The sequence below is a fragment of the Toxotes jaculatrix genome, chromosome 19 (assembly GCF_017976425.1).
Source record: "Toxotes jaculatrix isolate fToxJac2 chromosome 19, fToxJac2.pri, whole genome shotgun sequence".
NCBI classification, from domain to species: Eukaryota; Metazoa; Chordata; class Actinopteri; family Toxotidae; genus Toxotes; species Toxotes jaculatrix.
In genome coordinates this window covers 352697-490776 of record NC_054412.1, presented here as the reverse complement: position 1 = coordinate 490776, position 138080 = coordinate 352697, and the positions used below count along the sequence as shown (strand labels likewise).

General features: G+C 49.4%; 11 protein-coding genes and 1 long non-coding RNA gene across 35 annotated transcripts in view; 6 read left to right on the top strand and 6 right to left on the bottom strand.

The window, feature by feature from the left end:
- Window positions 1-20312: 20312 nt before the first annotated feature.
- Window positions 20313-22509, top strand: LOC121199189 (transcription factor SOX-11-like). The gene has a single exon (XM_041063664.1). It carries the CDS (start codon window positions 20431-20433, stop codon window positions 21628-21630), a length of 1200 nt encoding a protein of 399 aa, XP_040919598.1. The 5' UTR covers window positions 20313-20430; the 3' UTR covers window positions 21631-22509.
- Window positions 22510-29925: 7416 nt separating this feature from the next.
- id2b (inhibitor of DNA binding 2b) lies at window positions 29926-33929 on the top strand. The gene is made up of 2 exons (XM_041064668.1): window positions 29926-30508; window positions 33700-33929. The coding sequence occupies exons 1-2, from the start codon at window positions 30089-30091 to the stop codon at window positions 33745-33747; spliced, it is 468 nt and encodes a 155-aa protein (XP_040920602.1). The 5' UTR covers window positions 29926-30088; the 3' UTR covers window positions 33748-33929.
- Window positions 33930-34097: 168 nt separating this feature from the next.
- Window positions 34098-49293, bottom strand: kidins220b (kinase D-interacting substrate 220b). Of its 3 annotated transcripts, none has more exons than XM_041063994.1 (30): window positions 49126-49293; window positions 46194-46352; window positions 45937-46035; window positions 45644-45742; window positions 45323-45421; window positions 45018-45119; window positions 44778-44876; window positions 44459-44656; window positions 43954-44052; window positions 43752-43850; window positions 43536-43634; window positions 43247-43424; window positions 42693-42857; window positions 42436-42615; window positions 42185-42350; window positions 41921-42072; window positions 41525-41814; window positions 41235-41375; window positions 40875-41112; window positions 40522-40610; window positions 40225-40369; window positions 39827-39989; window positions 39477-39655; window positions 39043-39278; window positions 38568-38690; window positions 38198-38227; window positions 37248-37385; window positions 37011-37109; window positions 36404-36634; window positions 34098-36297 (listed from the first exon to the last, which is right to left on the bottom strand). In XM_041063994.1, the coding sequence occupies exons 2-30, from the start codon at window positions 46323-46325 to the stop codon at window positions 35101-35103; spliced, it is 5265 nt and encodes a 1754-aa protein (XP_040919928.1). In that variant the 5' UTR covers window positions 46326-46352; window positions 49126-49293; the 3' UTR covers window positions 34098-35100. The 3 variants fall into 3 exon arrangements, with proteins under 3 accessions (XP_040919928.1, XP_040919929.1, XP_040919930.1); XM_041063995.1 differs by having other exon boundaries at window positions 46194-46349; XM_041063996.1 differs by lacking the exon at window positions 38198-38227.
- A 620-nt stretch (window positions 49294-49913) lies between these two features.
- mboat2b (membrane bound O-acyltransferase domain containing 2b) lies at window positions 49914-58585 on the bottom strand. Its single transcript, XM_041063997.1, has 13 exons — window positions 58406-58585; window positions 55578-55723; window positions 55242-55319; window positions 54718-54813; window positions 54579-54634; window positions 54389-54443; window positions 53971-54154; window positions 53610-53802; window positions 53260-53363; window positions 53112-53176; window positions 52534-52666; window positions 52272-52423; window positions 49914-51926 (listed from the first exon to the last, which is right to left on the bottom strand). The coding sequence occupies exons 1-13, from the start codon at window positions 58493-58495 to the stop codon at window positions 51755-51757; spliced, it is 1524 nt and encodes a 507-aa protein (XP_040919931.1). The 5' UTR covers window positions 58496-58585; the 3' UTR covers window positions 49914-51754.
- Window positions 58586-59887: 1302 nt separating this feature from the next.
- LOC121199555 lies at window positions 59888-75336 on the top strand. Of its 10 annotated transcripts, none has more exons than XM_041064360.1 (19): window positions 59888-60033; window positions 60518-60571; window positions 60683-60737; window positions 61263-61351; window positions 61671-61808; window positions 61911-61937; window positions 62692-62766; window positions 63408-63461; window positions 63821-64005; window positions 64642-64698; window positions 67225-67299; window positions 67755-67832; window positions 68046-68158; window positions 68319-68390; window positions 68817-68850; window positions 69685-69823; window positions 70312-70417; window positions 71232-71308; window positions 73183-75336. In XM_041064360.1, the coding sequence occupies exons 1-19, from the start codon at window positions 59950-59952 to the stop codon at window positions 74389-74391; spliced, it is 2721 nt and encodes a 906-aa protein (XP_040920294.1). In that variant the 5' UTR covers window positions 59888-59949; the 3' UTR covers window positions 74392-75336. The 10 variants fall into 10 exon arrangements, with proteins under 10 accessions (XP_040920294.1, XP_040920293.1, XP_040920292.1 ...); XM_041064359.1 differs by having other exon boundaries at window positions 68046-68170; window positions 73186-75336; XM_041064358.1 differs by having other exon boundaries at window positions 68046-68170.
- Window positions 75337-76831: 1495 nt separating this feature from the next.
- On the bottom strand, window positions 76832-78944 carry LOC121199565 (kelch repeat and BTB domain-containing protein 11-like). Its single transcript, XM_041064375.1, has one exon. It carries the CDS (start codon window positions 78766-78768, stop codon window positions 77557-77559), a length of 1212 nt encoding a protein of 403 aa, XP_040920309.1. The 5' UTR covers window positions 78769-78944; the 3' UTR covers window positions 76832-77556.
- A 4946-nt stretch (window positions 78945-83890) lies between these two features.
- kif26aa (kinesin family member 26Aa) lies at window positions 83891-99729 on the bottom strand. Its single transcript, XM_041064374.1, has 13 exons — window positions 99713-99729; window positions 98526-98718; window positions 97130-97333; window positions 96530-96623; window positions 96177-96445; window positions 95155-95338; window positions 93176-93332; window positions 92296-92458; window positions 88625-91814; window positions 86838-87028; window positions 86158-86181; window positions 85634-85784; window positions 83891-84145 (listed from the first exon to the last, which is right to left on the bottom strand). The coding sequence occupies exons 1-13, from the start codon at window positions 99727-99729 to the stop codon at window positions 83961-83963; spliced, it is 5022 nt and encodes a 1673-aa protein (XP_040920308.1). The 3' UTR covers window positions 83891-83960.
- Window positions 99730-113591: 13862 nt separating this feature from the next.
- LOC121200122 (C-reactive protein-like) lies at window positions 113592-115446 on the bottom strand. 2 transcript variants are annotated; one of them, XM_041065222.1, is made up of 3 exons: window positions 115165-115446; window positions 114812-114928; window positions 113592-114497 (listed from the first exon to the last, which is right to left on the bottom strand). In XM_041065222.1, the coding sequence occupies exons 2-3, from the start codon at window positions 114882-114884 to the stop codon at window positions 113863-113865; spliced, it is 708 nt and encodes a 235-aa protein (XP_040921156.1). In that variant the 5' UTR covers window positions 114885-114928; window positions 115165-115446; the 3' UTR covers window positions 113592-113862. The 2 variants fall into 2 exon arrangements, with proteins under 2 accessions (XP_040921156.1, XP_040921155.1); XM_041065221.1 differs by having other exon boundaries at window positions 114812-114967; window positions 115165-115443.
- Window positions 115447-118142: 2696 nt separating this feature from the next.
- On the top strand, window positions 118143-124689 carry LOC121199798 (C-1-tetrahydrofolate synthase, cytoplasmic-like). 8 transcript variants are annotated; one of them, XM_041064746.1, is made up of 14 exons: window positions 118143-118334; window positions 118655-118928; window positions 119425-119459; window positions 120442-120544; window positions 120655-120739; window positions 121516-121575; window positions 121858-121911; window positions 122006-122142; window positions 122258-122358; window positions 122483-122619; window positions 122794-122905; window positions 122986-123113; window positions 123639-123712; window positions 123942-124689. In XM_041064746.1, the coding sequence occupies exons 3-13, from the start codon at window positions 119438-119440 to the stop codon at window positions 123690-123692; spliced, it is 993 nt and encodes a 330-aa protein (XP_040920680.1). In that variant the 5' UTR covers window positions 118143-118334; window positions 118655-118928; window positions 119425-119437; the 3' UTR covers window positions 123693-123712; window positions 123942-124689. The 8 variants fall into 8 exon arrangements, 7 of the variants coding, with proteins under 7 accessions (XP_040920680.1, XP_040920683.1, XP_040920681.1 ...); XM_041064749.1 differs by lacking the exon at window positions 119425-119459 and having other exon boundaries at window positions 118147-118334; XM_041064747.1 differs by lacking the exons at window positions 118143-118334; window positions 118655-118928 and having other exon boundaries at window positions 119062-119459.
- Window positions 124690-128591: 3902 nt separating this feature from the next.
- LOC121199802 lies at window positions 128592-131522 on the top strand. Of its 2 annotated transcripts, none has more exons than XR_005896466.1 (4): window positions 128592-128788; window positions 129595-129891; window positions 130273-130415; window positions 131400-131522. It is a non-coding gene; the product is annotated as an uncharacterized LOC121199802 (long non-coding RNA). The 2 variants fall into 2 exon arrangements; XR_005896465.1 differs by lacking the exon at window positions 131400-131522 and adding an exon at window positions 130596-130726.
- Window positions 131523-131629: 107 nt separating this feature from the next.
- On the bottom strand, window positions 131630-134017 carry zbtb25 (zinc finger and BTB domain containing 25). Its single transcript, XM_041064744.1, has 2 exons — window positions 133258-134017; window positions 131630-133134 (listed from the first exon to the last, which is right to left on the bottom strand). Exons 1-2 carry the CDS (start codon window positions 133428-133430, stop codon window positions 131922-131924), a joined length of 1386 nt encoding a protein of 461 aa, XP_040920678.1. The 5' UTR covers window positions 133431-134017; the 3' UTR covers window positions 131630-131921.
- A 170-nt stretch (window positions 134018-134187) lies between these two features.
- The window catches only part of zbtb1 (zinc finger and BTB domain containing 1), a 9295-nt gene continuing 5402 nt past the window's right edge, over window positions 134188-138080 (top strand). The window contains exons 1-3 of one of the 4 annotated variants that reach the window (XM_041064734.1): window positions 134188-135168; window positions 135481-135696; window positions 136692-136873. In XM_041064734.1, coding sequence (XP_040920668.1) covers window positions 135628-135696; window positions 136692-136873 — 251 coding nt within the window. In that variant the 5' untranslated portion in view covers window positions 134188-135168; window positions 135481-135627. Of the gene's footprint in view, window positions 135697-136691; window positions 136874-136918; window positions 137518-138077 lie in introns of those variants that run through there. The other 3 variants (XM_041064733.1, XM_041064736.1, XM_041064735.1) reach the window with 3 other exon arrangements.

Sequence of the window (138080 nt, the reverse complement as noted above, 5' to 3'; positions counted from 1 at the left end):
TACTTTTTTTAAAGCTCGTAAAGATTTATTTTCACTTTAAAAAGAGAATAAAGTCAGTGTCTGTGTCGATGGGAGCTGCATGAGCTGTGGTGTGTGGAACTCCAGACCACACAGCGACTGTCAGTCACACTTTTATTCTGAACTTTGAACTAAACTGCTGTCAGGTTTCCAGCCTCTGTCCATCCGTCTTCCTGCTCTCGAACTTGTTTCGCATTTTCAGACTCTCCCGGTGGCTTCGACTCGACATACCACCCCTCACCCATCGCTCATTGACCTTTGACCCCACACCGCTCAGGACCGTACAGTGAAAACAAAGGGAAATCTGATCTGGGTTCAGCAGGAGCAGAGCAGTGAAGATGTCAAACTGCTGGTTCCTGCTTCACTGCCGCAGATTTGAAAACGTACATGTGACTAAACTGATGTCAGCTGTAAGTCAGTGGTGATGAGCCATGAAGGTCCACGGGTCCCGTGTTCACAGGTCTGTGATGTGACGGTGCTGTCCTGGAGTCCCGCCTCAGGCCTTTCTCAGTTCCAGCCAGTTCATCACATCACACTTCTGCTCCATCCAGACGACAGAAGCCATTTTGTCGACTCTAAAATAGAATAAAGAATACATAATTCATGTGGGAGCCCTGGAGGAGCTCATTAAACGGCCTAAACATGTCTCTGCTCACTGAGACGAGTCGTCCTCGCTTTGATGTGATGGAGTTCAGCTCTCAGCCCACAGCAGAGATTCGGTTCCACGGTTTCCAGCCACGCTGCTACCAGTTCGTACGGAGGACCAAACAGGACCAATCACAATACTTCATATATTCAAAGGTGAAAAAATACTGATGAACTAAAATAAATTTGACTTGATTATTTATAGACAAATTTTTATAATCCCATAATCAGGATTAACAAGCAGAAGTTTTAAACATATTAGTGTAACTCTGGATGTTGAGCTCAGTTACAGAACACGTACGTTCCTTTAGCTTTTGTTTTGTTCTGATGAATCCGTTGATGAATCCGCTGCATTTGTAGAATCCAGTTTCTTTTAATGAAGCTGTGGAACGAAAGTGAAAACACAGAACTGGGATTTTTCTCTTCTTTCTGTAGAGACGTAGGGAGCTGTGATTAATGATCTCACTGTGGTGAGAAAATGATGCATGAGTTCGGGCCACTGGGGAAAAACATGGAGACAATAAAGTCAAAATGACTTTTTTTTATTCGAGCTTTCAGTTTCGTCTCGTCCTCAGTCTTTGCCCATTGTTTTATTTTTTATGTCAGGTTTTACCTTCCCTGCCTCACAGGTACGTTCATAATGACTCAGATTTCAAGCATCGTTAACGACGTGGAAACGGCTGACAAAAGAAACGCCGGCTGAGGAGTCGCGAGTCTCCCTGTCACGTTGATGTGGGATCCTCCGTCAGCTCGGGGGAAACAGGAAGTTCTGTCAGCGGCAAGGAGACATCAAACGACGACCTGCCGGTGAACTTGGGTGAACTCCGCCGCCCCAGCAGGGGATCCGTTCCCCTTCTAATTAAAAATTCATTGACGAGCCAGGCTCCCGTGGCTGCAGAGCGTTTGAAGTGCTGCTGCAGAGAACGCTGAGAGACTGAGGAGCTGGTGATGGAGGAGGGAAGGCTCAGTCTGTGGAGAGCAGGAGTTTGGCAAAGGTCTCGATAATCAATAAATAAAATGGTTATGAAAGTGTTTGTTTGATTAGAAACAAATACTCGTTACATCGACTGAGCAGTGAAGTCGATGAAATACATTTCCCCTGCAGCACAGTGCCTGTGGTGAAGCTGGGAAGGTCGACTGCAGACCCTGTTCTGCTCCACAGACTCTGTTAGTCTGCTTCAGTCTCCGTTTGTCTCTGCTCAGGACAAACTGCTGAGTGTCCTCAGCTGCTGTTTTCACTGATGTACCTTCACCCAGCGTGAAACCCTGCAGGACTCTGACAGCACGACCTTCTACTCCGTCGTTAGAGGTGGCGGTGTCGGCGGGCCATTCGTCTTCAGGGGGACGTGCCTCACCTGGGGGCGCCTTCATAGCAGGTACAGACGCTTCCCCCATCCATCACTGCAGCAGGATGGGACCGGCGCTGCTCACCCAGGGCTCCCAGAACCCACAGCTTTATCCCAGCTGACCTTTCCACTGGGCCTCAGCAGCGTACAGACACCTGACAGCCGCCAGGTAAGCGATGGGTCAGACTGCGGCGGCCTGGTCTCAGCAGTGTGTCGTGGACGACACACAGTGTGTCTCACACCCACACACACACACACACACACCGTCCATCGGTCTGTTATACTCATTGTTTTCACTTTATCCAGAGAAAATGTTTGATCAGTTCATCCACAGAAAATTAATAATTATTTTTGTAGAAGCTTTTTCCAGCCAGTGAAGATTTTTAGTCATAGTCTGTAAATTTATGTCAAGTTATGTTTTTGTCTGGTGTCTATATTGTCTTGTGGGTTCTTGTTTTATTTTGAAATCATTGCCCTAGTGTATCTTGTCTTGTCCTACTTCCTGTCTTTGTCTTGTTTCCCGCCGTTGTAATTGTTTCTCCGCCCTAATTGTTTCCACCTGTTTCCCCTTACCTGTTGTGTATATATAGTCTGCGTTTCCTTGTCCTGTGCCAGTTGTCTTGTCAGTGAACCAGCCTTTTGTCCATGTGTATTTTTGTTGTTACTTTATCTTCGTCTTAACTACTGTTCTCGTTGTTAGATTTTCTTTGTTACTTTGCTTAGCACGTTTGCCTTTTGTCTTCAAATAAGTGATTTTTCGTTTCCTGTTTTTACATTGAACCATTGCCTCTTTTCAGCGATTTTCAGTTGTTACTTTGCGAATAAAAACTTTCTTTGTACTTTGTCGTTGAGTCGTGCATTTGGGTTCAAGTCCCAGCCCAGTCATAACACGGTCAGACGAGTCGATGATGGAAACAGTCGTAGGTTGCTGATCTGAAAGGTTGTGATGTGTCCGGTGATACAGCGGCTCCTTTCAGTTTGTTGGTTGCTCTTAAACCACGGTTATATTTCTGCTGTTTGGGAAAAGTTGGCGACAGCAGCTGGTCGGTCCTGGTGCTTAAACCCTGGAGGACCGAAGCACCAAATGTTCAGCCCTTTGCTTTCATCACCGTGGATCTGGAGGACATTTGCCTCTGAACGTTGTCTGGTTATCTGCCAAAATGGCGTCTGGAGTCAATGAACTAACTAACCGAGCAGCTGCAGTCAAACCGAGCAGCATTTATTTGGCTGATGGCGCTAATTTCCCAGAATTCCCCCTCCCTCCGCTCCCAGTGCCCCCCCTCCCCCACTCTATCTGTTCATTTGGCTGAAATCAGGCTAATGACCCACCACCAGCTCCAGGCTGCTGCACGGAGCCTCAGCTGCTGACCGCAGACCGACCACAGGAGCCTCAGAGATCAATGAGCCGATCAATAAATCAGCAGCAGCCGTCCGTCAGCTCGGTTTTGGTTCATGTGGCTCCACATTTTAACCAGAGTTTGATGGAGCGGCTGAGCCTCCTGCGCTGGCAACATTATCGATCAAGATCATCAATAATCACAATCTGTCCCGAACTGAAACCAGCAGATCTGCTTTCCATTCTTCTGATCAGACGGAGCCATGATGATACGACCTCTGGAAAACTGGATCAGAGGTTCTTCATCACCAAGAAGAACATGAGGCTGTGGAAGGTGGTGGAAACACGCGCTGGGGCGGTCCTGTGAAGGGGGGCGGGGCCTTTCACTTGTCCGCTGGTTCGGTTTCAGGCTGAGCTGAATGTTGTTGGTCATGTTCACACTGTGGCTGATGAACAGCTGCTCATCAGGCAGCGCTGATCTGAGACCAGGCCTCGGTCTGAATCCATCCGTTCTCCACATCATCGTCACCTTTCCTGTTTTTCTCCTGTACAAACGTGATCTTTGTTGTATTGATGTAGTTACTGAATGAAATCAGTAGCGTGTGTGATGTCATCAGTGAGGTCATCAGTGCTGTGTTTCTGTGTCCAGCCGCCGAGTTTAGCGGCGCAGCTTTTCCTCCGGACTCCTCTGAGGAGGCAATGCATCAAAACGACAGGCAATCAGCAGCTGAGCCGCTCTTCATCCAACATGATTAACTGTAATTAATCTGGTTAGCGTGTGAAGTGTGAAGTGTGCCGAGCCGCCTCGTTTATCTTCGTTATGTAACCACAGGAAAGTGAGGACGGTGGGAGACAATGTCCTCACGAGCATGGAGACAAGCAGGTGAAAGACATAAAGACCAAGAAGTTTTCAATTCTGCCATGAGACGGTAAAACTCAGAGGCCTGATGGGAGATATTTTCTGTCGGCCGTATGTCTGTACGCCGCTGTCGCTTTACAACACCTCGAAGATAAACTCACATCTGTAACACACACACACACGCACACACACTCAAACACACACACACACACACACACACACACACAGGCAGAGGAAATCTCTTGTATAAAACGTCGTGTTCCTTTTACAGCATCAGTGTTCGGACTGAGCGACACAAACAGCTGCTGTGATGACAGATATATGATCACTGTCGTAAAAACATTAACTGAGGTTTTATATGAGGCTGTTAATTTAAAAAGGTCAGTGGAAAAATAATTTCTCTCAGAGAGAAGCAGGCAGCGTGAAGATGTTTTACTGACGTGCTGAAATAATTCTGCAGCTTGAGGGGGGACGTTTCCTCTCGGAGACAGTTTTAGCTTCTGAGTTTAACCTTTATGACGGAGACAAAACTAACCTGCAGAACATCGGATGAACCTGATGTAGCACAGGACTCCACACCACCCACTGAAACACAAAACATCCCCAGTGTGTTCCTTTAAATCATCGACGACACCTGACCGTCAGTCAGCTCCATGAGACGCCCCAAACAGGAAGTGACACATCAGGGCTGAGATCAATACCCGTCTGTCCTCTCAGTCTGGTCTCAGGTTGTTGTGTCTCAGCTCCGTCAGGTCTGCAGCTCAGCAGCAGATCAATCAGATCCCCTCAGGTCTGCGCCGCAGGACGGGTCAGTGCAGAGAGGGAAATTATACCCGGTCACGTCGCCGCCATCATGGCTGTGCAGCGCCGTGTGAACTGAGGCTGATGACACTGAAAAACATTCTGTGATAACCTGAAAAGCAGAGCTGCAAACTGTGGGTATGATCTAACCACAATCTGAGTCTGGACAGTTGCAGCTGAATGGCTGTGCGACGTTCACACTGAATAAATCATTATGAATCAATAGTTCCAGTCCTGCAGACAGCAGGAAGGAATAAACAGGAACACAACTCCAGCTTGTTAATGAAGGAAACAACAGCAGCGCCGTCCGATCGATGGGACAGTTTACACCCGAACAAACGCACAAACCTGCCAGAGATTCAGACACTGCTGGAAGATAAAGGAGGGAAACAGAAGGTCAGTGCTCAGACTCTCTGTCGGTACAGTACAAAGATGTTACGCTCCGCCGTGCTCACAGGCAAGGCCGAGCTACGACTCGCACGCCACTGAAATAGATGCGTCCTTCCTCCCTCAGAGCATGATGGTGTCATTCAGCTGATGGCAGTTTGATGACGGAGCAGATGGAGCAGACTGTAAAAACCAGCAGGTCGTGCTCTGTGTGGCTGAAGACAACCATCAGCCAGTGTGAGGACAGATGCTGTTGATGCACATCCAGTTCATCCATTATCACAGAAACTGCCTGATTCAACCTGCTGTTTGGAAGACGTCCAAGACTCCGCGGCTCTTTTATGGTCTTCATCAGCTGAGGACGAAAAGCTCCTCTGAAATGTGTCGGACCGCCGTGTGATCTCAGCGCCGCGTCGTTCTGTTCCAAACAGAAGGCAGAGTCGTTTCTGGAACATGAAGGTGAAGGTTTGTGTTTTTACTGGTCTGCAAACAGGTGTACAGGTGTGCTGAAGTCAGTCACCTGTGTCCATCAGAAAATCTTATGTTTCATCAGGACTATTTTAATTACAGTTCTTATTATTCTTACTCACAGCTGTAACTGGAGATGGATCTGCAGCCGAGGGAACACCTGAAGGGTCTGATCCCTCAGACAGCGGTGTGTGTGTGTGTGTGTGTGGTTCCAGTCAGCAGACTGTCTGCACTGAGCTCCCTCTCTCTTCGTACGGAGCGACCGTCCGTCTCAGCTTTCCGTCCTTCCTGACACCAGCGTTCCTCCTCTGAGGCGATGACCTGCTCTAACCGGGACAGAGTCGGCGTGGAAGTCACTGCACTTTCCTTTTAAATAAATCAGTCTGAGTGTCGTTCACGCCTCATCCGGAGCTCCTCCCATCCTCGCTCTGCTCCATTTCACCGGACGTCCAATCATCCGCATCCACTTCTCCTCCTCAGAGTCTGAGGCTCAGGTCTGAGACATAAATGATGCAGAGCTGACTGAGACTCAGACCTGGTTTGACACTGGTCAGTCAGAGTGTTGGTTCATCAGCGTGTCAGTGTCAGCGCAACTTCTCTCTAACCCTCACATCACCGACACTAACATGGAAATCTGTCCCATGTTTCCCGTCTTTCACACACGCTATCGACACAGTACGAACTTGTTCTTCAGTTAGTTTAGTTTCATAGTTCTTCAGTTTCAGTCTCTGCAAACAGCAGTGAGGACCTGTCACACGCAGTTTATTCTAATAAGAGTCTTACCTGTGGCCGGTGCAGCTGCCCAGTGACTCCATATGGGATGTCAGCAGACTGATGTCCAACATGTATCACTGAGCCTGTCCATCATGAGCCCACAGTCCTGCTCTGCTTCCTGCAGCAGCCTGAAGCAGAACGTGACTGGTGATCAGTCCAGCAGGAAGTTAAAGGGTCGACATGCTTTTATTCTCCCTACATTAATCAGACAGAGCGAACACAGGCTCCACAGGCTCTGCTGCTGTAGATCCATGTGATGCATCGCCCCGCTGGAAACTCATATAACCAGATTATCATCAGCTGATAACACAGCTGTCCTCATCCGTCCTCGGCCGCCTCCCTGCACACTTCATAAATAATCATTACAACCATAATAAAAGCAATATTTGTTTTCTGAGTGGGGGAGGGGTCGTTGTCAGGATGGTTTATACCTGCAGAGACGGATCAGCCCAGTTACACAGAGGGAGGAAGAAAAATGAAAACAGGCCCAACTCCACTTTTTTTATTCTGGTTTTACTTTTCTACAGAGTCAGAAATGCTTATTTTACATATTGTGTGTAACTGCATCAGCTTCTGTGTGTATCTGACAAGGAGGGGGACTCAGAGAGGGACGACTCCAGCACACAGAAAGGCAGTCCAGAATCAGGCAGAGGCAAAAGGCAAAAACCACAAGGAGCATAAACCAGGTGAGAACACACAGGGAGCAACACGAGGACCGAACAGACAGAGACGACCTGACAGAGGACAAAGGAGAGGACAAGACTTAAATACACTGGGAGGCAGGGAAACAATTAGACACAGGTGCAACACATTAGGGGCAGGACAGGTAATCACAGAGGCGGGAAACAAATCAGGACAGGAAGTGAATCTACAAAGGAGACAAGGGGGTTAGTGATTTCAAAGTAAAACAGGAAACTAACTAAACTGGTATCAAGGAACAAACAGACAAACTGGACCTGACTCAGGAGCTGGATGAGACAGTGTCACATGGTTTTATGCAAAGTCTTAGTCTTAGGAGTAACCAGTAACCAGGAGTGTCAGAATAAAGCACAGCTCCGTGTTAAATTTGACACCTGAGTAAATTTACCACTGCACATTCACAAGGGGAAAGTTTAACACTGACTTTCTTTTTGTTGATTGTTGACTGACTGGTGTTTATCCGTCTGTCTGCGGCTGTCTTTTTGCTCAGTCACCTGTTGTTATGATCAAGGTAAGTTTTCTGAGTTCTTTTTGGATTCTGTGAAACTCCTTCTGGACTATGGTTCTGTATTTCCTGTTTTATTTTGAAGTCGTGTTCCAGCCTTGTTGATTGTCTGCCCCGCCCTGATTGGTGTCACCTGTTGTCAGTTAGCTCCAGTGTATTTAAGTCTCATTGACCAGGCGTCTTTTTGTCAGATTGTCTGTTGTCAGACTTGAGTTTGTCCCCGTGTCCCTGCTGTCGTCCTCCCTGTGTTTGCTCCTGGTTTTGTCTCCTCAGCCGTCTGCTGCAGCCTGCATGTGAAATCATATTCAGGCTTCGTGTCCTGATGCTTGTGTGTTTCTCAGAGTGAGAGCTGCTGCTGGTGAAGCCTCCGCTCTTCTTTCTCATGTTAATCTTCTGCATTGAAGCTCAGCAGTGGTGTGTTGTTGGTCGTCAGGCAGCAGCTGCCTCCTGCTTTATCACAGCCCCTCTCTGACCAGTCTCTTCTCTTTATCAGCAGCCGTTGGCCCCATAATCAGGTTAAAGAGCCCGGGACCTCCGGGGGCCCCTGAGTCTGATCCTGCTGCTGCAAACTGGAGGAAACAAGGTGCATTGTTGTTTCACTTTCCTGGTGTTTCCTCTTTCTTTCTCTACTTTTCTTTCCTTCGTAATCAGAGACATTAAAATTTGAAATGGCGTTGATTATGAACAGTTTTATTATTCTTATTATTATTTTAAGTGGAAGTTAGTTAGTTTAGTTTGAAATCTGAAGGGCCAAAATTTTGTATCAGGGGTTCCCCAGGGATCAAACCTTGGGCCACTGCTTTTTAATTTACACACTGATCCACTGCATCATTGCATCGGTCATTTTCTGTAATAAATACAACATTATCATACGGTACATGCCAGCTGATGATTGGCAGTGAGAGGCATGTCTGGATAGCCCTGTGAAGCTTTGTGACTTTACCAAGCTTTGAGGAACATTTTCTCACTGCCAACCCAAAGATTTGAGTTTTCATGACCTTTGTTAACCTTTGTGGATTCGCAGCTCTGAAGAAACAAAGCTCTTAAACTTTATTTTTCACTTTTTGTTGTGTTTTTTAAACGGAGCTCAGACAGTGTCTCTGATGAACGACGAGCCTGATTATTCCTGAACGCGCGGCTGCACCTCTCCGTTATAAAGGACTGAGAGGGGCTGTGAGTTAACAGACACCAGACCAGCAGACAGCAGTATGTCACACATGTTATTATTTTACATTTAGTTCATTCATTTTTATTGGTGCACGGAGAATGTTTAATAATGCTGCCATCTTGGGGTGGAGGGTAACTAAAGAGAAGATAATGAACACAATGCTTCTACTGAATAGGCTCTTAATGAACTCAGTGAGAATCATTAACACGTTCATTCAGGGTCCATGTGTGTGTTTCAGAGATAAACTGAATATTCACCTCAGTCACACTGAATTTATGGTATTTATGGATCAGGACTGAGGTTCAGATGGAGACTGAAGAGACAAAGGACAGAGTGAGACGCTGAGACGACTCTGGATTTTTAGTTACAGTTATAATTAAACACAGATTTGATCTTCATCATGAGTTTGGTTCATCATCGTCATTTTTATATAAAATACAAAAGTCTTGTTGTTCAGTGCTTTGTTAAATCATAGATACTTTAATTCATAGAGTGTGACTCTAACGCTGTCATGGTGGAGGGTGATGATGATGATGATGGTCATGCTGCTGGTGCCATGGTAACAGCAACCTGTCAGTATTGCTAATAGCTATTATTGGAAACAGTGACCTTTGACCCTGAGTAGTGGTCCTTCACACAGCAGATGGAGCCCCCCACCACACACACACACACATTCTTGTCTCACATCAGTTGTGGGGACACTCCTTGTCATAGTTCAGTCCCTGATCTGAACCTAAACCCTGTTTTCTCAGTTTATTCTTCGGCTCCCGGCGTCGGGGTCCCTGCAGCTGCTTCATCACATTCAGCTGAATCATCTTTTATTTCTGTTCGATATCAAACAGGAAGTTCCGTCGAGGCTCAGCTTCCTGTCTGACTCGTGCTGAGACTCCGGTAGATCCATATTCAGGTAGATCCATATTCAGGTTTAATCCTCTCTGTGGTTCGAAGCAGCTCATTGATCGCACTGTTCAGCTGCTGATGACTCACCCAGCTCCCACAGAGGGGCTTCCTCTGCCCGTCCTCCTCCTCTCTGCTGATCACTCGTCCTCCTGAAAGCTTTAAGGTGAAATGTGAAAGAAAAAAGTTTTGCAGGAGCAGATGTTAGTCCGTCTGTTTCCAGCAGAAACACGTCGTATCGTACATCATCATCTGTTTGTTTCCACACAGAGCTGTAACACAGACACGTGGTCCTTGATATGAAGCGGTGTCCACCTGATGACTCTTAGTCCAGTTGTCCTTCTCTTTTAGCTCTGTCTTTGGTCTCCACCAGCTCCTGAGGTCAGCTCCCCGGCTCACTGAGGCGTCTCTGTCTGTCTGGGCTGGACTCACAGAGACTGTCTGACTGAGACGCTGATGCATCAGTGTGGTTCTGCTGTTGCTCTGTTTCGCTGAGATGAGCTCAGTGATGCTGGGATTTACTGATTTACTGGTTTTAGCATAGTGTAACTTTTACTGGCTGAACTGGTCCCACAGCTGAGCTCAGTCAGTGTTTCATCAGTGCCTGGTTCATATCATCATACTACGATTATCACACTAAAATCCCACAATGCTTTGGGAAGTGCTTCCCTTGCGTTCCATGGGAAATGAATGGGGCAGAACTTTCAGACGGAAACAGAGAGATGAGCCGTGACACGTCAGCGTTTTTATTTCCACACAAACCTGAATTTTACAAGAACAAGTCAAAGCTCTGAGAAATCTCAGCAGGATGCAGAGTTTAGAGCTGGTGACAGAGAGGAAACCTTCAGGGACCCCCCCCCCAACACACACACACACACATACTCACACACACACACACACACACACACACATACACACACACACACTCACACACACACACACACTCACTCACTCACACATACTCACACACACACACACACACACACACACACACACACACACTCACTCACTCACACATACTCACACACACACACACACACACACACACACACACACTCACTCACTCACTCACACATACTCACACACACACGCACACACACACACTCACTCACACATACACACACTCGCACACACACACACACACACCCTCTCTCTCTCTCTGGACCTTCGCCATCTGCCACAGCTGTCGCTCGCCCCAACCGCCACTCTAATTGACAATGAACCCAAAGGCGCGGTGATAATTACAGCCGGCCGCTTGGCAACTTCTCCAGGTTTCAATTCCTCCTTTTCAGGATTCATCAGGCCCCATCTGCCGGGGCCCGAGTCTGGCATCTGCCTCCTCCCCCGTCGCCCTCCCCCCTCCCCCTCGGCCTGCTGGGGGTTTTGTGTTGGTGCTTATTAGCAAAGCCGGCCTGTAACCCTCAGAGGTGAAGTCGCCTCGAGCAGAAAGACTCACTCTGTTTGTTCAGCCACAGAAAGTCGCTGACAGAGAAAAGACTCCTTGTGGTTTCCTCGTTTTCTTTCTCCTCCTTCTTTTCTTCTTCTGCTCTTTCATTCCCTCCTTCATCTTTTCATCTTCTCTCTCTTTTAACAGCAGAATCAGAACAGCTTTATTAGCACAGAGCATCACCAACAAAGAACTCTGGGATATTTGTAAGGACCCATTAAAGCTGCGAGAAACATCTGTCAGCTCAGCTCAGCCCTGAAGAGTCGTTTTAATTTCTGCTACTTGAGTTTTGTTTTCCCCACAAATCTGACACGAGAATCTCAGAAAACATTTTCCGCTTCTAGAAATCAGATTTTTATTGGAAGCAGGTGAAATATTTTTTGTTGGGAGAAAAGCAGCCGTTTTTATCCTCCGGCCTCAGGGGGCAGTAACGAGACCATCGGCATGAGGCCGATGCACAGAAGTGACATTTATTCAGAATCAGCTGAGTTCTCTCATTTACACCTTCACAGGACAAAAGACTGGAGTGAAGAGACGATCCCAGCATCAGGTGGTGGTGGTGGGGTGAGCTGGTGAGATGATGAGGAAACACACTGATCTTCAGTCACTGATTTACTTTATTTATAATAATATTTATAATAATAATTTATTATCATTTATTTTACACATTTACAGAAACAACACGTGAAAACAGTGAAGAAAAACTTTCAGCAGCTTTTGAAAAAGTTTTCAGGATTTTCCATCGGACAGCAACTCTTCATCAGTCAGACCTCCTCCTCTTCCTCCTCCTCCTCCTCCTCGTGTTTCAGCCTGAACTAAAGAAGAAGAAGGAAAGCGTGTCGTGTGTCGCAGCCCTTCAGGGGGTTGGCTTTGGAGGAAGGAGGGTGTTTTGTTTCCTAAAGCCTCTTTTCTTTTCTGGGTTTTGTGTGTTTGAAGCTGCCTGCTGTTTGTGAACGCAGCTCCAGGCTCCAGAGTCGCTCAGCTGCTGCTGGTTTTATCGCCTTCAGCACAAAAACCTCATCAATCTGAACCAGGACTCTGTTAAACCTGACTTCAGCTTTGCTTTGGTTTGGTTTGGTTTACAGAATTCAGGCTTATTGTCGGCTCAGTTTGTGTCTCGTCTTCTTTCTGATTTCTCTGTCTGGAGATTTCCATCTTTCTTTAAAGCAAATCAGCATCTGAATCTGGACCTGGTGATTTTAGAATGATGATGCTGATTTAATCACCCTGTAGGTTTGTGTTTAGACCAGTTTGAATTATTATCTGTGTGTCTGAGGAATCAAAGTACAGTTCCCATGAGCACCAGCGGCTGTTGCCACGGAAAAGAGGCCGATCTGAGGCGTGAATCTGCGACAGCAGTGGATTCGAACAAAAGCTGCAGAGTCTGAATCCTTCACAGCTCTGGTGGTTCCTCTTCATTTCTAATGTTTTTTTCTTTTTTCATTCTACAGATATTTGGGATCAGAGGATGTCGGATCAGACGACTGAATGAATTTAAATCATTTACATGAATGAAGTGACTGTTAAACTCTAACTACAGCTCATCAAAGTGCAGCTTTAACCTCGGCTGGATCTCCACAGGCCCACGGATCTCTGAGCTAAACTCCTCTAATCCTGATCCTGAGCAGGAGGGGGAGGGGGAGGGTGGTTCCACTATAATGGAGAGAGTCCCACAGAGAGTGATGGGAACGCGGGGGGGAGGGGTCAGACAGCTTGGTCTCTGTTTGCATCTTTAGAAAAGCCAGCTGCTCTGCTCTCAGAGGACAGAGGACAGAGGACAGACCAGCTTCAGTCCGGACTCTCATGGACATTTAAATCAATACAAATCAGAGGATTGTTTATGTAGCAGTAAAACTGCTGAAAATGTGTCCTGATGGTGGCGCTAGAGTCATTAACACCACTGAGAGGTCTCTCCAGGGTTAATCCTTAGTCCATCTAGGTTCAGTCCCTAGTCCGTCTCAGATTAATCCCTGGTCTATTCCAGGTGCAGAGGGTTAATCCCTGGTTTATCTGAGATAATCTCAGGACCAATCCGACATTGAGAGATAATCTTAAAGCTGGACTGGTCCTGCCTCAGACCCTGAACCCTGGGCTAACTCCTGGTGTTTCTCTGGTCAGCCCCTGCTCTGTCCTGCTTTAATCCCTGTCTCCCAAAGAAATCCCTGGTGTGTCATTGGACAATTTTGGACAATCACTTGTCTGTCCCAGGTCAGTTTTAGGTCTGTCCTTATTTTTGGTCTGTATTTCGTTAGTTCCTGGTCAGTTTCAGCTTCATCCCTGGTCTGTTTGTGCTTTAGTTTAGTTTTACTTTGTTCCACTTTAATCTTTGGATTATCTTCTTTAGTCTGGTCCTGAGCTAATCCCTGGTATCTCCTGGTTTTCCTGGGTTAATTCAGGTGTAATCCCTTTTTTGTTTCACATTAATTCCTGTTTTGTTCTTTCCTGGGTTAAGGCCTTGCTGGTCCTGTGTCTGTCCCAGGTAAACACTCAGGGGACTCTCAGTTCATAAAGGTTAACCTGTGACACAGTGAAAGCGACGGACGGCCTCTGATCTCTGTGGAATATTTTCAGTTACCGTCGCTTCATCGTGCAGAAGACGAATTTCTGCTCGACCTGTCAGTTTCTGGGGCAAAGTCCAATTTTCTTGATTTCATTTCCAGCATTTAAACACACACACACAATTTCTCAGTCTCTAAAATAACATGTCACCTCCTAATCTTCATCTCCAAGCTGAAGGATATTCATTTCGTTTCTCGCAGTCTCTCTCTGTGTGCGGTGATTGTGGGTGGTGGCAGTGGGCGGTGCTTGGCGGTGCCGTTGGTGGTTAATTACAGCAGAATAAGGCCTCTCCTCCGGCGGTGTCACACGGCTGCAGAAATCAATTCAGACAGCCAAATCCATCAGCAGCTCATCTGGAAACCTGGACGCTGTCACAGCTTTGACAGTTTCTGTTTGGAGCCTGTCAGAGACGATCGTCCCGCCCTCCATCAGACACGACCACCAACGTCCGCCGTCTTATTTAAACGGACACCTCTCTGGTTATTTGTAGACGCTTGGTTTTGGTGGAATCTTCTTGAATATGAAGGTGTTTTACTGCTGCAGACCAGGTGCATCTGCAGCTCTTTAAAAGCTTTCAGTTTGGTTCCCTCAGTAAAAAGCTGCACAAAGTCTTATATATTTTTTACAGAGCTGTTGAATGTCTTTTCTTAATTTATTCAGGTCAACAATTTAAACATAAATATATATATAATAATACTGAGACATACTCATTTATGGCCCCCACCCATTCATGATAACATGTATCTGAGCCTGAATTCCACTGATCATCCATAATGCATGATAGGGTCCGTTGCCATGGCAACAGAAATCCAAGGTTACCCCCCCTCCCAAAGCATAATTGGTCGTCACAGAAACTGGGCTGATCTAAATTCTCCTCATGGTGGAGGGGAGACATCCATCAGATCACCCACCTCCACCAATGCTAATCAGCCCAGTGCTCCCAGTATCATACTGGGAGGAGTACAGATGGAGGGTGAAGACAGGATGGGAGGAAAGAACGTGGTGAAAGAAGGAAAACGAATTCTACAAACTTCAAAATAAAAGTGTTGTAATGAGTAAATAAAGTGAATTTCATGTGAATCTGCTCTTTAACTTTCATCTTTTCATCTTTTCATCTTTCCTCCCGCTGCACTCGTCCGGCTGCTGTGACACTGAAGCTCAGTGACCTTTGACTGCACAGGAAACGAGTCCTGACTCACTTCAGACGTTTACTGACACTGGTGTCGACCACAGAGTCCCCCCCACCTCACCTCCACCTCTGCCCCCACCTCACCTGCTGCCTCCCAGTCTGTTTAACCAGAGGAGGAGGGGTGGGGGGGGTGGCTCAGCAGCGGTCAGACACTGGTCTGGGATCAGTCTGCTGGTTCTCTGCTCTGTCCTGGTTTTGGTTTGATTTGATTTGATTTGAATCTGTTCTCATTTTCTGTGTTTGTGAGTCAGTGAGTTTCATATTTCACCTGCAGACAGCTGCTCGATCAGCTGATCAGGAGTATTGATCAGGTCTGATCAGAGCTGAACGGGACTCGCTGACCCTCCGACAGATTGATCCGTCAGCTGAACTTCGATCAACATGTCGTGGTCTTCAGGACCACAGGTGTTTCTGTTATTTCGTCCACCCCATGTCTGTGTGTATTGATATGTTTGAGCTTCGTGTCCTGACCTGCCACCTTCCTCTCTGACCTCAGGCGGCTGCAGGGGTCAAAGGTCAGAGCCTTATTAGTCCCTCAGTAAACAAACCTTAGGTCACCTGACCACGACACAGCTCCAGGTGTTTCAGGTCAGGTGGTGACACCTGGAGCTCGCTGCTCCTTTTACCAGAAACCGTGTTGATTTTTCTTCTGGAAACATTTAACGTTCGTACGTTCTGAAACGAGCTGGAGTCGGATTAAAGTCCAGAAACGTGTCCAACAACGTGTCCAAAGGTTTGACACCTGAAAGTAACGTGAGAAAAACCCTGAATCAGTTCAGTGTTTGCTGTTGTAGGTACGAGCACGTCCTCCGTCACCTTCCTGCACAGGTGAACAGGTGAAACCCTCACACCTTCTGTTAGCGTCAGGTACCAAACACACCGCCACGCCTTCGCTTCTGGAATATTTCACAAAATTCTCTGAACTTTCAGGAAGACCAGGTGTCAACCAGCGTCTCAGGTGATCTGTCCGCCGGTGGACAGTATGTCAGTTCACACCTGTGTGATCAGATCTCACTTCCTGCTCTAAGTGCAAATAAACACCTACATCACCTGTGTTTGCAAAGATCAGATGTTCTGTTGTTTTTAACCAGCAGGAGGCAGCAAAGCTCTGCCTGGGTTCAGTCTCAGACAGTAAAAGAAGAAGAAGAAGAAGAAGAAGACGTGAAACCAGCACAGACTGGATCTGTTCCTCTGCGTGTTCCAGTCAAAGCAAATCTCTGTGGGACACGTTCACACTTCGTGGACGAAGCCAGTTTACCTGTACGACGTGTTTGTTTACAGTGAGCACGTACATCAGAGGGGGTCAGGTGAGCAGGTGGTCCTTCAGTGTGGACCGGGACACAGATCAGGTCTGACAGATCGGAGGCCTGTACTGTGAAGCAGGTTCTCACCTGGTTCAGTTCACTCTGGGTTTATCTGCTACAGGTGCGTTCGTCTGACAGAAGCTGAGTGTTAGTTACAGGCAACATCACCTGAACCGTGAATAATTCAGTTCCAGTTCATCCACAGGTGAGATTCAACCAGGTGAGAAGGAAACAACATGATCACATGACCAGAGCAGTAGAATAATCCACAGCTGATAAAGTCAGACTGAGGATTTACTGTCAATAAGAAGAAGAATTATTCTGAAGTTTCTCACTGAATCAGGAACACATGACTGAACAGGTGAAGCAGGTAAAACCAGGTAAAGTCAGAGAGGAGAGGAGAGAAGGAGCTGATGTGTGTGTGGATCACTCTGTTCAACCTGGAGTTAAACCTGAACTTATCTGGCTAACCACAGATCCTGCTCCGTGGCACAGGACTCAGGTCTCAAGTGTGTCCTCAGTGCGTCTCAGGTGGATTCAAACACCTCAGAGCCGTCCACCTGTGAGCGAATCACCTGAGACAGGTTAATTACAGGTGTGAACAGGGCCATGAAAATAACACTGCGTCCTCTCAGAACACACACAGACACACAGACACAGACACAGACACACACACAGACACACAGACACACAGACACACACACACACACACACACACACACACACACACACACACACACTCTGTTTCAGCCAATCAGGTGTAAGTCTTTTTGTATGCGAGCTGCTGGTGATAACATCTGAGCTGCTTCCCTGCTGCTCTGCACACGAATGAACACACACACACACACACACAGGGATTATCACACCTTGTTATAAACTCTGAGCTCAACACGCTGAAAAAAGTTGCGGCAGTAACTTTTCAGTAGATTTTTTACAGTGTGTGAACTTTGAAGCTCCTCAGCAGTTTGTTCCCAGCTTCTGCTCCTGTGTTTGTTTTCCAGGTGAACAGGTGAAGCTCTGACTCTGAGTGTCAGACTCTTCCTCTGCTGTTGGACGTTGCTCTGACACGTGGAGTCTTTGTCGCCTGCAGCTTCTCTCCTGATGTCTCGTGTTTCCTGGCAGATGTTCGGCTTCAGGTGAAACGGATCCAGTGAATCTTCATCAGGTTCAGTGCTTCTGACATGTTCCCTCACCTTTCAGCCTCAGGTCAGAAGCTGCATCTTCACTTACAGTTTGAGACTGATGGATTTTATCAGCATGAGATTCTGGTCGTGCTGCTCTTCTCACTCTGGACTGAGGGACTCAAACCACAGCTCTGACCTCTGACCTTCACTGAACGAAGCTCCGCTGATATCTGATCTCAGGTCAGGAGGAGCTGCTCAGTATCATGAACGTTAAAGCATCTCACAGGTCAGATGAACATGTGAGGAAATCTCTGCTGCAGGTTTGGAGTCTGGATAGTTGGAGTCTGGATAGTTGGAGTCTGGATAGTTGGAGTCTGGATTGTTGGAGTCTGGATTGCTGGAGTCTGGATAGTTGGAGTCTGGATAGTTGGAGTCTGGATTGTTGGAGTCTGGATAGTTGGAGTCTGGATTGTTGGAGTCTGGATAGTTGGAGTCTGGATAGTTGGAGTCTGGATTGTTGGAGTCTGGATAGTTGGAGTCTGGATTGTTGGAGTCTGGATAGTTGGAGTCTGGATTGTTGGAGTCTGGATAGTTGGAGTCTGGATTGTTGGAGTCTGGATTGTTGGAGTCTGGATAGTTGGAGTCTGGATTGTTGGAGTCTGGATTGTTGGAGTCTGGATTGTTGGAGTCTGGATTGTTGGAGTCTGGATTGGGTTCATCTTTGCAGGTTCATTGCAGCAGATTATGTTCTCATGGTGTGAAGGTTTCTCCAGTTAACTTCCACCTTCAGTCCAGATTACACTCATGTTTCCACATCTTCATCCTGCTTCAGATTAAATTCTGATCTGATCCTGAATCTGTGTCTCAGAGGATCGATGGAGGTCGAGCTCCTTATCTCACAGTGTAGGTGGAGGCGGTGGTCAGAGAGGAATCTGTGGGTCTGGAAGCAGCTGGAGGATAGTGTTACCTGTGACCCACACACACACACACACACACACACATATACACACACACGCACATACACATACACACACACACACACATGCAGCTCATGCAGCTCAGTTTTATTAACTACAGTGTCACAGCAGCAGGAACTGGACTCTAATGACTTCTGTTATCTCCTCAAACACCAGCTCAGTCTCTGAACTTCACTCCTGCTCCTCCTCCTCCTTCTCCTCCTCCTGCTCCTCTTCCTCCTCCTCCTCCTCCTCCTCCTCCTCTTCCTCCTCCTCCTCCTCTGATGGTTAAAAGCTGCGGGTTGTTTTGCAGTGGAACGTCATTAAAATGCAGCCGTTTGTTTAAGAAGGTTTTAGGTGAATAGAAGCTCTTTGCGGATTCAGATACATCCACCTCCCCTCCACCCCCGACCATCTCCATACACATGTTAAACAAGGACAGGGAGTTTGGTGAGGAGCTCCGTGGGTTTTTCACGCTGCATGTGATGAACAGAATAACGAGCTGCAGAACCTCCACGTCTGAGAGGAGCTGAACACGAAATAAAGCAGGCCGAAGAACATACATACTTTTATTGTGAAGCTAACTGTAACTTTTATTTTGAAAAGTGCCACATAAATAAATCTTTGCTTACTTTTCCACTTAATCAGAATCCAGCTCTGTGTGTTGCTGTGGTATAAATGTAGGTGGAACTGATCAGTAATAATATTTCCTGCAGCGGGAGCTCGACCTCTGACCTCTGACAGCTCACAGAACAACAGCTACATTCCTGAGTAACAGCTCAGCTCATCTATGTGAATGGATGGTAACACACACACACACACACACACACACACACACACACACACACACACACACACACACACACACACACACACACACACACACACAGTCTAATCAATAGCCAGCAGTGATTGTCTCTCTACAGCTTCTGTTTTCACATGTAAAAATCTGCAACACAACAATTCAGCCTGAGGAGTGAAGAGCCATCACATTCAAACTGAGTCTGTGGAGCCATTGTATAGTTTCATGCAGTGCAGTGCAGTGCAGTGCAGTGCAGTGCAGTGTAAACTGGAGGAGTGACATCTAAGAACTGAGCCTGGAAACAGATGAAACAGCAGAAAACACCAAAATTCATTTTAGTGCTGGAACTTCCTGAAATTGCCTTGAAGACTCCTTGAACCTCCTAAAGAACACCTGGAATCTCATCAATGACTCCTGCCCTCCTCCAGGAACATCTCAACCCTCCTCAAGGATTCCTGAAACATCCAAGAGAACACTCCAAGGCTCCTCAAGGACTTCTGCAGCCGTCTCCCCAAAGACCACCCAAAGATCCTTAGAAGTCCTTGATAACTCCTGGAAACCCTTAAAAAGATCCTGGGATTTGCTCACAAACCCTTGGCAGGTTGTGTGTGTGTGTGTGTGTGTGTGTGTGTGTGTGTGTGTGTGTGTGTGTGTGTGTGTGTGTGTGTGCTGTGAGGAGACAGTGTGTGTGTGTGTGTGTGTGTGTGTGTGTGTGTGTGTGTGTGTGTGTGTGTCACACACACCGACAGGAAAACACAGAGTGAAAAACGCACCAACAACAAACAGCCGATAAATATCGATCACTTTCACTGTAATGTTTTATCAATTGATTTGAAGTAACGGCCAGACGCCAGTGGGCAGGCACACGGGAGGCTAGAGGAGCTGTGATTGGCTGAGAATGTCGCGGAGGCGGGAAGGTTGTGGTCTCGAGGTTGTGATTGGTCGAGAGCGGATCCATCGCGCGCATGATCAGCCGGTTAATAAGACGCCGGTTTGGAAGTTTAACCGTAGTGAGAGATGCTGTCGGTCTGAGGAGCCGCGGAGAGACAAGCGGAAACCCGAGAAACGACTCAGATAAAGTGGTGAGCGCGTCTCCGGTGGGCTGCGCACGTCTGCCGCGGTTGGTTTGAAACGTTAATTCGGATTATGGTTCAGCACACGGAGCATGGCGGGGCGCGGGCTAACCCCGGGTCCCGCGAGGCGACCGACCCGGAGGATAGCGAGCTGCTGGCGGCGTCGGCGTGCAGCCCCGTGCCGCTGAAGCCGGACTGGTGTAAAACAGCGTCGGGGCACATTAAACGGCCCATGAACGCCTTCATGGTGTGGTCCAAGATCGAGAGGAGGAAGATCATGGAGCAGTCACCGGACATGCACAACGCGGAGATCTCCAAACGACTCGGGAAGCGGTGGAAAATGTTAAAAGACACCGAAAAGATCCCGTTCATCCGGGAGGCGGAGCGGCTCCGGCTCAAGCACATGGCCGACTACCCAGACTACAAGTACCGGCCAAAGAAGAAGCCCAAGACGGACGGGTGTGCGTTTCCTGCGGGGAAGCCACCCGCTCAGTCCCCGGAGAAAACCGGAGTCAGACCCGTTAGTAAAAATCCCGCCGCCACGAAGAAATTCTCCAAGTTGAAACCCAGCAAGCCGGCGGTCGGTCCCGGCAGAGCGAGCAGCCACCTCCCGCACCACCAGCACCCGGATCCCCGGTACCGGTACGTGCTGACCACCAGCTTTAAAACCAGCAAGCTCGTTAAACGGGAGTTCACCGACGATGAGGAGGAGGATGAAGACGACGACGACGATGATGACGACTCCGAGGAGGAGCGGGAGCTCAAAGCAGACGAGGAGGACGAGCCGTCCCGGTACAGCCTCGCCAAGGTTCCCGCCAGCTTGAGTCTGAGCTCCCCCGCCACCGAACCGGAGGGAAGCAGCATGTACGAGTCGTCCGGCCGGCTCTTCTACAGCTTCAAAAACATCACCCGACAGGGCACCAGCACCTCCGCCTACCCGGCCTCCCTCTCCCCCGCATCCTCTTCCCGGTCCGGTTCCACCTCCTCCTGCTGCGGGGAGGACCTGGACGATCTCCCCGCGGAGGGGAACGACTTCACCTTGAGCCTCCTGGCCGGCTTCCACGCCTCCTCTGAGCCGTGGAACTCGTCTTCCAGCTCGACCCCGGGGAACCTGAGTCTGTCCCTGGTAGATAAAGACTTGGACTCATGCGGCAGCGAGGGCAGCCTCGGGTCCCACTTCGAGTTCCCGGATTACTGCACCCCGGAGCTCAGCGAGATGATCGCCGGGGACTGGCTGGAGGCCAACTTCTCGGACCTGGTGTTCACTTACTGATCCCGCGGAGGGGGAATCCATACCACACCGGGCCAGAGACTGCCGTTTTTCATCCGCCTCATCTTCCCCGGAGCCGGTTCTGGGGACCGGGGTGATGTGGCGGCTGCTGCCCGGGCTCAGGTTGCGCAGAGCGCATGGCTTTGGGGGGTACCCCCGGACACACAAAGACAGAGACGGAATCACCTCAGCAGGGTTTTATGGATTTTGATTTCAGAGTGACTGGTTAACACTAAGACCGGGAGCGTGTTAGCTGCGGCTCCCGGCAGCAGCAGGACTGTACACGGACACTCTCCTCCTTTAGTTTCCATGTTGGGTTTTCCGGGTGGGAAATGTCATTAAATGTTGAGTTTGCAGCCCAAACCGCCCCCAGCTGCGGCGGGAAGCATGTTTTGATATTTACAGGACCAAACATACCTCATCTTTGTAAAGAACCCAGATTTAAAACTATTTTCAGCCATATTTTTGTACAGTCAAAGGGAATGTCACAGGGTTTCCAGGCACTTCTTCTTCTTCTACCACTTTTCATTCAGACTGTTGAACATTATCGTTTGTTACTGAGCATGTGAGGGTTCGAATCCCAGCAGCCTGCCTTGCTTTAATGCCTTGCAGTTGTTTGTTGTTGCGGACAGGGAGCCAGGCGGCGGAGTGTATATGTTGTGTAAAATAGTTCAAGTTGAGGACTTTGTGTACATGTGTGTGAGTGATCGCAGGAGAGAAACTGGATTTTCGGTTCGTTTTTTTAAATCAGGCACATTTTTGTTTTTGCTCATTATTTTTGTGCAATATAAAAGAAAAGAGGAAAAAATAAAGGAGCATCCCGAGTTTTTTTGTAGCAGAAGGAGAAACTGCATTAACTTGTCCTTCATGATGAAGTCTGTATGTCCACAACTGAATAAATCAGCTGGAACTGAGTCAGGTCCCCTGTCTCTCATTGATCTGTGATGCACAGCTGTTGAGTGGAGATTTTGGAATAAGGTCCATTTAGTAGCTGCTCTGAAGCTTTTAGTCACATTACACGATCTTCATTAACAGATTGTCCAGGTGTCTGTCCCTCCTCTCTGAGCACGTTTTCATTGGAGTGTCTCCCTCTTAACAGATGACTTGTTGATGGGTCAGCAGAGCAGTTTGTAGTAAACTGGACACGTGATCAGATGCAGGAGGAGTCACATGTTGCTTCAGGTCTGAAATAAATAAAAAAAATAAAGTTTCAGAGTCAGAAGCTCAAACCTTCATCTCACTGTGTGAGTCCGGGACATGGACTCAGTGACCAGGAGTCAGAGGCTGAGACCAGCAGGTCCACATGTCTCATGATGAGTCAGATCAGTGAGACTCTGCTGGTGTCAGAGCACTGACTGGAGCTCAGGTCCACCTCAGAGCTCCTGACTCCGCCTTCCTCCTCAGGTCGCCGTGAGGCTGCAGATGTTCAAACTTTCCAAAAACGCTCAGAGGAAAGGACGACGATGGTCAAAAGCTCAGGAACAGACTGGTAAGTAGACGTTGAGTGGAAGTGTTTTTCTCAGCCTGATGTTTCCAAGGTCAAGAATAAACCTTTCAGCTCTGCTTCGTCTGACTGAGACTCCACCCTTCGTTTGTTTGTGTTACCCAGAATGCAGAGCTGAGGCGTGATTGGTCTGAGTCTCAGGGGGGGTCAGGAGGTCACGGGGTCACTGGGTCGGCGAATGGGAGCTCAGACTGCGAGCTTGGTCTGTTTTCTCAACTGCTGCTGATTATCAGGAGTCTGAATCCAGATCTGAGAGGAGAATAAACCCAAAGCAGCAACCGGCCCGAGGAGGAGGAGGAGGAAGAGGAGGAGGAGGAGGAAGAGGAGGAGGAGGAGGAGGAAGAGGAGGAGGAGGAGGAGGAGGAGGAGGAAGAGGAAGAGGAGGAGGAGGAGGAGGAGGAGGAGGACGAAGGGTCAGAGCCATCAGGGTCGGTTCTGGTTTCAGGGCAGAACATTTTAGATTCTGATCAGATGTTTGATAAATGATTTCTCTTCATCCCCTCAGCTCAGCTCCTTGTCGTCTTTTTGTCTCAGGTGATTTAAAGCAGCAGTGTCCATCAGAGCGAGGTCACTTCTGTCTCTGTGTCCATGCAGTGGACGTGGACTTGGTGACGGGCTGTGAACCATGACCTCCACCTTTCCCAAACCCTCACAGCTCGGTGAGTCCTGGTCCCACAGAGACACACGTGTGTGTGTGTGTGTGTGTGTGTTTCTCCTCCACCTGTACAGGTGTGTATACCTGCACAGAGCATCAGGTGAGTCAGTGTGTATCATCATATCGTTGAAGACGATTGTTCACTAACCAGTAACCACGACACCGAGCCTGGGTCCACAGAGTCCCCCATTAGCCTCCACTCCCAGCAGGCTTTGCATCCACACGCCACACACAGTTGCGTGGATGAATCATGCATTCTGGGTGACAACTCCAGATAATGAGCGGGGCCCTAGGGGCCACAGAGCCCGCCCCTCGCTGCTCACAGTCCTGCGTCCAGCTGTTGACGCAGCGACGACTCAGACACTGAAAACCAGCAAACGGACTCATCGTCTGTCTCAGTGCGAGGAACAGACGACAAAGACACCACAGCCTCCACACGTCGCACAAAACCAGCACAGAGACAGAAGACTGGGGCCCCTCACCCCCACCCACCGCCCCCTAACCCCACCCACCACCACCAGCCACCACCATCACCACACAGCACTTCCTGGGTGTCAGGCTGAGATCAGTCGTGGGCGTCGACGTCATGCAACACTGCTGCTCCTAATGAAACCTTCATGGCTGAATGGACGAAGAGGATTTAACCTCAGCGCACACACACACACACACACACACACACACACACACACACATACACACACAGTCAGGCCTCACTGCTTCAGTGTCCTGCTCTGCTGTGTTGATGAAACACTCTGGTCTCTGATTGGTTCCTCTGGTTTAACAGCATCTGTGGCGCAGGAAGTAAAAAGTGCAGCTTTGGACTGCAGCTGTGCTGCCCTTTAGCAAGGCACCGGTGGTGAACAGGAGGAATTCAGGAACAAACTTGGACACGTGATCCAGAGCAGAGGAACGAGCGCGTGCCGCTCTCACAGTAATCACACACATCAGACTCATATCACAGGAAATACTCCGCTGATCTGCAGCGTTCTCTCTGATCAGATGTTTGGCAGCAGATCAAAGACGGCGTCGACTCTCAGCTGGATCCTCTCCAGTCTGATAAATCTGCGGATTCTGCTCAGGATAATTGAGACGAACGCCGGGCTTTCTGGGTAATGGGGGAGACGAGGTTGCACCGAGGTCACAGAGGTAAAAACGATGCAGAGTGATTTTAATTTTAGAACTTTTCAGCAGAAAATGGAGAGTGAGTGAGTTTTGTTGCAGAAGCAAAGGTAAAGAATCTGAGTCACGGATCAGAGGAACAGAAGCTGCAGAACTTCATTCAGAATCCTGCTGTTTTTAAGTTTCCCTCAGTGTCACAGTGAGCAGTGTGTGAACATCAGGAGCTGATCACAGCTGATTCAGTGTCAACACATCAGTCTGCACATGTCACTGAATCCATGGCAACATTATGCTGTTCAAACACGTGAGGACATTTCCAGAGAGACGTCACTGTGCTGGGGCTGATCTTTACCTGCGTCTGCAGCTGATTTTACTGCCTCAGCTGTAAAATGGGAAACAGCTTTTCAAAATATGGAAATGAACATCGAGAATCAAATTATCACCACAAAGCTCGACAGCAGGGAGCCGGCGGAGGAGGAGAGCCCCGGCAATAAAGTGACAACAACAGAGAGCATTGTGGGAGCAGGTTAAGGTCTCTGGTTCCTCTGGGACAGCCCCACCCCCCAGACAAAATGGACACAGCTGTGACCCCCTGACATTAACATCATCAGTCGGCTGCTAAATCTCCGTGGTGCAGGGACAGGCCCAGAGACCAGGTCCACATCCAGGGTCCCGTCTGTAAGAAACCAGACCAGGATCTTTCCCTGGCCTGAACCAGGGGCTGTGAGAGTCTGAACAGAACCAGAACCAGTTTCATGAAGGTGCAGGTGGATGATGACCTGAGAACAAACAGGTGGTCTGAAACCTGAATCTGAAGATACTGATTGGTGCTGAACTGTGAGGAAGCAGCTGTGTCCTCACGAACGCTCCTCAAAAGGAAACTCTGAAGTCTCGCTTGGTTTGAGTCCAGACTGAGCGAACCTGGCAGCCCAGAGCGCGGAGACGTGGTCTCCACACCGGCTCTGTGTTCCTGCTCTTTAATGGCAGAGTGAACAGCTGTGCTGCTTTTTAATCCTTCCTCTCATTTCTGCCTCTTATCCTCCATCTCGTCTGCTTCCTCTCACTGTTATTTGCATATTTTCACTGTACCTTAAACTCTCTTATCTGCAGGATGTAAAAACGCCGCGGGGTCACAGACGTTACCGTGTTATTTTTAGAGGTCACGTTTATCTGAAGCATCTCATCAAAACGGCAGGAGGGACTTTATTTTTAGTCCTGAGACTAAGAGCCAAAGGCTGGAGCCGATCAGTGCGTGATGCATTCACTTACTGCACCTGGACCGTGATGCCTTCACATGCTTCCAAAAATGCTGCGAAGAATTTGAATGGTGATGCATCCGCTTACACGCGCTGTAACATCTCACTGTCAAACACTGATAAATAATTTAGCTTTGATTTTGTTTTCGAATCATTTCCTACATTTCCCAGAATGCCCGTGTCTGCACTTTGATGTGGTGAAAGGCTCCAGCGGACTGTTGACATCAGATAACGCTCATCACTTCCTCCTCTGCTCTGCACATTTAACCTTTCCATTCTTCATTTACGCAGAGGGAAGTTTTGCACGTCGATCTTCTTCAGTTCACGTTTTCTTAATGATGAATCAAAGAAGCGTCTGATCAGAGTGTTTGTGGAGAGACAGCAGCAGAGGTGGAGACGTCCTGACCTCCAGTTAGTTCCCAGGTCTGCTTCACTCTGAGACGGGTTGTTTAAAACCTGACTGGTGCAGGTCTGTTCAGTCTCTGTGCTCACACACACCAGACTCTTCTTCTCCATTTGCTGCCTGTTTTTCTGCAGGATCATGTTTCTGCAGCCTGGAGACATTTCTTCCTTCCCTCTGTGGTGAATATCCCAGCTGACTGTGAACGCAGCACCGTGGGGTGAAACCAGATCCATCAGTGGAGCCTCAGCGCTGCTTTGAAGTGACACCGCTGGGTGCAAATGTCACTGCTGGCCAGAGGTGAGGGTGGGGGCGCCGCCTTAATAATTCAACAGGAAAGACTGTGACCACCACCACCCACACTTCCTCTGAGGGGGCGAGGGGGGATCACCTACGTATTACTCAGCAGAAAAAGGTGGAGGAAGAGGAGGGGGGGAGATCAGATCCAATGCTCAGTCTGTTTGTCAGGAAATCTGCAGCTTTCACTGGACACGTTTTAAAAACAGCTGGTTTGTGATGAACACTGAGTCCAGGTTTCCCCGTCACTGAGACCCAGACTCTGCTGCAGCTCACACAGGTTCATGTTCCGACCTACAGGCTGAAGGATCCTGCTGCTGCTGCTGTGTGTGAGTCCCTGTCTGCTGAGAGCAACATGATAAAAGTTTGTATCAGTGGGTTTTGTAGAGTCTGTTATTGTTCAGTTCAGTTCAGAGGTTCTTTATTCCTACATATCTGTCCACATTCAGTCCAACTGTCCCAGTAACAGCAGCTGAATCAGCTGTGATCAGCTCCTGTCTGCAGTGAAGCTGTGGATGAACAGATTCCTCTGACTCGATCACTGTGACACTGAAGGGAACTTAAAATCAGCAGGATTCTCAGTGAAGTTCTGCAGCCATGTCAACATCTTTATCCCTGTGATTTCTAAGCAGGTTCACACGTGTCTCTGTAATGGACACCAGACAGAACTGTCCTGTGTCCTCTGACAGTTCAGCTGTGTTTTCTGTTATTACTCAGCTGACTGATTCAAAAACATGTTGCCATGGTTACTGAATTCATCCAAAACTGAATTTAAAGGTGAGTTTATTCAATCTTCAGATTCTCCACAGTTGAATGTTTTAGCTTCAGCTCACCTTCAGTGGAGCATGTGACTGAGTGCGGAGCTCAGTGATTGGATGCTTGTTAGTGAAATGCATGGTGGGAGTCGTAGCTGACTTTCTTCTTCATGACTTTAGTTTCTGATTCTGAACAAACAATAAAAATCAAGTGTTTATAAAAGCAGAACGACAGCACACACACACACACACACACACACACACACACACACACACACACACACTCTGCAGGCTCTGCTGGGATGGCACATGGATGTTACCTGGTCTTTAGCGCCACCTGATGGAGCCTGATCTCCACTGCAGCCTGAGTGCTTCACTCTGTTGTTTCGGCCTCTAGATGGACTCACTACAGCAGGACCGATGGAAGGGAGAAGGAAGAGGGACAAAAATATATACGATTAAAGCTGAATGAAGTGGACAGCCCAGAAAATACAAGTGATGGACTGCTCCTTTAAGAGACAGACACCAGCTGGCTGCGTCTGGTGTGCGTGCGTGTGTGTGTGTGTGTGTGTGTGTGTCGGTACATGAGCTGTTGGCTTCAGGAGGTTTGCTGCTTCTAGTCCCCTTCACTTACCCACTGGGACACAGAGACCAGACAGCTGACGACGCTGTTTAAACGTTTTTCAAAATTAGGACATTTTTCAGTTATAATCTCAGAAGTTTGAGAAGTTTCTATGTATGAACCTGTGTTCGGTTCCTCTGCAGGTAAAGTTCGCTCGCTGTGTGATGATGAAGAGGAGGGTGATGAGGAGGAGGCTGCTGCCGCTGCAGCTCCACACCAGATGCTGGACGTGACTGTTCCTGGCTGGTGTGGTGAAGCCCAGCAGGGGGGGACTTCTGTGTCACTGCCTTTCATCCCCTGTCCTCCCTCCTCCGCCCTCCCCCTCCTCTGCTACCTGATGGACAGCAGAGTCCATTACCCTGGGCCCCGGAGGACCCTGAGGACCCCTGCAGTACCACAGCCGCCCACAGCTGCAGCATCTGTACCTGAACACACACCAGGACCCTAAAGAGACAAGTTCAGATGAAATGAGAATAAAGTCAGTCTGAAGTCAGGCTCACGCCAAACGATACTGGCTCCTGATTGGCTGGTGTGTGTCTGCAGGTGTCCCGTCTGTCCTCAGTGGTTTGGTGTGTGCTGCTGCTGCTGGTTGATAGTTTACCGACTTTCAGTGTCTTAGTTAATCATTGCTTTGCATTTTGATTTAAATCCTTCAATCGTCTCCAGCTGGTTTTTGTTTCTGCAGCAGTGTAACACTCAAACATCTGACTGCAGCTGGTTTTAGCTCCTCCCTCGTCTGGTCGAGCACACTGGGGGACGCAGGTGTCCTGAGCCTCTGTCCTGAGTTCTGCTGAAGCCTGTGAAGAACTGATCCCTCATTTGACTCTAGTTAAATTAGTGCGAGCAGCAGCTGAGACGTTTGCACAGCTGCACTAAAGCGGCGATGAGCCGCCCTCACGCTTTGCATCTTATCGTCCTGTGTGATCAGAGTGTGTCTGCAGCTCGCAGCGTCGCTCTGATCCACCAACACGCAGCTGCAACATGCAAAACACGGCCTGCGGTTTTACTGTTAGGACTCAGACATTTTCATAACAAACAGCTCTTTTGTTGTTTGTTCCTGGAAACTGTTCACACACTGTAACTGTCCTGAAGCTCACAGACAGCAGACGGTCCACCTCCACCTCCACCTCCATCACACCCACTGTGGAGCAGCTGCTGCTGCCTCCTGCTCAGATGACCTCTGACCTGCAGCAGACACGTGGAGCGAGACACAAATCAGGAACAGACGTGAATTCAAACTTTATTGTTAAACATCACACGTTAGCATTTAGCTCACAGCTCTGCTGCGCCTGGTAACCATAGCAACAGCTGTGATGCTGCAGGTTACATTCGCAGTTCATCCTGGAACATCTTCTCCGCTCTACCTGTACTACCTGCAGTTTGACGTTTTCTTGACTTTAACTTTTTTTCCAAACTTTATTTAAATCTCAGCTGCTGACACTGAGGCCTAATAAACGACCCCAGGCTGCTCAGGTGTCTTTGTCCACCCCTCAGACTGAGAGACTGTCTCTGAGCGGCAGACAGGTGACAGGTGAGCTGTCCGACTCATTGACTGGTTGTTCAGGATCCAATCAGCTCGCTCGAAAACATGATTGACCCCCATTCGAGCCAATGAGCGCTCAGCTCAGACTGCCGCCTCCGTATAAGAGGCTCAGTCCGAGTCCCCTAGGATCAGTCTCTGTCCGGAGGACACAGTTGTTGTGGCGGTTCGATGGTTTCCACCTGCTCCGTTTGTCCGTCAGCGTCCCTCCCTGCAGGCACCCGTATTTGCAGGTTTTATCCGGCAGCTCAGCTCAGCTCAGCTCAGGTGGAGACTGGTTTTCTCATGTGAAGTCCACCGTCCAACACGAGACATGAGAGCCGGGAGCCCGGTGCTGTCAGCGGGCAGGAGGAGAAGGACCAGCGGCGCCCCGAGTCCGAGGAGCCGGAGCCTTCGCAGCCATCTGTCGGTCTTCTGCCGGAACAAGAGCCCGACGGCGGCGGAGGATCCGCGGGTCCCGGTTCTCCTGCTGCAGGACATGCACCTGTGCTACCGGCTGCTGCGGCAGCTGGTGCCCGGTCTGCCCCCCGGACGAGCGGCCAGCCGGGTGGAGATCCTGCAGCATGTCATCGACTACATCCTGGACCTGCAGGCCGAGCTGGACGCGTCCCGCCCGGCCAGAGACCGAGGAGAACCACAGCGGGGAGAAGTCCACCACTGTGACCGGCAGCAGCAGCACCAACAGCGGCCACACAGCAGCCAGAGCTCCGGTGACAAGGTCCACACCTGCCAGGTAGGAGACAGCGTGTGATGACGTTTATCTGGTTATTGAACAGGTATTGACCGGTGTGTAGTGCTGTAGTTGTTGTGTCCCACTAAACATTAGACGTCTGATGGACGTGCAGATCGTGTCTATATTGCGTCCGTCGGTCCATGACCAGTTCTGGACATTTACACCACGTGCAAACTAGGTCCGATATTTGGACGTCTCACCACGACCCCACGTGGACGTCTAAGACAGGTGGAGGAAATTGACGTTATTAATGAATGTAATTTTTTTAATGACAAATATCAACATTGTTGTTATCAACATGATTAAGGAATACGATTATAGATTATTTGTGATTAAACATTATTTGTTAATGATTTATTTATTTATTATTTGTTTATGTTTTTATTCATATGTTTATTGGAAATGCAACTTGTTGGAAATTAGGCTTCAGAAAATAATTTCATGGTATAGGAGCCTTGATATTATAACTCTTATGATTTCAACCAGTGAACGCCACTCTGATTGGCTGAGGCAGCATGTCGTCATAAGCCAACCAGTAAACGGCACCCTGATTGGCCGAGGCAACACGCCGAGCTTTTGGCGCGATTCTTCGAATTTCATCAACCGTCTGTCTCTCAGTCTCTGGTTTGATCTCTGTGGAAGCAAGTGGCCGCTCGGCTCCGTTCAGCGTACATCAAGAATCACCGTTTACCACTAAGTTGAAAGTAAGTTGCTCATGTTTGTTCATTTTATGTTCATGTATGTATTTATAGTGTTAGCTGTTCTAGCTTTGTTGTTTTAAACTACCTAAAACTGCTGTGGCTACAGTTGGCATTGCATGTATCAGCTAACGTTAGCTAAACATTGGCCATAGTTTAAATGGAATTGGAATTACTTTAAAACGACTGTGCCTAAAAATATTCACGTTAGCTGAAGGATTAACGTGAACAAGCATTGTTAAGTCGCTAAGTCACTGCTCACTAACAGAGCTAGGCTGGTAGCTAGCCTAAGCTAAATTCGCTAAGCTAGCGAAAAGAACAAGCTGTGAACTTTATATCTAGCGGCTCCCTCACGGCGGGGATTGCTTTTTACATGCTAGCGAGCCACGAAGATACAGGCAGGTGGTGATGTAGATGTATTAATCCAGTATTGGCAGTGGATGCACAGGCAACATATTTTTGCTTACAAATATGGGGACTTGGTGTACGTGTGCTGTCTTTAAAGGTTAAAAGTATTTAAAGTTCATAAGTTAAAAGTGTTAAAAAGTATAAAAATGTGTATTTTCCTTTGGTTCGTGGAAATCGTACCAGAGTGAGTGTTCTGTACTTTTCTTAGTTTTTGGAAACGGCGACAGAGTGAGCGCTCTTTCTGTTAATGTTCCAATTCCGCTCCGCTCCGTTTCTTCAGTCAGTGAGTTCGGTCAGTAACACAGAGATTAGCTCGTAAAGTTGAATGTGGTTGCACACGTTTCAGCCAGGGAACGTACAGTCTGTAAGTATTGTGTGTGTGTAGTTTTCAAAGTGGTATGTTTGTTGTGTTGTGTTGTGTTGTGTTGTTAGCATTGTTTAGTTAGCATTGTTTAGTGGAGTTTGTTTGCTAGCCGCATTACATTTTGCGTTATGTCCTGTTGTTTAATGTATTTGTGTATTTATGTAGTCACCGTATTTTTGCGTAAGGGTACACGTGGTGAGAGCAGTACAGCATGACTGCAGATTTCCTTTACATATTTCTAATAAGTTTTCTTTTTCTGCTCGTGCAGTTGGATTAATGAAATTTGATGAGACAGAGGATGAAGCAAAGGACCGCAAAGAAGTGGAAGTGGAGGATACACAGCAGTCACTCAGGACTGATTATCCATTATGGAGAATGTTGTCCCAGCCTTTGTGCATTGTCTTCTGTATTCAGAATAATTCTGGTTGGATTTTACCTCAGAACACATTGTTTAGCTCTTTAATTTTTATTGTTTTACATTTCTATTGTTCTATATGTATGTTTATTTGTTGTGATACAGACCCAAACAAGGTGGGCTGTGTAATTTATTTTATTATTTTTATATTTATTTATTTGCATTTTTCTATTACTGGTAGTTATTGGCTATCACTTTCATTTAGTTTTGGCAGACAATCAAAAGTAAAGCATGTTTGCTTCAACTGATGAACACTGAAGCAATGTCCACATGCAAGCCATGAAATTCATGTTCCTGAAATTCAACAGAAGTCAAAAGCTTTATTAGTGACATGTTTGTGCCAGTGACTGACAAAAATAAAAATGGAAATAAATAAGTCGGGGTTGAATTGTGATTTATTGTAAACCTCTGTGTATAACTGTAGTCCCATGTGTTTCCAAAAGGTGGAGGACCCGTTTCCTGTACCAGTTCATTTTCCTGTAGCTTCGTTGGCTCGGCAGCAGGTTTAAACTGGAAATGCATCTCACCTTTGTGCGTTTCCAGTTGTCACCTGCTGCTGAGACAATCAAATGAAGCTGTAGGAAAATGAACTGGAACAGTGTGCCACCTTCTGAAGTGGGACTACAGCCGTGCACAGAGTCTAGAAGCAGAATAAAAACGATGTATAACATGAGTTTAAATTTGACGTAGAAAAGACGTCCACAACGACCACATTTGGACAACAATTAGTCCTTATTCAGAGGTGCTGTGGACGTCAATACTGGACGTTGGGTAGACGTCGGGAAAAAGACGTCTTCTGGCGTCACAGTCTGCACCTTCAGGGGACCAAAATTGGACGTGTCTTTGCGCAGTGGGGTAGTGGTGGTGGTTTGGATGAAGTCTGGATTGAATCGATTGAACTCGGATGCTGAGGTGTTAACCAAAGGTGTTCTGCACCTGTAACTTCCTGTGAGATGTTGTAATTAACTTCCTGCTTAAATATCAAAATAAGACAAAAAGTCGTTTTTCTGACTCGTTCATCAAACTGCGTTCAGCTCGTATTTTCAGATTTGAAGTCCGACCTGAAGTCTGCCACCACGGAGGAGGAAGTTTTGTCTCTTCAAAGTAAAGGTCAGAAGAAACATTGCTGATTCAGTGTGATATTATTTAGAATCAGCTGTTGTTTCTTGTTGTTCCGTTGTTTTTGTTTATTTTTGGTCAGTGACAGCTTCCTCCGTGTGGTGGCAGAATGCAGACTCTTAATGTGAAAACAGGGAACAGCTTTTATTTTCTTTTAGCTGATTGTTGATGCTTCTGTTTTCTGCAGAAAGGAACCACACCTGAGATCAGCCGATCATTTAAACCTGCAGACTGACAGGAAGTCACCTCAGGAGTCTGCGGTCACTGGACTCTTATTCTGAAAACTTAGAGGACCTTTATTATGACAGATGGAACGAAAGCGGGAGCAGTTTCCTGGACGTTTTATTGTTGTAAATCCTGAAACTGAAATGTGATGAATCTTTTCTGCAGCGAATAAACGACAGCGTGTCAGCATCAGATCCAACTTCACCTGTTTATCACTGATTCAAACCAATGTTTTATTCTGAAGATGAAAATGTTTGTTCTCAGACTGTGAATCTGTTTATACTCAGACCTCTGATGATTCATTTCTATTTGAAAACCAAATGAAGAAAAAAAAAAACAGTCACGAAGAAGAATCAACGTTCAACATCCAGAGTTAGTTTATTTCAGTTTGAGTGCAGGACAGATTCATCCACCTTCACAGCACGAGTCACATGACTCCAGGTGTGGAAGGTGAGAGCACTGAGACCACGAACACGGTACAACACCGAAAACTCTACGATGGCTTCGACATCGACATGCAGATTCATGCAGCTTCATGCAGCTTCGGCTCGGGCGACACGACGACACGCTGAGATCTGATCCTGAGGCCGGCGGAACCGTCTGTCTGTAACTCACCTCCGGTCTCACACAGGTTTGACATGTTTGCTTTGAAATCTGATCTGATGGTTTTAAACTGACTGCACGGAACTCTGAGGGAACCGAGGCTGAAACCAGTCAGTGATTCACCTGCAGCTCGGACCGGATCGGGCCCAGATCTCAGTCTCAGCGAGTCCACGAACAAAACCACGGCTGCTTTGTTCATCAGGATGAAAATAAAACACAAATCTAGAAACAACTTTCTGCCTCTACACATAAAAACCATCAACACTGTAAACTTAGGTTAACGATGAGTTAACACTGATTCCTGACACATTAAGTTTCTCACACACTGAAGTTCTCTGAAGATTCAGTGGTGCAGAGAAGTTTTCAGTGTGTGTGAAGCTCCAGCAGCAGCAGCAGCACATCACAGCCTCCAGGTTAACGACTGACACACGTCACAATAACAACATGCAGCAGCTTCTAGTTAAACTCGAATCTACGTCACTACTGAGCTTCATGTTTATCTACGGACTACAGCTGTGAGCATGCGTTTCACACCACTGAACCACACGACTAAAACCAGAGTCCACCAGCAGCCCCCCGCCTCATGTTACCCACAGTCGCACTGGTTTTTGTGTTTCAGGCCAAAATATTTCAGATTTACTGACAAATTTTCAAACAACTTGTCCAATGTTTCCAGATCTCATTAGAAGCTTCTGATTGGTTCAGGGGGTAGGGAGGCGGCTCCTGGCGGACCCTCAGTGCTCTCTTCATCCTGATGAGGTCACAGGATGCTCTCGCGCTCCTCGCCGAAGGTGACGGTGTCGGAGGACACGGTGCAGATCTCTGGCGGGTCTCCGGGTTTCAGGCCCCTCTTCAGGTGAACCACTCGGACGTTCTCGTTGTTCGGCCCTGGCCTGGTAGTGGCGTTCCCGGAGGTGCCGGTGGTCCTGGAGCTTGGGGAGATGATGACATCACCGGTGGAGGACGAGGAGGTGGGGTTGGATGAGGAGGTGGAGCCCTCTGCAGGCTGGCGGGGGCGGTTGCCCTGCTGGGCGTTGGTGTTGTTATTGAGCGTCACGTTGCTTGGGGTGCGGTTCAGGTTGTAGGTCTTGGATGAGGGCCAGCTCTCCTCGGGGCTGCTGGCCAGCAGGCTGCACTGGTCCTCCGAACAGATGGACATGCGGGCGACGGTCGGGTCCTGGAGGCCGCTGAGGCTGCTGGGGAGGCCTCGCTTCCTGGCCAGGCTCTCCTCGTCCAGCTCGATCAGGTTGGCCCTCTCCAGCTGCGACAGGTCCGCCTCCTCGTCCTGCAGCGAGTGGTTGGGCGAACTCTCGTTGGAGCGGACGCCAGAGTCGGACGAGTCCTTCTTGTCCAGCATGGCGTCCGACAGGTAGTCCTTCCCCTTCAGTGCCAGTGAGCCTCCGGGAAGTTTGGGGTCGCCCACCTTCTTGCCGTCTTTCAGCAGGGGGGCGTTATCTGACTCCTCAGACTCTTCGTCATCACTGGTCAGCTTCTGGTAGCGCAGTCCTCCGCCGGCCTTTAGCTTCAGGTCGGCGGCACCCTGGAACAGCCCGCCTCTTTCGGCTGAGGTTTTACGGGTCAGTAGGGACTTGGAGGATCCATGGTCGCCCTTCTCATCCTCCTCCGTGATGGGGTCCAGGGCGTCGCCATTGGAGGTGAAGTCGGTGTTGTCTGCCGCCGGCTTGCTGCCACTCCTCTTGGTGAAGGGCTTGCGTCCATCCTGCTCAGCGCCGTCCTTGTTCTTGTCCTCGGACGATGATGTCATGAACTGTCCCGGCTGCGGTTGGACGGGCTTCTCCCCACCACCGCCACCCATCTCCAACTGGGCCATCTGGGCGATGTATTCCTGGTAGGCGTTGCGATACTCGGCCTGCTGCTTGTCTGTCAGCTTGGAGATGTCGTTGGACGACTCCTGGGAGTTCAGGCTGGTCATGCTGGCGGTTCGATGAGCTCCACCCTGAGGACAGAAGAGTTTTCTGTGATCTCTGAGTCTGCGGCATCTTTACCCGTCAGAAACCTGACTCCACCGTTCGCCCTTTCTGTGAGCGTATTAGTGTATTTACCATCCACTGCATGTTCCCGTGTCGCGCTGCTTCATCCAGTCCCACAGTGCTCAGCTCCTCGAAGCTCAGGTTGAAGCTGTACATCGGCGAAGCATCTGTGTTGGCGGCACCGGCGTGAGGCGGAGCCACGGCTCGTCTCCCTGCTTCAATGGGGCCACCGACAACGCTGCCTTGCTCACTGGCTGCTTCCTCGTGCAGCACCTGACTCTCAATGTGACGCATGTCCAGAATCTGCAGCAGGACGGAGGAGACAGGAAACAAAAGTCAGGACTGAGAGGAAGAATTTCACATTTCAGACATTAGTCACCGTTTTTCTAACCGCGCAGTAACTATAATCTGTAACCAGAGTCAGAAACCAGCAGAGCACAGCCCCTCCAGATGTCCCCTGTCCCCCCAGCGTCAGAGAAACACCGGTTTTTAACGTGAAACTGCTTCGTTCAGTGTTTTCACTGGAGTTTTACTGAGACCACTGATAAAACAGCAGAGCTTTGTTCATCATCACTCTGAGGCTGTGGCGTCAGCTGCAGAGCCTCAGAGTGCAGATGACGTTTTCGCAGGATGTTTAGCGTGTTAGCATCGTGTCTGTGTTCTCAGGGTGTGGACTCACCGTGGCTCTGAACAGCTGCCAGTCTCCAAAGTTCATGTTCATCTCCTTCTTCAGCTCATCGATGTTACACTGAGACAGAACTCTGCCGTTAACGTTGGCCTGAGAACGAGACGGAGAAAATCTGAATGAACACATGAAAACAGACGTGTTCTGCTCCACGCAGCCAGAACATGATCACATGATCAAAGACCCGGTGTAACAGTGGATTTGGTCGCTGTGTCGGGTTGTGGCACTGACCTTCCTGATGGTGGCGGTGTACTGTCCCATCATGCTCTGGTCGATGCCTTCGATCTGCCGCACGCGCTCACAAACGGCCTCCGTCGTCATGGAGCTGAGAAGGATGGCCGGAGCGCCCGACACGATGGAGGCCGAACCCTGAACACGAACACACACAGGTTTGATTCCCAGGATTCCCAGTAAGACATCTTTAAAACTCAGTGTTAAATGTTTTAAATGTAGTTTCCAGTTTGTGGAATCAGTCTGAAGAGACGTGACACGGAACCATCAGGACCGATCCAGTGACTGTGGAGACGTGAGTGACGAGTTTCTGCTCCACACTGTCTACAAATACACAACAACAACACAACACCTGATCCTGCATTTCCCAACGTTACAGACACAAGAACCCTGAAGCTCACAAAACATACAGACACATAAATTCATCCTTCATCAGTAACGTTCACCTCCACCTCATCGTGTTTATGCTGATGTTCTACTCTACGTCACAGTTCTTTATGAGTGTCTTCAGATTCTTCACGGGTTCTTTGATCACATGTTTCCTGATCTTAATCTGGAAACTTCAAACTTCAGGCTCCATTTTTTGCACCAGTGTGTAAAAACATGAAATAACATCTGGGCCTGAGCATCACGGAAACTTTCATTTCAAACTAACAGCTGCTAAATGGACATTTTTTACAGTGCAGAGGACGAGGGGTGTGGGGACACCTCTGTGGAGGGGGGGGGGGCAGCTCTGGGGACAAGCAGTAAGTTTTTAGGACAGGGTCAAAGGTCAAACCAAAGGTTTCAAAACCAAGTCAGCTGCTTTACTGAAGCTATAGGCTAGTCCATGCAAGGTGCATGCTGGGAGCTGTAGAAGGCAGATAGCAGCAAGGGGAGGGCAGGGAGGGAGGGAAGGAAGGAAGGAAGGAAGGAGGGTCATGTTAAGGAGAGGTCAAAGAGTTCAATACCTGCTTCCTTTTCAAAGATGAAACTTTATACTGCAGACAGACAGAGAGATGGACAGAGAGACAGAGAGACAGACAGGTGAGGAATGAAACAGGTGGAGAGAAAACATCAGGAAAACAGATGATAACAGGAAAGACTGAGTGACAGTGATCAGCAGTGAAAGGTGAAGATCGTCCTGAGGTACAGAGCGCCCCCCCCCCCCCCCCCCCACAGGAAAACGCTGCTGGGAAATAAATAATGTATTGATTTGACGTATTGATTTGATGTATTGATTCCTTCTTTGTGTTTCTCAGGTTTGGTTCTTCCTTTGCTTCAGAACTGTCTGTGACCTGACGTCACATGATTTCAGTCTCAGCTCTTCATTGTACTTACAGGCGCAGCGCCGGCGTCCCTGCTGCAGGAGGGTTTAGGTAGCAGGCGTGGATGAAGGTGTGATGGGTAGGAGGCGGCCACGAGTGGGCGTGGCAGCTGGTATAGGTGATGGGAGAAATATGGCTGAAGGAGGGGGAGGGGCAGAAAATCAAAATAAAGTTCATGGAGATGATCTGAACATCAAACAACGAGACGGAGGCAACTTAAAATCTCTGCTGTCGCTCTGAGTCAGCTGACCTGAGCCTCGTCTGACATCACAGCCGCAGCTGAATCACACTGAAGCATAACACAAATCATAAAAGGTGAACTGAAGCAGGTGTGCAGGAAACAGTCTGCAGCTGTGACGGTGTGATGACCTCACAGCGTTACCTGTTGCTCAGCCAGTCAGGTGAAAGATTCACCTGAGCCGCCAGCTGTCACCTGTCAATGTGAATGACATCATCAGGTGATGTCCGTGGGCGGAGCCTGTACTCACCCTGTTGTAGAACGGGTGCTGCGGTCCGGCCATGCCGCTGTAGTAACTGCTGTGAGGCTGCGGAGAGACGACGCCCCCCGGTGGCTGGTTGAAGGGTCCAGTGAAGGAGGCGGAGGGCGAGCACGCCGAGGACACCTGACTGTAGACCGAGGAGGGGCGGGGCTGAGCCTCCTGGAGGGGGAGGGGTGGGTATGTGACCCCGCCGACATTCATCTGCTCCCGGGCTGCACGGACATCTGGGTCAAACAGAGAGAGAACATCTGGATGAGACAGACAGCACTGAAGACAGGTGTGCGGTACTGATGAGACACCTGCAGGAGACAGTGCTGAAACCCCGCAGGCAGCAGGTGTGGCCGTCATCCATCGCACCTGCTGTGAGCTCAGGGTCCAGGTGTGTGGTGCAGTGTTATCAGTGGCAGTACTTTGTGTGTTACCTGCTATGATCTCTCGTAGTTTTGGGTCCAGGTTGACGGTGCAGGGCAGGAAGGTCCGGATGTCTCTGGCCGTCAGGACGGGCGTTCGTGACGACAGGAAGACCTCAAAGCTCCGAACGTCTCCGTCAATCTCCAGCAGAGGCTCCACGTCTTTGGTGGTGGGGATGTTCTTCGACACTCTGCCGGAGAAAACGCTGACGTCAGCTGCTGCTCGGTTCATCATAAAAACCAGATGAGACGAGCTGAGTCACCTCACAGGTGGGACGAAGGGACGAAGGTTAAATTCATGGTTTAAAACAGAATCAAACGTTTAGCTCCAGTTCCCCAGCAGCCTGACTGTGACCTCTGACCTCTCATAGATGGTCTTGAGCGTGGCCTGGTCGGGGACTCCGTCGGTCTCTTCCAGGTACAGGATGAGCCAGGACGTCCTGTAGGGCCACTGCTCCGTCAGGTTGATCCACGATGCCAGACGGTCCCAGTTAAAGCTGATCTGATTGGCTCGCAGCAGACGACCTGCACACGCACAGACGGCAAGAGGCGGGTTTGTTTACAGCTGAGAGGACACTGAAGGCAGAGACACAGAGGACAGAGAGAGCGCTGGTGTGGACCAGGAATCTGTGGGACATGGAGTCATGAGACATCATCAGTTCATCCAGGATGAACGTGTGGTATGAACGTGTGCGTGACTGATTCCAGACCCTGGTCCAGTGTCGTGGACATGCAGTCAGACGTGGGTTTGACCAGAGACCTGTGACGGAGACGATGTTGAGCAGCCTCCTCATGGTCTGAGGGCTGATGTCGCTGAACCAATCCTCCGTCACCATCAGCTTCGTCAGGTCGAACGACATCTGGCGAGTCACCGAGCGCTGCACCTGACGCCGCCGGTACGTGTCCTGAACACAGAGCACGCAGGTCACGTGACCACACGTCAGCTGATCAGTCATCAGTAAACAGGCTGATCACTGACATTCACTCTGCACTTAATACGACAAAAACACACACACACACACTCACACACACCACACACACACACACACAGTCTCACCCTGCGTGTGAGCGTTGTCTTGCTTCCAAACTTGGTTAATTCTCCCAGACTGTGCTGAGACAGTTTCCTGTCCAACTCCTCATGCCAACCTACAGACAGAGAGACAGACAGAGAGGAAACTGAGGTGAGGTCATAAAGACGTCAGAGGACAGGTTAAGACAGGGACAGAGAGGTTAAACTCCGTCAGAGGAAGGTTCATCGTGTGGTCCTGAGTCCACTGCACCGTCACCTACAGTCTGATCATCCGTTCACTACCAGGAAGTGATGAATTCTGTCTTTATCCACTGTCGTGCTTTTACTGTTCAGAGGAAACAACGTGGAGCACTGTTACTGTGAGTTATCGCCATGGTTACCGTCAGCGTTGGTGGCGTCTCCGTTCGCCGGAGCAGCAGCGCACATCTTCCTGGCGCTGGAGAGTCCTCTGCTGTTGAGGAAGACGGGCAGGTGGACGATGTTCCTCATGTAGTCGTGTCCGTTGATGTTGGAGTCTCTGAGGACGCTGTTCAGGTTCTGGTTGATGGCTTTGATGATGATGTGCGGGTCGCTGGCGAAGATGGAGATGAAGGGACCTTTGGAGAATAACACCCGGACCTGCAGGATGAGAACAGTCAAACAAATACACTTCCTCCTCTTACTGCTGTCACACAGTGTCACACCACCAGGCGGCACAAACTGTATGAAGACTGAAGGTTTGGTGAGCGCGGCGTCCTCACCGTGTCGAGCATCTGCAGAACTTTATCCTGTTCGCAGGAGTCCAGTCCGTCGATGACGACCGCCAGCCTCGTCTGATGCTGCGTGAAGCCGTCGATGGTCTTCGCCATCCTCGCCATCAGCTCCACCTCATTTTTCAGGACCTGCAGGACGACACCCAAGGTCACATGTCGCTGTTAGTTGATTCGGATGACGTTTTCCGTCCCTGCTTCACAATAAGAGCCTCACACAGTGTGTCTGATGTTATCGCTTTGTCCACAGCTGCAGACGGAACGCGTGAACAGCCCCTCACCTTCATGAAGCCCTCGCTCTTCAGTTTGTGCATCCTGTTGGCGGCGCTGTGCAGCCTCTTCCTCTGAGAGTTCAGCACAGAGTCGGTCACCTGCCACCACGTCCTGCAGTTCAGCAGCAGAGCCAGACCCACCACGCTGGCGATGGCGATCAGCACAGCGTTCACCGTGCGGTTCTCCCCGTCCACCTTAAAGACGGCCAGCAGCGCCATGCCAGTCACCAGACAGGCCAGCACCAGGACGAAGATGATGAAGGACGGCACGCAGCACGTCTTCTTCCACTTCCTCTTACCTGAGACAGATAATGGACAGAACTAAAGGTGAGTTACTGATTTGTAGAAGAGAGAGTGAGTGTGTGTGTGTCTCTGTGTGTCTCTGTGTGTCTCTGTGTGTTTTACCTTGTGTCTCCTCGGTCTTAAACACTCTGAACAGACGTGTAGCGAGGAAACCGAACTCTCTCTCGCAGGCGTCGGACAGCGTGGCGATCATCTCTGCCATGGACGTTTCCCCTCCGACGCTGGACAGACGGTTGTAGTCTGTGAACAGAAACCTGCAGACAGATCCTGAGGGTCAGTCGGCCCAGTGGACTGTTTTTAATCTTCTGCTCCTACAGATGAACAGGTAGTGGGTGGGGCTGCTGAGGAGGCTGCGGCGTCACTCACCTGACAGGCAGAGCTCTGGTGCTCTGCTCCGGCAGCTCCGGCGGGTTAACGAACATCAGCTTCAGCAGTAGCTCCAGGTACCCGATGTGACGGGCCAGCCGAGTGCTGAGCAGCCACGCCCAGTTCCAGCTCTCTCCCTCCCGACGCCCACCGAAATACACCACCACTACGAGACAACGCACTTCATTTACACCCCACAGGAACAGAGACCGGCTCCGTCTGAACGTGGACGGCTACGTGTCGTATCTTACCGAAGAAGAGGTAGAGCAGAGCCAGCAGGCTGAGGGACACGGCCATGGCCAGTTTGGGGTCGACGGTGAAGCCGAGGACGGCGGCGACGGAGCCGCAGAGCAGCAGAGACAGAAAGACCACGAGCCAGGAGAACTGAAACAACGGCTCAATCTGCTGCCCGGCGAACGTCTTCATCTCGTCTGAGGACGAACGGGAAGCTTAATATAGAATGTATTTCTGTGCCGAGCGTCCTGTGTCTGCATGTCTGTCCACTCACCCTCCAGCTTCTTCAGCAGGAAGGACTTGCCGCTGCCCCACTGAGCGTACAGACCCACGCAGATCGGAGGCTGCATGGTGGGTTCACTCAGGATGTCGGCCAGTGCAGAGCTGTACAGGTCATAACCCAGCATGTCTCCGTCAGACTCTGTGGGGGACAGGTGACCTGTGGGGGACAGACAGGTGCAGACGGGGGTGGCTGCTGTTGTCACTGGTTTTCATGTGTTAGCCCATCACCTGGAATCAGATGCTGATAAAGAAAATATTAACAGGAAACAGAGTAAACTTAGGTTCTTCTCTATCACCATGGTTACCTGTGGTGTATCGCCATGGTAACCTGTGATGGAGATGCATCATCAGCCTACCTACTGACAGACTACCATCCTGATCACTGCTCAGAGAGTGTCAGAGGTCAGGAGCGTCTGTGACGTCTCCTCATCACTCTGAGAGTAAAGGAATGACTGTGTGAACCGTCAGAGTGAGACTGAGACACACGGTCGGAGTCTCAGAGCTTTCACTCGTCTCACAAACGTCTCCGAGCTTCAGTGAACCTACGCGCTCCAAAGATCTGTGTGAGGATGCTCTTCTGGTGGCTGCAGTCGATGTTGTACGGCGTCTCTCCCGCCTTGTTGGGGCGGTACAGCAGGCGGCCATCTTTGGGGTTTCTGAGGAGAAGCTCGGCCAGGCGGCGACTACGGCCACGGATGGCGATGTGGAGCGGAGTGTCTCCTTTCTGGAAAAACAGGACGAGAAGTGAGTGGGAACGTCACACTGATCCCTGCCGACACGAGGAAGTAGGAGGTGAGGAAGTAGGAGGTGATCTATCTCTCTGTATCATCCTCACCTTGTCAACGGCCGACACTTTGGCTCCTTTATCGAGCAGCAGCTCCACGATTTCAATGTTCCTCATCTTGGTGGCTTTGATCAGAGGAGTCTCTCCGTCCTGAGACAGGAAGCAGCAGACACAATTTCACAATAAAACGTCCGTGTCTGAGTTCCGTTATCAGACCTATCATTACCAGCAGGTGTGGTCTGTCCGGTGTGTCCAGGTGAGTCTCACCTTGGTGCAGGTCTCAGTGTCAGGGTTACACTGCAGGATGTCTCTCACCATGGTGGCGTTTCCCTTCTCCACAGCCCAGTACAGAGCTGTTTTATTCTCCTGGAAACACAGAGAGGGACACGGACTCATCGCTGTGAGTCACACTCATGTTACAGGAACACAGTGCACCGTCCCACAGTGATGTCACCGCTCCTGCTCTCACCTGTCCTCTGATGTCGATGTCGGCGTATTTATGCAGCAGAGCTCTGACGATCTCCACATGACCCCCCCTCACTGCTCCAATCAGCACGGTGTCTCCACTCTGTAACACACGCACACACGCACGCACGCATGCACGCACGCACGCACACGCACGCACGCACACACACACACACAGACGCACGCGCACACGCACGCACGCACACGCACGCACCCAACACACGCACGCACCCAACACGCACACACACACATGCACGCACACGCACGCACACACACACGTACGCACACAGGACATCATCAAACACTGACGCTGTGTGCACACCTGTACAGCATTAAATGCATAAACACCTACACAACGTTAGTAAACTAACTTCTGCTGTACGTGTGCCAGCAGACGGATCAGAGAGGACACTGAGGACAGAGACACAGTCAGCTAACACCGTCTCCAAACGAACCGTCTGTTTGGTCGTGTTGGGATATTTTCCTGTGAGGCTGCGTCAGTGTCTCACCCGGTCTGGGATGTTGACATACGTCCCGGCGTCCAGCAGGTCCTGGACGATCTCGGTGTAGCCCTCCTTGGCGGCGATCATCAGGGCTGTGTTTCCGTCCTTGTCTGTCATGTTGACATTCGGGTTCCTCTTCAGCAGCTCCTTGACCACCTCGGTGTACCCGCCCTTCACCGCCACGATCAGAGCCGTCATCGAGTTCTGACGAGACACAGGACAACTCTGTCTGTCTGATCTGACAGGACGCGTAGGACAAACATTCATACTGTCGTGCTAAACGTAACAGAAAGAGCTGTATGTGTGTAGAAGGGTGAGAACATACCGCCCCCTCCTGGTCAACGTCCGCTCCGTTCTCCAGCAGGTGCATCACGCATTCAAAGTGTCCTTTTCTGGACGCCCAGATCAGAGGGGTGGTGCCATACTGTCTCACACACACACACACACACAGTTTTAAATTTGAACGTGTTCAGCTGAGCAGCCAGCGCACACCGTGCTGCTTCCTGTGCACCTGTGTGAAAACATCAGAACTTTACCTGCCGTGTGCCGTGCAGCACCTGCTCACCTTGTCAGAACAGTTGACTTTGGCTCCGTTCTGCAGCAGCAGTTTGACGATGTCTGCGTGTCCTCGACCTGCGGCCCAGATGATTGGATACACACTGTACTGCTGTGAGGGGGAGGAGGGGGGGAGGAAGGGGGAGGAGGGGGGAGGAGGGGGGGAGGAGGGGGGTGTCAGTGTATATAACACACTCTGAACCTTAGAGCTCAGAAAACATCATCATTCATTTTATTCCACTTTGTGTTACACTGCGTGTTTGTTGTCATGTGACTGACCGCACTCAGGTGCAGCCTGGAGCACATGTGTGTTACCTGTCCTGTAGTGTTGGGGTTGGCTCCGTGCTCCAGCAGCAATTCGGTGACCTCCACGCGACCTTTGTAAGCTGTCCACATCAGAGCCGTCCATCCTCCCTGAGACACAGAGACACAGAGACAGTTTAACCCTGCAGCCCCTGTGATCCCGTCATGATGGGACTGAGCTGTAGTTCACCTGGTTAACATGTCCTTGGTTCAATGACTTTGTTTAACCCTGATATCACAGAAGTGAACTGCTGTCATTCAAACAGTGTGATAATAACATGTGATAATAACATGTGATATATAACCAGCACCAGGTGTTCGTGTTGTTCTCACCATGTCTCTGTGTTCGATGTAGGCGCTGTTCTCCAGCAGCTCCTTCACCACCTCCACATGGCCTTCTTTAGCTGCAGAGATCAGAGCGGACCAGCAGTCCTGACAACACACACACACACAGATGATGTTACCATGGCAACAAGAGCACTCTGTTTCCTGGCAACCACAGCATCCGAGGTTCAGAGGGGAGAGTGAAGGAGGCGAGGGAAGGAAATCACCCAAGTTCATGAAACATCAGAGGAAATGCAGATGCTGACTGATGCAGCGGGCCAGTGTGCGTTTGTTTTACTCACCACGTCGTCCAGGTTGACGTTGGCTCCTCTCCTGATAAGCTCCTGGACGATATCCAGACTGCCCTGCTCGGCCGCCAGCATCAGAGGAGTCTGACCGTTCTGTACACAAACACAACAAACAAGGTAAGAAAAAAAAACAACAAAGATGAAAACCATGAATCCAAGTAACAGTTCACTCACGCAGCTAAAATGACAAAATAAGCAAAATGTTTTTTTCGTTTTGTAAAAAACACGCTGTGATACTCAGACACACGTACATCGCTCCGTCCGTCCACCTCCTTGAAGCGGTCCAGGTGAGCTTTGAGAGCAGCCAGGTTCTCCTCCTCCACATAGCTGAACAGGTTCTGGATGGCCAGGGTGGTCATCTTGATGGATGTGGTGGTGTCCATGTTGTCGGTCTGTCACTACGCCCCCTACTGACAGGAGACAGCATCACAGCCCATCAGTGCCTGCAGCGTCTCGACGTAGGTTTGACAGGGACATTTATTCTTTGTGCTTGTGACTGACGTTCATTATGAGTTAATCTGCTGGTGACTGACCATCACATTCACTCCTGACACACACACACACACACACGTGTCACAATCCACACTCAGGCTCATGCAAACACAGGGTGTCGCTCAGCACAGATCCAGAGTCTGGCTGCAGTCTGACCCTCAGCGTGCCACACAGCAGACGTGCAGACCCGACCTGACCTCAGATCAGCACGCAGACGTTTCCCTCAGCTCTGTCGGACGACTGATATTACTTCAATAGCCTGAGAGAAAACGGCGGAGCTGGCGTAGACGCCACCGGCCAATCAGAGCTCAGCTTCACCTTCGTTATCAGTTTCCCTCTGAAGATCAGTGAAGTCTTTCCTGCAGCTTTGTGGAGAAACTCAGCTGAATTCTTTATTAAACTACACGACCCACAATTCCACCAATCAGGAGAGCCGCGGTCACCATGGAAACAGCCTCTTTGTACAGTCACATTATTCACTGAAGCTTCTGATGCTTTATCTCTCAGCATCACCTCCACCTGTCTGAGCGGCTCGTCCGGTTTATCAGGAAACTACTGGACCTTCAAAATAAAACGTGACATTTCCTCAGTCAGCAGCAATTTATTTCATTAATCAAATACATGTCAGTAATATGTCACTATGTCAGGGGAAGAGTGACCATTAACACCAGCTCTTTTCTAACAGGATGCAAAGCGTTTCGCTCTGCAGCTGCAGGAAACCATAGAAACGTTTTCGTGTTGGTGAGGTTAAACGATGTTTGTCTGTTCTTCCACTCACAGTTTAACATTCCTTCCTCTGAAATCAGCAGCTGCTTTAAACTCAGCACTGGCTTTATTTCATTTTTCCAGTCTTTTCAAATTAAAGTAATTTGGCTGCTGCTGAGAACACAGCTGTCTCTAATGTCCCTTCAGTTGGTCCCAAATGAGGTCACGTCTCCCAGGATCCCTTCAGAGACCAGACGCCCCACGTGTCCTGTCCCTGTCTGTAACAGGGAGGAGCTGCATCACAGTGATATTATCATGATAACAACAGTCCGTCCTTCTGAGACGAGCAGAAACAGGCAGACTGGTCCTTTAAAGGTGAAACAGCAGGTGGAGCTGAGTCGCTGCCGTTAAAGCACAGCAGAGGAAGATGAGCTGCGTCAGAGTCCAAGCTCAGACGATGGAAACGCCTCTGTGTGTGTGTGTGTGTGTGTGTGTGTGTGCAGTAAATCTGAAACCTGAGATCTGAGATCAGCAGAGGACTCTGTTATCTTTATTACTGGTTATTGATTAGTGATCAGTGAACCCTGGGGTGGTTCTGTTAGCAGCTCAGATCACACAGACTCTGCTGAAAGGCCTCAGGACTGAGACCAGTGCTGCAGCAATCACTTCATCACTTCATCGGTTCATTGCTTCATCAGCTCCTGTGTTAGACTGTCCACTGTGTGTCTGGACTGTTGGTCCAACGCTGCTCAGTGACAGTTTTTCTTGACATTCAGTAACAGACATGACGTGATGTGACCTGTCACAGGTAACAGGTGGACTGCACTGCAGCAGTTACTGCCACAGGTTAAACTCACAGCCTGTCGGTTCGTTCAGTATCAGTCCATTGATCCATCAGTTGATTGACAGATCAGCAGCTGCTCTGATAATCAAATAATACTTATTTTCTAATCAATAATACCAAACGTCTGCTGTTTACAGCTTCTTTCATGCTTATTTTACCATATATGGCAGTAAATCATTATTAAATATTAGTATTATTTGATTGATTTTGTTATGTTCGATCTAAGAGCGTCGCTCTGTGACGGACGTTTTCCTCCGTTATCAGACATAATCGATGAATCGATATGATCAGCAGTTACAGCCCAGTGTCACAGAGTCAGCTGTAACTGTGCTGAAACCAAAGCTTTATTTATAAAGACAGTTCACTTCATTACAGCAGATACACGTTCAAACCCGGACACGCTCAGGTTTCACCGCCAGTCTCCAGGCAGAAAGAGGCCACGCCCCGTTATCACCGTTACTGACCGTATCACCGTTACCTACCGTTACTGTCTGTATCACCGTTACTGTCTGTATCACCGTTACCTACCGTTACTGTCCGTTACTGACCGTATCACCGTTACTGTCCGTTACTGACCGTTACTGTCTGTATCACCTACTGTCCGTTACTGTCCGTTACTGTCTGTATCACCGTTATCACCGTTACTGACCGTATCACCGTTACCTACCGTTACTGTCTGTATCACCGTTACTGTCTGTATCACCGTTACCTACCGTTACTGTCCGTTACTGACCGTATCACCGTTACTGTCCGTTACTGACCGTTACTGTCTGTATCACCGTTACTGTCCGTTACTGACCGTATCACCGTTACTGTCCGCACTAACAGCTCAGCGGTCTCGCGCTTCCTCCGCCTGCAGCGGAACAATCACCGCAGTAACCGGAATAACCTTCACTGTCAGTCGCGGTCCGCGGACCCACCGACGGTCGTTCAGCCCACAGACACGAACCAGCACGGACACCGAATCAAACCGACCGACGCCGGACTCACGGTGTTATACCGCGGACCGTCACAGACCGAACACACAGCCGTTACTCGTATTTTTTCTCATCGATTCGGCGACGCGACAAGTGTCCATCAGACCCTGATGAGGACAGGGAAGGATGCTGACGGACCCACCGGGAACAAAAGAACCGCTTTACCTCGAGAAGAGAATCGGATTCGGATCGGGCGGTCCGGGCTCGGCTCCAGCCGGGTTCCGGTGGCGGTAGTTGAGCGGGTTTGACTGCGTTTCCTCGGCCTGTGTTCGGATGACAGCCGCGGCTCAGTCTCCATCCCCAGCGACAGCAGCCATTTTGATCAGAACAACAACCTACAGGCACCGACAGCGTCAAGCCCGCCACAACGAGACAGCCACTTCCGTTCACTGCTGTCAAAATAAAAGCACAGGCAGTGCCCGCTTCCTTAAAGTTCACAGAAAACAACAGAAGAATAGAACCACCTTTAAAAAGTTGTTTCTGAGTTCACCTTCAGTCCTCATACACCTGCAGCCATGGTGTACCCAGCTCAGTTAGCCAGGTCATAAAGCTAGCACCATTTTAGCTGCTCATCTGAGGGACAGATGTAATAACAGTGTGAGAGGAGGGACTCTGCTCAGCCTGCACTATCACTTTATTAGTGTGAGTGAGAGTATGCAGGAGGTCAGGTCTTATCTTCCAGAACTGTCCCAGCCCCAGTCTGTGAGTTATTATTCCCACCTAAAACTCTTATCCATCCATTTATTAGCAGTGTCCAGCTCACTGTGGAAGCAAAATAGCCCACAGACCCCTCTGCATAGCGCCTTCCCTGGGTGATCATTTCCAGGCCTGATGGGACATACACTCCCTCCAGATGACCATAAACACCACACAGCCATTCCATTATAGCTATAAAAGATCAGTGAGCACAGATTAACACACCTGCAGTATCAAGTGTCAAAATAATCCAAGGTTTAATCACATCATTTACAAATAACAAACAAACATATACTGCCCATATCCAAGCTACAGACAGGTGTGTGGTTCGGTGTGAGAACATTAACTGTGCAGCCTCTGTATTTATCAGCAGTGTCACATCCTCAACCAGCTGTCATGAAATGATTTAAGAAATAACTCAAACTTAACATAACTGAAAATACAAACGTGGAAACAGGAAAACAGAAATGTGCTTTCCTGATTTCAACAACAAGCATGAACAGACAGTAAAATCCAAAGTGTCTTTCTGTCCTCTCGTAACCTTCTGACCCTGATGAAGAGCAACAGGAGGTCATCAAGAAAATATGGTTAGAAGGAATCTGGTTCTAACATGTGTCACGTTAGCTGGTTCTAACATGGCACGTTAGCTGGTTCTAACGTGTCATGTTAGCTGGTTCTAACATGGCACGTTAGCTGGTTCTAACATGGCACGTTAGCTGGTTCTAACATGTGTCACGTTAGCTGGTTCTAACATGGCACGGTACAAAACAAAAACATCGAGCTCAACTGAAACTCTAATTTGAATCATTACTTGTACCAAACATTTTAACTTGTAAACTGAACGATTAGCTGAACCAAACGATTGAACAGTGGAAATGTTCACATTATGGACGTTTGAATTTTACAGTTTAAGCTCATTTCTTAAAATTTTACGAAGCTTTGTTTCTTCTTCGTCTTCTCTTGTGTGTCTTACACCAAACCACATCTGTTTAAATTACATAAATTACATGGTGCCACTTTCTGATAAGGCAGCATTTATACATGGTTTATATGCTGTAATTAGTGGCTTTATTAATGGTTAATAAATCATTCACTAACGTTTCACAGATCAGATATAAGCCATGAATCTTTTTATCTCTTTAATTCGTTGGGGAGACGTCTTCAATGGACTGTTTGATCAATTATCTTCTGCAGGACATCTGGACCAAAAGCCACTATAAATTGCTTATTAACATTTACAACTGCAGATTCATTATGGTATAACCATTTATTAACTTATACAAAAAGTGACTGGCTGTTGGCCTGTGTGCCATAAAATGAACCATTTAGAGCTGGTGCCTTATCAGAAAGTGGTGCTGATTACACAAATAACTACTTGACAAAAACTGACATCTACAAATGTAAACACGACGCCCTCCTCGCCGCTCACACATCAAGAAAGAGTAAATAGGATTTTTCTTTTTCTTGTAAAAAACAAAACAAACAACTAAGGCGACTGAGTGGAATAATCATTGGCACTTTCTCCAGAACTCATTTCTATGAACACTGTGACATTGTGATTTAATAGATTATAACACGATGACAGTCAGTCTGTGAAATCAGAGGAATGTGGAGGAGAAAAGATCGTTTTCTTCTGCTTCTTTACTCATTCGTTCACTTGTTTAATGCACTAACTCACTGACCTGCTCATTCATTCATCCCCTCACTCACCACTTTCTCATTCTCATTTCATGTAACTCATTCATTCCTGCAGATGAACAATCAGCAGGTTTCTGACCAGAATGATAGTTTAACACTTCACAGGTGGCCGTGACAGTTCAGTATATATGTGTACTTTATATATATTTTATCCTCCATCATCGCAGTATTGGTATGAACCTCTGAACTTCTGTTCCTGGCAGTCATTTGTAGGGAAAAAGCTTCATCAAGTACAACACAGGCCTTCAAAGTTCAAGACCTGTTTTCGAGTCCATCATCCCATGAATCCAATAAAACCCCAGACGGGAAGAAGGTCCGTTCGATGTGATTAATCTCCTCGTCTTTCTATACAAGTGAATGGAAATATAATGTCGTACAGGACTGTGCTTTGTCCTCTGTCTCATGTAGTTTTTTCCTTCTGGCTGCAGTTGCTTTCTGTAGCCTCCGGGTGGTGCTGGACCGGCTCCTTGGGGAAGTTTTTCTGCTGGTCTTTGAGTCGGAGATGTCTCGGTTTGACAGGCAAAGCAATGGCGAGCAGGACACAGCCGATATGAAGACTGAAGTACCAGGACCTGCAGAGGAGGGAGGGGAAAACAGGTGAAGAGGCTGATTGGAGGAGAGGTTTCAGGTGGGTTCTGACCAGTGTCACATTCAGTGCTGAGATATGGTGTATGATAGTTAGTGATGAAGGCCGTAAAAATGATTAAAACTGCTTTTTATCAGGGTGTTGTTTTCTCAGTGTTGGGCTCCAACCATGCTTGTCATGTATATTTAAAGTCAGTTATATTGGAGTTTTAACAAATAGAATGTCCAGTAATAATTACCTCTAAGCTGTTGATGTGAAATGTGATGTTAAACCTGTCTGAGACAAAGGTAAATGTTGCTGACACATAGCTGAACCTGCCTGACATACTGACCTGTAAAACTTTATCGATGGTCCGACGGACAACAGTACGAAAGGCACCACTGTGTAGCAGATGGCGATCTGAGTGGCTGCCCATGTGATGACGTCATAGACAAGTTTATGGGAAGGTGACTGAAGGAAATATGGCCGAACGTTGTGTCTGACCTGAGGGGACAAATCATGTATTCAGGTGGCTGCACACAGTAAAAGCCCGGTGGCATTTAGCATAATGTGAGCTAATTCGTTAGCACAGACACGTTAGCTGGGGCGCTCACCGCTCTAGCGGCCAGTGTGACGACGATGCCGGTGAGAAAGGTCAGGTAGTAGCCTGGATAAGCTCCGTGCCACATGGCTGAGAGGATGAAGGTGGCTGCTGTCGGGTGGTACGGACATCGCTCGTAACACACCCTGTCAACCAGAGGTCAGAGGTCACAAGATGAACGACAAGTGTTAGAGCAGCATCTCCACCACCTGCTGCTGTGTGACTATCAGCTGACTTCACGGCTGCTGTCTTATACGCAGACTGAGCTGTTCTGGAGTGGGTTTCCAACCTTTACCGGTGTGTAACAGCTGACACACAATGGAAGTGTAGGCAATATGTGTGATGCCTTTTTAACTTTTAGTGTGAGACTGTTGGGAATTTGAGAGCAGAAAATTTGTTGTGTGAGTGTGAGTGTGTGTGTGTGAATAAGTTAGGATGGAAACCACTGTGAAGTGTGTGCAGAGGAAGCAGTGTTAAAGGTCCACCTGCAGGTGGCAGCATTGAGTATTGACCCTCTGAGGCACCGTGTGGCTCTGCTGCAGATCATTAATGTTACGAGACACAATCAGAGCAGAACAAACGTGGTCGGACCTTTTGAGCCAATGAGCTGTCTGAATGTTCCAGTTGTCCAGGAAAACTTTGAAGCTGGTGGCAAACTGGAAGAAAAACAGTAAACCAGAGTTTGATCAGAGTGCAGCACTGATTCCGGGACAGATCTGAGAACAGCGACGGTCCTGACCTCGATGTTGAGGATCCTCAGGTTGGAGATGAGGTCCCAGCGAGGAACGCCGTCACTGTCGTAGCCGTTGAAGCCGAAGCCGGCGGCGTTGTTGATGGCATCAGCTGAGGTTAGAGAGTATAAAGACAGGTGTTAGACAGGTGAGACGGGTCTGTTCAGTCTGTTGCACCTGTGACCACACCCAACAGTGATGTCACAGAGCACTGGAGTACACCTGTGCATCACTGATTTTGTCACTTTCACCTTTTCATCTGTTCACGTGTAAATTTCACCTGCATAAAAACACCTGTGCACGGAAACATGCTGTAAGAATCAGGCTCAGAAACATGGATCAGGTTTCAGGCTCTCACCCAGGGTCCAGACGAAGTAGTACTTCGGTCTGGTGGTCAGCATGGACAGGTACAGGTAGACCACCTGAGCGTAGAACGGCGTGTTGGCGATGAAGTCGTTGTCTATGTTTCGCTCCACTGGGAAAACTTTACACACCGACAGGAAGACCAGGAGGCAGAAGAAGGAAGTGGCCACTTTACGGACGACCTCCGTCTGAGGACACACACACACACACACACACACACACACACACACACACACACACACACACACACACACACACACACGGTCTGTTCAGTTTAACACATCCTCCTCACCAGGTGGAGAACACACATCAGCACAGAACATCCCAGCTGACAGAGCGGCAGTCATGTGACCTACGTTTGGTGAGGGCTCGCTCTGCCTCAGCTTGCTGCTGGACTTCCTGTCAGCTTCCTTGTCTCTATAGCGACAGGGTCGTCCCTCGATGAAGGCGATGTAGTCGTTGTAGGAGCAGGTGGGTCCGGCCAGGATCCCCATGAAGTTGCAGTTGTAGCTGAAGTACTCCAGCAGACTGGGCATCCTCCTGATACACACACACACAAACACACTGGTTCACTGCTGAACCAGTAAGGACGGACAGTGTGGTCCCAGTACAGCCGAGCTGTAGCTCTGCTGTTCGAGGCTCGTTCAGCTGCGTCCCACATAAATACTATAAATGTTCTCAGTGTAATAATAAGTTTTAATTATTATTTTATTAATGATTAACTGAAGCACAGACTGATGCTGCTGAACCTCGAGCTGTGAGTCTGAAACAAACCTTATCGCCAGAATCTTCTGCCCTGCAGTCAGATGTTCCTCTTTCCGTGCCATCCCTGTACGAACGACACAGACAAATACAAACAACAATACAAATAAAAACAGAATAGAAACTGATGCTCTGAGCAGCAAATATCCGTTTTCCACTAAGCCTGCTCATCCTGAGAAGCTTCCTGCAGTCACACACTCACCGTCATGGATTTCAAACGCCAGGCTGGTGATTTTTTGTGTTATCACCATCATGGGTCTGAGAGAGAACAACAGCAGTGAGCGTTAAACCGAGTGAGGAGAAATGCAGGTACAGACACAGCTCAGGCAGAGTGATCTTACCCGGTGAAGTCTGCAGAGTACATGCCGTAATCGAAGACGTAGACTCGAGTGATCTGACACAGGCTCAGGTAGCTGAGCGCCACCAGCAGGCAGTACCTGGAAATGAACCACAGGAAACGCTCGTTTGGCCTGAGGGTGGCGCGAGAGGATCACTGAAATCCGACAGGTTCAGGAGGAAGATCAGGATATTTTATATCAATGTGACCAGCAGAACAAAAAAGTTTGAATTTTAATTTCACATTTGCCAAAGAATCAAAATTCTCTCCCTAAAGAAAACGAAATTAAATTATCACATTTATTATTATTATATAACAAAATGGTTAATGTCTGAAGTGAGTGTCTGTCCACCTCTGTCCACCTCTGAGCTGCTGCTGCTTGCTCTGTCGGTTTAATGTCTCCACATCAGATCCGTCCAAACACCGAGCAGAGCCTCAGACGAGCTCAGTCCTTTCATACACTACCACACACACACACACGCACACACACGCACACAGCAGCGGCGACGTGACGACTCTGAAACCTACTTGTGCATGTGTTCGACTCCGGTCAGGATCATGATGCCGTAGGTGAGTCCGCTCTGAACCAGAAAGTGAAGAGCGTACCTGGAACACAGAACAGCTCCGAGGGTTCACCTCCAACACTCAAACTCTTCACTGTAATACACAACAAACGAAGCTGTGCAGGATCAGCCTGGGCTTTTCTTTTCGGTGCGTCTCTTCCTGACTTCCCTCCTGTCTGAGGCTCTCAGCTCATTGGTTCCTACTGAACGTGTAAATCTTCACACTTCATAAATGTATGGTGTAATTTTCTCTGATGATGAGAGCGTATCAGTCAGGACAGACCAGCAGCGTCCAACTTACCAGCCAAAGCAGAACAGAGCGAAGTAGAGTCCCAGTAGAGTCGCCACCACATGTCTGATGAAGGGACTGGTTTTACTGGGATGGAGGAAAAGACGAAACCAGAAGGCCGACAGCAAAGCACAGAGCTGACATACCACAAAGTTTACCTGCAGACAGCCACAGAGGGACAGAGGACACACCTGCAGGTTAATTCATGTGGGACCATGAGACCCGACAGTCTCAGGACAGGACTCAGTAACCGTAGCTTTGTTGTTAATCAGAAATAAATCTCCGGAGGTGACAGAGAGGAAGAACGCCATCGTGAAGCCATCGGGTCCTGCGTGGCTTTGAACATGTTCAGCAGCTGCAGTCAGCATGCTTTAACTGAACTCACGTCTCTTTTTACATGTCTCGGGCTGACCTCTGACCTCTCTGTCGAAGGCTGTGTGAGACTGATCATAAGCTCCATGTAAACCGGACTGTTCACTTTCACGTGTGTCCACACATTAACCCGTTAATCCTCCAGCTGTGGAGAAACATCTGGCCCTGGCGTGCAGCAGCGTTACAGCGCGTCAGACTCAATCACACGGTTCAATCTGCAGGCAGCGCTGCGGAGTGCTGAGCTCTCTCTCAGGATGTGGTTTCTGATGGATCACATTCATCCTGGGCTCAGTTTACACAACAGCTTCAGCTCTGTGACTCTCTGCTTGGCTCAGACTCTGTCTCAGTATCTGTTCTGTACTCAGAACCAGAACAGAGACTCTGGTCCTTAAACTGTCTCTCATGCCCTTCAGACTCAGCCCTGGACAACAAAACTTCTCCCTAAGATGATGACCATGTGCACCGACTGAAAGCTCATCTCAGGAGTCAGACCATTAGCTACTGAATGAACAGATGGTCCTCAAGCCTGCCAACGCACCGGAGCAAACGTCCAAACCCACGTTACTTTAAAAGTGTCCCCTGAAGCAGCTCAGGACAGTGAGGTGATAACAGCTCAGACGATCAATCAGCTCATTGTTTCAGCTCAAAGGGATTAATCACTGTACACATCAGTTTATCACCGGATCTGATGTTCCTCAGAGACCACGGTGCCCTGAGTTCGTCCTGTCAGGCAGAACTCCACCAAGTTAGTTTGAGGAGTTAGAGCTGGTTCAGTTTAGGCAGTAAGAACTGTAGTACTCTGAGACAGGGCGCAGTACTCAGAGACGGGGCGCAGTACTCTGAGACAGGGCGCAGTACTCTGAGACAGGGCGCAGTACTCAGAGACGGGGCGCAGTACTCTGAGACAGGGCGCAGTACTCTGAGACAGGGCGCAGTACTCAGAGACAGGGCGCAGTACTCAGAGACAGGGTGCAGTACTCAGAGACGGGGCGCAGTACTCTGAGACAGGGTGCAGTACTCAGAGACAGGGTGCAGTACTCAGAGACGGGGCGCAGTACTCAGAAACGGGGCGCAGTACTCTGAGACGGGGCGCAGTACTCTGAGACGGGGCGCAGTACTCTGAGACAGGGTACCTGGGACTGCCGGCCTCAGGCGGAGCACCTGCAGCAGCGGTTGCAGCAGCGGTTGCAGCAGTGTAACATCTGATCGGGCTGTAAAGTGAAACAGGCGACGCTTGTTGATGTGTTGCTCATTAATAATGAACGCTGTGTAAACTGAGCGATTACGCCTCAGAGTTCTACCACAGACGCTCGGTTCCACTGAGGAGGGAAATGACCGGTGCTGGTGGTTCCTGCATCTGGGCCTTCGACAGAACCATCAACGCTGGACAAGACACCAAACGTCTGGTCCTGAAGACGGACCAGGACAGGAGAGTCACTGTGGATAATCGAGAGACTGGATTACCCACAGGGCAAAGCAGGGCCCCGGGGCCACAGCCCCTCAGGGGGCCCTCAGGCTCCAGGTTCACTGTGTGGATTTGGATTGTGGTAATTTAATTAAGTGCATCACTAAAGCAGAGACAATCGATTAAAGTAACTACTCACGTCATCAATAGACCCACACTATATGAACTGCCCCCCCCCAGCCTGAAGACCGTGTGTCAGTGTTGTTTAAGGCCTGGACTGAAACAGCATCTGGCTGCAGGACACAGATCATGAGACATGAGACCAGTCAGAGCTCAGTGTTTCCCAGTAAAACCAGTACACACAGCTGGTACCAGGCCTGAATTTATTTCCAGAATCAGCAGCAGATCAGCAAACCATGTGGGTCACGTGATCCAGAGCAATCCCCATCCTTCATCTGGATCATCAGGATCCGGTTCAGTGACCAGAGGCCTGGCTCTCAGCCAATCAGAGCGCGGGAACGTCTACCTGTTACACTGCTGTTCGTATATCACGTTCAGGAGTGAACCCGATGCTGTACAGTAACATACAGTCCGGTGTCCTCTCCGTGTCCCTCGGACAGATCCTGGTCAAACGGCTGAGGAGATTCTGATGCTGGTCAGAGTGAACAGGGGGAGGTGCGCTGACTCTGAGCAGAGCTGCTGTCTCACTCCTCACATCTGCAGGAAAACCAGACGCTGCTGCCGCTGCTGCTCCAAACCGACACCCGGAGACAAAAACATCAAGCGGAGCTCCAATCCGTTACCGTTACCGTCCGCGTTCACATCCCAGCTGACCACATCCCATCTCCGCACCGAAACGAGGCCTCCATCCATGTTGGACGTGCCCGTCGCGGATACCGTCTGTCTCACCCGCCCTGTTTATTTATCAGAGCCGTTTTTTCTCTCGCCCTCGGGCCGGGCATGGCTCTTTTAACGCCGTGATTCTGAGACACAGCAGCCGGTCTCCGGGCTCGGAGTCTCGGCCCCCGGGCTGATGCGGAGGAGATGTCCCGGTGGGTCTTACCTGGTCCAGCGGCAGGTTGGTGATCTCGCTGACCGGCTGCAGCAGGCTGGAGCCGGTGCAGGCCGTGGATTGGCTGCCCTCAGCGGCCATGGCTCCGTGTCTGCGGCCGGGTGTGCTGCTTCTGTGTCCGGCTGCAGCAGCTTAGAGGCGGCGGCGAAGGCTCCGTGACTCCCCCGTCTGTCCGTGCGTCTGTGTGTCCCGATGATGCTCCTCCCTCCTCCTCTTCTTCCTGTTCCTCCTCCCCCTCCTCACCCCGTCTGTCTCCTCCCTCCTCCATCGGATGCCCCCCTCTTCCCACATTCATCTTTTTTGGTCCTTCCTCCCCCCTTTATTCCTTTCCTCTTTCTCCTCTTCTTTTGTCCACCCCTCAGTCCTTCACCCCCTCCTCTCTCCATCCTCTTCATATTCCCATCTCCTGTCTCTCTTCTGCCCCCACCCCCTCCTGTTCTTCCCAAAATATGTTTGTTCTGCTCCTGGGTGGATTGTGGCTCTGTGGGCCCCTGGGCACAGACATGAGGCCCCCACCCCTCCGACACAGGAGTAACAGCCCCAGACAGCCTAACGTTCTGTGTCTCTCTGGTGGTTTTGTGTTGCTGGAGCCTGACGCGTGTGGCCCTGCCTCAGACACTGGGACCATGTTGAAGTGGCCACAGCTGCTGACACTGAACGTCCACAGCGTCGTGTCTTTGTCTCTGTGGAGGCAGGAACTGATCATGGTGACTCCACCTGACGGGTCTGTTATCTGAACGTGATTCTGTGTGAATGCAGCAGAGACAGATGACGCTGTCCATCGTAACGGGACATTTCTGTAATGCAGACGGAGGCTTTGGATTTGTGCCTCTGTATGTTATGATTTGTCATGTGACCATTCTCTGCGTACGCACTGGGCACCGTTTGGATGCAACACATTCAGATCAGCCAGTCAAACGAATGCACTGTGTGAGCTGTGATGTGATGTAAAGGAAGCATCACATGTTGACGTGTGATACGTGTGTTAGAGAGTAGTTAGCTGTGCTGAGTTTGGAAACAGGTTCCACAGGAAAAGAACCTCCATCTGCTTAATAACCGGAGCCTTGATTCTCCTGCTGAGCTGTGACTTTGCATTCAGGCCTGTTCAGCTGCTGGGGCCCGAGTCCTCACTGGTCCAGCATCATGTCTGCTGCTGGATTGTCTCGACGTCTTGCAGAGGACTCAGAGGACGCTCTGGACCTCTGAGTCCTCTCAGACTGAGGAGACCACAAACTGAGGTTAGTCCTGACACGTGTGTTAGTTTCAGGAGCGAAGACAGTTCACTTCAGATCCGGATCCGGTCCGTTTGCTTTTCATTCACAACCAATTCTTTCAACATGAACTAAATCCTCATCCGCACTCCACACCGGTTGGTGGCGCTAAAACCAATTCAGTGTTTACCGACAAAACCCAAGAAGAAGAAGAAGAAGAAGAGGAGGAGGAGGAGGAAGTAGAAGAAGAAGAGTGCGTAGCTTCCGTGTGTGTTGTTTTGAAGCCCTGGAAGCGGCAGCTGTTAGCTTCAGAGAAACAGAAACATGTCAGCTACCGAGGACGACACCGAGCTCAGGGACCTGCTCATCCAAAGCCTGGAGAGCAACGGAGTCCTCAACAAGCTCAAGGTCCGAAAAACTGCTTTTACTGCCGCAGCGGGTCCGTTTAACCGGGCCACCGGCCAGCTATGCTAAGCTAACGGTCGCGTAGCAGCTAGCAGGTCGCTGAGACGCGGCTAACTGTTGCTGTGAGTCCGTTTCAGGCGGTTTAACATTTAACGTTAGCTCCCGGGCTAACGGCCGTTTCTTTAACAGGTCATTCAGTCTGACCTGGAAACAGTTTCTGTGAGTGGAGAAGGTTTTATCCCCTCTGATGATGATGATGATGATGATGATGATGAACGTTAACGAGCTGCAGAGAACTTCATCTTCATCATCCATCAGTCTGTGCGGTATTCTCTCAGTCTGTTATCACAGGAGGACAGACAGGACACACAGGACACACACCACCTTCCTGCAGCTCCTCAGCAGTCATATGTCTTTGGGTGTCTTTCCTTTTCTGTCCAGCAGACAGGAACAGCTGTCTGATAAAGTCTGCTGTTTGTCCCTGCAGGCAGAGATGAGGGCGGCCGTGTTCCTGGCCATGGAGGAGCAGGACAGACTGGAGGTGATGGTTAACGTTTACAGTTTAGAATATTCATTTCGCTTCTGGCAGCTGCCATGTTGGTTCTTTACTACATAGAGTGCTAATTTCCATGTTGTTGTTCTTTTTCCTCAGAACAAAACTCCTCTGATCAATGACAATCTGAAGAAATGTCTCAACACCAAAGACGGTCAGTGGTGTGTTCCTCCCTCGTCGTGTTTCTGAGTTTAATTTTCAGGATTTTTTAGCCTCAGAGACCAAACGTTTGGTGAAGTCGGATCTTTTTGTCTCCGTCTTGTTGAGTTTTCTCTTCCTTTGTGCAGCTGGTTTCATTGTGAGCTCAGTTGTTTGTGTGTTCAGTGGCACAGACGTGCTCTGTGATGATGGTCTGTAGGACTCGCTGAAGGAGGAGCTGTTGTAGCTGCTGTTTGTCACCACAGGGTGGAGCTGTGGCAGCATCAGGCAGCTCAGAGCCTCTGAGTCTGACGAACCGAGGACCTGCGCTCAGTTCCTCATATTTGTTAAATCAGTGAAAGTTCAGAAGGTTTTTGACTTGTTGTGGTTCTGTGTAGAACCACTCTGCTACCTGCAGAACGCAGGTGCAAGAGTAAAACACAGTAAACAAAGCGAAGCCTGCTGGGTCTTCACTGCATGTAGAACCCAAACAGCGTCTCCTCCGTGCTGTCTGCTCCTGAACCGGTTTGCTCTCCTGCAGGTCGCCTGGTTGCCAGCCTGATCGTGGACTTCCTGCAGGTCTTTAACCTGGACTTCACCCTCGCGGTGTTTCAGCCGGAGATCAACTCGGTGAGTTTCATGTGGCTCAGAGACACGAAGACGCTGCTTCAGACGTGATCTGACCACAGTCTGACTCGGCGTGTTATCTCTGTGGTGTGTGGGTGTGTAATCCTCATCCTGTGTCATGGTTCCTGTTCAGAACTGACACGTGAACGTCTGTGGTCTGATCAGTGGAGCAGATTTTAATATGGACTAAAATGTTTGAAACACACACACACAGCAGTGAGTCCACCAGAGACAGTTACAGCCAGGTGAAGCCTCCTCCAGGTGTTTCTTCTCCTGATGTCTGTCTCTTTTTTTTTTTTTTGGCCGGGGTTTGTGTTCGCAGCTGAACGGTCTGGACAGTCGGGACCTGGTCTGCAGAGAGCTGGGTCTGTCCGAGTCTGAGGTGAACAGGAACTGTCCTCTGCTGCTGGAGCTCGTCAGGAGAGGACAACTCCGAGACAAACCGTCCGTCTGCATGGAGGTGAGCCATCAGCTGAAAGACAGACACGATATCCTGCTCTGTGTTCATGAAACCTGTCAGGTGTGATCATTCCTCTGACCTCTGTCCTCTGTCTGTGAACAGGGAGACAGAAGTGGAAATGTCCCCAAGGTGAGCTTTGTGTCTCTGTGTCTCTGCGTGTGTGTGTGTGTGTGTGTGTGACTCTGTGTCTCTCTCTCTGTCTGTCTGTGTGTGTGTGTGTGTCTCTGTGTGTGTGTCTCTCTGTCTGTCTGTGTGTGTGTGTGTCTCTCTCTGTGTCTGTGTGTGTGTGCTGACAGTCCGGCTCCGTCTCATGATCTGGGTCACTGAGCTGTAGACTCAGTAGAGGCGGAGCTTTGATTTCCTGTTGATCTCAGTGTGTCCTGGTTTCTGCTGCTGAAGCTCAGACTGTTCCACAGTGTGTTCACTCAGTGTACACACAGTACCACAACATCTGCAGTACCACAACATCTGCAGTACCACCACATCTGCAGTACCACAACATCTGCAGTACCACCACATCTGCAGTACCACCACATCTGCAGTACCACCACATCTGCAGTACCACCACATCTGCAGTACCACCACATCTGCAGTACCACCACATCTGCAGTACCACCACATCTGCAGTACCACCACATCTGCAGTACCACCACATCTGCAGTACCACCACATCTGCAGTACCACCACATCTGCAGTACCACCACATCTGCAGTACCACCACATCTGCAGTACCACCACATCTGCAGTACCACAACATCTGCAGTACCACCACATCTGCAGTACCACCACATCTGCAGTACCACCACATCTGCAGTACCACCACATCTGCAGTACCACCACATCTGCAGTACCACCACATCTGCTGCTGCTTGTCTTTGTTCAGGTTCAGGACTCTGATGTCAGCCAACCTCAAAGCCTCTTCCCTGAGGAGAAGATGGGCTGTCGATCTGTCAGTAAGGTACGTCTGAGCCTGACTCTCCGGTGTGTGCTGGAGTTCCTGCTGAGCCTGACTGTAATGAATGGCAGCCTGAGTGTAGCAGGCCTAGTGGTCTGTCTTAGAATGTGTGTGGGCGTCCTCTGTGTGTGGGCGTCCTCTCTGTGGGCGTCCTCTCTGTGTGGGCGTCCTCTCTGTGTGGGCGTCCTCTCTGTGTGGGCGTCCTCTCTGTGGGCGTCCTCTCTGTGTGGGCGTCCTCTCTGTGTGGGCGTCCTCTCTGTAAAAGTCCTTTATCATTATGTATTATTCAGGCTTGTGATTCTACAGGAGCCTCCTGGTTTCATGTCATCAGCTGAGACGTCTCAGTGTTACAGGTGCAGCCTGATTTAGTGAATCACTGGTTTGAAACTAACTAGTAGTTACTAAGAGCTTAGGAAGGACCAAGCAGCTTTAGTGAAGGATCTATGAAGAGCTGCTCCGACACAGTGTGAGACTCTGATAGAGCTGGATCCCAGCAGGCACCGCTGTCTTACCTGAACAGGTACTGCTGTTCAGCACCATCACTGTAAAGTTAGTTTGAGCTGATGTTAAGCCTCAGGTGTCAGGTGTGTAGACTCTGATAGCTGCCCTGTCCCTGTCCCTGTCCCTGTCCTTGTCGTGTACAGATCCCCAGATATAAAGGCCAGAGACACAGTGGACAGAGTCAGACAGCAGCCAAGGTAACAAGAAGGAGGACAGAGCACAGAGACATCAGCGGCTAAGCTAAGCTAAGCTCGGCTCAGCTGTGGGAATCACCCTGTGTTTCTGACTGGGCTTCATGCTAACGCTCACTGCGCTCACTGTTACTAACTCTGACGTTCACGCGCTGCTTTGATTTGCGTGTTTCATTGTGTAACAGTTAATAACCTGAATCCAACACCACGTCAGAGCTCACTGTCTGATCAGAGTCAGGTCTGATCACATGAACAGGGCTGCTGCTAATTTCAGTTTCACTTCATCCACCAGGTATTTTCATGATTAATCGGTTGTAGCTCAGTAACTCAGTTCACTGTCCTCTGTGTCCTCTGTCATGGTTCAGGACTCGGAGCGTGTGACGGCTCTGGGTAAAGGAGACTTGCAGCAGCAAGTGTCTGACAACAGGATGTCGTCCTTTGGTCTGAAGAGGGACCGTCTGGACCTGGACCTGGAAGTGGAGGACGACCTCGACGACGGAGATTCATTCTTCGACGACCCGCTGCCCAAACCTCAGAAGACCTACGGCTGGTGAGGACACCTGAACTGAAGCTGTGACATCTGTTCTCTGCACTGACACAGATGTCTTCACCTACAGATTCATCAAAAGGTGGAAACGCAGCCGTAGGTTTAAAGGAATAGTTCCACATTTTGGGAGGAGAAGAGGGTTTAGAGCAGATGGATCTCAGCACTGAACAGTGATCGTGTCTGAGCGCTAACCAGAGACGGCTGACTCTGATCGATCCGGATCAATCAGAGTCAGCCGTCTCTGATTGATCCGGATCAGGAAACTCCTCCCAGGGTTTGGGCAAAAATTAGTTCAGTTTCAGTTTAACAGATTCTGTTAGGTGAAAAATTCACACTCATATTCCCCAAAGTGAAAGAAGCATGGCAGCACTTTACTTCATCATCAACTTTGAGACGTGACGTCTTCAAACGTCCAGAACTCAAAAATATTCATTTTCACAGAAAACAAAAAAAAAACTGCAAATCTGAACATTTGAGAAACAGAAACCAGAGGAACAGAAGAATTCTGTGACGTTTTTCTGTCGATGAGCTAACTGAGTCGTTGTTTCAGCTCCTGTTTATCGTGTTCAGTCCTGGACATTGTGTCTGTGCGTCTTCTCTGAGACGGTCTGTTGTGTTCTCTTTTTGCCGCCTCTGAAGTCGTAGTTCTCCCTGTGGAGAAAAGGATTCATCAGAGAGGACGGACAGTCAGAACGAGTAAGTACCTGCAGAGCTCGGACTCATGAACAGGACAAGTCTGATCGTTTCAGTAGGACACACGTCAGAGTGAGACTGATGGAGTGAGACTGTGACGGTGTGAGACTGATGGAGTGAGACTGTGACGGAGTGAGACTGATGGAGTGAGACTGATGGAGCGAGACTGTGACGGAGTGAGACTGATGGAGTGAGACTGTGACGGAGTGAGACTGATGGAGTGAGACTGTGATGGAGTGAGACTGTGATGGAGTGAGACTGATGGAGTGAGACTGATGGAGCGAGACTGTGACGGAGTGAGACTGATGGAGTGAGACTGTGACGGAGTGAGACTGATGGAGCGAGACTGTGACGGAGTGAGACTGATGGAGCGAGACTGTGACGGAGTGAGACTGATGGAGTGAGACTGATGGAGCGAGACTGTGACAGAGTGAGACTGATGGAGTGAGACTGTGACGGAGTGAGACTGTGACGGAGTGAGACTGATGGAGTGAGACTGTGACAGAGTGAGACTGATGGAGTGAGACTGTGACGGAGTGAGACTGATGGAGTGAGACTGATGGAGCGAGACTGTGACAGAGTGAGACTGATGGAGTGAGACTGTGACGGAGTGAGACTGATGGAGTGAGACTGTGACAGAGTGAGACTGATGGAGTGAGACTGTGACAGAGTGAGACTGTGATGGAGTGAGACTGATGGAGTGAGACTGTGACAGAGTGAGACTGATGGAGTGAGACTGTGACGGAGTGAGACTGATGGAGTGAGACTGTGACGGAGTGAGACTGATGGAGTGAGACTGATGGAGCGAGACTGTGACAGAGTGAGACTGATGGAGTGAGACTGATGGAGCGAGACTGTGACAGAGTGAGACTGATGGAGTGAGACTGTGACGGAGTGAGACTGTGACGGAGTGAGACTGATGGAGTGAGACTGTGACAGAGTGAGACTGATGGAGTGAGACTGTGACAGAGTGAGACTGATGGAGTGAGACTGTGACGGAGTGAGACTGATGGAGTGAGACTGTGACGGAGTGAGACTGATGGAGTGAGACTGATGGAGCGAGACTGTGACAGAGTGAGACTGATGGAGTGAGACTGATGGAGCGAGACTGTGACAGAGTGAGACTGATGGAGTGAGACTGATGGAGCGAGACTGTGACAGAGTGAGACTGATGGAGTGAGACTGTGACGGAGTGAGACTGTGACGGAGTGAGACTGTGACGGAGTGAGACTGATGGAGTGAGACTGATGGAGCGAGACTGTGACAGAGTGAGACTGATGGAGTGAGACTGTGACGGAGTGAGACTGTGACGGAGTGAGACTGATGGAGTGAGACTGATGGAGCGAGACTGTGACGGAGTGAGACTGTGACGGAGTGAGACTGATGGAGTGAGACTGTGACAGAGTGAGACTGATGGAGTGAGACTGTGACGGAGTGAGACTGTGACGGAGTGAGACTGATGGAGTGAGACTGTGACGGAGTGAGACTGATGGAGTGAGACTGTGACAGAGTGAGACTGATGGAGTGAGACTGTGACGGAGTGAGACTGATGGAGTGAGACTGTGACGGAGTGAGACTGATGGAGTGAGACTGTGACGGAGTGAGACTGATGGAGTGAGACTGTGACGGAGTGAGACTGATGGAGTGAGACTGTGACGGAGTGAGACTGATGGAGTGAGACTGATGGAGTGAGACTGTGATGGAGTGAGACTGATGGAGTGAGACTGTGACGGAGTGAGACATCAGTCATACACCTCTGACTCAAACCATCAATCATCTGAATTTGATAAAGCAGAGAAATAAATTCAGTCCTTTCCAGTTTGTGCTCAGAGTGTTGGGAACGAGAGACGTGTCGTGGGGACAAACTCTCTGTCTCCGTCTCTGACTCTGCGTCTGAGACGGTCCAAACCCAGAGCTCCGTGCTTTCTGTGCCTTTGTCTTTCATTTCTCTTCTTTTTCTTCTTCTTCCTTTGATCGTTTCTGCTTTGCTGTCCTGTCCCTGTGTCCACAGTCAGTAAAGACACTCTGTCCTGTTTTACCTGAACGATGCTGCAGGTGAAGTTTGTTCCAGCTGTTATTTCACAATAACGATCAATAATCAGTGATCAGTGTCTCTGATGTTGTGCTGCTCAGCTCCTGTTAACGTGGACTCTTTTTGTCCAACACCAGCTGGACAGGTCTGAACTTTGGGTTCTTGATCTGAAGTTGCTGTTGTCTTCTCAGCTTTTCTGGTTTCACAGTAAAGGCCCTCTAATTAAGGTGCTTTTATTGTGGAGTTAAAAGGAAGTGATGCGTATCGTTGGCAGTTAAATGCATCAGCGTTAGCGCAGTGTCCTGTATCTCACCTGTCCAGGTATCTCTCCCTCACCTGCATGCCTCCACTGGCTCGTCTGTTTCCTGATTTCTCCACTTTGTCTTCGATGTATCTCTACTGTCTGTCTGTGTTTTGCCTTGTGTCCCGTCCTGTCTTCTTTCTTCACCTGTCCTGCCTGTCTCTCTACCTGTGCGTCTCCCCTCCTTGCCCTGCAGTGTTGTCCCCCTGAGGGAGGAGTGTCTCTCTGGGCCGGCCGTCTCCCCCATGAGGCGGGGCAAGAGCCTGAACGAGTGAGTCTGCACGGTTCGCCACGTCCTCCGTCCAATCAGACGACTCAGATCAGTGAATGACAGTGAGCAGGTTAAAGTCACAGTCCTGTTTCAGTGCCCATTAACCTGCGCTGTGATGTCATCAGGTGATGTGTGATGTCATCAGGAGCTGCTCCGCTGACTCTGACCGTGTTTGACGCTGTGGATCAGACACAAGCGTCCCCGTCAGTCCCAGTGGGACGACTGAGGCGGGAAAAGCCGCGGTCCTTGAGCAGCGGAGCAGCTCCGGGCTTTTGGATTCACCAACACCAGAAAATGAGTTGGACAAAAACTAAAAGACGAAACTGTCCTGAGACATTTTCTGCATGAGCAGAGTTAGAGCTGCAGGTTTATACAGTGACAGTCCTCAGAAGAATAGAAGTTCCTGTGAGTGTGACTCTGTCTGTCTCCTGTCTCTCTCTCTGTCCCGGCCTCAGTCTGTCTGTCCTGGCTGCTGACTCAGAGGTCGAGCGAGACGACCCTCTGTCTGAACGCGGTCAGAGCTCTGAGCTCAGGTGAGCGACGAGTGACGGTCTGATCAGTTGATTATTGGTTATTGGAGGACATAAATTCCTCATGAGTGAAAGTGAAAAGTGTCTCCGGTGTCCTTCACTGCAGGAAGACTCTGAAAGTCCTGAAAACAGGACGCGCCTGAAAGTCTTTAATCACAGTAAGACATTTTAACAAAGACCCAGACCCATGAGTCCTGTGCACTGTCTGTGTCCCAGGAAGATGGAGACGTCCGGGGCCAGAGAGAGTCCTGCAGGGTCCGTGTCTGAGGCTCCGAGACCAGGAGGAGGAGGAGGAAGCAGCGCGTCCGAGCAGAGCCACAGCAGGAACGGTCAGTTTGACGGTCAGTTTAACATCTGGGGCATTTTTAAGCTTTGGCCTGAGGGTGGCGCTAGAGCAAAGGTCACGAAGTGATTAGAATCCAAAGGGTTCGTCCTCTGGAGATCAGGAACGAGCTCAGACTGTGAGACAGCTCGATTCTCTTCTTACAGGATCCAACTCCAGAGAGAAGGAGCTCAGAGACCCGAAGGCCCCGAACGATCGGACTGGATCTCTGCGTTTAGGTACGAGTCCGTCCACCGCGGCTCGGCCCGGCTCAGGGTCTGCATCAGCACACTGAGGTCAGAGGTCGTCCCATTGCTTCCTGCCACGTTACCAGGTTACCAAGCGAGTTTGAAGTTGTCAGCAGCTTCCTCTGTTTTCATCATGCACAGTTCAGAGCAGCGTCCTTCTCATTCAGACCTCGTCTGTTTAGAAACTCAACACAGGAAGTGACACTTTTATTCATGTTTGAGTTTTGACTGAAGTTGTGATGAGTTGGTGCATCAGCTGCTGAGTCAGAGCTGGAAACACACACACACACAGTAACACACACACAGTAACACACAGTAACGCACAGTGAGTGTGTGTGCTCGCTCTCAGTGTTCTCAGAGAAAATGTTTGTTTGTTTTCTTCAGACAAACTGAACCTGTTTAACTTTGTTTCCACAGACGATGACGTTGAATACGACGACGACTTTAACAGGTGTTTAACACACAGTAACACACACACAGTAACACACACACAGTAACACACACACAGTAACACACAGTAACACACACACAGTAACACACAGTAACACACAGTCACACACACACACAGTAACACACACACAGTCACACACACACAGTCACACACACACAGTAACACACACAGTAACACACACACAGTAACACACACACAGTAACACACAGTAACACACACACAGTAACACACACACACAGTAACACACAGTAACACACACACAGTAACACACAGTAACACACAGTAACACACACACAGTCACACACACACAGTAACACACACACAGTAACACACAGTAACACACACACACAGTAACACACACACAGTAACACACACACTAACACACAGTAACACACACACAGTAACACACACACAGTAACACACAGTAACACACACACACAGTAACACACAGTAACACACACAGTAACACACACACAGTAACACACAGTAACACACACACAGTAACACACACACAGTAACACACAGTAACACACACAGTAACACACACACAGTAACACACAGTAACACACACAGTAACACACACACAGTAACACACAGTAACACACACACAGTAACACACACACACAGTAACACACAGTAACACACAGTAACACACACAGTAACACACACAGTAACACACAGACACTTTTCTGCTCAGTCCTCACGTCTCCTCGGGGCAGTTGGACAGTTTGCTCAGGCAGAGACAGGGTGATGGTCTCAGCTGTCCCGTCCTCCGTCTGCTTCTTCGTCACTCGGCAGTAAACTAACTTTGACCTTTGCATCTTTTTATTTCAGTCATCGCTCAGATTTCTCCAAGAGCGAGCTGAGTATCGGCGAGGAGATCGAGGAAGTTTCCATCGAGGGACCGGACAACAGCGACAAGGTGATCAGACGGTTGGCGTCCATCACGTGTCCGTCACGCGTCCTGTTTCAGGTTCGGATCTTTGAATTAAACCACGTGTTGTTCTTTGTTCTTTCTTCTGCAGTTCGATGAAACCACCCAGGACCTGAGTGTCTCTCAGCTCAGTCAGAGTCATGGAGCTGATTACATGGAGGAGGTGGCCTGACTTTCCCATCATGCACCTCTCTGTATCACTGATATTTAAGTCTGTACAGTTTCTCTGAGCAAATAAACGGATTTGTATCGAGCTGGTTTCTGCAGAAATATTCAGCAGCTCGGTAAATGACAGGCTGCAGCAGGTTAGTCTGAAAGGAGACGGGAAAATGCAGGAATGAAAAATGATTGTTAAGGTGTAGGAGTCAAGGTGAACGGATGAACTGATGAACGGATGAACACTGCACCTCAAATCTACAACCCAGCATCCAGTCTGAGTTCTGCTCAGCCAGAGAGAGAGACTGAAAGAGGAAGGTTTCAGAAAAGCACACACACACACACACACACATTTCCCCTTTCATCAGCAGTGTTTTCAGTGTGATCGATGCCGAGCAGCTGCCTCCACCACCTCCACCTCACCATCACCTGTACGAGACACAGACGAACCAGCAGCTCAGTCCAGACCTCAGACCTGTGAGTCCTGCTTTTTATTCACAATCTTCTTTTCAGTTTCACTGTGATTTAATTTATTTTTTTATTTTTATTTTTTTTGCTTTGGTTGAAGGCTCAGTCTCAGTAAAACCTCAGCTCTTTGGTCTTCCTCTTTATTTCCCAGTGAATCTTTCCGTCTCAGACCTGTGGCTCCTGAGCTTCTTGTTTCTGTTAATCTGGACATTTTATTCTAAACGACGTGTGAAATGTCCGGGTGTGATTCTCCTGACACGTGTGAACTTTAACCGTGCAGCAGTCAGACAGAAATGCTCCGTGCACTTTGGTTTGTGTGTGGCAGAGTTTGAACCAGCAGCACCGTCGTCCCACAGCGAGTCACTTTTCTGTCATTTTCACTTGAAAATCGACAGGATGTGAAGGTTAAAAGGCTGATGATCATTTCTGATGTCAGCTGTTTCAAAGTTAAATCAAGATAAAGACTGACTTCAGCGTCTGAGCTTTAAATCTTCTTCTCTTTTTCTGCCTCTGAGCCGCAGATGTGTGTCAGAGAAAGAAAGAAGAAGAAGAAACCAGTTTCATAAAATAACTTCAGTCTTTGAGTCGCCCAAGTTTTTACTGCTCATAAATGTTTGCGCTTCTTTTACTCATAACAGGATATTTTTTACAGCGTGGTGTCTCTGTTACCCCCCCCCCCCCCCCAACAGACCCCAGGTTTCCTGTCTCTGTGCTGTTTGAATAAACTTTATTTATGCTGCAGTTTATACGTCAGATCATCTGCAGTAATAAACCCAGGTTTGTGTGTGTCTGTGTGTGTGTGTGTGTGTGTGTGTGTGTCCAGTCCAGTCCAGTCCTGGGATCAGCTGGTGGTTAAGGAAGTCCTGTGATTTAGAGGAAGTCCTTAAATACACCTCACAGGTAAACAAACACCTGCACAGGTGACACAGCAGGTTTCTGTGAGTGTTGAACTGAGAAGGTTTGAGTGTGAGAGCAGGTGGAGGAGTAAACCTGCTGCGCTTTGTTGTTTGAGCCTGTTTGTTTTACTCAGGTGACATTTGAAATAAAGGAAGTCGGAGAGGACAAACCGTGCAGCTGTTGTCCAGTCCGATGTCTGCGTCGTGTCCATCAAGCAGAAGTAGGGAGCAGGAACATGAGGTGTTTGAGGAACTGTCGGTGTTTTACACCATCTCTTCATTTCTCCTTTAAGATCAGGTTTAATCTGCAGCCTCAGTCTGACGCCGGAGCCCCAGCTGGACCGTCTTCATGTGAGAACGGGTCTAGACCTGCCTGGGTCCGGGGTCTGGGGCCCGGGGCCCTGGGTCCTGTATTTAGTCTGGGAAAACTGACTCTGACACTGTGTCGAGCTCATTTCATGAACCGACTGATTTAGTTTTTCTGATAAATTTGCAGCTTTTCCACCAAACAGCAGGTGAAAAAACCTTTTAAGAAGCATTTTCCTTCATTAACACTCCCACACCTTCACAAACTGAGAGTGACTGAAGTGTTGGAGGGAAACTGATGTAAAGTCATTAAAAAGGGAGAAAGGTGTGGAGGTGAGAGAGCGGGGGCTCTGAGTTCCCATGATGCTCTGAGTGACTGTAAGTCAGACCTCAGAGAGGAGCAGAAACCGCACGGAACACATGAACTGGGTCACTCAGTGTTTGGGGCTGAACTGACCTCTTTTCTGCAAACTTCCTCTCACTGTTCAGACACCTGACAACAAGCACTCACACGTTCACAGTCATACGTTCACCATCTCCATCGACCGCAACTGGAGCATTTTCATGTGAAACCTCGACACTTTTTACCAGCAGAAGAAAACGTGGTGACGTTTGTGCCAGTTTCACTTCATTCAAAGCTTCAGCCCGAACCTGGAGAGTCAGAGAGAGAAGCAGCCGCCTGCTGTGAGCTGAGCGCCGGCGGCGGGTCCGTCCGTCAGCGGCTGTGAGGGTGCGCACCCCCCCCCACACACACACACACAGCCACACGTAAAAACTGTGAACAATGATCAGGTCTGACCCAGACTGTGGATCACAGACTGGACTTTGTCTTTAAATGCTGCTGCGTCTCGCCTGCAGCTGACTGGAAACCAGTCCAACAGGTTGTTATCTTGTGATCATGAACTCTGTCTCATTCACTGACTTCCTCAAAGGTTTGTGGTCGATTCTGAGTTTTTATTCCAAATATTCAAATCTGGTCAGTGTCAGGGCTCCTGCTGTTTCTCTGATGGACTCAGACTCAGGTTGGACCTCCTGTCCCGGTCTGAGCGGGACTTTAAAATCCAAACCCTGAGGCTGTGGATTCACGCCGGTGTTTGGCTTCTTCTTCTTCTTCTTGTCTTTCTCACAGACACTTTGATGTCTGTGCAGTAAATTTCGTGGAGAGACTGAAAACAGCTGATCAACGTGTCGAATCTTATCGTTTTAAAAGTGAAAGTTAGAAAGTGACCATGAGGTTTTACGTGCTGGACTTCTTCCACCTGCTCCAGCTGCTTCCCTGAGCTGTGGTTGGTGTTATTTTGTTGTGAGGGTGGTGGATCTCGGTGTGTTCTCCTTCTAAATGTGGATTCATTTGCATTTTCTGTCGCTGGTTTCCTGAACGTTCCTTTAAACTTTGTTGTAAATATGAACAGAGTTTATTTCACTTAAAGCTGATAAAACTTTCATTTCCTCTTCTCATATGTTGTGAAACACCTTTCTGATCAAATGTAACATGGCTGACGCGTCTCTGAGTGAATGACTCCCTCAGGTCTCACGCCACAGTCTGACGTTCCCTCTGTTCTTTATTTACAGCAGCAGAAGAAGAAGATGGAGTTCTCATTGGACGAAGGTTTGGGCGGCCTGTCAGATTATGAATATGGTGACGCTGAGTTTGACTACGACCCAGTTGGACCTTGTTCTTACCAGAACAACCGCAGCGTGGAGCTGGTGGTCGGGCCATACATCCACTCCATCATCTGCATCCTGGGCTTTGTGGGGAACATTCTGGTGATCATCACCTACGCCTTCTACAAGAGGACCAAGTCCATGACCGATGTCTACCTGCTCAACGTGGCCGTCGCGGACCTGCTGTTCGTAGCGTCGCTGCCTCTCATCGTCTACAACGAGTTGTCGTCGTGGGCGATGGGACAGGCGGCGTGCAAGCTGCTGCGCGGCTCCTACAGCGTGAACCTGTATAGCGGCATGCTGCTGCTCGCCTGCATCAGCACCGACCGCTACATCGCCATCGTCCAGGCCCGCCGCAGCTTCAGACTGCGCTCGCTTCCCTACAGCCGCCTCATCTGCGCCATCGTCTGGGTCTGCGCCTTTCTGCTGTCCATCCCTACCTTCCTCTACTACAACTGGTACCAGCCGTCCCACACCATGGATATCTTCTTGTACGACGGACAGGACGAGAATCTGACCCACATCTGGAACTCCTCCATGTATGAGGGACAGAAGAATCTGACCGTGCATCCACAGTACGTCTGCGAGTTCAGGTTCATGAACAACAACACGGCCTGGAGGACCAAGGTGGCCGTCCCCGGCACCCAGCTGGCCGTGGGCTTCTTCCTGCCGCTGCTCATCATGATCTTCTGCTACACCGCCGTCATCATCACGCTGCTGAGGGCCAGAAACTTCCAGCGGCACAAGGCGGTGCGGGTGGTGCTGGCTGTGGTGGTGGTGTTCATCACCTGCCACCTGCCCTACAACATTGTGCTGTTTTACGACACCGTCAACATGTTCGAGCAGCAGACGTGTGAAGCGTCCGACGCCCTGCAGGTGGCCAAGACGGTGACACAGACCATCGCCTACCTGCACTGCTGCCTGAACCCGGTGCTGTACGCCTTCGTCGGGGTGAAGTTCAGGAACCACTTCAGAAGGATCATCCAGGACCTGTGGTGTCTGGGGAAGAGGTACATCGCCCCGCGCCGCTTCTCCAGAGCCACCTCCGAGATCTACGTGTCCGCTCGCCGCTCGGTGGACGGATCCAGCGACAACGGCTCGTCTTTCACCATGTGAGGACGTCCGGTGCGTTTATCCGTGGAGCCCGTTGGTGTGAACCGGGAACTTCCTGTTTAATCCGGATGTTGCTGTAGCTGAGCTCGAGATCTGAAGGTCGAAGGTCACTGAGAATCCAAACCTGACTCAAGTCTGTAAAACATTTTGTTATATTGTGTTGCTTTTAGCTGTGGTTCTCAGTCAGGGCTCAGAAACCAGGGATCATCAGGTCCAAACAACGTGCTGCAGTTTAGCTGTCAGATAATCCTGTTTCCTGTCTCTGTGCTCGTTTCATGTCTCTCTGTGGTCTTTGTGTCTCTCCGTGGTCTTTGTGTCTCTCTGGACGGGACTAATCAGTTTCAGGTCTGAAAGTGAAGAACAGGTTTGAGGAAACAAACTTTCTGAACAGGAGAAAACTTTTTTCACTGGATGTGATTTAGACTCAGTTTAATCAATGAAAGAGGAATAAAAACAGATTCAGTGTTTTTCTGTGCATCGTGGACAGAGGAAACATTTAGACCTTTCAAAGTGAAATAAAATACAGATGCCAATGAAATGCTTTTATTTTGGCGGTTTTGAGGCTTTGCAGCTGGACTCAGCTGGACTCAGCTGGACTCAGCTGGACTCAGCTGGACTCAGCTGGACTCTGCTGGACTCAGCTGGACTCAGCTGGACTCAGCTGGACTCAGCTGGACTCTGCTGGACTCAGCTGGACTCAGCTGGACTCAGCTGGACTCTGCAGCCTGAACTTTTCTTCCTGCAGATCTGAGCAGTTTGGGATTTAAAGAGCAGCTCGAACTCTGTAACATCGACTGATTCTTCAAATGTCTTCGCTTTGACACAAACGTCTTACTGTGTCCTGTCGTCTCTGCTGTTTATTTTCTTTGAACTAATCATGTGACTAATGTTCAGGTTTTTTCTGATCTTGCCGTTTTCTCTTTGAATAAATGTTTTAATACCAAGTGGTTTAAATGTCAAAGGGCTCAGGTCTGTGAACTTCACCCTCCAGCTCCACCCTGTGGTTCTGGGCCTCAGCTGCAGGTGACACCACCCACAGGGATGACAGATTTAATGAGAGGTCTCACTCTTCTCTCCTCTGTCAGCTTCTCTTCTTTTAGTTGATTGTATTCTGTTGTTCTTTTCAGTCGCTCACATGAGAAACGAGCAGAATAAAACTTTTTCCTTCGTCACTCGGCCTCTGGCTCCGTGTCCGTGCTTCAGCAGCGCTTCAGCTGCTGTTGGTGTTTGGAGGACAGGAGGACAGGAGGACAGGGGGACAGGAGGAGCAGCGGCATGTGAAGCCACAGAGGAAGAGACATCAGTGAAGGTGGGACATGTTGCTGTTTCTGACGTTAGGATGGACTCTGTCTGTTCACAGTTATTCACAGATTGTTAACGTTTATTTCACAGGTTCAATTTGTGATGATGATGATGATGATGATGATGATGATCATCATCATCATCATGTCTGAAACACAGACCGCTGCAGCTGAAAGCTTCAGCTCACTGTGTCTCTCCTGCTTCACTGACCTGTTCAAATAATCAGAGACTGTCTCTGCTGCTGTCAGCACACACACACACACACGCGCGCACACGCGCACACACACACGCACACACACGCACGCGCACACACACACACACACGCGCGCACACACACACACACACACACGCACGCGCACACACACACACACATACATGCACACACGCAGACGCACAGTCAGCAAAATTCATATCAGACTTTTTTCTGTTACTGTAAAAATAATTAGTGTGATGAGAAGAGACACATTCTCTCTCAGTGTTAACTCATCCACATCTTTCTCCATGACCGAGGTCACGTCAGTGTGTCCTGCAGAGACATGTTGTTCACATGATGAGGAATAAACAACGATAAACACAATCACACACCTTTCAGCTCACACAGGAAGCAGTTTGCTGTCAGAGTGTGTGGTTCAGGGTTTGGAAACTTCATCCTGCAGCTCGACTCTCTGCTGTCGTACACAGAAGCTGAAGGCAGCTTAAACACAGGGAGGACGAGATTATGGGGACGTGTCCTGCTGCTGCAGGAAGACGACAGACTGAACAGATGGACCCAGCAGGACACACACACACACAGGTGTGTGTGTGTGTGTCCTGTGGAGACTCCATGCGTCTGATCAGCTTCGTTTCTGCTCTTCAGCTCCGAACTCTGTGGGACTGGAGGAGACCTGGACTCTTGGACGGAGACGCAGGTGTGGACAGACATGATGTTGGACTGTTTGCTCATCATGAACAGAACAGATTATTGCAGCTGCTGTGCCTGAAGCGATGGAGCTCGACTGCCTGTTTCTGCTGCTTTATGAGGACGTCGTCCCCCCAAAGACAAAGACAAACCCAGGTCAGCCTCCAGGGGACGCTGTGAGGAGTCAGATGTATTTGGTTCATGTCTCCTTCTTTTCTTTTGTTCTTTATGTTGAGCTGAAAATGAGCGGAGACTCCAGGCAGACCCGGAGCTGCCACAGGAAGAGGAAACGTTCACCGCTCTGCCTCGTCAAAGTAAAGGTTTTGTGAAATGTATCATTCATTCATAATGAAGAGCTGAAAACAGTGAATACAGAATCTGCCAGCTGTGACTTTTCCTCTGTTTTATTTTAAACTGACACCAGCAACATATCAAACAAACCCTCAGACGTTTCAGACTCAGTCCATCTGTCCAGACTCACCTGGACCAGGGACCAGACACGCCTGGACCAGGGGCCAGACTCACCTGGACCAGGGACCAGACACGCCTGGACCAGGGACCAGACACGCCTGGACCAGGGACCAGACACACCTGGACCAGGCACAGAGCCCATGATGTCACTCTGCAGAGGCCTCTCCTGCAGGTAACTCTGAGTGCGTTTGTTTTAGCTGTTTGATGAGGAGCAGGCGGGTGGGGCTAACGTTTACACAGCTTTAAAAGGCTAAACTCAACTGTGTGTGTGTGCGTGAGACAGTCCTGTCTGGTCTTCAGACATCAGACCACTCAGGGACCCAGCTCCTGAACATCAGCTCTGCTCCAGATGTTGAGCCACAGCAGGAAATAACCATCTACACATTCTCAGTTAGCGAGCTCAGCAGCACGTGGAAACAAAAAAAAAGGCACAGCTGGGGGGGGGCGGGTCCTCAGGTCCCAGGCCTGGACTAAAGAGGGACTTATCACGGGACACATCATTTGTCCCGGTTCAGAGAGAGGACAAAGGGCACCAGGGCTCCTCTGGCCTCTGCGGGGGAGGGCAGGACCTCCGGCAGGAAGCCCTCCTGCTCCTCGCGCACCTCAAACTGCAGAGTCTGGCTCCGGTTGACGCAGTAGATCCGGTCCCCGAGCACCGCGCAGCGGAACGGCAGCGGGTTTTCCAGCGGGAAGAACGCGCCGCCGTGCCACACCTTCACCACCGTGTTGTACTTGTACACGCTCAGTCCCGCGCGCTCCCGATCCACGTCGAAGCGGTACACGAGGCTGCGGTGCGCCACCATGTCCGTGGACCTCCGCCGGCTCTCGTTGAACGGACACTCCTCCCACTCGTCCCTGCGGGAGTCGTACCGCAGCAGGCGGTAGAAGAGCGAGCCGCCGGACACGAACAGCTCCCCGCCGCACGACGTCGCCTCGTGCGCCACGGCGAACGAGCCTTTGGGCAGCGGAGCCACCGGGGTCCACCTGTCCGCGCGCGGGTCGTAGCGCTCCACCGTGAACAGACACTCCCCCCCGATGGCGTACAGGTAGCCGTCCATGGAAACCAGTCTGAGCTGGCAGCGGGGCTGGGTCAGCGGGCGGATCTGGCTCCAGAGGCCGGTCAGTGGGTTGTAGCAGAAGACCCGGTCCGACGCCTTGGAGCGACCCTCCCCTTGCGCCCTGATGCCCCCCGCCACGAACAGGTAGTTGTACATGGTGCACATCCCGGAGCCTTTAGCCGGGATCTCCTCCGGCAGGTTGGTCAGCACCTCCCACTGCTGAGTCTCCGGGTGGAGGCAGAACACCCGCCGGTGGCTGGTGTCCTCCGGGCCCGGCAGCAGCGGGCTCTGCGGCCGGCCGTCCTCTCGGCTGCCCCCGCGCTCGTACACCTCGCTGCTCTCGGCCACCGCCAACACCTTCCTCCCCTCCATCCTGCGGGCCAGGATATGCTCTCTCTCCCCCGCCGCCAGTCGGCCGTACACGGCGGGAGTCCGCAGCACCTGCAGGTAGTGGTCGCTCATGTAGCGGTAGACCCGGTCCCTCACGCCCTCCGCGCCTTCGCTCTTGGCTTTTGTCAGAATCTCGTAGCAGTTTTCTGCGCTGATCTGTTGCGACATGTCCGCAGCTGCTGAGCCGAGGTGTGAACAAAGATCCCCGGCGGATGCCTCTGACTCCTTCCCCTCACCGGCTTCCATTTGTTGCGGATTCATCGGATCGATCCCAGCGTCAGAGTCAGTTACACGTCCGATCCGGACTTCTTTCTTTTCTCGCCACAGTACGCCCCTTCACTCCTCCTCTTCTCCTTTTTTCTCTTTTGTTTCAACTTTCCCTTCCTCCTCCTCACACACCAGCCAGATCCGGCTCTTGTTCAGTAAACGGATCCTCCATCCTCTGCTCCTCCAGCGGGGCGCGGTGGCTGCTGACTACGCGATTCTTCGCCTGCTGTCTGGGGAGGTTTGCTGCGTCTCCCCGCCGCAGAGCCCGGGGATGTCTGCGGACACAGAGGCGTTCAGTGACCGTGCGGACTCTTCTCCCTGCGCCCCGTGAGGACGCTGCGTCCTCAGACTGGACTCTGTGTGTTCTGGGTTTCCGCCCCTCTGACTGTGCGGGCGGGCGGAGGGAGACACCGCTGCAGAACCACACTGAGGGTTCCTGAGCTGCAGAACCCTTCATGCTGCCTTCACGGGACCGTGGACGGTCCAGAGGTCCAGACGCAGTGTTCTTTACCAAGATTATTTTAGATTTCAGTTTTTACAGATGTTTGAAGAAAGTGTTTAAAAATGGGAGCTTTTATTTTGTAAAGAGCAAACAACACAAACAAGACACAATATTTACCGCACATCTGTGCAGATGTGCCACAGTCAAAAAACAAACAAGAATTTACACCGAATAAATGACAAAAATCTAACGAGTGTTTTTCTCTGTCTGCACCGAGAGCAAGCAAGCAAACAAACAAACAAACGAGCAAACAAACAAACGAACGAACAAACAAACGAGCAAACGAACAAACGAACGAACGAACGAACGAACGAACACTTCCACGCAGACTCAGTGAAACGCTTTATTTATTATTCTTTCTTTGATTTTCTGCCTGGAGCTGATCCCAGACCGGCTCAGTCTCAGCCTCTGGCCGCGTCACTCTTCTCTAACTTGTGGTTCTAATTGTTTTTCATTCATTAACATTGTTTTTTTTTTTTCTTTTTTTCTTTCTTTTTCAAACGTGAACTGACCTCAGATCAGATGCTCAGCTGAGGGAAGGATGATGATGGAGCCGGAAACATCTGGAAACTCACGCGTATGAAGTTCCATCAAGATCCTGGAGGAGAAGAAACTTCTGAATCTTTGAGACCAGAGAGAAAAGTTGGACTGAAAATGGAGCAGACACACACCACCGCTGTGTACGACTATTAACCTGCTGCGAACGATGTCAACAACAACAACAACAACTGTAAATAATAATATTAATAACACATCGTATTTACTCCTGGTTTACTCACAGAGCGGAGCTCAAAGTGTTTTTCAGAATAAAAGCTGTGTGAATGGCGATGATGTGAAAACACCTGAGCCTGCTCACCTGCAGTGAAGGTGGTGTCTTTAACAAACAGCTCCACCTTCTGGAGAATCACACCAGTCTGGTTCAGGTCGGTTTCACCGCCGTGAAGCGAGTGTGTGTGATCATCCTGAAATACAACACAACACAACACAACACAACACAACACAACACAACAACACAAGAAAACCAGAAGTTTTACTTCTATCATCAGGTTTCAAAGATTTTATCCGGAGTCCGAGTCTGTTGACGTCATCTCTCTGTCACAAACAAACAAACAAACAAACAAACAAACAAACAAACAAACAAACAAACAAACAAACAAACAAAGAATCAGGCAGGTAAACATCACTGCTGCTCAGGCTCTGATTCCTTCACTGTCTCTCAGTGACCTGCAGAGGGCGCTGCAGGCCGTGAGACACAAAACACTGATCTCTGTCCTCAACACACACACACACACACACACACACACACACACACACCCCGACTTCATTCCTTTTACTTCATGTGTCTCAGCAGTAAACCTGCAGCATCACCAAGTCCATGTTTTCACTGTTTTTATTTTCATGTGTCTTTATCGGTTTTTCTGAAATTCAGATTAAACTCAGCTTCAGGCTCCAGAGGAACGATGGTCTGGGAGAGGAACCTGAGAGAAGAACCTGAGAGAGGAACCTGAGAGAGGAACCTGAGAGAAGAACCTGAGAGAGGAACCTGAGAGAAGAACCTGAGAGAGGAACCTGAGAGAGGAACCTGAGAGAAGAACCTGAGAGAGGAACCTGAGAGAGGAACCTGCGAGAGGAACCTGAGAGAGGAACCTGAGAGAGGAACCTGAGAGAGGAACCTGCGAGAAGAACCTGAGAGAGGAACCTGACAGAACGCCAGTTCTCACAGGATGGAACTGTCAGGTCAGTGAGTCCAGTCAAACGACCACACGTCAGGCTGGTTTCAGACCAGTCGATCGTCTGTAATAAACCTGTCCGTCCTTCTCTCTGTCAGGAGCCGAGACGTCGAACATGTTCCTGACAGAATCAGAAGAGACGAGCTGTTTGTGATCTGCAGGTAAATCTGTCCCGTCTTCACAGGACAGAGTGTCCTGCACGTTCAACACGATCACTGACTGAACGCTGAGCCCACGTTTCCAAACTGTCCACAGCTCAGCAGCTTCACTGTGGATCCGTCCACTGAAACTCAACACTGATCAGCTGATGTTTCCAAACCTGTCTCTGTCTTCATCTATAAATTGTGAGTGAAGAGCAGAAACAGTTTGCAGAGCTGGAGTCATGAGCCATGGACCTGTGATGGTGGAAGGAACTGCAGCCTGTGTCTCAGAGTAAAGAAGGATTTTTTATTAAAATATCAAGAAAGCGTCTGTTTCTGTCCCAGTTTCCGGATCAACGAGACGAGTCCAGCCCGCAGCTGACAGCTAACTGACGGCCAGTGTTTCCACGTCAGGTGACAAACGCTAATTAAGGGCCTTCAGAGTGAAGAGGACAGAGTGTTTCCACCTCCTCCTCCTGAGCGACGGCTAATTTACTCTCAAATGAGTCAATAAAAAGCCATTTCATTCCGGTTGCCATGGCACCCAGAAGCCCCCTCATGAAATGATGGACGACCTCCAGGAGACAGTGAGCTCAGAGACAGCTCAGAGCAGGAAACAGGAAACAGTAATAAAAGTCTGAGAATTTATCCAAGTGACAGAAACAACAGGACAAAGAAACGTCTCGTCCAACAGTAACACTACAGCAAGACTAGTTCACACGTCTGTTTTATTTGTGTAGCTCTGAATCCTAACAGACGTTTTCTGAGGGTACTTTTCATATAGAGCAGGTCTAGACCCCAGGCTTTAAGTATTAGTGTCCAGTCTAACTTTATAGGAATTTAATATGATGTAATATAAATGTCCTCACTTTGTAAAACATTGTGATTTGTCCCCACAAAGATAGATGTACAAGAACATGTGGCCCTGAAGTTCACACAGTAAGATGTTCAGTATCTGAACAGCTGGTGCACGAACGTCCAACCTGCTCTGCTTTTCTTTTTTTTCAGTGTTCTTGTCTTTGTGGTGGTTGTTTGGCAGCTTTTCTCGTCTGTGACATCAGTAACCACACCCACGTCCTCTGACTGGCAGCTGGGGGGTTGCACCCTGGCCACCGGTCTGGTCCCGGCCCGGTTTGTGCTGAGCTGAGAGAGGGTTAAATTACTGAGGGCTGTATCATATCTGATGTAAACATAGTCTGTCCTTCATGGTCTTTAAAGGTTCAGTCTGATGTCTCTTCTGTCCTCTGACCGTCTCATGTCACCTTATTTTTCTCCAGGTCGGATTTCTGATGTGGTTTTGGGATGAAACTCTTTATCTTCAGTCTGTGTTTCCTGAGCGGATGAAATCAGTCGAAGACGGTGTCTTCGCTCCGAGTCCACTCGGCTCAGATACTGGTTTATCTCCTGATGGAGTCTGTGGAGGATTCCAGGGTCGGACGTCTCTCGGCCGAGCGAAATCAGATGAGAGGAAACTGAAATGTCACTGATAGACGGGACGAATAAAACGGACAAACATCAGCTGTGAAGGAAACGCTGTAAAAACGCAGAGAGCTGCAGGAACACACCGAGGCTGAGTTTCTCATTCAACTCTACACAGATCTGAAGTAAAACTGAATCACTGTTAATCCAAAAGAATCTTATCTTTATTAACATGTTTGACAGGAGGCGATCCACTCATCCTGGACGTTTCCATCCTTTTCCACAATCCACACTTTACAAATGATTAGAAAACTATTCAGTACAAAGACAAATAAAAAGGCTGAATGCAACACTGAAGGTCTCACGTCAGTTAAAAACCAACACACCTCAGAAACAAAGAGAAATGCAGGAAGTCACAGTCAGAGCAGAAGAACCAAACTTTTCATGCAGCAACTTTAAAAAGAGCCTGAGAGAGTTTTCATGGACGAGGACGAGCTGAGCGAAGGAGAGAGAGAGAGAGAGAGAGAGAGAGAGAGAGAGAGAGAGAGAGAGAGAGAGAGAGTCGTCCCAGACTCCGACTGAAAACCGTCAGTGGAACAGGAAAATCATCAAAGAATGAGGAACAAATGGATTCGTTTGGACTGTTGATGTTTACGAGCCGACATTTAACTAATCACACGGACGGCGACTGGAGCCAATCAGCTGATCTGATCTGAGGTCGGGGAGGATCTGATCCTCTGCTCTTACCTCTGATTCTAACACCTGCTTCATGTGTGCGTTCAGACTCAGTCCTGGAGACGAAGCTCTGTCACATGGTTTATCACACGGCAGCGTCTGCTCCTCTGTTTGCATCATCAGCTCAGTGAACGTTTGTTTTTTAAATCAGCATCGACAAAAAACAGACACGATAAATATAAAATCACAACAAAAGGAAAATAATACTCAGAAACGAAAAGATAATAATAGAAAGGCACTTCCAGAGCTTTCATCCAGATCTGTTCATCTTCACTGATCTGATCCAGGACCAGCGCGTGGTGTAGAGTCCAGAAGCTGTGAAACCAGCTCAGACGTGTCTGGACTCCCCGCTGCTCGGTCCTCCGTCACGAAGGACGCAGCTTTTTCTCTCAGTCTTTTCTATCAGTCTCTCAGAGTGTCCTCAGCTTTCAGAGGCTCCTTCAGGTCAACACCCCCCACCCCCATCCCCACCCCCACCCCCATCCCCACCCCATATACACTGAGCTCTTCTGCAGTGGGAGGTGTCCTGCCACAGTTTATAATGGAGGTCTATGAAGAAAATGCTTTGTGCGCTGCAGTACCACGGGTGGCCACAAGGGCAGGCTGACAGCAGTGGTGCAGTGTCCAGCTCTCGTAACTCATCCACGGCCGACTGTCCTCTCACACCTCCACCTCCTGCTGTCCTCCCTGTGCGGCAGCAGCTGCTGTCACGGCGATGTCGAAGCAGGTCTCCATCATGACGCGGGACTTGCAGAGGTTGACGCAGTACTCCAGCTCCGCCGTGGCCTGAGACAGAGCCTCCAGGTACTCCTGGGACTCCCGGTCCAGGTCCTGGTCCACGTCGACTGGAGGGAGGACACAGACAGGGAGAGCAGGGTTAGAGTGAAGAAACAGTCCTGCACTGAACATGTTAGTTAACCTTTGACTCTCAGGCTCCTGTAGTTTGGGAGGAGAGAGTCGATGTGACAGAGATAAGAACCATGTTGATGAGACTCATTAATGTCCAAACTGATGCTGAAACTACAGTTCCCACAATGCTCTGGGGATGTAAACAGGAAGTATAATGCTGACACTGAGTCAGTGGATTAATTGTGGCCTGCAGCTTCTTTTTTTAGTCATATTTGTCTCCGTTCAGTCCAACTGTCCCAGTAACAGCAGCTGAATCAGCTGTGATCAGCTCCTGTCTGCAGTGAAGCTGTGGACGAACAGACTCCTCTCACTGGATCACTGTGACACTGAAGGCAACTTAAAAACAGCAGGATTCTCAATGAAGTTCTGCAGCATCTTCCTCTGATTTCTGAGTGGAGGCCTGTTCAGAGGTTTGGCTCAGTCTCAGATTTACAGTAAACTGACTGATGGTGCAGGGCATGTTGGGATACAGTGACGGGGGCTGCTGAGGACTCTGTACCCTCAACATCATGGCACGAGAAGCAGAGGGTGATGTACGAGCCTCTCCTCCCGCAGCCAATCAGAACGCGACCTGACTTATTAATGTCTTATTGATCTCAGGACACATTCAGGCTTTCTGCTGCGAGCTCGGACTCTTCATTCAGAGTGGAACATGTCTTATAAAAAGCATTAGAGAATTTTCTTGGAGTTGACCTGAGAGTTTGTCCCGCTGACAGAGAAATAACAAGAGGATGCAGAGATAATCCCTTTTTCCCTCTGGGCTGTTTGTCTTCGCAGTTTGCTCCAACAGTCTCCTCTCCAAACAAACACCCTGGCTCTCGTCTCTTTTTGTTGGAAGGATCCAGAAATAGAAGCATAATGGAGCGAGCGGAGCTGCGGAGGACGAGGCTGGACGCCGCCGGCAGCACTCAGCTGCAAACACTCACTCCGTCCACTCTGTGTGTTTGAGGTCGGGTCCTTTTGTGCTGTGTGATGAAAGAGGAAGCTGATTCGTCTGGTCTGCAGAGCCGTGGTCCCTGAACACAGCACTGGAGGATCAGAAAGTCCCGTTTCTCTCTGACTCTTCTCGACTTTCTGCGTCGTGTTGAGAGCAGAATGAAACCTGAGGTCTGAGATGAAGTCCAGCAGAACGCTGCAGGTCGTTACTGACCAGCGCTAGCATGTTAGCAGCTAGCTCATGAACAACTGGGCCTTTACTCTGAAGCTCCACTGACTTTAACAGTGAACGATCAGTGAGCATGAAACTCAGACTGACCTGAACCAATGTGAAAGTGTTGGTGATGAAACAGGAAACATTGATTTAAACACAAAAAGAAAAGCAGGTCACGTGACGACACCGTCAGAACAAAACGCTGAACCGGACAGAATCATTCTGTGATGGAGCGACTGGGAAAGCGGCTCTGCCTTTACACTGTTGTACTCACACTCTCCGCTCCATTTATTCGGGTGGAGCATCAGCCGGCTCTTGGCCTCCTCCAGCTCCACCTTCAGCCTCTCGTGTTTGCTCCTCAGCTCTCTGATCTGCTGCTGCCGCTTCTCCAGCATCTTCAGCCGGGCGTTAAAGTAGAGCAGACCCTGAGGACCAAACCAAAGTCTGAGTCAGATCCAGCACAAACCTGCTGCTGTTTCCCAGCTCAGTCTCTGTGGAACGAGGGACCTGCTCTGAGACACTCTGAGACAGTCTGTGTCCACTGCTGTGTTTAATTAGGAGCCAGTCAGAGGTAAAATTAGCATGAGCGCTAATCTGCCGGCTGTAGACTTAATCTGCAGGATGGTGAGCGGAGGATTAAGGACAGGTGAGGACGATCAGGGGACACAGAGGACGATCGGTGTCTCAGCTCCACTTAATTACGGGTGTGGGAAGAGAAACTGAGGGAAGACGTGGGGGGGGGGGGGGGGGGGGCAGTGTGCTGATCAGTGACAGTCATGTTTTAAAAATGCAACTCACCTTTTCAACATCATGGAACGGCTGCTAAGAGAAGACACACAGAGAGAAGACACACACAGAGAAGACACACGAAGAAGACAGAGAAGACACACACAGAGAAGACACACGAAGAAGACAGAGAAGACACACACAGAGAAGACAGTGATTTCAATCAAAGCTCCTTCCAGCTCAATTAACGTCTTTCCTTCCCTCCACACTCTCTTCGCCGCTCTGCTGCTGAAGGTTAATGACCCGTTAACACGGAGAGAGGCGACGGCTGTGACGACCAACCAGCCGAGGCCAACCTTTGCTCCTCCTCCTCCTCCTCCTCCTCCAGCCATCACTCACATCTAAACCCATTAAGACTAAACTGGCCCTGAGGCAGAGATCAGTGAGCAGTGAGTCTGACCTCAGGCTGGACTGAGCAGCACCGAGCTGAACACTAACAGCTGCACCAAAATTTAATCAACATGCAAAATCAAACTGATTCAGTTCAACGTGCTGCTGGACGTTCTGTCAGTGACACAGCGTTTTCAAGTTCAGTGTCTCGTTTCTGTCCTAAATCTGCTCGACTTTTCTCTCCACAGTCCTCAGGTATCAGGACTCGTCCTTCTGGTCCCGTCACCATGTGACGCTCGGAGAAGCAGCAGAGGCACAAACAGGCTTTTAACATTCTCCTGAGCAGATGGAGTCCGCCTCACCTCTGACCCTGTCGCCGCCTCCTTCCTCCTCTGCAGCCGCTCCACGTCGTCGATCTCGTACACCTTTATCTCAAAGGGCTCCTTCAGGGTGCCGCCCAGCGGGGGCAGGTCCACCCACTGACCCCCCACCTTCCTGCCCAGAGAGCAGGAGTCGGGCAGGGGAGCCGGGATCAGACGCCGCCGCAGGAAACCTGGTGGACGTAGAAATAACAAAGTGAAAATAATCTTAAGGTAACGCTTCATAATCAGCCTGTGATTTACGACGGATCACAGGCTCAGGTTATATCACTGCTCTCAGACCTTATTCACTCACTCAGACACAAACAAGTGGGAGAGAATGAAATGTAAAGGAGCAGAGCTCAGTTCCAGCTTCACTTCAGCTGGAGTGGAAAACAAACGCACCTTTTTCTGTCTGAGGAAGAAAAACCATAATAAAGTCATGTAATGACATGACACATAGATGCAGGTGGATTCTGACCCTGAATGTCACAGAATCTGACTGAAGGCTGTGATATAACCTGAGCTGCTTCTCCTTTCTTTACCAAAATAAAATCCTCTGAAAGCTCATTTCCCATCTGAGTAAGAACCAGTCAGAGTGGAACTGGTTCTGTCTGGAGGCAAACTGGTCTTTGAAAGGTTCTAGATACGAGCAGGTGAGGGGCAGGTACGAGAACAGCCCACACAGCTGGTTAGTTTTCACCAGCCTCATCAGCATGTTCCTCCGACCTGTGTGTGATAAGCTTTTAATGGTGCTGTGCACAGACTGAGAGGTTCCTGCTGCTGCTGCTGATTCAGTTCATCACTGTGATGAACAGTAAAACCAAAGGCAACAGCAGCACAAACAAAAAGCCATTACTGATTATTAAAAACACTCTGAGTCTGAGTGAGGAGTCAGGAACAGTGACAGGCTGAGGAGGAGTGTGTGTGGGTGTGTGTGCAGTGGATGAGCGTGGAGGGGGGGAGGGCGGGGTAGGCGGGGGTGGGGGGATGATAATTGGAGTTGGATATGTACACCGGGAACTGCCACAGCTTCGTGAAATATTCATGAGATAGAAACGAGCCACAGATCCACAGACTGATGGCAGGCATATCACGAACGCCGCTTCCATATGCATCAGGCATGACCTGCGTCGCCGCTGCTGTGAATCACAATCAGCTGCTGTGAGGTAGAATATGCTACAACAACGTCCGACATAATGTGCACGGCTGTAGATTCTCCTCCGATAACGCCGGGCTCAGAGATAAGTTGAGGGGAGCAGCCTTTGATAGATGCTCCCACAGCAATAATACCTGTACTCTTCAGTGTGCATTCATGAAAACATTCTACAGAACAGCTGCTTTCATCCCATCAGGGCATCGCACACCACGATGGATGACAGCACCTTTTGGAAAAAGCCATAAATATGTTAATTTCTTCCGGAGGAGACGAGTTTTATGGCTCTTTGCTTTTCTGAACCAGTACAATGAGAAATAGTTGTTGAATGTCAGATTTGGGCAATAAAGTTTTGCCATTAACTGAAAACGGGCTCAGGTGAAAAGTAAAGCTCTGCTTTTTATTTTCACTTTTCCATTTCTCACACGAGCTGCTGCTTTTTTTGTTCCTTCAGGTTTTAATCTAAAGAAAAGCAAACACCAATGATGCTGATGTGCTTTAGACACACACAGTGTACCAGGTTTACAGTTATCACTGAATAGCAGCAGTGTGTCTTTGGTCGGTTGAGCTGTGGAGTCTGATCATTATAATTCATTATGTGTCACACTTTTCTGTCTCTGCACCATGGACTCACCATTTCCCCTCTTCTTGGGCGATTTGGAGACTCTGCTCCGGTTGGACGAGGACCCTCCACTCTCACTCATGGAGTCATGGGTTGAAGAAGTGCTGCCGGTGGTTTCACTGTCTCGGATCATACTCTCATAGCCGCTGCTCCCCCCGCTGTGGTAAAACAGGGCGGTGCGGCCCATGGCGGGGGGCAGCTCCCCACTGAGGATGCTGCTGTTGTCGCTACCGTGCCCACTGCTATAGCGCTGCGGCCTCCGAGGTGCGGTGATCTTGCTGTAAGGTGATGGTAAAGGAGTGTTGACTGGTGAACCGCTGACACTACTAGTCCCACTGTCAGTGCCATCGCTTCCAGTCAGTCCAGGCCCCCTGCTGAGCTTCTTCCTTGGGCTCCCAGAAGCTAACTCACTAACCCTGCTGTTAGCCGCCCTGTTGATGGCCTGCTTCGTGCCCATTACAGTGCCTCTTCCTGTCTTGGCACCTGTCCCAGTGCGAGCAGGGGACTTATCAGTTAGAGGTAGGCTGGCATTGCGTCCAGCTGTATTATCAAGAGGTTTTGGGGAGGAGCTCAGGCTCTTGGAACTGCTAGATGACAGTGTTCGAGCCTTCGATCCTCCAGAAACTGCTGTTCGTGAGCTGCTGCTGCCGCGGACCTGGCCGAGTTTGCTTGCAGTTAGAAAGACACCTGGAGAAGCTTGGGAGGAAGAAGCAGATGTGGAAGTAGAGGCTGGGACTCCGAGTCTTGGCACTGATCTGTTGGATCTGCTGTTACCTCCTAAAGTAGCACCACTGGTATCCTTGAACACTTCCTGCTTGGATCCAGCGAAAGTTTGACTGTCGCATCTCTCCAGAGACATCAGACTCCCATAGTACCTCGAAGAATCTGCTTTGGCCCCTTGTGTCTTCAGGCTTGATGATGTCCTGGCAGAGCCATGCTCAGTTTTTAGACTAGATGTCCTGTGGCTGAATGAATCTGCCCGGAGCCTGACGTAGAATTCTTCCACTGAAGTTGATGTTTTAGGGAATGAGGACTTTCCAATGTCACTGCTTGTTTTAAAGGCACTTGGAAACGGCACAGTCCTTGTCTTTTGTTCTTGGCTTGACTGTCTGACTGGTGGAGCAGGAGGAGAGATGTTTTCAGATCCAGACCTGGAAATAATGCTGCTTTTCTGTCCATTTGTCTTTTTTCCCAAGGAAGCAAACCTCAGGGTACCTGTCACTGAAGCGGTCTCATGGCCCCACCTTGATTCAGAACTCTGGGAGACAGAAACAGTTCCCAGAGTTGTTGCCCCTCGGGTGAGTCGAGGCAGTTTGATGAGAGTATCGGTTCTCCTGGACTTCTCACAACCATCCACTACCCTCTGAGCCGAAGATGATGCTTGTGCCTTTGGTAGCCGAGGTACACTGTTACTGTTTCCACCAGGCCTCTTAGAGGAAGCACTGCTCATGCCACTTCTTGATGGCTTACCTTCAGAGAGAAACTCGACCTCTCTGGGATCAAAGTGACTGCTTCTCTGAAGCAAAAAGTCATCATGTCTGCCTTCCTGTCTGCTGCAGCCCACACCTGCAGATGAGGTAGGCTTTGTTTTCCTGGGAAGACTGGAATGAGAGGCGTGATGGGGAATCTGGGCTGACAGTGAGGTGTTCAGAGTACTGGCTCTCAACTTGAGAGAGGCTTTGGTTGAGTCAGGGGAGGGAGGGCACTTGGTAAAAGAAGGTTTATTTGGAGTGGTGGGGTCACTGTCCAGCTCTGAGAAACCGACTCCACTGTCATTCAGGGAGCTCTTGATGCCATGCTGCAAAAATTGCTGTCTATGAAATATACTTGGTGAGGTCAGTGTGGATGCATTCTCTGCTGCCATATTTTTGTCCCTCAGATGAAGCCTGCTGGTTGAGTGAGCACCGTCACCGTCAGCTGAATCAGCACTTATTTCACTTGGCCTCGAGCCAACAGATGACTGCTTGTTGCCATGTTGGGAAAACATTTCCTGGCAGCTGGCGCCGACATCAGCCCCAGGTCCCACAGCTCTTTGTTGAGACGTGTAAGCATCATACTCGTCGTTAATACTGCTGATGATGCTAACAGGACGAGAGCCAGAGGCTAAGGCCTGCAGAGAGCTGCCACTGTTGAAGCTCAGGAGGTTGGAGGGGCGGCCGTTGTCTGGCACAAGACCATGAGGAAGCTCCTCTACAACTGTGAACACAAGTTCATCCTCCCCGTTCAGCTCCACAGGTTGCTGCAGTGTAATTGTAGTCCTCAGAAAATCCCTCTCAAGGACACTTCCTAACAGAGCTGTCCGGAGATTATCTGCCTCCATGGGGCATCTGCTTGTATGAGGGGCTCTTTCCATGCTAAGTGACCCCAGTGGTTGGCCTTGCTCCGGTGCTTGTTGACTCATACCCACTGGGGGAGTCCTATAAACAACCTCCCCAGGCTGAGAGGCTACCCTGGATGTCCTAGGTAAGGATGGTGAAGCAGATGGCTTGGGTACACCTCCTTTGAGGTAGACCTTCTCTCGCACTATAGGCTCTGTATCCTGAGAACAAGTCCAACTAGGTTTTACCACAGTTGGCTGGAAGGGGGTGGCTGAAGGTTTCTCCCCATCTGCACTTGTCTGCTTGGAAGTGTCCTTGAGATCAGGACAGAGTTTGGATTGTTCCTGATTGGGTTTATTTGTGCTTGTGGTTGGTGTGCTTTCTAAGAACCTTTGAGAGAAGTTCTTATCAGATTTGGGTGGAGATGTCACCTCTGCAGGTTTAGTAGCTCCAGTCTGAGGCCTAAGTGCTGCTTGTGCTGCTCTGCCTTCTGTGCCAAATGTGGCCGGGCCCTCGCTGCCATCGATGTAGTCGAGTCTCTCCTGTAACTCTGCAAACGTGTTACACTTGAAGTGATCACCATCAGACCGGGGTGTGTCTTTGACTCGCTTTTTGTTCAGGGAGGGGATGATAGGAACAAAGGAGGGTGGTCCCTCGTTGTCGCTCAGTTCTCGGTCTGAGATGGCCGTCCCTCCTGGCCCAACATAGATGACTGTGTCGCAGGAGTGTTCGCTGCTGGAGGAGTAGTCTGGATCACTGGAGAGCAGCAGGGGTGTGTCCGGGTCGAGGGCCACGGTCCGAGGGTGGAAGGGTCGAAGGTGCTGGGATCGGTGGTGCGGACCCTCCTCGCAGGAACTCTCCCCTCCAGATGAGCTGGACGCATACTGCAAAAAGAGGTGACGCAGACTTTGCAAACACAGCAAACAACCTGAAGTGTCCTGTGTCGACACACACATTATAAATCTGTAAAATGTGAAATATATTTTCTGTCTCTGCTTGTTCCAGAGAAAATATTCAACGTTTAAGCTCAAGGCACCATTTTTTAGTTTAATTTGTTAACCTTTCTAAATTTCATGAAATGGAAACTCTCTGTGGGAACAGGAACTACTACAGAAATAAAAATCATTCACTTAAACGCTGTTGGGACTTAATTAAAACAAAACACACTGGGACTTTAAGACAATAAAAAGTCCACATGGACACTGAATGTTACCTGATGTTCTGTGTTCATATTGGAATTAATTTGCAGATAAATCAAATTAATTCATTTCAGATGATAAAAAGCAACAAATCACATCTGGTCAGATTCCTGGACCTCGACCGTGATGAGCTGGAGAAATAAAACCTGACTACAGGGTACAGCACCTTGGACGACTTCTTCCTCATGCGGTGGATGCGGGAGGCCAGCTGCACCGTGGTCAGTGTCTCCATGTAGTTGGCCGGGGAGTCGGAGATGTGGGCGATCATGGTGGTTCGACAGTTGATGTTGCCCAGGGATTCGCTCAGCAACATGGTGAGCTTGCTGTCCCTGAATAATACATCAAGAAACCCCTCGTTAGCCAAAAAAAGAGCGAAGCTGTACGTCAGGCTGGGGAAACCCCACAGGATCCCAGAAACCGTTCATTACAGCACGCAACAGCTGGGCACAGAGGCAAAAAGGAAGGGGAGCCGTCTCTCATTCTACATTAATGACGCCTACTTTGAACTACATGCCACATGTGATCTGCAGGCAGATATGTGCTGATGTGTCCATCAAATCCTGCCTCTGAAAAGATCCAGGGTCCAGCTTTAATGATCATATACTCCATTTAAATACTACAACCTAAGGTTTTCTAGTTTCTTTAATGAGAACAACGAAACTGAGATCTGGCCTGAATTATTACTCAGGTCACACGTTGGTGCTTTTCTGGTTCATCCAGACATGATCACATTTTCCAAGGATTTCACCATGTTTCCACTAAACTGCTGCAGAACTTCAATACAATAAAATACAATGAGAATCAGGCTGAGTCTCCATCAACTATCTGTATGTGAATATACTTAAGAGGGAGGTTGTGGTTCTGTACACCGTAGTTATGCCATCACGGTCACAGTGAGAGGACTGAATTTATTCATCAGTGTAATCCTCTGTTTTAAGACTGAAACTCCTGGTTGAAACTGCAGGTCTTCCCCTCTGTCCTCCCCGTCCTCGGGGGCCTCTGACCCCTGTGGGATTCATTAAAATGCCCACAGCGTGAGCTCCTACCTGTAGGGAACGTGCTTGGCCCCGTTGGCGAGGGCGAGGATGACATTTCCCAGTGCAGACAGGGACAGACACTGACCTCCGCCCCCCTCTCTGGTCCTGCTGATGTCCGTCTCACAGCTCCCCAAATCCAGGAGGTGGAGACGACTCCGACTGGACACTGAGAAACAGAGAAACAGCCTGTTTATCTGCTCGTTAGTGCTCAGATGGCTCAGCGTTTAAAGGACTTCTGAATGAACTGAATCATTTATGGACAGAACATCAATCAATGGCTCCTTTAATAACTGACTGGATGATAAAGTCATTTATCACAGCTGACTGTCCATCTTCTCTTCATGGTGCTCTTCATCAGGAAAATCCCACCTCGGTCCCTCAGTACAGAAATCTCTGCTGCTGTTATTATAAATGTGGGCCTCATTTAAATGTGAAAAAATGTGCATGGAGTCTGGGCTGAGTCAGAGCTGGAGCTGAGGCTTCATGCTCAAATCCCACAGAGAGATTTGGTTCGGTGGATTAACTGATTTCTGTGAGCGAACAGGGCCAGTGCAGGAGCAAAGCACCACAAATACGACAAGTAAGAACAGCTCTGAGATCAGAGGAGAGCAAGTCTGCGGCTGCACAGGACATCAGGACGAGGAGGCAGGGACGAGAGCCGGATACCAGTCCCATTTCAAGTCCCAAATCAAGACCAACAAGCCCCAGTTCAAATTCCCAGGCAAGACCAGCAAGTCCCAAGATGGCACCACTATAATAATATAACAAATAAAGGCATAATAATAGCACTGGTATCAGAGGAGACGTGTCTACAGTCCCACGTCCAGACAGACCTGTGTCAAGTCCCAAAGCAGGTCTCATTTCATATATATGCACACTGAACCAGGTAAGTGGTTTTATTGCTGTGGCTGATCTCTGTCTGTGTACATCTGTATAACACCACCACGTTCAGCTGCTTCATCTCATCTCTGATCAGCTCAGATAAATATTCAGATGCAGATCAGTGTCGGTCTGAGGTCTCTCTCTCTCTCTGCTCATTTTAACTGCCTGCTCATTTCATTAAGTCAGAGAAGTGATGGTGCGAAAGATCAACTGCCCACATCAGCAACATTTAGAAAGTGCTGAGAGAGCTGAGTTGTCCAAACACTGCAGGACACAGAGACTCACAGAGACTCATCAGCCATGGACGGAGAAGCACTGAAACAGTAATAAGTGTGAAATGTCTGAGCTGTGACAGGTAAACGTGGGCGGAGGCTGCGTTAGCGTAGCCTCTCTGCTTGTTAATGTTCTTGCTGAGTGAGTCGGCAGCTCTTCATGAAGCTAATTAGCTGCTGCGTGTTTGGAAATGAATAGTGGAGGGAAAGGAGAGCTAATCCCTGACAGAGCTGCGCGACCGTCAGCGGTTGAGTTTATTCTTGCCTGAGGGATCAGTGTCTGAAACGTCGAGCTTTTAGATGATTCACGCTCCCATTGTTTTACAGCACGTGATTCAGGTTTTACTGTGCGTCAGGTCAGGTCCGTGTCCGTGGCCCTCAGCTCTCAGCCCACTGGCTCCTACTGAAAAGGAGCAGATCACCTGATCGGTGGGTTTTGGGGGCGTGGCCTTCATCATAAAGGCCGTTCTTTATATTGACTGAGAATCACAAAGTAAATGTACAGTTTTCTCAGCAGCGTAGTCTTTAGCAGTGACTCTATCAGGAACCTGAAGCTCTGTGACTGGATGTTTGTCAGTGAAATGCATCTTGGGAGTCGGAGCTGACGTCTCTCCTTCAGTTTTTAGGTCCACAGACTTTTGAGTTTAGATCAAAGAACCAGACGAAAAACACAGTTCATCTTTTGTCCTGATGATTCAACAAAGAGAGTTTTATGTCTCAGACTGAGTGGACAGTGGACAGAGGACATCCCTGTCTCTGAGAAACACTCCGACTTCACTAAACTCTGAAACATTTGACTGTTTTTCCTCCGTTTACAGACAAACACACACTGACTTGCCGCCTTGTTGCTCTTGTCCAGCCTCTCCCTGTAGACGTGCAGGGTGAACAGGAAGTGCGAGTTTCTTCGGGCCTCCTGGTCGTGCGGCGCCCGGGTGTTCCTCCTCGCTGCCAGGGCGGCGTCCAGGAAAAACGCAGCTCGCTCAGCATTGTTCACCCGAAGCTCCGTCTGGTTCTGCAGCTGATGGAGAGAGAGAGAGATGAGATGAGATGTGAGGGTCGGAGCTGATGCTCTGCTGTGAACTGCTCTCAGGTTCACAGAGCAAGCAGGTTCACTGATCATCATGAACACAGGTGAGTCACCTTCACAGGTTAAAGCCTCAGGTCACATCATCTGTCACTGATTCATGTTTGATCTGTGCGTAACTCATCTGTTGTCGGTTTGTGCGTCTGAGCTGTGTCACACCTCTGCAGTGACTTCAGCTCAGAAACGTCATGTGTCTGAAACAGGAAGTCACTCTGAGTTCATGAAGAGTCTCAGCTACAAAGAAAATCAGCAGACAAGTTTCTCAGAGATAAACTGGGAGGACGACAACAGCTACGACGTGACAGAATGAGTCTGCACGAGGGAGAAGGGAAAAGGAAATTAAAGTCAGGAGATAAAAAGTGGCAGACAGAAGGAGCCCGGGGAGATAAAACAGAATAAGAATAAGGAGGAAGGTCAGGACTAATTGGACAGTTGTGGACCAAGATGAAATCCCTGGGGTGAAGAGGAGGTCAGAGAGGAGGGGAGGAGGAGGGGAGGAGAGGAGGAGAGGAGATGGAGAGGAGATGGAGAGGCGTGAGAGAGGAAAATCTTCGAGGTGACCTGATGAAACATCAAAAAAATACTCCAGTGTCCCAGTTGTCAGAGGATGTGTCTGACAACCTTTGTCCTGGCTTTTACTTTGAAAGCACAGATGCTGTGCTGCTACTTCCTCTCGTGCTGGTGAGGTGAAGGGAAGACAAAAGCGAAGGAAGTGAAAGAAAGAGACAATTTAAGAGGGAGTGGATGAAGGAGGGGTTGTTCTTCAGCCTACCTGGGATCCACAGACGGGGTCTTCTCTCAGCGACACCACGGGGCCCGGGGCCTCCCGCTGGCCCCCAGAGGAGCAGGACGGTTCTGCCAGGAGGTCAGTGAGCGTCTCCTCCCGGCCGGAGATCTCCACAGCCGACACTCGGACAGAGAAACCAGCTCCAGCCTTTTCCCTCCGCTCCTCCATCACCTTAAAGAGCCAGGAGATGGCCGTCGGAGCCACGCCCAGACTCTGGGTGGAGCAGTCCCGACCAATCATGGTGTAGGTCTTACCTGGGGGGCGGAGTCAAAAATCATGTGACTTGTAAAAATGACTGAAAAAGTGTGTGTGCATCTGTTGTGTATGCGTTGTGTTACCCAGGTTCGCATGTCCGAAGCAAAAGATGCAGCCGTCCGCTCCGTTCACCACCGACTGGATGACCTCCGCCACTGTCCCCGAACACACCTCGGCCTATCAGGATCGAGATCCACACAGCATCGACCAATCGTGTTAGAGGTACGATCCGGATACGATGACACAGTGTGATACTTAACTACACCACACTCAGGTTGTGTTACGTTGTTCTGTGCTCTGGTGCATTCTGCTGTTGCAGGCGTTTTGTTGACGTGTGTTATGCTGCAGTGCGTGATGCTGTGTCATGTTAATGTGATGTTGTGTTACCATTAATGATCGTTCCATGTTGCTCTGCTGTGTCGACTTTTACCGTGACACACTGAAACTCGGGTCACGTTGCACTGTGTTAAATCGTGTTGTGTTAGTGTGTTAGCTCATGTTACGTAACGTGTTAAAACTCTATGATCCGATGTTTCACGTAGTTCACATACGACACGCTGTGCCACAGTGTGACAGGATGTAACACAACATCACACAAAGCAGGAGTCAGCTGTTACTGCAGAACCAGAGAGTGACACAAACACACACACACACACAGCTGAACCTGAAGAACGAAGCCTCACCTGTGAGGAATCCTGGGAGAAGATGGCATCGAAGGTGAAGGTCTTGGGCGCGGTGGCCGAGGACCGTCCCCCAGCCGAGGACCGTCCTCCGGCCGGCGTCTCGCACAAACTGAGCTGCTTCTTTCTGCCGTCGACCTTGAGGAAGGACGCGGACTCAGAGGACTCGCTGCTGTAGACCGAGCAAATCCGGACCATCACCCTGACCTGCAGACAGACAGGAAGTCAACGTCAGAGAGGACGGATGGCGGCGCTCTGATCAGAAGTTGCACAGACGCACAAAACCTCCAGACCTGTGCTGAGCTCCGACCTCACAAACTTTACTCTCTTCATCTTCATCTTGTGTTGTGTACTGTGCTGTGCTGTGCTGTGCTGTGTGTTGTGTTGTATTGTGTTGTGTTGTGTTGTGTTGTGCGTCTGACTCTCTGATGGCTTTTTATTGGTCCGTCAGAGCTGCTGACTCTGCACGTGGACAGGTGAGGGGGTCAGCAGTTTTCAGATGTGTTGCTGTGAGCAGCTCCTGATGTCCGAGGAAAAAAAACCTAAACGCTGAGTCAGAGATGAAGGAGAATGAGGCTGATCTCTGATCAGATCACAAAGAGTCCAGACGGTTTCATGAAGGCTGAGCTACAGACAGGCCGTTATCAGCAGCTGCAGACGGAGGCGATGGAACGAGCTGACTTCAGAAGGGAGCAGAGAGGAGCAGAACTGACGTCACCGTGAACCACGGTGAGACGTTTGTCTGCAGAGGACATGACTCAGGCTCAGGTTCAGGCTGGATCCAGACCAGCTGCCATGAAACCATGTGGATCTTCATTAGGACAAAGTGTGAGCGGAGTTCGGTGGTGTCCTGTCGGGAGGTCAGCTGTGTGATGAGGGTCATGTGACCTGCTCCGAGATCACGCCGGTCCAGCACGTCAGGTCAGACGCTAAATCCACAGTGGGTTCATCCCGTCACGCTGAGCACACGGCAGCAGGTCTGGCAACGTGATGGACTCTGATGACCGAGCGTCTGATCTGCAGCCAGGACCAGAGTCCAGGCTCAGTCCACATCCACAGGCCTGTTACATAACATCAGAGGACATGAGTCCCGCTGGACATGAACAGAAGCAGACTGACAGTCCTGTTAGCGCCCCCTGTAGGCTTTATCCTGAGGGTGGCGCTAGAGGAAAGATCATGGTTAAAATGTGTTGGGTTCTTCAGAGGTTGAAGGTTCTCTCTGGTCCTGTCCAGCCTCTCAGCCCCTTCATACTCACACAGGAAGAAGAAGAAGAAGAAGAAGAAGAAGTCCTTCATCCAGACCCCCCTGTGACCCCGACCCCCCCTTCATCTGGTCTTACAACCTGGACTCAAGAGAATCCAGCAGCCTAAGACTCCAGGTAACAACATGCCGTCTTACCTTTCCCATCCTCGGCGTGTCCTTGACCTTTGACCCAACACGAAGGAGGCATGGTGGGATGGCGGGCGGAGAGAGCTGCAGGGCCCCACTGAAGCCACCGGTGTACAGCAGGGGCCCTGGGGCCTCAGCAGGCGAGGAGGGGGGGCCGGGCTCGGACTTCTTCCTGCGGGACAGGCTGAGCTTCTGAGCTGCCCTGAAGATCAAAAACATCCAGTCAGGAATCAGGTTTACACACCAGCAGGTTTGTTAAATCCTAAATGTGAATCTGACTCTGGTCCTTCAGGTCTGTACAACGTCCTCAAGCTGCGAGGAACAAAAGCACTGAATGACTGACTGATGGTGGAAGAGATTTTCATGACACCATGAACGTTTGTGTGTCACACAGGTCCTCAGAGCCAGGTTCAGGTGTGTCTCCAGGTGTGAAAAGAGGATCTGAATCAGCTCTGAAGACAGAGAACACAAACAGAGGAAGAGAATGAGAGAGAGTGTTGGATCAGTGGGGCATTAACAAAGTTCAGACTCAGGTCTGACATCATTAGAGTCTCCCTGCACTCCTCCTCCTCCTCTTCCTCTTCATCCCTCCATCCTTCTCACTGAGTCCAATCAGAGAACAGAGTGTGTAATTACAGCTTCCATGAAGGACAGCAGAGTACAGCCTCTGGGAACACACTGTGTGTGTGTGGCGTGTGTGTGGTGTGTGTGTGTGTGTGTGTGTGTGTGTGTGTTGCAGTGAGGACAGTTTGGTTGGTCCTCACAAATCTGAAGGTCTGTTTGAAGGTTTGAGAGTTCATGTGACCGCCTCGGAGGCAGGAAGTGTGCGGTCAAACCACAGAACGAGGCCTCTGACACTAATGAGCCGCAGTCAGGGCCTTGCTCTGTGGTTTTCAGAGTGTGAGTGAAAGTTAAAGCTGACATTAACGTGAACTCGCTCCTAACTGCGAACAAAGTTGTTTTATGGTTAAATCTTCTACAGTCTCGACTAAACCAGACTTCTGTTCTTTATTTCACCCAGAAACACGTCGCGTCCTGTTTGCTCGTCTCGTCTGTTCCTCTGAACCCATCGGCCTTAGATCTGAAACCCTGATAACAAAGTGCAGTTTCTTTAACATTTAACTAGGTTTTGTATTTGGTAAAAGATGTTAGATGATTAAAATGAGAATCTCTGTGAGAGAAACACTAATACTCACAGTTCCTTCCAATCCATTATCTGCACAAAGCTTTTGGACTTGAACCGGATCCAAACTTGTTCTCGTCCTCATTCACCATCGTAAATAAGCAAATTTATTCTGAGGACGAATAATCATGACTCAAGACAGGAGGAACATCTGGAGCTAACGAATATCCTCCGGGCTGAACGTGAGAGCCGGCAGCGATGAAAGTTGTGTTTGATAGTGAAACGTGTCCTGGCAACAGGTGTCCATTGGTGATTGGCCACGATCCATCGATATCTGATGTGGAATCGATTCTTCCAGGGGAGAGTTTGATGGCAATCGACATTTCTTTAAGTCCAAATACCCATCCGTCCATTTGTCTTTAAAGTATCCATATAATACCATACGTGTCCGTCCGTCCATCCAGTGAGACAGTATTAGTGATTCGAACCGTTCTCATCAAACTCTTCAGGGAAATTATTCAACAGGTTTCAGTGTCGGCAGCAGTTTGTATCTCTGCCAACAAATCTCCACCCGTATCAGCGTCTGTGAATCCATCCATCAGTTGACTTCAGGAAGACTTTATCTGTTCATCAGTCAGAAATAAGTCCAACAGTCCAAATGTCTCCTTCTATCTGTCCGTCATTAACCTCTGTTATTCTCTGTACAGTGACGTCTGGATGACTAAAGTCATTGTCATCAAAGTCAAAGAATATTGAGATTGTTCCAATGTGTTTCATAGATCACCAATCAGAGCTGCTCATACTACAGCCACTCCGTCCTGTTTCCTCCCATACCCTCTTTACATCGTCATTTTTACTAAATACGATGGGATTTTCTACAATATTCCAACAGGTTTCAGACACTTTATCAATCAGAATAACAACTGTACCACTTTACCCTTCGTACATCAGTAAATTCTCCATCCATCCGTCTGCGTCTCCGTGTTTCATGTCTGATCGGAGTCTGTCCAAGCAGCTGGAAGTTTTCAGGGACAAACGAGTGGAGTTTGTGTTGAAAAGCAGAAGATCATCCTGCAGAGATCTGTGAAAGTTTAGTTCCGTCAACAGGAAATTCTTCTGGTTTCACCTTCAACAATCCGGCACTTTTTCCTTCATGTATCCATCCACCGTGAAATCACTCTATCCAACAGCATCCTTGAGCCAAGCATTGCACCAAGCCAGCTCAGAGCCCTCCATCGGTTCTTGTAGCTCCTGTTTCACCTCTTCGTTTTGTTCCACATGTAGACGTGATCTGCGCTCCCTCGTTCCTCTCCTCTTTTTTCCACTCTTCTCTTTCTCTTTTTCTCTCGGATAAATTTCGTCATTACTGAACCATCTTTGTCCTCCTCATTTCTCCGTAATGTTTCCTGTCATCTGACTTCTCTGCTCTCCCACCTACCTCTTTTTCTTCTATCTTTACCTTTTATCTTTTCCTCTTGCTCTTTGCATTGCTTTCCTTTATCTATCTTCCCTCTCCTTTCATTTTCCTCTCACTTTACCTCTTATTTTCCTGAACATCCTCTATTTTCTCCTTTAAACTGACCTGTTTTGCTTCATTTCTTTTATTTTCTCCTCCTTCCTCCACCTCTTTTCCTTTTTCTTCTCCTCTCCCTCTCTCTTCTCTCCTGTAGCTCCTCAGTCTGTTCCTGCAGTATCGCAATGCTTTGCCTCTCCCTCCCTCCCTCCCTCCCTCCTCCTCTTCCTCCTCTTCCTCCTCTTCTAACTCCAGGAGAGATGGGGGGGTGAAGAGAAGCAGCAGCAGAGGAGGAATAAAGGATTAAAAACAAGAGGAATAAACGAGTGAATGAGGAGCGGGTGGACTCCTGCTTCTCGTCGCTGTTGTTGCCGGGAAACACTGGCGATGCTCCAACCTTCCTCTCCTCCCTCCCTCCATCCATCCGTCTGCCTCGCTCACCTTCCCTCCCTCTCTCTCCTCCTCTCGTCCCCCTCCTCTCTCTCTTTTCACAGCCCCGCCTCCTCGTCGTGTCGACGCGCAGCAGCTGTGAAAACCACTGTTGATCGCCCCGGTTGATCCCCTCATTCCCCCCCCTCTCTCTCTCTCACACACACACACTTGACATGCTACATGAATACTTCATGAGACCGCCCCCCCCCCCCTCCACCTCCACCCCGCTGGACTTCAAAGTGTGTGTGTGTGTGTGTTGTAACCTTCAGGTCTGCAGGACTGATGCCAACTGGAGGAAAACTGGAGGACGGAAATTCTGAAGAGAAATGTGACCTGGACTGTCCATGTGGTTCTGTTTCTGAACAGAATGCAAGAAAAACTGTATTCCATCTGAGCCATAGAGTCCCGAGCCAATCAGTCAGCGAGGATCCACCGATCTCTGAACCAGACACCGATCAATACGAGGTGAGCAGCCAGAGGGAATCTGTCAGAGCTCACCTGCAGAGAGGTGATTAAGGTGATTATCAGCTGCAGGTCAGAACAACAGAAACTGATTCCAGACCAGGTCATTTTATGGGGGAAAAATCATATCACACTGTTTGTCACCAACAGTTACTCTGGAAAATAATGAGTAAAAAAATGATTTAATCCATTTCTGATAATATGACGGCGCTTTAAGATCAGCCGCTGTGACTGGACAGAAGTTCAGAGCTGAAAATGTTTGAGGAGAAATGATCAGATCTGTGATATTAATCAGACCTGAACTGGAATTAAGATTAAGATAGTTTAACAGAATATTTAATCCCATCGTCTAACACCAGCAAGTCTGTGCCTCAGCCCTCGTTAGCTCGGACAGCTTGTCAGCAGCTCCACCTCTGCACCGTCAGGTTTTATCTTTCTGCTAATTATCCTGTCCAGAGAATCAGAGAAGCAGCGGGTGTCTCATTGTCCTTCAGGCTTTCATCTGTTAGAAGCTCAGAAGTCTGAAAATAACACATCCAGGTCTGTGTCTCAGCAGGACCACAGCAGAGTCTGCTGACCCTCTCAGGCTGCTGTGGGTGGTGCAACACGGTGCTGTGAGGGTTGAGGGTTTGATTCCCCACAGAATGATGTATCTTTTTCTCTGCTCTGTTAAATGAGGGTTCACTGGGTTTTAATGCTGCTGTCCTCACACTGAAACCTGGTTTATATCAGTGAAACATTACAGTTTCATCCGGTAAAACATCCAGGTGAAGAAAATCAGGCTGACGATGCAAAGAAAACTGACTCCACCCAGGATTACCTGTAGTTATCACCTGGAGTAATTATTTAAATTCTACAGGAAACGATGGTTTCAGAGCTTTGACCTCAGAGTTTGTTTGTAATTACATGGCCTCATATCGGTGTGTAACTTTGTTCATTCACACCAAATAACATTTAAACGGCGCGACTGACTGATCTACCTGAGGCAGGTAAACTGAAGGAGGGAGGACTGAACCTGGCAACCCCGCGCGTGCGCAGCGGGAGGTGTCAGAGGCGGGACCGCAGGAGCAGGACCGGAGCGGACAGGGACGGCGGACAGCGGATGGCGGACGGCCTGGTCCCTCAGCTGGAGAGAGGGTTCATAGATGCAGAGGTTTGGCGGAATTAACTCTGTGTTCTGCTGATGGTTCGTCAGCTACAGTCCGTGTTTCAGCTCTGAATCCTGAACGTTAGCGGCCCGGTTTAGCCTGCTAGCTTAGCCCGCTAGCTTAACCCGCTACTTTAGCCTGCTAGCTTAGCCTGCTAGCTAGTTACAGTGCTCCCAAACCTGGCCCCGCTCCGCTCTTGTGACACACGCTCACCTGAAGTGAACCTGTCCTCGTGCAGTCTCAGGCTCCTGTCGCTAAAATCAGCTGAGGTAGATGCTGAGACGGTAAACCTAAGGGGGGAGCTGTAGGTAGGTTTCAGCAGTAAGGATCACTGTTGAATTTTTTTGTACCACAACCGTTTTGGTGTTATTTAGGCTTAAAATTCTTACATAAATTAGGGCGTGGTTACGTTGAGTGACATCTCCATAGACAGTCACTGGCAGTTAGCTCTTTGCTAAAGCATCGGCTGGGCTAGGCGGCTACATCCAGAGGCCTCCGGCTACCTCCAGCGGTTAACAGGCTTCAGACGTGGAGCTGGGGCGGAGCTTGTGTTGTGTGATGGCAGGTGTTACCACACTGAGGTGTGGGAGAGTTGCAGGTTGTGGTGAGCTTCTCGTGGTTTGTTAGTGAACAAACTGAAATCTACCAGCTCACAGGTGAGCAGCAGCATGTCAGTGCAGGTGATGAGCTGCTCTGACGGCAGCGTGATTTACTCTCTGACCTGTCACCATCAGTTTCTCTTGCTCCAGACTCCGTGTGGCTGATGAGCCTCCTGCCGCCGTTAGCAGCCGTTTTCAGGTCATACTTTGCTGCAGTGCTGCAGCTCTGGAGCTGATTCAGGCGTCTGCAGCAGGACGGAGGAAACCAGAAAGTGATGCAGTGAATCTCTCCAGCAGCTGTTTGGTTCGAAGGATCCAGGAGAGAAGCTCCTCAGGAAGTCAATAGAAAAGCTCGGGCCAAAAGCCAGAAATCCACTTTGGGAAAGTCTGACCTGCAAACAATATGAGCAACAACAAGGACAAAATGTAGAAGCACAGACTGTGTGGACGTCTCCACCTGCTGAAATGAGGTGGAGATACCTGGACACGATCCACCAAAAAATACAGTGAGACTTTGTCCTGCCTCGTTTCAACCACACACACGGCGAAGACAGTTTCAGTTAAATACCAGATGGTCAGGGGGTAAACAGAGCCCTCAGTCTGATCTGACAGGATCCTGAAAATCACTCAGACTCAGGGTCGCTCAGATCCATCTGTCCCTGAACTCTGACCTGACCTACAGCACCACCTCCACCTCCAGACCTCCATCAGAAACATCCTGACGTGTTCCCACAGCGAGGACTCGTCACACTGCCGCCTCTGAATTATGGAGGACTTCTCCTCTTTCCTCCTTCATGTTTCTGGTTTTGATGGAGCTTGAAGCTGAATGTGGGATGAGCTTCGTTCTGGGGAGTCTCTGTTTCATGTGAGAACATATTCATCATTCATGTGTTCATTATCTCAGATGCAGAGAGGGTGAATTAAAACCAGACCAAGTCCTGTGAGGAGGAACTGCTGGGGTTCTTTGTTCGCCGTGTTCAAAGGCACCGCGTCCTCGTCTTCGTCCTCGTCTTCGTCCTCCCTGCTCTCTGTACCATGAACGCATGCAGCAGCTAATGCATTCCATATCAGATGGGGCGGGCGGGCGGGGGTGGGGGGGGGGTAGCACCAGCAGGGCCTGGAGGCTGGGACAGCCTGGACAGGTCTGGGGTCTGTCTCAGGGCTGACACAGAGACAAACAGGCTGCTCAGGTGGTGTAGAAGGAGGAGTTAATGAACGCTGCTCAGTCTAATCCTGTGCAGCTCTACTACACTGTCACTGTTGTGTTTTATCAGAGGGGATTGTGGGATTTCCTGGACGTGAAAACATGCAAATTGACGAACAGATGGAGCGAAAAAAGAAACACCGAGGCGTCGCTGGCAGCCATACTGTAATCCGCTCCTCTGGTGGTGTTTTCGTATCGCCGTGTTAATGCGGTCGTCTCCTGGTGAATCTCCAACTGTCGACTTCTCACTTCTCTTTGGCAGAAATCCTGAAGTCTGACAGATCTCACCTCTATCGACTCGCTGGCGTTGCTCCATCTGTTTATTTTAGTCTGTCGTCTGCTGCTGCTGAGATTTATCTGCTTTTTATTCTCACATCATGTTTCTGTTTGTGGCTGTGATTCATATTGTTTTCATGTTTGTGTTGTGTTTTACAGAGGGACGCTGCTGTTCCTGTGCAGAGGTGAAGCTCTCAGCTTACACACTGTAAACATACTGTGAGGTGAGGACGACATCTGCTGATAAGTTGCTCAATTAATCAATTAATCAATTGATTGTTTGGAAAACCCAAGTGTGTGTGTCTGTGTGTGAGTGTCTGTGTGTGTGTCTCTGTGTGTCTGTGTGTGTGTCTCTGTGTGTCTCTGTGTGTGTGTGTGTGTGTCTGTGTGTGTGTGTGTGTGTGTCTCTGTGTGTCTCTGTGTGTGTGTGTGTGTGTCTCTGTGTGTCTCTGTGTGTCTCTGTGTGTCTGTGTGTGTCTGTGTGTGTCTCTGTGTGTCTCTGTGTGTGTCTCTGTGTGTCTCTGTGTGTCTCTGTGTGTCTCTGTGTCTCTGTGTGTGTGTGTGTGTGTGTGTGTGTGTCTCTCTGTGTGTGTGTGTGTGTCTCTGTGTGTCTCTGTGTGTCTCTGTGTGTGTGTGTGTGTGTGTGTGTGTGTCTCTCTGTGTGTGTGTGTGTGTCTCTGTGTGTCTCTGTGTGTCTCTGTGTCTCTGTGTGTGTGTGTGTGTGTGTGTCTCTGTGTGTGTGTGTGTGTGTCTCTGTGTGTCTCTGTGTCTCTGTGTGTCTCTGTGTGTGTCTGTGTGTGTCTCTGTGTGTCTCTGTGTGTGAGTGTCTGTGTCTCTGTGTGTGAGTGTCTGTGTCTCTGTGTGTCTCTGTGTGTGTCTCTGTGTGTCTCTGTGTGTCTGTGTGTGTGTGTGTGTGTGTGTGTGTGTCTCTGTGTGTGTGTGTGTGTCTCTGTGTCTCTGTGTGTCTGTGTGTGTCTCTGTGTCTCTGTGTGTGTGTGTGTGTGTGTGTGTGTGTGTCTCTGTGTGTGTGTGTGTGTGTCTCTGTGTGTCTCTGTGTCTCTGTGTGTCTCTGTGTGTGTCTGTGTGTGTCTCTGTGTGTCTCTGTGTGTCTCTGTGTGTGTGTGTGTGTGTCTCTGTGTGTCTCTGTGTCTCTGTGTGTCTCTGTGTGTGTCTCTGTGTGTCTCTGTGTGTGAGTGTCTGTGTCTCTGTGTGTGAGTGTCTGTGTCTCTGTGTGTCTCTGTGTGTGTCTCTGTGTGTCTCTGTGTGTCTCTGTGTGTGTGTGTGTGTGTGTGTGTGTCTCTGTGTGTGTGTGTGTGTCTCTGTGTCTCTGTGTGTCTGTGTGTGTCTCTGTGTGTCTCTGTGTGTCTCTGTGTCTGTGTGTGTGTGTGTGTGTGTGTGTCTCTGTGTGTGTGTGTGTGTGTCTCTGTGTGTGTGTGTGTGTGTGTGTCTCTGTGTGTCTCTGTGTCTCTGTGTCTCTGTGTGTGTCTCTGTGTGTCTCTGTGTGTCTCTGTGTGTCTCTGTGTGTGTGTGTGTGATTTTCTGCACAGAGAGGAGAGCCTGCGTTTGACTCATGACCCGTGGTCTCACATTGACCCCTGAGGGACAGAGTCTGTAGCCCGTCACAGTGAAGGTCTGTGGTGATTCAGAGCACTCACAGCTTTTATCTTCACTTAAATGAGGTACAAAGTAATTAAGGGATAGATTAATGGGCACTAATGGGTTTTTAATAAATTATCTGATGTGTTTAATGAACATCATGAGGTGAAGCCTCAGACCCTCAGGCAGGACTTTAATCTTATTTTATTGTATTTGTGTATTTAATTTTTTTATTCTGTTCAGATTTGTTGATTTTTATAATGTTTGAAAGCATCTGTATAAATCCAGTTTATCATCGTTTCTGTGGCTGATGCTGGGTTAGGGATGAATGTTGCGTTCACTGACCTGATGAAAAAGGCGGCTGCAGCAGACGGTGGTCGGCTGGTCTGGGTGGCGATGCTGTGAGCTTCCGGTTTGACGGAGACGCGCTGAGTCGAGCTCTTCATGGTCACGTAATCTCCACCTGAGACTGAACTCTGACGGACGACACAGACGTTAGAACATGAGCTCGAGTCACCTCCACCGGCCACTGGGGGGGGGGGGGGGTGAACGTGTTTCCTGTGGCTTTTTTTATTGTTTGTAGTTTTCTTCAGAGTCACATGTTTCAGATGGACATCAGCATCAAGACAGATCCAGGACATGTTTCGCCTAGCTCAGCACAAAGACTGGAAGTGGGGGGGCTGTTAGCCTCCCTCCATCAGAAGAGGAATAAACCCAGTGCCTGCAGCACCCAGGGTAAAGATTTACAGGCTGTTTCTGGTCTCCACCCTCCACCCTCCACTCCACCCAGTGTTTAGACTCTGTTCAGGGGAGAAGCTACACATGTGGAGGTCATTAACTCATTAGCTCTGGTCATTAGCCTGATCACTGGCATCCAGACTTCCCATTCTGTTCAGTCACTGTGCTAATGGCTAATCCTGCCGGGCATCACTAATGATCAGACACTCAGAGGGCTGCTTGTTCTGTGGATTTAAATTTCTAATATGAGTCATAATGTTTCTTATTGTACAGTAATTTTATGTTCTAACATACGAGGCTGTGAATCTGTCTCACAGCGTCACTGTACCTTCAGATTCACATGAATATGAAAACATCAGTGAGTTTGAGTTTACCACCAGCTGACTCTTTCCAATCCGTCCTCCTGTGTTTCTGTTGGTGCATTTCATCCCTGGGCTCAGACCCGTGGCCTGGTTACACTGGATTATCATGAGAACAGCGAGCTGAAAAACGGGGAGTCCATCATTCAGCCGTTTGGCTGGGACACGCTCGACCAGCTAACAGGATTACACAGAGAGCTGCCGGCAGGACGAAGACACAAACCTGAGCTGAGACAGTTTGACAGGAAAGAGTCGGCAGGTGTGTTTGGTTTGTTTTGATCTGATCACTTTTAGTTGTTTTCATTTCATTTCCTTGGTTAGATTTGATGGATGTGATCTGAGTTAAGACCAATACTGTCTTAATAAAGTTGTGGCTGATCAGTGTAAGTTCACAGATGAAGTGAAAGGTGAGGGAGGATGTCTGACCCCCCCTCCTCCCCCTGACGTCCTGGTCTTCGAGGTGAGGACACTCTTACAGTATCTGACTGTCTCTTATATCTTTTACATTATCGTCTTTTTATCATCTACATAAATAGAAAAATGTAGAAATTACAAACCAAACAGAATTCAGAAAATTCTACTTCTCATGAAAAACATGAAGTGATGAACTGTCAGGATGAGTGAGTGAAGTGTGTCTTTAATACATGCTTCACTGAGTGTGTCCCTCCCTGCTTACCGTAGTGTGTTGCTGCTCAGGTTTGCAGCAGGAGACCCTCCACACTCCCTCCAGGTAGTGGTGTGCATTCAGGGGGAGGGGTGTAACTGTGGCCAGCCCTTTGCTTCCGCCTCCACCCAGGTATTTACTCTGAACTCCGCCCCATCCCCACGGAGCCCCACCCCCCTGACGCTGCTCTTCGTACGACCATCTTTGCTGCTTCACCGGCAGCTCGTCGCCGCTCTCTGGGGCCGGGGGCCTGCAGGTGGTCGTGGGGCCGCGAGGGGGGGCAGGGCAGGGCATCATCTCTCTGCTGATGCCCAGAGCCCGACGCAGAGCAAGGTGTCTCAGCTGCTGGAAGGAGGCGCCGCACACGTCACAGCAGGCGTCGGCAGGAGCATGGCGGCTACGACGAGGCCACTGGAGGCGCTGGAGCTTATCGAAGAGGAAGGAGGCGTAGGCCGGGTCCTGGAGGGGGGGGGCGGGGGGCAACCACAGATGGCATGGGGAGATTTATGGTTCATCCATCCACATACAGGTAAACCAACTGAAATCATTCAACACCTGTTCACCTGTTAACGTGTCCCTGAGGAGCTGGAGGAGAAACATCAGTGGAACAAAGAGCAACAGAACATGAAAGACATCTGAGAACCTTCCGGTCTCTTCCCTGAGGAACTGCCGGCTGCTCTGAGAACATGAAAGAATCAAACTGTCCTGAGACCCGTGTGTTTGAACTCCAGAAACATGGCTGGTGTGTTGACCTATCAGGAAACGAAGCGAATCTTCTGATCTGGGATCAGATAATCACAGCACAACAAAACGAGGACTCACCTGCTGCAGCGACTGCACATGAACAGACTAATCCCTGCTCTTATATTTGGGACTTGGACGGGAACCAGGTCTCCTGGTTCTCCCTGGTTCTTCCTGGTTCTTCCTGGTTCTTCCTGTGACCAGGGAGCAGCCGCTCCTCTGAAGCTGTGAGGCAGAATAACGCTTTACTCAGTGGATTCAGAAGAATTCAGCGTTCGTTTGAACGTGTTTGAACCTGACGTGGTGACAAAGTGACACTGTCAGCCACAGAGTCGCAGCTCTCTGCTGCCCCCGGTGGTCGGTGCGTGTTATCATACATGTTCCTGATCCTCCTCCTCCTCCTCGCCCGGCTGTGTCACCACACATCTCCATCAGCGTGGCCGCCGAGCCGCTCGGGAGAGAGAGAGCCAGCCTCGTCCAGCACTCAGTCAGTCCTCACTACGCTAACGAGCATCAGAGGAGTCCGGTTTGTCCTTTAGGCCGGACGCAGCGAGCAGAGCAGGACGAGGACGAGAGGAGAGAGTACAGCAGAGAATAATCAGAGTCTAATTAAATATCTGTTTATTCACATCAGCTGATAGCGGGACTGGCTCTGATGAGCTCTGACTCTACAGCAGAGCAGCTCAGTGGGTTTTAGATTTAATAAATCGTCTCGTCCAGTTTCAGAGGAAACAGAAGAACCAGAACAAATGTCTCTTCTTGTCCTGTTTGCTGTTTTTCTTCAGGAAGCTCATTAAACCTCAGTGGAACAAAGAGTGACGGACTCTGACAGGTTTCTGTGAGGAGCCTCAGAGGACACGGACACTGCAGAGACAACACTCAGTCTGTTTGACCTGCAGGACTCTGTTTACAGGTCCAGTGAAAACTGAGTCTGACTGTGAACTGACCTGCGCACGTTTTAGCAACAGGATGGAATGAATCACAGCTGTACAGATGTGCATCATTTCCTGATGATCTCTCCCCACACGCTGTAAACATCTGTAACGTTCTGTGGGAACCGGCCTGATGGACACGCAGCACTTTGTCTCTGGCTGCTTCAGGTTCAGAAAGCTCCTGCTGAGTTTCCTTTCTGCTGACCAAGCACTTCCTCTGGGCTTTTACTGCAGCGGGGCCTTCGCTTCCTGCTCCCGTGACCTCTTCTTTTGCTGCTGCCAGAGACCTGCCCCCGAGGACTGACGCTGAGCATGAGGACAGCAGCGGGTGTCCAGAGACGTGGACATCTGTCCCTGCCTCGGCAGCCTCCTGTCCTCCAGACCCCGCAGGTAACATTTGGAATAATGTCACATTATTGTCATGGATTCAGTGAATACACCTGTCCCTCTCACCTGTCACAGTGTCATGACCTCCCCTCTGCCCCCCCCCCCCCCCCAGTTTAAACCTCTGGAACACAGACAGACATTTTGGAGGAAGAAGTCACTCAGAGCGACCAGCAGAGAACGTCTCAAAGTGGCAGCACAGGTGACCTTTCATACCTGAGAGACACACACTCTCTGGTGTGCGTGCGTGCATGTGTGCATGTGTGTGCGTGTGTGTGCATGCGTGCGTGTGTGTGTGTGCAACACAGCGAGGAGCGACTGAATGACCAACTGAGAGACTGCGTGGGCGAGCGAGCAAGAGTAAGAGTGAAATAGAGAAATAGAGAGAGGCAGTGGACTCAGATCATTGGACACATCAGAGTGACTGGAGCGAGAGAGCGAGAGCGAGAGAGAGAGAGAGAGAGAGAGAGAGAGAGAGAGTGAACACCATAGAAACTGAAGCTCTCTCGCCCCAGCAGAGACATGAGCTGCTCTGATGTCCACGTTTTGATATGAAAACCTGACAGAGGAGTTTACTGTCACCCCCCTCCCCCTCCCCTGCAGGGACCAGGACCTGGGACCACTGCTCAGCGGGTTCTGAATGAGATGTTCTCATGCTGGTGTTTGTCTCAGCAGACCAGGGTGGGACAGACCCTTCAGGCTGGAGGACTCAGATCAGTGGAACCAGGTCTGTGCTGGTTCTCTGCCCTGAACTTTTCCTAGGTCCCGCCCGTCTGCTCCTAGCGTCCAGCTGATCTCCCACTGGTTTACATGTCACACACACACACACACACACACACACACACACACTTCGCTGCTGTACAGCATGTTGGGGTGTTGTGTTGCTGCTGACCTTCAGCGCCGTGGTGTCGGCCAGAGCAGCAGCTTGTCTGTTCAGCTGTGACGCCATGATGTGGCAGCGCTGACACAGCCTCTGCAGCTCCTCCTCCTCCTTCGGGTTGCCGTGGCGGCTCAGTTCGCCGGCTGACAGCGAGCCTTCGGGGTTCGGCCGGGACGCACAGGCCCTCCCCGTCTCCTCCTCTTCCTCCTGTCCTGCAGAGCGAAGACGCTTCCTGCGACAGGTGAAGCCCAGAGGAAGAGGTGTGTCTCCCTCCACCACCTGATGTCAATCAGAGGAAAACTCACTTTTTTAATGATTAAAAACTGATTCTCTTTTTTTATTTAGCTACTCAACAACACGCAGTACTGAGCTAAACAACAATAATAAAAGCTTCTACTGAGGACACATAAACTGTTCCTCAGGCTTGTACTGCATAGAACGTCCCTCTGAGTTTCACTGGAGAACCGTTCCAGTGTGTGAAGGCTCCAAACCAGCAGGACTAAGGCAGCGTTTCTAGAACCAGACTGGTTCTTTATTCTGATTTTCCAGTTTAATGTTTTATGAAGAACTCATTAAAGTAAAGCAACAATATGAAACTATTTAACTTTCAAACTATAGAATTCTGAGCTCTAAAGACATCACAGACTCCCTGTGCACTGTGTAAACGTTATTTTTAAAGCTCATGTGCACATATGATGTTTTTAGGTGTGTATGTTAGCTTAGCTTTAGTCTTTGCAGCGCTCATCACTTTTATAATGAGGGTTAACGAGCTGAGCTCCTGCTTGTGGGACCGGAGGTCGCAGTGAGTCCAGACGGAGCAGGGAAGGTAATAAACTGTGATACTCACTGTGAATCTCCTGTAGTCCGGTCTGTGTCCTCGGGCCGCGTTCCAATACTGTGAGTACATCTCCGTTAACAAACTCGACTTTAACTCAGCTGATGATCTGATCAGCTCCTCGCTGACTTTCCTTTGTTCAAGCAGCAGCTTCAGTCTCTGAGCCTGTGGTTTAATCTCTGCCTTCAGTACAGCAGGAAAACAGAGAAGCTGTGTGTGTGTGTGTGTGTGTGTGTGTGTGTCAGCACTGTGGGAGGAGAATCACATCACTGAAGCGTGAACGTTCAGGCTGCAGGATGAGAAGGTGAAGGCTGAGATGAGATCCACTGCTCTGACACTGAGTTATGTAACTGCTGGGTGAGGACTCAGATAATCACTGAACATCAGTGTGAAGATCACGGTCACTTGTCTCTTGTCCCCCCGTGTGTCCTTGTCTTTTTCTCGTCCTAGTCTGTGTCTTTTAGGATGTTTCTTCTAACTCTGTGTCCAAAGGAAGCAGTGTGTCTGTGTACTGCTGCTCAGCCGACCTTCAGATGATGGACGGTCTCTTAGCGCCATCTAGTGGACAGATAGTTGAACTCCATCATTCAGGTTTGATTTCTGTGACACTGACTCTTTAACTGCATCGATCACAACAAACAGAATATTTTGGGTTTGGTTTTTCAGAGCTGAGGATCATAAGACCAGAGCAGCAGCACAAACCAGACTCTGCAGGACCTGAACCAGGACCTGAACCAGGACCTGAACCAGGACCTGAACCAGGACCTGAACCAGGACCTGATCCAGGACCTGAACCAGGACCTGAACCAGGACCTGAACCAGGACCTGATCCAGGACCTGAACCAGGACCTGATCCAGGACCTGAACCAGGACCTGAACCAGGACCTGAACCAGGACCTGATCCAGGACCTGTCCTCTCTGTCCTCTGCTAAAGGGTTAGTCTTAACCTTAATCCTCACCGAGCTGCCACCCTCCTTCCTCTCCCTCCTTCCTCTCCCTCCTTCCTCTCCCTTCTCCCACAGTGAGCTTCTAGACTTCCAGCCACTCCAGTTCTGGACCCTGTCTCTTCCACATGTCTCAGTCTGTCCGTCCACTTCAGAAACTGCTAACTCTTCAGCCTGTCCCTGAACTTTGGTGGATGAAGATGCTCAGTGAAAAGAAAACTACACATGAAAGTATTGAATAAAGTTTAAATCAGAATTTTTGATTTTTATTAGCAGCTGTGTTTAACATGACACACGGTGGAGACGTGACATGTTCCTGCTCAGCTCAGTGAGCCTGGCTGTTTAACATGACAAGACAAGATCCTGGTGGTTCACTAATAATGACTCAGCAGTTTACAGAACATTTCCAGTTTCATTGTTGGATTAAGATTATGAATGAAAGCACAATAAACATAATTTGTAGATTAATATAGATGTGGTTGTTTTGTTTTGACAGTTTGACCGTGGACGTCCACATCACTGACAGACCGGTTCCTCAAAGTCAGCGTCCTGGATGAAGACGTTCCCTGACACTGTGTGGTTGAGGTTGTTCCAGTTGAGGAGGTTCCCTGGAGAGAAGGAACCCTGATTCATGTAGGACCTGATGTCACACGCAGACACGATGTGGTCCCACATGTGAAGGTCACAGATGTCCCCTTCAAACGAGTCGTCCGTTTTGAAGCCTCCTTTAAATTCGTCCTGCTCCTGACCGATGATGATGCTCAGTTCACCTTTTACCGGGTAGTTCTTTCCCACCAGCTTCTGAGAGGTACGAAGCCCGTTCAGCCACAGCTGGGTCAGCCCCGTCCCGGAGTCCCAGGTCCAGCAGACCGAGTTCCAGTCCAGCTGATTGGTCGGGAGCTTTAAGTAGACGTAGGATTCGCTGCCTGTGTGGACCTTGTATGATCCAGCGTTGTCTTTATTCAGCATCAGAGCGTTTTGGTGGTCGACAGTCGCCAAAGAGAAGAGTCCCTGCATCCGGTTCAGCTGGGAGAAGAAGCGAAGGCAGACCGTCATGATGGAGATGGACTTGGTTTGGACATGAAGAGCCACGTGGGGCTGGTTCACACCCTGGGGGTCATTGGGAAAAGTGAACTGCTTCCCTGACAGATCTGTGAAGAACAGAAGGAAGGTCTGAGAGGACAGACTCTGAAGACACACACACCGAAACACAGGAGGACCAGACCGAGCCAGACCTGGGACGTCATAGAATACTGGACCAGTGTGAACTGAACCAAAACACCAAGGACTGAGTCACTTCACAGCTTTTTGAGGAAACTGTGATAATCAGGAGGTTTTTATTTTATCGACCTCTGAGTCGTTGGCTGTTTTCTTCTGCTGTCGCAGTTAAAAATCTGCTTCTGCTCTGACTGTGACTCAGTGATCGAAACACGTCAGCGCTGAGGTGGAACGTCCACCGTCTCACCTCGGACTTCACAGCTTCCTGTAGCCCAGAGAAGAACGAAGAGCGCCAGCGTCTTCGTCAACGTTGCAGCCATGATGACGGTGATGATGATGAAGATGCAGCTGAGTCACTCACGATCTGAGAGGATTCCAAAACAAAAGCTCGCAGTTGGATTGACTGCAGGAGCACACAGCAGAGACAGAAGGTAAAAGATTCTAAGAGTTAAACACTCAGTCTGTCCTTCAGCTGAACTCAGGATTTCTGGAGGTAGAAGCTTATTATCTCGATCAGTAGCATCAAAATACTTCAGTTATTTTACTGGAGAAGCTTCTCTCATTTCACTCTTCCTCATACAGAAAATACAGTGAACCCACCTGTTTCCTTTTCTCCTGCAGCAGGACCGAGGCGTCTGAGCTTTACTCCAGATGTTCATCCAGCTTTTCTTCCTTCGCCTGACGTCGGATCACACCCAGTGAACCCTGAAGTTACCACATCGTGTCTTGTGAAATTCCCAGTAAGTCTTTTTCAGAGAAAGGAGAAGTGGGAAACTTCCCTGTTCCTGTGGTTTCTGACAGTTTTCATTCTGCAGGTTGTTCTGAGCTTTAAGCTTCACTGAGTAACATGAAGCTCAGTTCGCATGAATTTTATTTTTATTTTAATTTTAATAACTTTACTGACTCTGCATTTTACCCACACCAAGTGAACGCAACACACACACAAGCATGCACAGGCAGTAGAGACGCTGGGGCAGGGGGCTGCCCAGTGAGGTGCCCGGGGAGCTGGGGTGGATCGGTGCCTTGCTCAGGGGCACCACAGCCACGGTCACAGAGGCTTCACCACCGTATCCATTTTTTTTTGTGCTTTTTGTGGTCGAGGGATCGAACCCACGACCCTCCGATCTCAGGCCGGTCCAAAGCCACACATTTAACTTGCTGTGCCACAGCTGCCCCTGAACCGGGTCTGTGTTTTACCTGCACTCACCTGTCAGGTGTATTTAAATGTGCTTGTGCTGGTATTGTCAAACAGTAGAGACTCTTTACTCAGGACAGATGGACAGACGACACCTCGATCCAGCCCTGCCTCTGTCTCTGCCTCTCTCTCTGTCTCTCTCTGTCTCTCTCTTTGTCTCCATCTCTGTCTCTGCCTCTGCCTCTGTGTCTCCGTCTCTGTCTCTGTCCTGGATCTGTGGGTCTGCTCAGATTAGACCCCCGTGCTGGCCTGACAGATGCTGCTCAATTATCCAGCCACCATCGCTGTGTAACTGGTTCCACTGGTTCCACTGGTCTCACCGCTCGTTACCAGCCAACCTCTCAGGTAAGGATCCTTGAATGGTGACCCTTGACCTGCAGGGTCTCAAACCTGCTGCTTATAACAGGTTTGACTGTGTGTCTGTGACCAGGTGCACAGACACACAGGTACAGTCCACAGACCAGCTGTACGTCTTTTTACTTTGAAAGGGTCATTCCTTTCAGAATAAGAGCCAGAGAAGTGTTTGGTCTTGTTCATGACCCTCAGGTGTCACTGGTCCACGTTCATCATGACCTTTATTTAACCATCAGGTGAGGTGGATGACCTGTCAATCACCTGTCTCCACCTTCGTCTCCCTGCAGGTGAAACGGTGGAGGCGTTACTCTGCTGATCAACAAAGGAAGTGCAGACCATATTTGGTGTTCAGGGGGCGTGTCTGTATGGACAAGAGAGCAGGTGAGATTTCACCTCAGGTGTTCAGAGACCTGTTCCCTCTGTAACACACACTGAGCATTAAAGGGACCTGAGATTAGCCTCACACTCTGCACAGTTCACTTCACTTCACTCACTGATTATTATTATTATTATAGATTATTGATGAGCTTTATTGTTTGATTTACCTTTGATTTGTTAAATGAAGAATAAAAAAAGAAAAAGGATGACGAGGAAAAAGTTTGAAATAAGTTTTTTATTTTTTGATAAAAATGCTGCCGAGCCTGTGACTGAATGAATCCTTCCTCTGTTAGACTCTGTTCTGTGATTGGCTGAAAGAAATTCAGTGTGAAGACACAAACACAAGCTGTCACAGCTGAAGCGTTCGGACGGTGAGGAAGTGCCGACGGCTTCTCACTCAGATTTTTAATCAATGAATCTTCTGCCAATAAAATTTCTGTTTATTTATAATAAATGTTTATAATTTCCCACAGAACAAACTCGTGTCTAACTGGTTTCAGATCAGTTTTCTGTTCACTGACTCACTGATTCAGTGACAGCAGCTTCTAAAACAGAACAAAGACGTTTCAGTTTCTTTAAACATCAAAGTAAATAATAAAAGTTTGAAAATAGAGAAAAGTTTTTTAAAAACATCCAGAGCTCTGATTTTTACCTCGTGTGTGAAGGACCCGCGTTCTTCTTCACTGCCGGTAAAGCAGCAGACACAGATCTAGAATCAGTTCAGATCAAGTTAAATAAAAGCAAACACCTGGAACCAGAATCGTTTCAGGAGTCAGTCGCTGGAATCCACAGGTGAACACATCCATCCTTTCCCAGGTGAGAGTTCCTGCACCTTGATCAAGTGGTCCTAAACATTTCACAAATGTGGCTTTGAACTGTTGAACTATCTAGAACCACTGGACCAAAGAGGATCAGCAGCGTCCGCCGGCTCCGGAGTGAAGTCTGAGCCGCGTCCTCAACATTTTATATCCTGGACCGAACGAAGGACAGACCGGTCCAACCTGCGGGGCTGAGGTCGGGGGTTTGTTACCTGTTGAGCCAGGTGACGACACGCCTGAGCTACGTTCACGTGGACCCGGGCTCGTCTCACCTGCTCCACCTGTTGGTTCAGCTGCTCGGCTCTCTGCTGACTCCGGCTTCATTCAGCGTCTGAGCGTCGTTCAAAGACCCGGAGCTTTACTCTCCGCTCTGACAGAACCTGGAACCACAGACACGAAGAACATGTGTGAACATCTCACTCAGTGGAAACATCACAATCACGTCAGCGAACGACGACACACAAAGGTTAAAGGTGATGTTCCTCTGCACCTGTTCCTAACAGGTTCCAGGTTTCTGAGCAGCAGAACAAAGATCTGCCGACTCTGTCTGGATTCCATCAGTTATCTGATGAATCAGAATCAAACGCCGACGTGATCCTCACGCTCCGTCCACCAAAACCTGACAAACCAGGCCGTCTCAGGCTCTGACGTACAGGGTTTCTGTGGACGTGTTACCTGTGAACAGGTGTGTTCAGGTGAACAGGAAGTTAAACGGGTTGTTGTTTGTCTGCATTCCTCTGCAGACAAACCTGATGTCAGCTGTTGATTATCAGAAGCATCACAGGTGAGTCACACCTGTGGACTGAACTGTGGAGACGTTTGATCACGTCGCTCAGACTAAACCTCCGTGTCTGGATGACTCAGCAGGACACTGTCAGGCTGCAGGTGGGCGCAGGAGAGCAGGTGTGCTGTGGACGACGGTGCTGCTGCATCGGTTCTGGTTCTCTGCCAAATAAATAACTAAATGCAGGTAGATAAACGGTGATGCAGCCTGTTGTCAGTGTCTCAGCTCTGATGAGGATCAGGTGAGTTAGTCACAGGTGAAGTTTAAAACCTGGTACGACAGGAAGGAAACTGCAGACCTCATTCTGCTGCTGTGCGTGTACGTGTGTGTGTGAGAGATTATTCGTCATGTTGCTGTGGCCCTTCACCTTCCTGTGTGTGTGTGTGTGTGTGTGTGTGTGTGTTTCTTCTGCTTTAATAACAGGAAAAAAAGGATGATGAACTAAACCCAGCTGAACATTAACGTCCAGCTGTCCTCTGGTTTTATCCTCTCTGTGATTTCTAAATCGTGTTCGCTGCTGATGATGATGATGATGATGTTTGCTTCCTCCATCATGGACAGAAGCAGCAGCAGAACAGACTTTACATTCTCCACCAGAGGTCAGGAGCAACTCTGTGATAGAACATCTGATGATTTAATCCTGAGCTCCTCCTACTCCCGCTCCTCCTCCTCCTGCTCCTCCCGCTCCTCCTCCTCCTCCTCCTCCTGCTCCTCCTCCTGCTCCTCCTCCACCCCAGCAGTCTGGAACCTGATTGGCTGAGACAAGTGTGGGACATCCCTCCTCCTCCAGTTTCCTGCAGTTTGACCTTTGACCTCCTTCCCCAGTATCAGTCAGGTGATACACACACACACACACACACTTTGATGAGTAAACATTATACACACACACACACACACAGTATGGAAGCACATCAGTGTCAAAAAATACAAACTGAGCTCAAAGTGAATTCAGTCTGTTTTTTTCTTATTAACATAATTTACAGTCTGAGTTCAGCTGTTTGATTAATTATAATCCTAATTATTAATATCATCATGTGTTCACACATTCATCAGTCATGTGCAGATTACACGGGATGACATCACAGATGTGTGTGTGTGTGTGTGTGTGCGTGTGCTGTGTGTGTGTGTGTGTGTGTGTGTGTGTGTGTGTGTGTGTGTGTGTGTGTGTGTGTGTGTGTGTGTGTGTGCGTGCGTGCGCGTGCGCGTGCGTGTGTGTGTGTGTGTGTGTGCGTGCGTGTGTGTGCGTGTGTGTGTGTATGTGTCTGTCTCGTCCAGGCTGCCCAGCATCAAAGTTTGCTTTGTGTTCACTGAGTGTTTTTGTCCCTAATAAGCTTCCATACATTCATGGAGACACCCACAGGAATGAGTGAGTGAGTAAACATTACACACACACACACACACACACACACACAGAGACACTGGTGCAGCTGAGTGTCAGTAGTTTTCTGTCCATCTCTCAGGTAAGCTGCTGCTGTGGGTGTCTGTCTCTGTCTGTCTCTCTGTCTGTCACATTAAATCTTTGTCTTTATGAAACTCGTGTCTCCACATGTGTCTGCAGCTTCACACGAGTCATGGAAACTTTCTTGCTGTTTGTTGACGTGGCGAAGGATCGAAGCTGCAGAGGCGTCTGTGTCTCTGTGCAGCTGCAGATTTGACTTTTCTGTGAGACTCAGCGTGGACCTGTGGACCTCAGACTGAGAGTCCACACAGACTGTGTCTTTAGTTTTCAATCATTAACACGTTTCATGGCCAGACTGTGCCAGTGGGTTAGAACTTTATTCTTAGATTAGATTAGATTCAACTTTATTGTCGTTACACACGTAGAAGGACAAGCTAACGAAACGCAGTTTAGCATCGAACCTGAAGAGCTGCAGGTGCAGTGTGTACAGTGTGTATAACTCACAGATATATACAATCAGCATGATCTACAGAGGAGTGCTCTGTAGGCAACAGTTAAACAGGTAGTGAACACACTATACAGGTGCATTAAGCCTCTACATGTATGTACAGGTAAACAGGTAGTCTGTGGTACTTTACACATGAATTGTGCTGCTAAACACATGTATGTGAACATAATTTAGAAATGAGTGGTTTCAGTGACAGAACAGTTCGGTGATTCAAAGCGTAGGAAAGTTTCACCACACTGTCTCTGTCTGTCTCTGTCTCTGTCTGTCTCTGTTGAACTTTGACCTTTTTACTTCTGATTTTCACACCTGTTATATTTGATCAGTAAATCAGAATCTATTGATTGAACCAGGTGTTCTCAGGTAACCTGCTCAGTCTCATCACATGCTAATTCTCAGAGCTGATGAGAAACCTAAACAGGTTCATATCTCTCTCTCTCTCAGTCATGTTATCCTTGGTCGCCCGCTTGCTCCATCTCAGGACCTCCAGTTGCCAAGGAAGCAGGCGCTCCATGGCAACCATCGTCTCCGGCAACAAGACGTCCAAGTGAGTCCACAGAACAGCATCTCCCAGTATCTGCGTCCACTTTACTTATTATAATCTAAATATTTGACCTTTGACCTTTGAAAGCTGATGCTGGGTCTGTGTTTGTGCAGGATGGTGAGAGAGAGGCTGAGGAACGAGGTGGAGAAGATGAAGAGTCAGTTCTCAGGATTCAGACCCAGTCTGGTGGTCTTACAGGTGAGTGATGGTCTTACAGGTGAGTGGTGGTCTTACAGGTGAGTGATCAGCAGGGTGGGACTTTGCTCTGTGAGCTGCTTGGGACCGGGTCACGATGAGTTCAGATCCCAGGACCTGAACAGTGTCACCTGGCTGTACCTGAACCTGCTGTGTTTGCTGCAGCTGCTCCTCTTCTCATGAACCCTGATAAGAAACCTGCAGCTGTCCAAACCAAACCAGTCAGACCTGCGCCTGCAGAGTCACAGGTTCAATCCAGAGACAGGCAGGTTGGACTGTGGAGACAGTTCAGAGTCCTCCTCGGGTCTCTGCTTCAGCTGAACACGTTTCTGATCTCACGTCGTTCTGTGGATGTTCATTGTTCGGAGTCCTGAGGTCAAAGGTCACAACAGAACATTACAACAACACGATAAACAAACCGAAGGTTTCACCAGAATCAGTGAAAAGACAAACATGACGTCTCTGATTTAAAGGTTCTTTTCCTCAGCTTTAACTGTTTGTAGTTACACTCATTCATTCATTCATTCACTCATTCACTCATTCACAGCTTCATGTTTTCTTTAAATCTCACAAAATTCAACTCAGTCTGAAAAATGTGTGGTGGATTTTACCACGACTCACAGCTGGCGTGGTTCACGAGGCTCCGCCCACGCTCAGGAGCCTTAACGAGCTGCCTCGTTAGAGCCGAGGCTGCAGGAGGACAGGACTCGTACGTCCTCACTCTGTACGCTTCTGTCTGAGACGGTGACAGGTGATGAAGGTGTTAAACTGTCTTTCAGGTGGGAGACAGAGACGACTCCAACCTGTACATCAGCACCAAACTGAAGGCTGCGGCCGAGGTGAGGAAACGGACGGAGACTGAGACGGAGACACGTGGGACCTGTCCGACTCCTCTGAGACTCTGAGCTCCACTGATCCACTGTTCCTGCTGCTCACTACAGCACCAGATGTGGATCAATCCGCCGCTGAAAATAGACCCTGTGAAGTGCGTTTAAGATTCGTATCTTCAGAAGGAACCAATCAGCTCGGAGCTCAGAGCCTCAGACAGAGGACGGAGGACAGAGGACGGACGCTGATGGGAATCTGTGCAGCGTTAATCAATTTCAGTTTCTGATCTGCAGATTGGAATCGATGCCAAACACGTGAGGCTGCCAAACACGGCGTCGCAGGATGAGGTCGGTGACAAGCTCGCTTCGTTAACCTCTACCCAACCTGCAGCGAGACGGAACGCCCTGCTCTGACCATTTCCTGTTTCCTGTCGTCGTCCAGGTCCTGCAGAGCATCATGTCTGTCAATGAGAACCTGTCCGTCCACGGTCTGATCGTCCAGCTCCCTCTGGACTCTGTGAACCCCATCAACACCGAACTCATCACCAACGCTGTGTCTCCAGAGAAGGACGTGGACGGGTGAGTCTTTACAGGAAGTTCAGGCTTTTGTGTGTTCTTCCTGACTCTGACTGAGCACGGTGCTGTGTGTGTGTGTGTGTGTGTGTGTGTGTATGTGTATGTTTGTGTGTGACAGTCTGAGTTGTGTTAATGCAGGGAAGCTGTCTCGCGGGGATCTGAAGGACTGTTTCATCCCCTGCACCCCCAACGGCTGCATGGAGCTCATCCGACAGACAGGTCACACACTGTCTTCCAACATGGCCGACACACTCGTGGTTAAAGAAACGTCCGTAAATCCAGGTTCAGTCCCGAGGGGCCCCGCACAAAAATATCTGACCTGTGACTTCCTGTTCCTGTGCAGGCGTGTCGGTGGCGGGGAAACATGCGGTCGTGATTGGTCGCAGTAAAATCGTGGGTGCTCCGATGCACGACCTGCTGCTGTGGAACCACGCTACTGTGACCACCTGTCACTCAAAGACACCTGATCTACCTGAACAGGTGACAGCGGTTTCACTTCTGGTCTCTTATTGGTGCTTCGGTCCAGGTGTCACTGTGACGCGTGAAAGACTTTCACACGCTCACTTTCTATTGGCTGAGAAACAAGAAGCACTTTGAATTGTCACAGACACACAAACGCACCTGTGTAATGATGCGTTTCCTGTGTGTGTACAGGTGAGCAGGGCTGACATCCTGGTGGTGGGAGCAGGTAGAGCAGAGATGGTGAGAGGAGAGTGGGTGAAGGACGGAGCGGTGGTCATCGACTGTGGGATCAACCACATCCCAGGTACACACCAGTACTACACACTGACACTACACACAGTGACACTACACGTACCTGTGTATGACCTTTGACCTCTGTGACAGATGAGACGAAGGCGAGCGGGAAACGGGTGGTCGGAGACGTCCACTACACCTCAGCCAGTCAGAGAGCAGGATTCATCACACCTGTTCCAGGAGGGGTGGGGCCGATGACGGTGGCCATGCTCATGGAGGTGATTGGTTTGATTCCACAGGTGAATCGTACGTTTGAGCCGTGAAGGACCGAGCTGCAGCGCTTCAGTGTTTCCTCTTCCAGGCTTTAATTCAAACTGAGGCTCAGTCTGAACAGCCTCATGTTCATTGGTCAACATTCAGCCAATCAGAGCACAGACCTCTAACAACCCACTTCCTCTGTTTCACCAAAGCTTCCTCTGAACCGACGTTTTGACTGCCGAGCGTTTTCAGGTTAAACAGTCGTTTCCTTCTCTGCTGATACAAAGGTTCAGATCCACAGGTGAGCTCCCTCTCACCTGCCTGCTGAGGTCAGGTGAGGTCACAGGTGTTCTGTTTTCACCGATTCTGGTCTAACCTACTGGGAGCCGGATCTTTGCTGCTTCTGTGGGACTGTGGGACAGTGGGTCTGTGGGACTGTGGGACTGTGAGACAGTGGGACAGTGGGTCTGTGGGACTGTGGGACGGTGGGACTGTGAGACAGTGGGACTGTCCTCTGAGGTTTGATAATAAAGTTTTTGTTTCAGAACACGGTTCAGAGCGCGCAGCGTTTCCTCCTGAAGAATCAGACGAGGACGTGAAACACCAGGAAACACTCCAGGTAAAGAAACACGCACACACACGCACACACACGCACACATACACACACACACACGCACACATACACACACACACACACACACACACACACACACACACACACACACACACACACACACACACACACAGTTTCACTTCTCTCCTTTAAATTCTTTTGTGACTTTATTCCCAAAATGTTTCCGTCTGTTTCCTGTGAAATGTCCTGAGTCCAGGTTGTGTCTCGCTGACAGGATGTGGACAGGTGTGAGGAGGATGTGAGCTGAGTGATGGACGCACAGAGGACGTGATTGGAGGACGTCCTCACTGTCCACAGATTTAAATGAAATCCTGAACCATGATCTGGATTTGTTTCACCTGCACAGACTCAACAGCTGAGACTCTTCTTCTTCTTCTTCTCCTTTCATTTGTCTCCTGTCTTTTCAAATGTTACCTCCACCAAGGAGGTCTGGCATGTTTGTTTGTTTGTTTGTTTGTTTGTTTGTTTGTTTGTTTGTTTGTTTGTTTGTCTGCAGAATCACACAAAAAGTAGTGAACTGATTTGCACCAGACTTGGTGGAGGGATGGGACGTGGACCAGGGGAGAACCCGTTAAAGGGACTGAAGCGTTGTGTGTCCGTGTTGGACCGTGTCCATGTCCGTCCCTCAGACTATTTTTACAACTAGTTCTAGTAGTTTGAGCTTCGTGTCGACTTCAGCAGGATCCAGTCCTCGACCTTTAACCTCCACAGCTCTGTTTGCTGTGGGGTCAGAGGTCGTCGTCCTGGAAACAGAGACCTACCAGCTGTCTCCTGCTGAGGACTGAAGTCCACATGAATGGATCAAACATCCTGAAGAACTGAACCTGGTGCAGCTGATGTGAACGGTGTAAAATGTCTTTGATCTGTTTCCTGCTGGAAAAATTAAATCAAGTTTGATTTTTCATTTGTGTTTTTTTCCTTGGACACTCGGACAAGGCTGAGCTGAACCATGAGACAGTTCAAAGACAAAAGACAAAACAAAAACGTGATTCTGCAAACAGACCTCAGATCAGTGACCATGTGACTGATCTCCATTTAAAACAAACACTCTGATGATTGACAGCCGTGTGATGTCATTAAGTCTGAACGTCCAGGCTGAAGATCTGAAGTTTGAGTTTCTTCTTCTGGTTCTTTGGGATGGAAATGTTCCAGCGTTGGTTCCGTTTCCATGGAGACGTCTGACGTCTCTGAAGTGGATTCACCTGCAGACACAAAGACGTTTCCTCCTGTTTCTCCTTCGTCTTTGGGTTTAAAAGTTTGAATTCTCCGAAACAAACCTGAGATTAGTTTGAGGTTTTTTTTAGTTCATTTTTTTTAAACTAAAAGTTAAAACTGATCCTTAAAACATGTTGAGTTCATGTTTATTTTCACATCAGCACAGTTTGAACAGAAACACTCACACGTTGGTTAAAACTGAATTAAAGAGCAGAATCTCTTATCGTTTAGAAACAAGTCAAACTTATTTCACCTGTTTCATTCTTTCTTTGAAAAAACACATCTGGTTTTTCAGAAAACACGTTGCCCTGAGCTGTGACTGTCAGGCAAACCTTCCAAACTTTGTACAAACTTTGTTTTCTTTTGATTTTTGTTTATCGATGGGGCGACAGAGTAAACTGTAAACACAACATCTGGAGTGGTCTGAGTCCACCTGAGGACTTTCAGTCCAGTGTTCCCTCTCTTTTAGCTCTGTGTTTGGTCTCCACCAGCTCCACCATGACTGAGCCTGTCAGCTGCTTGCTGCTCAGCAGGTCCGGGACAGAGGCTGTTTACAGGAAGTGTCACAAAACCAAACGGAGCTAAATGATGCTAAAATGCTGTGGACAGCTGCAGAGACGGTGACATGTGGCAGTCCATTAAGTCCCTCCCCTGGACAGTGACTGTCCAATCACAGGTTAGCAACTTTAACTAGTCACAGCAGGTGTGTCAGACTTTGTGCTGCAGGAGCAACAGTCAGTTCTGTCAGTTTATTAATATAAAAATATTAACCATAGCACATGTTAGATGGGTGGAGCTCTCGCTGCCTGTAAGGCACAGCTCGGAGTCCTCGGCAGCGTCAGGCGTGATCTCTGCAGCCCTGCGGGTCTCTGTGGACACAGTCTGAGCTGCTTTGCCGTTCTCTAGTCAGCTGATCCATGGCGGCGTTCACTGCAGCTCGGACCAGAGAGCGCGCCGTCTGAAGCAGCTGCCGGTCGCTGCGGTCGAAGCCGAGCAGGAGGAGGAGGCTCTGGTTCTCTGAGAAGGAGCTGCCCTCCCTCCCTCCCTCTTCGACCTCTTCATCCTCCAGGGTGGAGTTGTCTGGAGGGACCAGCTCGATCCGGATAGAGGGTCCATTGCCTGACGGCTGGAGAATCCGGGAGGCGGTTTGATTCATGTTCTCCTCAGATGAGACAGCACAGGCAGAAAGATGATCATCAAGGTCCAGGACCACTTCAGTGGAGAAGACTTCAATAAAATCTTCAGCAGGAACCTCGTGTGCGTCTGCAGCAACTTCATCAACCTGTCTGTCCGTTTGGACCGTCTCTGATCCGCCTGCCGTCAGATCCTCCTCTGTGACTTCTGATGGTGATCCTTCTGGACTCCGTGCCGCAGCCTCTGGACTCCAGTTGGTGCTATCGCTCTGTGGTTCGTCCGAACACGGAGCCTCCTCGGTCCTCATCATGTCCTCCACGTTTTCCCGACTGAGACCTGATGATCGGCTCCTCGCTCCTTTGCTGAAGAATCCTTTCAGTCTTTTTTGGAGGGTCAGCGAAGGTTCGTCTGCCTCGTTCCTCTGCACGTGGGTTCGGACGTCGGAGGAAGTCCTGAGCTTCACATTAAACCTTGTCCGCTCTTTAGAGACTCTCTGGCTGTCTTGTCCTCCAGCATCTGTCTCCTGATTTTGCTGCTTCTCTGAACTTTCCTCCATGTTCTTCTTCTGCCTCCTGATACAAACGACCACTGAGGAGAACCTCCTCCACCACCTGCGTCGATTTACCTTCCTGTGTCTGATGTCATTCTCCTCACCTGTGTCACGGCGCCCCCTGCTGGTCTCTGTGTTTACTTCAGATAAAACTTCCTCCATGTTGGGACTTCCTGTCAGCTCTGTGGTTTCGTCTCCGTCTTTTTTAGTCCAGGCCTCAGGTCTGTCCTCCCCCACACTCATGGTCCTGGTTTTTCCCAGCAGCAGCCTCGGAGGACCCGTCAGCTTCCTCTTCAAACCGACTGTCTCAGCTCGCTGGACGTTCTCTCCGTCCTCTGTCACCATGCTCCGTCTCCACAGTGAAGCTAAATGGATTTTGGACGTCCTGAAGGTGTTTCAGCTCTTGTGTCCACGATCAGGCTCTGAAGCATCTGCTGCTGAGACGAAACACTCGGGAACCTGCAGACCAGAGACCGAGCAGCAGGTTAAACACTGCTGACAGTGAACTCACCAAAGTGAGACTCAGGTGGACGTGACTCAGGTGGACATTATTACAAACTGATCCTTTCATTTGTTTTTATTTTCAGCTGATTGTTGTCCTGAGGCACCGTCTTAGAGCAGGTCAGTTCTCCTGAGAGTCTCACACTTGTTTTTACTTATTTATTCATCAGATGAAATGTTTAATTCACTCTTTATTTTATTTCATTGATTAAATGAAGAATCTGTTCTTAATAAAACTGAGGGTAAAATCACAGCGTCTCACTCAGGAAACCAGGTCAGGTCCGATCAGGACCCAGAACCTGAACACGAAAAAACACTCACACAAAGGAGCACAGCAACAGACCCACACCAGAAACACACAACGTGAAGTTACACAACCTCTGAAGAATCCAACCAGTGTCTCTCTGCTGGAGACCTCCACCTCCTCCTCCTCCTCCTCCTCCACCTCTATCTGGATCAGGACTTTGACTTTGAAGAAGTATTTTAATTTGTTTTTTCTTCATCTGTCGCATTGATGAAATTTTATTTTCTATGTTTTACTTGGTTCCTTCCACAATCAGAGCTGATCTCAGATCAGAGCCTGGTCCTGTCACTGCTGCAGCAAACTCTTCTAATCGGAGCAAAACAAAGTTCATCGTTCAGTACAGATGAAACGTAATGATTCTTCCTCCCACTGTTTTTCTGAACAGTGTGTGTGGAGTGATCAGAGGTGCAGTGTGTGTGTGTGTGTGTGTGTGTGTGTGTGTGTGGAGTGATCAGAGGTGCAGTGTGTGTGTGTGTGTGTGTGTGTGTGTGGAGTGATCAGAGGTGCAATGTGTGTGTGTGTGTGTGTGTGTGTGTGTGTGTGGAGTGATCAGAGGTTCAGTGTGTGTGTGTGTGTGTGTGTGTGTGTGTGTGTGTGTGTGTGTGGAGTGATCAGAGGTGCAGTGTGTGTGTGTGTGTGTGTGTGTGTGTGTGTGTGTGTGTGTGTGTGGAGTGATCAGAGGTGCAGTGTGTGTGTGTGTGTGTGTGTGTGTGTGTGTGTGTGTGGAGTGATCAGAGGTGCAGTGTGTGTGTGTGTGTGTGTGTGGAGTGATCAGAGGTGCAGTGTGTGTGTGTGTGTGTGTGTGTGTGTGGAGTGATCAGAGGTGCAGTGTGTGTGTGTGTGTGTGTGTGTGTGTGTGTGTGTGTGGAGTGATCAGAGGTGCAGTGTGTGTGTGTGTGTGTGTGTGTGTGTGTGTGTGGAGTGATCAGAGGTGCAATGTGTGTGTGTGTGTGTGTGTGTGTGTGTGTGTGTGTGTGTGTGTGTGTGTGTGTGGAGTGATCAGAGGTGCAGTGTGTGTGTGTGTGTGTGTGTGTGTGTGTGTGTGTGTGTGTGTGTGTGTGTGTGTGTGGAGTGATCAGAGGTGCAGTGTGTGTGTGTGTGTGTGTGTGTGTGTGTGTGTGTGTGTGGAGTGATCAGAGGTGCAGTGTGTGTGTGTGTGTGTGTGTGTGGAGTGATCAGAGGTGCAGTGTGTGTGTGTGTGTGTGTGTGTGTGTGTGTGTGTGTGGAGTGATCAGAGGTGCAGTGTCAGCAGAAAAAGCGAAGCTCACCTGCAGGTGGATGATGATGCTCCTGTTCCCGATCCGATCTGTGTCTGTGAGCGAGGAGAGGAAGCACGGAGCTGATCTCCTCCACCGCTGTACCGCCCCAGTTTCCATAGCAACCACACTGATTGGCATTTTGTTTTACACAGATTGCTTCTTCAATATGGTGGAGGGAGGGTGAGGGAGGGTGAGGGAGGGTGGGAGGTGGTGACGTCCACCGGGGGAGAAGAACAGAAACCTGAGTCTGTCTTCAGACTCTGCTTCATTGCAGGAAGAACAGATTAAAGAACACATAAACTGACGTGAACTAGGTTTAGTCTCCAAAGAGGGACAGGTGGACCAGGAGGACAGTTAGCATGTGGACAAACAGAGTGACAGAGAAGTCTGTGCCACCGTTATCTGTTGGACACACGGGCCTCCCAGCATGCACCAGGGCAGCAGAGCTGGATTCTGCCGGTGAGTGTGAGCTTGTGTTGTCCCTGTGTTTGACATTTGGACCTGTGAGACTGTGAAGAGACCCGGCTCATGGACCTCCTGCTCCTCCTCCTCCTCCTCCTGCTCAGGTGAGATGAACCTGTAAACACGTTTTTTTATCCTGTGAAAAAGAGAATCTGATGAAAACAGATAACACACCTTCAGACTGAAGTCCCTGCTCCTTCTTCTTCTGTGGTAGATGAAAGGTGTCCTGCAGATGAATTGGACTCTGGAGGACCAGCTCAGCTCTGGTGTCTTGTATAACGTCCATTCTTCACACATCTCGTCCTCCTGTGTCTCTTCAGGTCTGAACAGGTGATGAAGACTCTTCAGCAGTGATGAAGGACTGGTCCTACGTTCACAGACCTCATGACCTAATGTTACTTTTGACCTTTGAGCTCAGATCATCTGGACCCTCATTAGTAAGAGCTCGTCCCGTTTCTCGTTCATATATTTTGTGGAACGGTTCCTTTAATGTTTGCTGAGACGCTGATGGACAGACAGAGCTGATGGTCTCAGTGGAGACACCTGTCTCTGAAACACTGACCATTGATCAGTTATTGATCTCTTGCAGACTCTGTCCTCTCGTGATGTCACGTGTTGTCATCTATTTTTAAAGGTGTGAAGAAGAACCTCGGCAGCTTCGTTTCTATAGCGATGGAGGATAAAAATACATCGATCCGTCCCTAAGCAACAGCAGCTCCACCAATCAGATCCCCAACAGGTGAGAGCCACCCAGAAACCTTCGTTTATGTTTTCTCTCTTTAACTTTATTTTCTTCTGACAGTTGTGGAAAGGCATTCTGGGAAATGTAGTGAATCCCAAACCTAAAACATCCAGTTTCCTCTGGAACCTGAAACACGTGATCCTGTCAGGTTCAGGTTAACTGACTGTGTGTGTGTGTGTGTACAGGGTGACCCCGCCTCTCGCCTGCAGTCAGCTGGGATAGGCTCCAGCTCCCTCCGGCCCTGACGGATCCAGCAGTGTAGAAGATGAATGGATGAATATTAATGATAAGAAGAACACGTATGTTCTGTATGTTCATCTGTCTGATTTAAACACGTCTTATTTTGAAGGAAATAAATTCACATTCATATCCTGACAGGGAGCGCCGTCTGTTGTTCGTGTGGATACTCAGTTTCCCAGCATTCCTCTGGCCCCCTCTCTGCTCAGCTCTCTGCTGACACCTGCAGGCCAGGACCTGTTACTGCAGCTGGACGGAGGATTCCCAGCGCTCAGATCTCTGAGGTGATTTCTACGACACGTTCACTGCTCGCTGGGACGTTAAGGTTCCCAGTAAAGGTGCACCGCTGTGATCTGATTGGTGGAAAAAGACATTTATTTACAAAACTTTACTCCATCCATGAAAAAACAGACGTTTATGTACAAAACACGTCAACACAAAACTTCCTGTTGTTTTTTTTACAGTGAAACACAAAGAAGACAAAGTCACGACCGAACAATCATACATTCACCAATCAATAATCAATAACATCTCAGCTGTGAAATCATTAGCAATGTGATGACAGGAAGTAACAGCAGAGAAGCTGAGCTTCAGTTTAAAGGACCTTTACACTGTTTTCCCTTCATGATTTAATCCGGTGTTTTTTCTGTAACTCCTTCAAAATAAAGTGAAGACTCGGGTCAGAGGGACAGGATCCTCCGAGACTCCACAATAAAAAACATCTATTAGAGAGCAGGCTGAAAACGGCTGATATTCCTGTGGAGATCAGTTTCCAGTCTCCTTCTGCTCTGAACTCTTTTCAAACACATTTATACACTTTGAGCTGTTCACGAGCTTTAAAGGATTTTTATAAATACGTTTATCAGCTCTGAGCCGAATCTTCTGCGGCCGAGACTGAGGCGGATTATCGATCCATGAACGATGGAAAACGCTGGTGAACTTCATCAATGAGTCGACTGATTGATTTTCACTCAGATTGTCTTGAAAAAACGAAGCTGCAAACTCAACAAGACCTTGAAACCATCAAACCATCAAACTCAAACCATCAAACCATCAAACTCAAACCATCAAACCATCAAACTCAAACCATCAAACCTTCAAACCTTCAAACCATCAAACTCAAACCAAGGCACTGCTGCTTCTTTTAACGCTAAACTTTCATGTTGAGTCTCACGTCCACAGTTTGACGCCTTCATCACACTGATTAGCTGTACATTAAAGGAACAGTCCCCCGTTTTAATGCGTTCTCTCCGTCTCTGATGTTTCAGGTGGGCTCATCACAGAGGAGCTCGCTGTCTGCTGCTGAGTGTGGACGATCACGTCTCTGCTGGTTCTTCACGGACGTAAACAGAGACCAATGAACTGAACTGAAAGGAGGAAATGATCCACAGCTCGTGAAGTTAATGTGACGCGGAGTTTGGGACAGCAACTATCAATTCATCTGAGAAAAACGTCCACAAAGGTGACGTCTCCACATTTTTTGTCCGTCCAACGGTCCAAAATCCACATAGATTCAGTTCTGTGAGACCAAGGAAACAGTTAATGGGCTAAAATGAACAGTATGATCCTCACAGCTGATGATCACAGCACCGCACTATGACCACACACACACACACACACCTGCACAGGTACAGAACCAGCAGACTTCAGCAGAGACAGAAACAGAACCACAACACAAACCTCAGAGTCCACCTCCAGGCTTGTCTTTTCACTGCCTGACAACAGAACCACCTGTGTGCTCAGTCACGCCACCTTGTCGTGAAACATCTTCATGATGTCATCTGATGACATCACTCCACAGGCACGCCATCTACGCTCTCCTGGGAGATTTCAGAGTCCAGGGAGTAGCAGGAGCTGCCGTTGTCTTGAGTGTCCCTGTTGGCCTCCTCAGAGAGCGTGGTGGCGCCAGCAGAGGCACCCCCCCCTGCCCCTCCCCCGGGCTCCGCAGCGCCCTCGCAGAAGTGGGCGGAGGCCTGGAAGAGCTGGCTGCAGAGGCGGTTGTAGCGGTGGTAACGGGACGGTTTGCCGGTGTGGGTGTACATGTGCTCCTGCAGCTGACTCTTATGGGAGAAGCGTAGACTGCAGACGGCGCAGGCGATCTTACGTTTACGAGAGTGTAGGACGGCGGGGGTGGGGCTGCACCCCCCTCCTCCCCCTCCACCCCCACCTCCTCCACGACTCCTCCTAAGCTCAGCGGCCAGCTGGTTAGCCAGCGCCTGGCTCTGCCTCAGCGCCTCTTCCAGACATCCTGCGTCCAGCTGCTCCTGGCCCCCCGGTGGCCCTTCCTCCACATTGGCATCCAGCTCTCTGCCGTGTGACAGCCCTTCCATCAGGCGGGCGGGGTCAAGGGCGTGGCTGAACAGGTGCTCCCGCAGGCCCTCGGGGGAGGAGCATCGCTCTCCACAGCGGGGACACAGAAGTACTAGGGGCCGGTCTTTAAACAGGACACTCTGACTGGGACTGCTGCCCTGAGCCGGAGATGGAGACCCCGCCCCCTGACCCTCCTCCCCCTCACCGTCCTCCCCCTCCTCCTCCTCCACCCGCTCCTGCTTGATGCGAGCTGAGATGTCCGAGTCATCTCCAGACGCCACAGAGCAGACGTTGCGTAGTGACGGGGCCTGGCAATCTGAAGGGACACCCTCTAGTCCGACAGTGAGCGACAGCTGTGAATGGGACCGCCCCCCCCGACCAGAGGAGCGTCCGTCCTCAGGGGCCCCGCGGGACACCGTGGTGGTCTTGGGGACTCCGGGCGCCTCCTTGTTGGCCAGCTGGGAGGATATCTGAATGCCGTACAGGTTGGACATGCGGACCACATCAGTGGTGGCATCAGCGGCGCCCTCATCTGGTTTCCGACACAGCTGGTAGGCGTGAAGGAACTTGATGCCATCCTGCAACCGGCTCTGGTCCACCGGCTGTTTGGGACACATACCTGTGTACATGATGTGCAGCAGGTAGCTGAAGACATCCGGCTGGATGTCTGTGGGCTGGATCTTAATGCACTCGCTGGGGACAGACACAGACACAGGACAATAAATACTCAAAAAAGAGTGTTCTGTGTTTGAGCTGCTGCAGGATTTCTGATGAAGACCAGGATTCAGGATTAACATTCAAAAGTCGTGGACTGACCTGGACTGGTGGATGAAGATCATCTTGAAGTAGTTGGAGAAGGCGGCCAACACGGCTCGGTGAGCTTTGAAGTAGACGTTTCCAATGGCGACGGTGCAGTCGCACAGGAAGCCGAACTCTCTCTGAACGTTGAGCTGCTGCAGCAGGAAGAGGCTGTGAGACGACACCTCCATGACCCACTCTGCAAGACAGACACAGCAACACGTCAGCGCCACAAGAACCTCAGAACATGTCCGACTGATGACAGAGGGACAACTACAGGGCCTCTGGGTCGGGCCCGCTCAGGTGTCCCTCCTGCTGCAGGGTGGTCTGTCATCAGCCACACAGAGGACTCGGCCTCAGTCCTGTTTACAGAGGACGTTTGTCTACAGTGAAGCACTCATTCCATCGTTTCTGGACCAAATATATTTAACAACATTTAGGCTAAAAGATAAATCCACTGTACGAGGTCGTTTGTGTCCATGGAAAAGGTTCTGACGCAGCAGTGAGACCTGAGACATCTGAGACAGCTGAGACACGTCTGTGATTCTCGGTCATAATGATGATAAAACATCTGTCTTACATTCAGATTATACGTTCACGTGTATTCGATGTGATTCTAAATTATTCATCTGAAAGTTTCTGGACGTTTTTATGTAGAAATTAACACTTCGCTCATTGACCCGCTGGTCCCAGCACAGACCCCCCGGTCCCAGCACAGACCCCCCGGTCCCAGCACAGACCCGCAGGTCCCAGCTCAGACCCCCCGGTCCCAGCACAGACCCGCTGGTCCCAGCACAGACCCGCTGGTCCCAGCACAGACCCCCTGGTCCCAGCACAGACCCCCCGGTCCCAGCACAGACCCGCAGGTCCCAGCTCAGACCCCCCGGTCCCAGCACAGACCCGCCGGTCCCAGCACAGACCCGCTGGTCCCAGCACAGACCCCCCGGTCCCAGCACAGACCCGCAGGTCCCAGCTCAGACCCCCCGGTCCCAGCACAGACCCGCTGGTCCCAGCACAGACCCGCTGGTCCCAGCTCAGACCCCCTGGTCCCAGCTCAGACCCGCTGGTCCCAGCACAGACCCGCTGGTCTCAGCTCAGACCCGCTGGTCCCAGCACAGACCCGCTGGTCCCAGCAGCGAACACAAACGCTCTATGCTCCTGAGCGGGGGCAGGTACCGTGGGGTCAGCAGGGGCCCTGGGGCCCCTCAGCACGTGACCCCGGCCCTGTCTGACAGCAGCTGACATCAGAAACACAAAGATTAGTGACGTCACACTGTCTCCATCAAACCTCTGCCCGCCTCCACCCTGAGCTCAGGTGTAATGATGTAACACCCAAAACACCTGGACAGGTGAGCAGGAGGCCGCAGGGTGACCTCTGACCTTAGTGAAGGTCACCTGCACGCGACGCAGCAGAGACACACACACACACACACACACACACACATTTACAGACAGGGGGGCGGGGCTTTGTTCCGGTATCCAGAATCTAACACACCGGCTCTGATCCAAACACGCCGGAAACCGGACACCCGCGCGACCAAACAACACCACGGCTCGCCGCGTGCACGTCGTGTCGCGCGCACCAGGCTGCAGCCTCCTCCATCCTCTGTCTCCCCCACATTCAGCAACACGCACGTCCTCATTCACCTACACGTACACAAGCGCGTGCGCACGCCCCTCCACGCCCTCTGTCTGTGTGCGCCGTGCACGCGCAACGTGCCCGCCGCCGTTAATCAGCCTCTTACCGCAGAAATGTGCAGATTGTTTCAGGACCGGAGCCGATTTGTTGCTGCAGAGGCAATCTCGCAAAAAGCCGCGTCACGTCTCGCGAGAGGAAGGGTCAAAGGGGCTGGTCACGTGACCGACTGTGTTACTTACTAACATGTAATCAACAACCAATAACGGATTTATTAACAGCTGCCAAACTGTGTAAGTACAGAAATAATAAGTCACGAGCTGAAACACGTTTGATATTAAATTATCATTCGTTTTTTATTAAAATATCTTAAAATCAAATAATATCATAATAACAATAAGACAAATGTGTTTATTTATTTACATTTATTCTGTTATTAAAATAAAACTCAGCTTCTAACATGTTATGTAATAACATCTGAATCAGCAGCAGCAGAAGAAGAAAAGTACCACCGAGTAAAAATACTCTGATACTGTGTGAACTGGACTCAGACCAGAACACAGACCAGCTCTGTCTAACGAGCTGATTTCTCTTCGTCCGAACAGGAAGAGTCCGCTGGGTTTGATGACACCGAGCCGGTTTGTCTCCGTGACTCTGACTCAGGTGAAGGAAACCGGGGAGAAGCAGGACTGAAGTCAGAGACTGTGAAAACCCGCTCAGAGTGAGACCTCTTCACTCCTTCCTGCTCTCTGATGGATCCGGTTGGCACGGCCTCAGCTCACCCAATCAAGTTAAACAGAAAACAACATGCGACACTTCCGGTAAATATTTTCAGAATAATCCTGTTTGTACTCGCTCGAAGTAACTACAACTGTGACGCACTAAATAAAGCTTTAGCAGTGCTGTTTTCACAGCTTCACAGCTGCAGTTTCATTTGATGCTGGATGGAAATGTTGTAAACCATCAATCAACAAGCTAACAAACGTAGAACATGTTTATTTTTAAAGGTTCTCTGTTTGAGGAAAGTGAGGTCCTCTCCCTCTGATTAGAAATATGACTTTTAGTTTTGTGATTTCAATCCAAATCACAAAAGATGAATTCAAAAGACCTCCAGCCTTCGTTAGAACAGAACTGAAAAATGTCCATTTAAAGGAAAATTAACCCATAAAATAAAAATCTGAGGATACAGCAGATGAAAACTGAATTAGAAGCACAGCGTCTTTATGAATCCTCAGTTTACTGTATTTTTGTTTTCTTTTTATAGTGTCTGTACATGTAAAATATGGAAGGGAGTTTGTGTGTGGACAGTTGTACTTAACTGGAAAACGTACATAAAATTAATCTTTTGTAAAAATGTATTTACATTAACGTTCTAACAATGACAAGTTATTTGTTTTATGAATTATATAGTTTATTCATACATCCAGTATGACTGTGCAAAATGTATAGTTCCATATGGAAGCTTGATTAAAAATTATAAATACACAGATTAGTATTAAAAACTATTACAACACACAAATAAAACTTTATTTAAACCAGTTTTAGTTTTTACAAAAGTCCAGTGAAAAACAATCTGCACTTGCTCTTTACTACTTTTCTCTTTACTCTGTCTTTATGTTTTATATTTTCATTTATCTTTTAGAAAAACAAACAAATTAAATTTCTCTTTTCAAATAAACCACAAGATAAAGAGTATAAAATCAAACCCCACGGAAAAAGGCTCGCTTCAAGATTTAATCTTATTGTGAAGGCAAGTATTTTGACCGGAAATTCTCTCTTTCTTCTTCGGGCTTCCTGACTATGTGCGGCTTGACAGAGCGGCAGTTTGTACGGAAGTTCTTTCATCCTGCAGGAGGAGAAGAAGAAGAGGCTTCTCCTTCGTCTCCTCTCTCCGCCTGAGCACAACAAACCTCCGGACAGGAGACTCCGGGGCCCCGGCAACATCCACACACCCGCCGCCGACTGCACCAGCTCCTCCGCCGGCCTACGGTACCCACGGTGAGTCGACATCTTTCTGTATGGCCCTCGGAGCCGCTTGGCCGAGAAAACTAGAAAAAAAATCCCCGCGGCCTGCTGCTGTCGGTGCTAGCTAAATGCGGGCGGCAGTGCGGGGGCGGCGGGGCTGTTTGCGGGAGACATCGCTGAAAATCGTCTGCTGTTAACATTGATATATACTACATCCGGTGGGGCTTTTCAAAATCAAAGAAAGTACAATTACAGAAACAGTGCTTTAAGGCGTCTCGGTACGCTCCACGTGAATGAACTTTAGCGTAGAAGTTTTAGCAAAACGAAGTTGAATTTACTTTGTGCGCATTGTCTTATGTTTTTCACTGCTTGTCGTTACACTCGTTTTATCTTGGCGGTGAAGTCGCTGTAACTTCCGGTGTGAGTGATGCTAACAGCAGCTAACTTGGCGCGGCTAACCGCCGCCGAGCTGTAATCTCCATTTTAGCTCGTCTGTGCGGCCTCTCCCTCCGCTCTGCCCTGAACCAGACTCCCCTCTTCAGTAGTGTCGTTCACCGCTTTTCTCCGGCCTTTGTCGGGCCTCTAACGGCTGGTCTCTCGGTGACTGACAGCCGGTGAATGCGTGAAAGTTCCCGCATGTCCGCGGCGGCCCTGCGGGAGCGGGCGGTGCGCTGACGGTAAACCGACTCACCGTTTTCCTGTGTGGAGTTGGAGTCAAAGTCCAACAAAACTCTGTGAACAGCAAAGTGAATTTTCTGTAAATGTAAAGTATTTAAACGTTAAAGTGAAAGTTTACAGTCGCGTCCCGTGTTTTCTGTTTGTGGAGCTGAAATGATCAGTGAGTTGATCAGTTCGTCGATAAGTATAGTTGATAGTTGATTACTGGTTTGGGTCCAAATGATTCAAACGTTCTTCAGGTTTTTTTGTTTGAATCAGAACGAAAAGCATCAAATCCTGAGATTTAAGAAGCAGAGACACGTTCTGCTTTTCTACTTCAGAACTGACTGAAAGAATCGATTAGCAAAAAGTAGCAGACTTTATTTTTACTGATCAGCTAATCAATAAACGGAGTGATCCCTGCAGGTATTCCATTTAACTGAACCTTCAGGGCTTCGTCACAGAACCTCTGGTCTGTGATCGGACTCAGAGAGTTACTGAGTTAATGTTAAAATGATCAGATGAATAAGGTGTTAAGTAAAATCACAGTAGTTCAGCAGATGAACTTTCACCTCTGCAGCTC

Excerpts from the sequence above, each read along its gene's own strand:
- mboat2b (XM_041063997.1), bottom strand. The coding sequence starts at position 58,495 with ATGGCCGCTGAGGGCAGCCAATCCACGGCCTGCACCGGCTCCAGCCTG. Across the intron at positions 55,320-55,577 it reads GCTCTGTTCTGCTTTGGCTG|GTACGCTCTTCACTTTCTGG; the intron begins GTAAGTTGGACG and ends TCTGTGTTCCAG. Across the intron at positions 53,177-53,259 it reads TGAGGATCCTCAACATCGAG|TTTGCCACCAGCTTCAAAGT; the intron begins GTCAGGACCGTC and ends TTTTTCTTCCAG.
- LOC121200122 (XM_041065222.1), bottom strand. The coding sequence starts at position 114,884 with ATGGCTGCAACGTTGACGAAGACGCTGGCGCTCTTCGTTCTTCTCTGG. Across the intron at positions 114,498-114,811 it reads AGGAAGCTGTGAAGTCCGAG|ATCTGTCAGGGAAGCAGTTC; the intron begins GTGAGACGGTGG and ends TGTTCTTCACAG.
- zbtb25 (XM_041064744.1), bottom strand. The coding sequence starts at position 133,430 with ATGGAGGTGTCGTCTCACAGCCTCTTCCTGCTGCAGCAGCTCAACGTT. Across the intron at positions 133,135-133,257 it reads ATCTTCATCCACCAGTCCAG|CGAGTGCATTAAGATCCAGC; the intron begins GTCAGTCCACGA and ends GTCTGTCCCCAG.
- LOC121199798 (XM_041064745.1), top strand. The coding sequence starts at position 120,402 with ATGAGAAACCTAAACAGGTTCATATCTCTCTCTCTCTCAGTCATGTTA. Across the intron at positions 122,143-122,257 it reads CCAGAGAAGGACGTGGACGG|TCTGAGTTGTGTTAATGCAG; the intron begins GTGAGTCTTTAC and ends TGTGTGTGACAG. Across the intron at positions 122,906-122,985 it reads TGGGATCAACCACATCCCAG|ATGAGACGAAGGCGAGCGGG; the intron begins GTACACACCAGT and ends CCTCTGTGACAG.
- LOC121199565 (XM_041064375.1), bottom strand. The coding sequence starts at position 78,768 with ATGAATCCGCAACAAATGGAAGCCGGTGAGGGGAAGGAGTCAGAGGCA.
- LOC121199189 (XM_041063664.1), top strand. The coding sequence starts at position 20,431 with ATGGTTCAGCACACGGAGCATGGCGGGGCGCGGGCTAACCCCGGGTCC.
- kif26aa (XM_041064374.1), bottom strand. Across the intron at positions 93,333-95,154 it reads CAAGAGCAACAAGGCGGCAA|TGTCCAGTCGGAGTCGTCTC; the intron begins GTCAGTGTGTGT and ends TCTGTTTCTCAG. Across the intron at positions 85,785-86,157 it reads CGTTCCATGATGTTGAAAAG|GGTCTGCTCTACTTTAACGC; the intron begins GTGAGTTGCATT and ends TTTGGTCCTCAG.
- kidins220b (XM_041063994.1), bottom strand. The coding sequence starts at position 46,325 with ATGGACACCACCACATCCATCAAGATGACCACCCTGGCCATCCAGAAC. Across the intron at positions 43,851-43,953 it reads ACATCGACATCAGAGGACAG|GAGAATAAAACAGCTCTGTA; the intron begins GTGAGAGCAGGA and ends CTGTGTTTCCAG. Across the intron at positions 40,611-40,874 it reads AGACGCCACCAACGCTGACG|GTTGGCATGAGGAGTTGGAC; the intron begins GTAACCATGGCG and ends CTCTGTCTGTAG.
- LOC121199555 (XM_041064358.1), top strand. The coding sequence starts at position 59,950 with ATGTCAGCTACCGAGGACGACACCGAGCTCAGGGACCTGCTCATCCAA. Across the intron at positions 61,809-61,910 it reads AACCGTCCGTCTGCATGGAG|GGAGACAGAAGTGGAAATGT; the intron begins GTGAGCCATCAG and ends GTCTGTGAACAG. Across the intron at positions 69,824-70,311 it reads CGTCACGCGTCCTGTTTCAG|TGTTTTCAGTGTGATCGATG; the intron begins GTTCGGATCTTT and ends TTTCATCAGCAG.
- id2b (XM_041064668.1), top strand. The coding sequence starts at position 30,089 with ATGAGAGCCGGGAGCCCGGTGCTGTCAGCGGGCAGGAGGAGAAGGACC. Across the intron at positions 30,509-33,699 it reads ACAAGGTCCACACCTGCCAG|AAAGGAACCACACCTGAGAT; the intron begins GTAGGAGACAGC and ends TGTTTTCTGCAG.